Raw genomic sequence first — 120,987 nt, 5'->3', positions numbered from 1 at the left:
TTGCCGTGCATGGTGGACTTCAGATGGCAAAACCACCCCAGCTGAAAAAGTCGTCTACTTTCAGGCGAATCAAGGACATCGACATCGAAGCCTTCTGCAGAGACATTGAACAATCAAGTTTGGTCTTGAATCCTTCGCATGATCTTGATGCACTTGTGGACCAGTATAACAACGATCTCCGGGATACTCTTGATAAACATGCGCCTGTGATCACTAGATCGGTTATTGTGAGGCCAAAGGCACCATGGTTCAGTGCAGAGATTCGTGAAGCCCGTTCAAACAGGCGAAAGCTGGAGCGCAAGTGGCGAAAGGAGCGCACGGAAATCAGTCGACAGCTTTTTCGTGCGCAGAGTCAACTTGTGACTGATCTCATTGACAATGCCAAGTTACAGTACCATAAGTCGAGGATTGAATCTAGCAACTGTAAAGACCTATTTTCCGCAGTAAATGAGCTCCTGGGTAAGAGGAAAACATCTCCCTTACCAGACCACGATGACCCAAAGGAGTTGGCTGAGAAGTTCTGTAGTTTTTTCACAAGTAAGATCAGTAAGATACGGGAAAAACTCGTTTCGAGCAATGCTGTGTCGACACCAATTTCAGAGGACTCTGTTGAAGGCTGTGTTCCAGGCCTGTCCAGTTTCACCCATGCAACTGAGGATGAAATAAGGAAGCTGGTGTTGTCAATACCCGCCAAGAGTTGCACTCTGGATCCGATCTCGACTGTCCTACTGAAAAAATGTGTCACTCCCCTTGTGCCAGTGCTCACATCTATAGTCAACAAATCAATGCAGCAAGGGCATGTACCTAAAGACCTCAAATTTGCCTTAGTGAAGCCTTTGTTGAAAAAGCCAACCTTGGACTGTGATGAACTTGCCAACTATAGGCCAGTTTCAAACCTGACCTATTTATCCAAGCTAATCGAAAGGGTTGTAGCTGTTCGTCTACGAGAGCATATGACAGTGAACGAGTTGTATGACCCGAATCAGTCGGCCTATCGAAAAGGCCACAGCACCGAGACTACACTTCTTAAAGTTACCAATGACATACTCACATCCTTGGATGTAGGACATGAGGGTCTCTTGGTGTTACTCGATCTTTCTGCGGCCTTTGATACGGTTGACCACACCATTCTGCTTGGCAGACTCCAGGAGAGGATAGGACTCTCGGACACTGCCCTGCACTGGTTCAGCTCATATCTCGAGGACAGACAACTTTCTGTGTGTATACAGGGTTTTACGTCAGCTGCTGTGTCACTGGAGTATGGAGTGCCGCAAGGGTCTGTGTTGGGCCCAGTACTTTTCACGATATATACAATTCCATTGGGAGACGTCATGAATAGAGCATGCATTCCATATCAATTGTACGCTGATGATAATCAGTTGTTGACTTCTGCTCGATGTGGTGACAACGCCCAGTGTAGCGCCATGGTTGCCTCCACGGAGGGTGGAATAGGCCATATCCAGTCTTGGCTGTCAACAAATTGGCTCTGTCTTAATGCCCCAAAAACGGACATGGTCAATTTTGTGTCAACGCGTCGACAGGGATCCATTCCCAGTATCAGTATCAGCGGAGTTCAGATTCCAAAATCTGAATGCGTTAAGGACCTGGGAGTGTGGCTCGATGAGGGAATGACTATGCAGACTCAAGTGAAAATGACATGCAAAGCTGCCTATGCCAGCCTCTACAAAATTGGGAGGATAAGGAAATACCTAGATCGTCACTCAGTAGTAAGGCTTGTGCACGCATTGGTTGTCTCCCGACTAGACACTAACAATGCCATACTCTATGGTCTACCAGATAAGACCCTGGCTCCTTTGCAACGTGTGCTAAATTCCGCTGCTAGGCTTGTTTGTCGCCGCAGGAAATTTGACAGCATCACCCCACTGCTCCGCGAGCTCCATTGGCTTCCTGTCAAGGCAAGAGTCGTTTAAGAAGTAAGTCCAGGTATGGTGACCGCAGCTTCTCATGCTGTGGCCCATACCTGTGGAACAAACTTCCTGTTTCCGTCAGGGCTCTACCAGAAACATCATTTAAGAGGCAACTCAAAACTACCTTGTTTGAGGACTATTTAGGGGGGGTGGCGCCTTGAGCGTGGTGGACCACGGAAAGGCGCCCAATATAAGTTTTTCAATTCATTCATTCATTCATGACCAGTAATTTTCAATATACTCCTCGTCTCGATATTTCTTTTTTTGAATACGAGGTAGGAGTATAGCAAAAACCTGATCTCGGGATGGGCATTTGAGGATGGCCACTCCACAGGATTGGAGCAAGAGGACAAAAGCTATTTGCAGACCTAAAGCCTCACTAGTCACGTTATGGACTTGATAAACAAACACAACGAACAACTTATTCATTTTCCTCTCATGTATTTCAAATACACGCACCCTTCAAATTCACCCTTTACAACTACAGGAAATGAAATCAATCTATAGGCCTTAACCAGTCATTGGCGTAGTATTTACAGGTTTAAACCAGTCGATAGAATGTAGAAGTACAGTAGAACCTCTCTTAGCGGACACTTCTCTATCAAGGACACCCTCTCTATTAAAGACACTAGTTTTTGTCCCAAATTGGTCTTTGCCATTCAATTTGACCTCTCTAATCAGGACACCTCTCTATTAACAACCTTGGATGAGTACACTAAGGTCAGCTCCAAGATAGGTTAATGGAACAAAAATATGCCAAACAAAGTAAACTTATGCTGATGACAGATTTAAATCGCATGCGACAATAATCGCTTGTTTGCATTGGTCATTGCAGGTCACAGTGACCTGCAAATCAATACCAACCCAGCTTTTTATCGCACACACCAGTGATATTGTAGGTAAATTGCTCATTCGTGCGGTGCTTTACTTAATCAGATATGAAGGAAGACACATTATCACATAATGATTGCCAAATCTGCTGCCACCAAGCGACAGGCTGTAGGAAGTATTTTGATCTGATCCAAGTGTTTTGATCTGATCCAAATTTATTTTCTGCTGAACCATCTCTAAAAAGGAGGTGTGGTGGGGTAGTGGCTTGGACCTCTGACTAGCAGTCTTGAGGTCCCTGGTTTGATTCCCACTGCGAGTCTAGGCAGGTCTCTTTGCCTTACTCCACCCAGGTGTATGAATTATTAAATTGGTACATGCATACATGTAATTAACATAATTACACAAAATACAGGCACACAATACAATACATTATTGCACAGCAGACAACACTGCAGACTGCCAAATTTTCGGGGGTGCGATATTTTTGCAAATTTCATGAAGAACCTCAAGTCTTGAAAATAAAACTCGCACAAAACTCTTCTACTAAACAAGAGGTCCAAGGACCTGGCGCTCAGCTGGACGACCTAATAACATAGGACTGAGGGTGTAAAGTAGTAAATATCAGCTTTATACTACTGTTTGAAGGTCAAGAGAACACGTTATACCACTAAGATTTCCAATGCAGAGCCATGGTATGTAAATATTGCAGGAGGCAACGGAAGATATCCCTAGTTAAGTATGTTGTATCGGTAGCTTTACAGAAAAGAAGTGTCAGAGAGGATGAGACTTCTCCATGGACAACTGTGGTATGTCCAGGCTGGGTTGTACAGCACAAGGATACAAAATGCTGTCTGTAATTGAGAGGTATCCTGATTTAACAGAGGTCAAAATAAATAGAAATGACCAGTTTGAGACTAACACCACTGTCTTTTTTTGATAAGGTAGAGATTACAGGAGTCAACAAAATTAATTTTATTGAGAGAAATTGACCTGTCCTGCAGGTGATTGGAATTTACAATACAAAGGGTCGTTTTCATATTTGAAAATCCCTTCATAATCAAGGGCTACCTCTGACTAAAACAGCATCCATAAACAATAGACCACCGATTTGACCCCAGCTCCTAACTGCGGGAAAACCCAAGTCCAGCAACCAAAAGTACCAAAAATACATTTTTGTTTACATTTGAACTGCACACATGCGTTTGTTTACAATTTCCCGCGAAATCTCGAAAATCAGGTGACCTGCAATCATGGATTGAAAATAACATTTATCTGGGTTCAGCAGGTCAGCAGGTAAACCGGCTGTTCCAATCATCCCCCTACAGCCAGCTGTTCAAAAGGTAATGTTATTCACCCCACAGGGAGTGCAGGTAATTGATTAAGCCCCTGAATAACTTAACAGCAATGGCTTGGCTTCTGTGAGTGGTAAGGAGAATTGACAGTGTCCGATTAAAAATCCCTCATTTCTGCTCCGCTGAAGTAAATTTTTGAATAAAACCAAGACGTTGCATCAGGGTAAGGTGTCACCACCATTCATGCAAAATTTCAAGGCAATCCAACGCCTCTAAGTGTGACTTTATTCGTCCCCCTTCTAATATTAATATTATCAGTGCAGTGCCCTAGTAAGCGCGCAGCGCCTTTAGGTTGGGGGGAAACCCCCCAAACCCCCTGGTTGGGACCCTGCTATAGTTCCTTCCGCCAATTTTTTGTTTTGATAGACAGTTTTCTCTGTGTATCGCATTAGCAGTAACTCAACTCCATTGTCATAATAGCCGGCAAAGAAATGGAAAATGTCCCCCCCCCGAAAGGTGTCCAGACTATCGTAGTCTGGGACTCTGGCAGATTCTAATGTAAAGTGCAAGCTCTATTGAACTCGCGCAACTGTCGCCATGGAGAGCCCCCCCCCCCCCCAACCCCCGTCCTTCTGACATGTTTTAGCCAGTGCATTGGGGGGAAGGCCCCTCAAACCCCCTATTGGCCTCTCAATAAGTCCTTCTGAGCTGCTTACCCTGGGGCGTTCGAGTGGAACCCCCAAATCTTCATGATGGTGCAGTCCTTTGACACGTTTAACCCAGAGCGAGGAAGAGGTACTCCTTTGATGGTACCCTAACTGCAACCCTCAACCATCATTACCCTTCCTTTTCACTGGCATGATATTGGCAAGACTCCCAAGTGGTCGAACTGGTGGCTTCCTTGAGACAATTGCTTGTGGTCGTATCTGGGCAACCAATTCAAGGAGTCAGGGATCTAGGGATCAGGTTTTTCCCCCACCAGCATATTGCCGAATGCATAAAAAATTGGTTGGAAAGGGTTTTTGCTGGCCAAGAGACTTGAATACACTTGACTCTTGAGGAACACCAGACTGATGAACAAAGAACCTGAGGAACATAGAACCCTCTTCATACCTGGGAGCATAAAAAGCCTGCTAGCGAATATTGATTATTCTTTAGAAAAAAACGGAAGCTCTGCAAAACCAATGGTACCCCATAAAAACATACATTCCTCCTTGAGGTGTCTTCGGATCCCACCACGGCCCGTGTGGAAATCGTTCAAAAGGTTTATTGAAATCTCAAAATAATATTTTTTCTCGAAACGCCTGCCCGTCTTTTGCTTCATTATTTCGGGATTATATCCATTTTAAGTATCTTTTGGATATTATCACTAAAGTTTCAAAAATCAAAACACATATGTCGGGGGGGGGGGGGGGGTCAAACCCCTGAAATTGAAGTTTGATTAAAAAACAGTGAGAATAATCGTGTGGTTCTCTCTCGGAGCTCAGAATAGTCGAGTTACTACTTTCGCGCGTTTATCTCTTCTGGCGGCCATTTTAAGTCAAATCTTTAAGCCATTTGAAACGAATCCATGGACTTGAGAAACATTGTTTACATTGGATGACGTCGTATGCACGTTAACCATAGTAGCGCTGCTGCGCGCTTATTATATAGAAGATTAGACCAGCGATGACGTCATTTCTGGTGATTCCCTACGTTGTCCAATGAACGCTTTTTAAAGTGTGCCATTTGGCATGCATTAGCATGCAATGTATTTTATCAGCGCTGACAATAGCTGAACAGAATGCCGTAGCTCCGTCAATTTGCAATCAATTTTTATGGGAGTAACATTATTGTGTTGCTTAAAACGTCTACTTTTTACTCATGTAAGAATCGTAGTACTAAAAACTAATATGCAAACAGAATCATGCCGATTTACTGCACATACTGTGGGAATTCTCCACTTCAAAATACATCGCGAACAGAGCGTGCACTTCCGATATCGTTTTCACAGAATTGTGACCAAATTTTCAAGAACTAATTTCTGAAAGTATTCCCTTATACGGTGGCTACGGTGGCCCATAGAGGACATGCGTTTATTTTCAATATAATAGAAAAATTTTCTTTTTACAATGCGTTTTTTTCTCTCGAATTACAACCGCCGTCGGATTTATTTCTCACCGCTGAAAAATAATTTCCACCGCCGGGTAAAAAATAATAATTCCCACCACCGCCAAAGAAAATAATATCCACCGCGGTGGAAATTAATATCCACCCGGTGTCAATAACGAATTAGCTCCCGCTCTGTGGCTGGACTAGTATCAGGTCAAGGAGAGTAACAACATAAGAAAGATCGGAGCGGGAGCTAATTCGTTATTGACACCGGGTGGATATTATTTCCACCGCGGTGGATATTAATTCCCACCGCGGTGGATATTAATTTCCACCGCGGTGGATATTATTTTCTTTGGCGGTGGTGGGAATTATTATTTTTTACCCGGCGGTGGAAATTATTTTTTCGGCGGTGAGAAATAAATCCGACGGCGGTTGTAATTCGAGAGAAAAAAAACGCGTTGTAAAAATTTTTTTTTTCTATTATATTGAAAATAAACGCATGTCCTCTATGGGCCACCGTACCCTTAAGACCTTATGACTACCCACTGAAAGGAACTAGTGATAATATCGCCTACTTGACTACTTTTTAGCAGAAAATTGGTTACTTGTTGCAAAATCAATCTTCCATCTTTACAGTACACTGGTCACAGCGGGTATGCTGAAATATAGCCTGGTTCCCTGGCCAATTCAAAGCGCAGAATACAACTGCGCAACTATACGTCATAACCCGGGCTTTTGAATCGTCAAAAAATCTGTCAAATGTGCCTGTAGCGCCAACTGGCGGTGAAAACTAAACTAATTCCATTACCAGTCAAAATGAAAAATTATTAAAAAATATTCGGCCAGATTTGAAAACAATATTTCCTCTGTGGCCCGAGGTATAAAGGAAAGAAGTTTAAACTTCCCGATGACCTCATTCGCCGAATGTAGGTCGGATCGCGCTGATTTTTGGTTTCTGAGTTCCCCTTGGGCTACTCCTAATTTAGCAGCGTCAACAAAGTGCCTAGGTCTTACGGTTACAAAATGCCCAAAATTGACATGGAAGGATGGCAGGACGGACACCATTCCCTTAGTAATATTACCAGCTTCGCTGACTTTGTCAGCTGAGCTAAAAAGTCTTTCGTAAGGTTACAATCTACAGGCATGACTGGTACCGACCTCTGATTTGAGGAGACCCGATGTGAAATTGCAATTTGGCGAAATAAATCGTTCCCTTCTGTAGACATTGCTATGGGCAATGTCCTACAAAAGGGTACTTTGTTGTTCTGTTTTTAAGAACAAGACAGCCTCTCGTCAAATCAAAGGCCGGCCATTTTGCTACAGGTAGTGTGCGCTTGTGCTTGAACTTCCCGGCGCATGCCGTTATGTTCCCGTGTTCCTTCGGTAGCCACAGGTATCGGAGCCGACTCGCTAAAAAAAGAGCAGATCATAAGATTTTCAACTGAATCATTAAACGCTATGGGAGAGAAGGGATTAAAAGAGTACTAAAAAAGTAGGACAACTTTAGAGTTACTCCTTTGCGGTTCGTCATCGTGGTCGCTGTGATCTGCGAAGAGATAACTGGTCTTTCCCACTGTACCAGCGTGAAGGTAAATTCTAAAATACCTTGGTACCGTCAAGTCAACTTTTAAATGGAAAATGCATAAGCCTCGTTCTGAGAGTGGAGTGTTTAGGACACGCAACCAAGATGCTCTATCAAAGTTCCCTCGGGTTGCACTAAAATGTGGAAACCATGCATACGTCACGTCAATGGAATTTCATCTCACTTCAGAAGTTTGAGGCTCTCAAGTTTTTTAATGAGCACTACACATATTTGCCGAGAAAAACGCTCCAAATAGCCCATTTGCGCGGATTTTAGCATCACTTGAGCGAGCCGATGCGGACTTCCTATGCGCGCTGTACAAAATGTACATGTCTCATTTTCTGTAACGTTGCCGTAACATAATGTAAACAACGGCGCTACCGGCGCTCCGGGCCGGCGATGGATGGAATTTGCCAAATTCGCACATATTCAAGTTATTTTCGTGGCCTATCTTTTTAAGTTTGAGGTATTTTAGAATAGAAATTGAACCCTCGGCTTCGGACTTTGGTTGAGTTACCAAGACACTCTCGGGTGGAGCTAAAATTTCGTCCAAACCCTCGCCTGGCTCGGGTTTGGACTGTATTTTAGCTCAACCCTCGAGTGTCTTGGTAACTCAACCAAGGTCCTCCGCCTCGGGTTCAATTCCTTAAAACATTTCGGACAACTGTTTCGTGAAAAAAGGACCTTTTTTCAACTTGTTTAAATCGGAATCCTGGAATCTATTTTTGGCTCCCTACACCCAAGCGGTTTTGGTGAAACAATCGATACCGACAGTGAGGTATCAATCATTGTTTCTATCTAAAACATCTCAAATTAATAACGTGGTTTTTAATGCTTTTAGTCCGCTTCCATATTTTGCACCAACCCGCAGCGGTTATAGGTGCCTTGCTGCTTAATTCAAAACAAGGCACCGCAGGCACAATAGTGCATTTACATTCTGAACTGCGGTTCATTATAAATCTAGATACTTTAGACGAACATGCCGATTATCGTCGTTGCGTGTCTGTCCGACGAAACAACTCCCTTCCTTGAAGTTCAAATTGAAGAGATGAGTTTCGGACAGACGCAAACCGACGGCAAGTACAGCCGGCGGGCATGGATATTAAAGAAACAATTCTATACTCACACCTACCATTCTCCCACTTTTTTATCGTGCCCTCGATCCGCTTCTTCTGAAATATGATCGTGCAGTATCTGTCCGCTATGTATCCCATCCGAGGCCGCTGGAGCTCTATGCGGCCATTGACAGGTTTTGGCGGTTCTGGAAATAAAAAGCCATACATGTATGAAAGAACCAATTGCTTCAGTAAGAAAACATCCTCTGCTACCTGGCTACAAAGGATTAAATCCTGATGATCGATTGTTTGAAGTTGTCCCGACGTGTACTGCAGCAGCTCCAGCTTTTTCCGGCCAAAATCATGCACCCCTTGCTATAGTGGTATTTCAGAGGATCTTTTTCAGAATAACCTCCATCGTGGATTATCATTTTAACGAAAAGCCTTAACGAGGAGCAAGTCATTTCCTTTTCCTGCCCTACATGTAATTACGGCACAACCACAAACCTCACCCCGCGTTTAAACACAATTTGTTAGTATGTTCAGGTGCACCTTAAAACTGAATCAGTCGAAGGACCGCTTTAGTTTGAATGAAGGACATGACAAAAACGTCATATGAAAGTATAAAGTGGGGTTACCGTTGAATGAAAATCCTTCCAAAGGCCTACGTTGGTCATAAAAAATTTGAAATTTGTAATTGAACTTTAAAAATGCCTATTAGGCAAGTACATGGGTACTGAGTTGCCGTTTGTTTGTAAGTATGTATATACGATCGGTGTATATACCAGTTTGAACATCTTAATTAGGCCCTTTGATTTGTAGCTAAGAAAGGCCCTCATAATGTAGGGTGCAAGTTGGCTGCAGCATTCTTTCAAGGCTGCTCCAAGTATACTTCTAGGTTACTCCAAGTGATAATTACAAGAGAGTATAATTTCATGATGTAAAGCCAAAGGGAATCCTCAAGGCAATGTGGTCCCTTGATTTGTAGCTTACATGCCCTTGTAGGGTGCCAGCGATAGGACTGCAAAATTTCTTTCAAGGCCGATTCAAGTACATGCAGTTAAAGTATACATAATTATTATACTCATCCTGGTGATAATTACAAGAGAGCATAATATCATCCATGTTGCAAAGGCAAAGGAAATGTGGAGCTAAAAATGTAAAATGCGGGAAAATTCCAAGAGGATATTGAGGAAAAGGTACTTGCCGGTCACACCATGATAGTGCGTCTCTTTAAGGATCCTGCAGATATCCTTTACCCTTACTTTAAGCCATTTCATCGATTTCCAAATTTTCTGGAGTGTTAAGCTAAGCGTTCCTGGTGTTTCCACAGTGGCGTCCTTCATGCTCGAACTCGTGGTGTCGGAGGCATGCAGAATAAACATGAATACGATAGTGGCAATCATCATCATGTATATCTCTTGTCCTTGACAAAATAAAGAATGAGCTCCGCACGTGCATCTCTCTTTAAATACCCATATTGTGGACCCCACACGCCATTTGATTTGAGTGATTGATGTGTCTTGAGCTGTCTAGTCTCTCATACCGCAGTAATTTTGAACAATTAGTCAAGAAAAGCTTAGGCATACATGTAATTTCAAAATTTAACCAGCTTGTGTTATGATGTAGCATGGGTAAGACTATTTAACACTTTCTCCTTGCACTGGGATGAGGCTTAAAAATATTTTGAAAAATACCTATTAGAACGGGGACGGATCCAGATGGGGGTCGTGATCCGCCTCCCTCCTCCCGACGGCCAAAACCAGCTTCCTTGGGCATAACCGGAACTATTTATATTGACGACGTTCTGTCCCTGCCATTTGCAATCTGAATGCGGTGAAATACCACATCCACGAAACTACAAGACTTTTTGTTGGTTATTTATTCCAAAAATTCAAAAAAGGTGCTCATATTACATTTCAAGACTTTGTCAGAAAAAATTCCCCCAGTGATTTTGAGGTGTTTTATGCGCACTTTTTTGATAGCGCCTATAGTGTGTTCTCAGGTTGTTAGTGCAAACGATGATTTGAAGCGAGGTGAGTTTTGGCCAACAGTTTTAATCGGCTCGAAATGGAAATGAATATTCACTTTGGTAATATTAAACAGAGTAACATTACCGCCGACTCGAAGATCTTTAGTAAATCGCCACATTTACGGTGTTTTGTTCGAGCATTCTTTCCGCGTACATTTGTGTACCTTATACAGGCAATACACGTGCAATAGAAGCCAATACTGGCAGAGATAATAGGGGCGTTTTTAATAAGAGACGCGCGACCAAAAACCCGATGAGATCCGATCGAATCCGAATGCAGTTTTTGGGTTCACGTCTTTGGACAATGGACCAAAACACGTAATAAAGCATCAGGAAGTGTCTGCCTGGCACATTTCGTTATCTCTTGTTTATTTTAACGGCAACGCGTCACTATTGTCTATTGGGTGGGTCATTTCATCAAAAAGATATCGGGTTGAATTTCGCTCTGTTGGCCATAAATCTGCCAAAACATTGCCGTTAATTAAGGTAACGATGACAGATATATCATTCTTAGCGTATTTCAGACAATGGTAAATCTTTTTAAAGCTGTAACACGTGCCGTGGCAACAGCTCAAACTTCGTTCATCTCGACCTTGGCAAAAACATCAAACATCGAGTCGGTGTCAAAAGTGCGCTCAATCCGCCTGGGTCATTTTAGAAGAAATCGCATTATGCGTTTGAAGTTTTAACAATCTGATGATGCATTTTTTATACTAGCATACCCATGGAGCGGGCAAAGTTGAAATGTAATATACATTAGTTAAATGGGCACGATGATTGAGCTACATTAAATTTCTAACGTTACTGAAGTTTTATTAAAGGTTAAACACGAAATGAACTGCATTTAGGGACTTATTGCTGCTATCTACATGCAACCCCCAATAGATTGATTGGAGTATGCTATTTTGCACAATGCATTGAGACCAGCGACAGCAGGTCCTGTTCCAAATAAGGCCCTCACATGTCAGGCCCACTCCCGTACCCAATGCCACTGTCGGACCAAAGCCAGGCGCATGGAGAGATGCAGAACGCAATTTAAACTGACAACATCAGTCAGTAAAGAATAAAACAAAGAGCAAGCGCTGGCCACTGTACATATTTGTCCATCCTGGCATAACTGTTTATTGATACCCTGACTGCATGTTCCGGTAGGCCACTCTGCAGAATTTGCCTCATCACTCAGGTCAGTGTTTCTCATCCTCGGCACCCAGTGGTTTTCCATATGCTCCAGCTCTCGCTATTACGTAGGAGTATCAAAAACCTGAAGCTCAGGATGGTGTTTCTCGAATAGAACTAAAATAGAATAGGCTAATCATTAATCTCCCTGCTAATACCCTGCACCATGGACCAGGTTGTATAGCACTACATACGTGCTGGAAGCTAATACTGATGTGGCAGGGAGAATATGCGTGAAGTTTGTGTATGCTTTTGAGAATGAGCGGAGCTCTCCAGTCGACGTGCTCTCTGAAAAGTTGTTATTTATTCCAAAACCACGAAGATATTCGACGTATGACACCCTCAGTGACACTCTTACGTATGATCCAGACCTACGAAGCCAAAGGTTGCAAGAATTCGACGCATTTCCGAGGCCCAATTTTGAAACAAAAATCGCCTCCTATTTAGCGGCCACAACGCGCATTATAGTATAGATGTCTGGCCTGTCCCTGAAATAAGTCCCTGAAAAACGCTTTGAGATTTTTTCCCCCCGCCGTCTAAGTCATATCGCAGGTTTTTCTTGTTTGGGAGGTCCCCACATAGATTCTTAGATAAGAAATAAAGGTTTTTTAATGGTTTGTCGGCCAACACATATAACAGCTGTGTAATGCATCCCGCAAAGGTTTATCGGTAAACTGAAAAAAAGATGTAGTTTTTGAGATTCTGAAAAATCTTTAAGGAGATGAGATTCATGATGATAAGAGTCAGGTGTTATGGCGAGCTCACCAAGGCATTGATGGAAGAGAAAGCATAATTTCCTCATCACCAAACTAGACTTTTGAGCAATGGGCCTACACATTGCGGGTGCTAATGATTCTGGGCACTTCGGCGAATCGGAAAATTGTAAAACAGGATTTTTTCATTGAAATACGGGTATTGGTCAGTGATGAAGTCGGAGTTATTTTTCAGGGGGGATTATGATCAGTGTAATGACGTATCTGTAATCAGTCCGTCAATTCATAAAAACGACCATAGTTTATTTTTTCGGTATTTCAGCATTCAGATGCACCTTAGTGGTGTCTATTCATATAAATTCATACTAGTAAAGTTACCCGTGGTATGGCTTAAGCCACAACCACATTAACAATTTTTCTTCAGCAAGATATGATAACACCAGATGTCGGGTGGAGCTACTTGGAGAACTAAACTTGCTGTGTCGTCCAGACTAAACATGAATTCTCCACAACACTTCCTAAAGATTCAGTGGGAAAGAGAGTCCAGATCAAAATTACTCGTTTACTGGCCTCTCTTTAGCAAGGAGGGCGCTAAAGGTTGGGTTACAGCATGTGCCTGTTTTATACACCAAACCTAAAATGCAAACGCCATAAAAATTTCCAACTTGTACAAAAATACGCCCCAAATTAATTTACAATATAGACCTAGGTCAAGTTTTTACATTACAACCCACCCAGAATGTAAAAATGCTTGTTTTCCCCTCAATGCTGTTGAAAACACTAGTCAGAAAGTGGATGGTGCTGCACCTGGAGTGACAACATGTTGCTTGAAAATAGAACAGGCAGCTCAGACAACAACACTGGTGGAAAGTATCAAATTACTTGAATAAGAAAAGTTGTTGAGTTGACCAAAAACAGGTGTAAAACTCGCCGGACAACATGGATGGACAACGGGTCTGTGAAGTTGGCTCCCAGTTCCCAGTTCCCAGTTCCCAGTTCGTTATTCGTACCCATTTTGAAACATGGTGTGTTTGGGTACGAAATCGGCTAAGCATTTCCCAGTTCCCAATTCAAATTTCTTTCAAATATTAACCCTCCACAGTCCGATAACTCAACTTGGTGGTTTTAACCCTTTCCTACCAAGCTCTCGATTCAACCATCAGTGACTTAAACCCTTTCTGACCCATTTCCCGGTTCAAAATATTCGTCTTAACTCGTTTTAACCCTTTATAACTCCATTTCCCGATTCATTTACAGTCACTTTAACCCTTTCTGACTCCATTTCATTCATTTGCAAGTCACTTTAACCCTTTCTGACTCCATTTCCCGGTTCAAAATGCCAGTTCCTTATTCGTCTTAACTCATTTTAACCCTCTATAAGTCCATTTCCCTATTCAAATGCTGGCTCCCGATTCAGCTACAAGTCACTTTAACCCTTTCTGACTCCATTTCATTCATTTGCAAGTCTCTTTAACCCTTTCTGACTCCATTTCCCAGTTCAAAATGCCAGTTCCTTATTCTTCTTAACTCATTTTAACCCTCTATAAGTCCATTTCCCTATTCAAATACTGGCTCCCGATTCAGCTACAAGTCACTTTAACCCTTTCTGACTCCATTTCATTCATTTGCAAGTCTCTTTAACCCTTTCTGACTCCATTTCCCAGTTCAAAATGCCAGTTCCTTATTCGTCTTAACTCATTTTAACCCTGGTTTATCTTGTATAAGCGTCTCTGTCCTTTTGGGTGTAACGTTATTGAGGACGAGTTCCACTTTTTTGCACGATGTCCCTCTTACAATAAATTAAGAGACGAGTATCTCACAAATATAAATTTTTATAAATGTAGTCAATTATTTTCAAATCTGGATTTTATTTCTATTATGAGTAGTACTGACAACAAGACTATTTTAGATACTGCTATTTTTATCTCGAAAGCCTTTGAAGAAAGACAAACAGCTCTTCAGGGGCACTAATTAATAAGTCATTGTGGTCTTATTTTAATTACCATATACATGTAACTTTCTTTTAAAAATATTTTTGTATGTGTTGTATTTGTATATATGTGCTGCCATACTGTCTTATCCTTTGATAGTTGTGCAATAAATTGAATTGAATTGAATTGAATTGTATTATTGTGTACTAGCTGTCGCCGTCAGCTAATTATGAATGTAACCATGCTTGTTTATACCACTTGCAGCTTGCCGCTAAGCTCCTCCCTCTTGCAGTCAATAGCCCCTTTTCCACTATCAAAAATTGCCGGGCCTTGACCCGGGTCGAGCACGGCTCGGTTAAAAAAAGTTTAATGGAAATGGGTCGACCGGGCTCGGCACGGTGCCATTTCCATGTGGGCCGAACCCCCCAAAAGGACGTGAGCTCGACCCGGGTCGAGCACGGTTCGGCAATAAAAATCAGCAGTGGAAACGCGAACTGGGCCGAGCCCACTTATCTGAGTAATAGTGCGCAAGCTCACTAATGACCTTGACCGTTGTCATTCCCCGGTATTTCTGTCACTGTGCAGTTCTGTCGTAAGTTATTGATTTATAAGCGCGCAGCAGAAAAGCCTAAGCGCAACTATGGTTAACGTGCATACGCCAGAACGTGCATACGCCAGAAGAGATAAACGCGCGAAAGTAGTAACTCGACTATTCTGAGCTCCGAGAGAGAACCACACGATTATTCTCACTGTTTTTTAATCAAACTTCAATTTCAGGGGGTTTACCCCCCGACATATGTGTTGATTTTTGAAACTTTAGTGATAATATCCAAAAGATGCTTAAAATGGATATAATCCCGAAATAATGAAGCAAAAGACGGGCAGGCGTTTCGAGAAAAAATTTTATTTTGAGATTTCAATAAACCTTTTGAACGAATTCCACACGGGCCGTGGTGGGATCCGAAGACACCTCAAGGAGGAATGTATGTTTTTATGGGGTACCATTGGTTTTGCAGATGTTCCGTTTTATTCTAAAGAATAATCAATATTCGCTAGCAGGCTTTTTATGCTCCCAGGTATGAAGAGGGTTCTATGTTCCTCAGGTTCTTTGTTCATCAGTCTGGTGTTCCTCAAGAGTCAAGTGTCTTCAAGTCTCTTGGCCAGCAAAAACCCTTTCCAACCAATTTTTTATGCATTCGGCAATATGCTGGTGGGGGAAAAACCTGATCTCTAGATCCCTGACTCCTTGAATTGGTTGCCCAGATACGACCACAAGCAATTGTCTCAAGGAAGCCACCAGTACGACCACTTGGGAGACTTGCCAATATCATGCCAGTGAAAAGGAAGGGTAATGATGGTTGAGGGTTGCAGTTAGGGTACCATCAAAGGAGTACCTCTTCCTCGCTCTGGGTTAAACGTGTCAAAGGACTGCACCATCATGAAGATTTGGGGGTTCCACTCGAACGCCCCAGGGTAAGCAGCTCAGAAGGACTTATTGAGAGGCCAATAGGGGGTTTGAGGGGCCTTCCCCCCAATGCACTGGCTAAAACATGTCAGAAGGACGGGGGTTGGGGGGGGGGGGGCTCTCCATGGCGACAGTTCCGCGAGTTCAATAGAGCTTGCACTTTACATTAGAATCTGCCAGAGTCCCAGACTACGATAGTCTGGACACCTTTCGGGGGGGGGACATTTTCCATTTCTTTGCCGGCTATTATGACGATGGAGTTGAGTTACTGCTAATGCGATACACGGAGAAAACTGTCTATCAAAACAAAAAATTGGCGGAAGGAACTATAGCAGGGTCCCAACCAGGGGGTTTGGGGGGTTTCCCCCCAACCTAAAGGCGCTGCGCGCTTACTAGGGCACTGCACTGATAATATTATCGCTACAACATGCCAGCAGCAGCACCTTCAGCAACAACAAGAGGGGCAACATGGAGCGTTCCGGAAACGCTCCAGTTGATTACTATTTGGGGCGAGGAGACGATACAGGCTCAATTGGAGGGGGCTCGCCACAATAACAAGATTTTTTCGCAAATCGCCGTGTCCCTCTCAATGTCAGGATTCGAAGGACGTGATGGCAAGCAGTGCCAGGAAAAAGTGAAAAAAATGAAAAAAAAAGTATCGGAGACAAGACCACTAATGAATATTCATAGGTTGGAGGGTCGAGGCCTATCAATTAGACGAGTGCATGTTTTTTACTCTCAAGTACATATTTGGAGAGGTATTGAAAAAATATTTGCTGTGGCAAGTCTACAGATATAAAGAAATTATTTGATGAAAAAATTAATTTCGAATTTTGCTAATTGGGTAATAGGGGGCGTGTTTTGAGTTTTTTCTGCCAGTTGGCTGAAAACAGTGGAAATATCAAAGTCTGTCTAATTTGTCGATTATAAAAAAATTTCCGTGGTCAATCACCAATTTCCATCGCACCAGTTACTCGCAAGACTAACCCGTATATCATATCCGAATTTCAGTTTCACTACTTGACGCGTTCGTTGATGCGTCGCGGTCAAACATTGACAATTTAACTGCTAAAAGGCTTAAAAAATCAATTGTGGTCTTGTCTCATCGGGAAGTTCTTGATAACAATGGCCATCTTTAGAGAATTTTACTTACATTCCTAACTCCAAAAATAGGAGAGTAGCGCTGCTGACAGCGGCCGATGTGGACACCAGAATTTGGCCTGGATATTATTGCGCGCAATGGAAATGGTACAAAACAAGTGGGCCGGGTCCGGACCGAGCACGGCACAGTTGAACAGGGACAGATTGTGCGGTAGTGGAAAAGGGCCTAATGAGACGACTTAATTACCATTCCTGATTTTAATCCCTTTCTCTGAACCAATCAGAGTAATTGCATTCATCCTGTACGTATTTGTAACCCGTATATGATATGTTTGTGGATAATAAAGCAGATTCAATTTAGTCTTAGATTAACCAAGTTGTTTAAGAGTTGTTTCTCACGAACCTGTTGTACAAATTGTTGTACAAATTGTTGTACAAATTCATTCAGTTTTGTTTACCATAACAATACTTAACCGCATCCTTCAATGAATATTGCATATAAACTTGATCATTCATTCCAGGTTTAAAATGCTTCTTTGTTTACTCGCCATATATAATTTTGATACTACCCAGTAAATCACGCCAAGGCATCAACGACTCATCCCAGCTGCAACTGCCCTGCTCATAACCCGGCCCTGGGACCTCTAGTTACAGCAAGGCGTATAGCTGAGCACCAGGGCCTGTTTCTATGACCTCGGAATACCCATCCTCTTGGTCTTATGTTTATCTATGATCGTAGAGGAAGGGCGAAGGGCAACTAGCCTAATCTGCTGCTGACATCCCCTTTATCTTCCATTGCGTAATCAGAAGCTATATCTAACGCCAAGGGCCAACTGCGCCTTCATTGATCTCAATACTTCGCACGTGTTTGGAGTGGAGTGTTGTATAGTTTTTTAAAGAATTATAAAAAGTCGGGAAATGGACTTATAGAGGGTTAAAATGAGTTAAGACGAATAAGGAACTGGCATTTTGAACTGGGAAATGGAGTCAGAAAGGGTTAAAGTGACTTGCAAATGAATGAAATGGAGTCAGAAAGTGTTAAAGTGACTTGTTGCTGAATCGGGAGCCAGCATTTGAATAGGGAAATGGACTTATAGAGGGTTAAAATGAGTTAAGACGAATAAGGAACTGGCATTTTGAACTGGGAAATGGAGTCAGAAAGGGTTAAAGTGACTTGCAAATGAATGAAATGGAGTCAGAAAGTGTTAACGTGACTTGTAGCTGAATCGGGAGCCAGCATTTGAATCGGGAAATGGACTTATAGAGGGTTAAAATGAGTTAAGACGAATAAGGAACTGGCATTTTGAACTGGGAAATGGAGTCAGAAAGGGTTAAAGTGACTTGCAAATGAATGAAATGGAGTCAGAAAGGGTTAAAGTGACTTGTAGCTGAATCGGGAAATGGAGTTATCAAGGGTTAAAGCCAGTTAAGACGAATAAGGAGCTGGTATTTTGAACTGGGAAATGGAGTCAAAAAGGGTTAAAGTGACTTGCAAATGAATGAAATGGAGTCAGAAAGTGTTAACGTGACTTGTAGCTGAATCGGGAGCCAGCATTTGAATCGGGAAGTGGACTTATAGAGGGTTAAAATGAGTTAAGACGAATAAGGAACTGGCATTTTGAACTGGGAAATGGAGTCAGAATGGCTTAAGGAGACTTGCAAATGAATGAAATGGAGTCAGAAAGGGTTAAAGTGACTTGTAGCTGAATCGGGAGCCAGCATTTGAATAGGGAAATGGAGATGTAGAGGGTTAAAATGAGTTAAAACGAATAAGGAGCTGGCATTTTGAACTGGGAAATGTGTCAGAAAGGGTTAAAGTCACTGATAGTTGAATCGGGAGCTTGGTAGGAAAGGGTTAAAACCACCAAGTTGAGTTATCGGACTTTGGAGTGTTAATATTTGAAAGAAATTTAAATTGGGAACTGGGAAATGCTTAGCCCATTTCCTAGTTCGTTATTCGTACCCATGTTTGGGTACTAATAAGGAACTGCGAACTGGGAACTGGGAACTGGGAACCGGGAGCCAACTTCACAGACCCATGGACAACTCGCCATTGACACTTTGCAAATTGACTGTTCTTCACTGGTCTGTCACTTTGTTCGCTGATGACGTCATCAACACATTTTGGTTCCCGAAGCAGGGCGAAAGTTGCAAATTGACTTCTCTTCACTGGTCTGTCACTTTGTTCGCTACTGATGACGTCATCAACACGAAATGGTCAACTTCGGCAATGTCCGGCAATTTCCGTGAGTTTTAGATCAGACAAAATTCCTGAATAAAATCGCTAAAAAGTCCACATTCCTGGCAAATGTTTAGACTGAGAATCGATCATTTTGTGAACGGAAAGGTAGTGAAAGGTTAGGTGAAGTTTCAAAGAGACAGTGCGCACGGTTGCCGTGATTTCCTTGGAAGTCTATAGATTTAGTAGTGTAGATAATATTCATTTAAAAGCATGGTTACCTACCATAACCGCTGCCGTCAAAACGTTGCACATCGGACACATAGTGCATTATGCACCGTAAAGTGATTCACTCTAATCAGCGTGTTTTAAAACTCAAACTTTTGGAAACAATCGCAAAGAAACAATCTTTATTTCAAAATCGATTATTCAACGAACCGTATTGATACATTGTAGGTTATCATGGTTTAAGCGCGTTGTGCGTTATTAAATAAATAACGTTTTTCATACGCACACGACCGCAAATTGTATCAAAATGAAATAAGCGATTCCGTCGAAAGTCCACCAGACGATTCTTCCTTCCTTCTTTAATTCGGTCATTTTGAAGCATTGTTTCAGAGGTATAGGTGTTCGAGACATCCAAGGCCGAGTCAGTGTTGAGTTAAAAAAAGGTATATTTTTATATTTTTATATATTTATATTGATATACATATATACCAGAATCTTTATGCGAGTTGAAGTTGGGGCATGTAGGGACTAACGGGCCCGCCGGAAGTTTTAAAAGACGATGCTAAAATCCAAAATTACTTAACAACAATCTGGCCATATCCGAAACATCTTCTTTTTGAAGCCAACTGACCCTGCACTTAAGAACAAGTTCCAAGAATTTTGTTTTTGCTCATTAAGTCAAATTTCACTGGCGCAATAAAACTTAAAATTATACGCATCAAGATCACAATGATGACGCAATCTCAATTGCAATGGCCGATGGTACAATTCAAACACTAATTAGTTCAAGTTTATTAGATCTAAAACATCGTTTGAATCACAGCAAAACGAAAACTTGATGTAATTTCAGCGAAACGCAGTTTCTCTTAGGTGTCGCTAAAATTCCGTCAAAACTCGCCTCCGGCTCGGGATCGTTTTGACGATAGTTGCTCCACCCTCAATGGTTTGGTATCTCAACATACACGTAGACCCTACACGTGTCTGATTCACTTCTGAGATGGTCCCAAATTCCAGGGCCGCGACCATCAGTATAGTCATGGCACACACAGATTTTACCGGCCCTTGGAAGTTGGACCGTAATGAGAACTCGGAGGGTGTCTATAAACCCAAGACCTCAGACCTATGACTCTATAAAACAAGACCCAACTAGTAAACTAAGAGCCATGGGACTAGCAAACTAGGACCCAACTAGAAAACTAAGACCCCATAGGACTGAAGAACTTAGACCCATCTATAAAACTAAGACCCATAGGACTATAACACTAAGACCCGACTATAAAACTAAGACCAATAGGACTATAAAACTAAATTTTGGAGAGGAATTTAGATTGTTTAACTTGCTCAAAAACCATTTTATGGCCAATATTCATCATTGAAATTTCTTAGACATATATAGAAGTGTCACGTTTTACGGCGAGCAAGTTGGTCCTTTAATCCTTCCTAACATGTCTGCTGAAGCCGGTCCCTCCACTCCCAGAATTTAGGGGCGGGGGGGGGGGGGGGTATACTCGTTCCCAAAGTTTAGATTGACCCCTATCTAGGGAAATTAACTGACATTTTTAAACCACTTTTCCGAGCTATTTCACCAATTTCAGCCCAAAAGACCCCTTTTTGTGGATTTTCTTGGAAAACACCACCTTTTTGACAATTTCTTCATATCGTAAACCTATGCATACAGTAGAGCAGATCAATCTGGCTGAGGTGACTATAGTCATATCCTAATTCTTGCGGTATTCGCTGACTGTAATATAAACAAGGTCAGTGCTGATTAAAGAGGTTGAATAGCGCCTCCAGAAGCAAGCACCAGCGCCACCCGTAGCAGAAATAAGCACTGCTTAGTGACGTCATGGTTTCCATATACGGCATCTCATTTGCATATTTTTACAACCTTATTTACTACGAGTTATAAATATGCCAGTAGCACGTGTATCATGCCGGGCGGCGCTGTCAGGTGTTTCCACTATGGGTTACATAATCGGCTACAAAGAGGCCAGTGTTCTAGTAAATGAAGTTAGCAATGATAGCGAAAGAATGTTAGTGTATGTTACGCAGTCAATAGCGATAGTAGTGAGTTGGAGAGAGGAGAAAATGGAAAATGGAGAGAATAGTAGTATGGATTTCGAGTCCCCGGTGGATTCTGGGCCGGTGGAGAGCCGCGAGGCCCCTGATCCGAACAGTACAGAAGAAATGGAGCAGCATATTATCCAAGACTTGTTTGACAACCGTGACGACTCAAGATATTTGCCAGAATTGCCGGCAATGAACATGAGTGAAGAGGAGATGGGGCCATTCCAGCCAAGTGACCTGTCACTGCTCATGGCGAATGTCGGAGCCTCTAGAGACGCTGGTCTCGTCAGTACGCCAACGGCATTGAGGTGTTCCCCAAGGGTGGTGCAGACGCCAAGACGTGAGACTAACACCGGCGCGGTGACAGCTGTAGCAGATGGAGCCACGCCACTAATATTTTTCAAGCATCCGAATGGTACCTTACAGATCCGCAAGGGGCGCGTTACCGAAAATGTTGCAAAAATCAATAACGTGATCGTAAATATTGTCATATTTTTCAAGATGAGAGTATGTAAATGATACGCAAATGGTAAACCAATGAAAGGCCAGTATCTATTGAACCTTACAAGTAATTTGGGGGCCTTGAAACTCCTTATATTTATCAATGAAACCTTATTCCCGCCTAAGGTTTTGACCGGGCCGTCCAAAACTCCCCATTTTTGGCGGGTCCTTTCCTTTAAGTGAATAGGACAAAGAGTTCACTTGAGTTGCTGCTCTATTAACCATATGTTGTTCTATCTATTCCTGACATGCAATAATAATGTAGCCTATAGAGGTCTTGGTCTGCACACTGTTTCTGGCCTCCACTCATCGTAACCATTACTCCACCCTACGTAATGCACGGGAATTTCGGTCTGATTGTCCCTTTTTCTTGAACCCTTTATTTCGATATCGAAAAGTTCGGTTTTTGACCAGCTTGGACGTTCGTTCTTAAATCACTACATTTCTGGAAGTTCTGTGTAATCCATGCGCCTTCTCTTCCTCAAGTTTGGGGGCATTGTTTTTTTTTCTGCAAACAAAGGGCATTTTAAATTTGGGACAAGGTACATCAGCTCAGGAACACATTCAGTTGACACAGTGTAAAAAAATGCAGAGAAATGTCACAAAGAAGAAGTAAGAAATGCACTTACATAAAAGCTCCATTATTCATCATCCACAGAATTCGAAACAGAGTATTTTTGTACATTTCAAGTCACTTTAATACAAAGTGAATTGTTTAGAGAAAGGTGGCATTAGAAAGATTTATTTATCTACTTTTCAAAACCACTTGGAACTTTTCGGATGGTGAAGGAGATATCACATTTGATGAGAAGTCGGGGGGGGGGGGCGCAAATTGCTATTTGATGCCTGTTGTATGGTAAAAATAGCTGAACTTGAACGGAATGCTTGCATATTCACATAATGCATGTCAATGGAAAGCTGAGAACCCTTGGGTTTTCAAAACCGATTGGAAAAAATTTATTACTTTACCAGCAGTTTAGGTAACAAAAACAGGGTTGCAGCACAGGGGAAAGCGTTGTGAAAATCTTGGTCACCTGGAGTGATAAACCCCGCATAAAATCTGATGTGAATGATTTTGAAATCAGAGTGAAATATATACAAAAGAAAAAGCTTGTTTTAGGTGGCGTTTCATTTCCCTTAAAATCCACTTGCACCGTATTATGAAATAGACTCGGCGCTGATTGATGACGATGACAGCATGAATAAGTCTTGTAATAAATAGGTTTCGTATTCTGCTGAGGCCCGCGTATAAGAATTTGACGGACTGAACGCAGAAAAGGTCTCACAAAACCAGCCTTTTTTCTCTGTCTTTGGTTATCCAGAAGTATTAAGGTAGCAGGTAGAGAAGGGCGTTTGTGGTTTCTGATTGTGAGGGGGTATAGTGGTGTCTCTTGACTGTGCTTTAGGAGAGACCAGGCATGATGCAAAGTCAACAAACATGTGGTTTCAGTATTAGGTCTTTCATTGAAGCAATGCGAAAATGTCAGTAATTTTGGTTAGGTCCGTCCTTTGTTATGACCAAGTAGCTTCTAGAGTGACTCAACCACTCAATCTCTTGATTACAGCGGCCGCCTCAGCGCCACCACGCGGGGCCTAATGGTATTAGGCTAAGTAGCTTCGCGCAATGTGCACCATTCTGGGAAAACTCAATGAGGAAGTATGCTCATAATCTATTCTTAGCTCCAGCTCGAGGTAAACATGCGCATTATTTCTTCGGGCCAGATACATTGTGGTGGAAAACGTCTAGTACAAAGAACACTTGGCTTGCGCCAGACTAATAAGTGAAGAAGGTATGGCTGCGCGAGACTACTGTGATAAAAATGACCATTGCAGAGACCCTGTGACGTAGGCATATACTTTTTACAATTAACAAGAGGCCCAAGGGCCTGGCGCTCATCTGGATGACCTAATAACATAAGTAGTAAATATCGGCTTTATACTACTTTTTGAAGGTCAAGAGAACACGTTATACCACTAAAATTTCCAATGCAGAGCTGCCAGCTGGATGAAATATGATTGAACTAATCAGCCATGGTATGTAAATATTACAGGAGGCAACGGAAGATATCCCTAGTTCAGTATGTTGTATCGGTAGCTTTACAGAAAAGAAGTGTCAGAGAGGATGAGACTTCTCCATGGACAACTGTGGTATGTCCAGGCTGGGTTGTACAGCACAAGGATACAAAATGCTGTCTGTAATTGAGAGGTATCCTGATTTAACAGAGGTCAAAATAAATACATGTAGAAATTACCAGTTTGGGACTAACACCACTGTCTCTTTTTTTTAATAAGGTAGGGATTACAGGAGTCAACAAAATTAATTTTATTGAGAGAAATTGACCTGTCCTGCAGGTGATTGGAATTTACAATACAAAGGGTCGTTTTTCATGACATTGTGCCTACTGCGTATCCCTAGTGAGTCGATCGGGAACCAATCTATCCTTGGCGCAGACAGGTTCAAATTGGCTATATCTTGAATAGATTGAATTGCGATGAAAATCTAATGCAATAAAGGAGCAATATCGAAGAGACAAATTAATCAAACCAATTGTCCACAGACTCGGACCCTGAAATGGCATGATGTATGCGTGCATATAAAAGTATATCAATTGGTCCCATAGAGATGATGAGGCAATGTCAATATGCCTTGTTCCTTAGTCAGCAATATGCCCCTTTTTATACGGAGAAGAAGGAGAACCCAGATAGGCCTTCACATGTCGGCTTCCAAATGGCTCGAACCAACTGTACTATCACTACCATTAATTTAAAATGTGTGCTCCTCCTACATGTAGCAATGTCTCAGCCAAAAAGGCACTTAGTCGACAGGGCAAGCTAGAAGTTCAGCACCGTGAGCAGCTCCTTGGTAAGGCCATGTCAGGTTCCGCGCGCCTCTTCAGATACATCAAGTATTGAAAGCTGTGGTGAGCTGAGCACATAAAAAGACCATGGTCACCTTAATTTGAAAATCCCTTCATAATCAAGGGCTACTTCTGACTAAAGCAGCACAATAGACCACCAATTTGACCCCAGCTCCTAACTGCGGGAAAACCCAAGTCCAGCCACCAAAAGTACCAAAAATACATGTTTGTTTACATTTAAACTGCAAACATGCGTTTGTTTACAATTTCATTTCCCGCGAAATCTCGAAAATCAGGTGACCTGCAATCGTGGATTGAAAATAACATTAACCTGGGTTCAGCAGGTCAGCAGGTATACCGGCTGTTCCAATCACCCCCCTACAGCCAGCTGTTCAAAAGGTAATGTTATTCACCCCACAGGGAGTGCAGGTAATTGATTAAGCCCCTGCATAACTTAGGCTTACTGTATTTAGCGCAATCATTACGCTTAGCGCAATGAATGGGGGAAAACCCAAAATGTGGAACCTATTTCTCTGCCTATTGAGAAACACGATGAAATGCATGTTATTGGACATAGGGCACGAGATCAACTACTTCCGCTTAGGGAGTGTTCATTATTTGGTTTAATACATTTTACCCACACATGATGATTTACCATGGATAAACGTTCGAGGACGGACCTGTAGCTCCGATATTTTCGATGTATACTAACACTACTAATCCAATAACAAAAAACTGAAGTACGGGTACTGTTAGGTCGACGACTTTCGCGAGTGTGAGTTTGTGTTTACATTGGTTCCATAATCGTCGTAAGATGACCTTTGACTATTTAAAAGGCCCTCTGGCATTTCTGGGGTCAACACCCACTAAAGACCCATACATGTCCCAAGATTGGTGATGATCGGGCAATAGACCGAGAGGTTTCGTGATTTTGCACTCAGTGACCTTTGACCAGTTATGACCTTGACAGTAGTATTTCGGGGTCAACCTCCTGATGATAGATCTGGGAGCTAGAAAATGATCAATATTGCCTTCCTTATCTCCCCACCAACCCTTATTTCCTGATTCCCTTTCCGTTCCCATCCCCTCTTTATCCATCACTGGCCTTCTCCGCTCACCACCCTCTTCTCACCGAGGCTAATCCATTAGTAAATGCCTACTCCCCTGGGGCTTATTAAAGGGGGACTATAGGCCTAGGCAGGAGCAGAGGTGCTAATTTGGCCATCCTCAGGCGACTTTTGCACAGTGAGGGCGCTGGGCCATGTCCGATTCAGCACTAAATATATTCCTTACACAAGCGCGAGATGTGAGAGAACCCTTTTGGCGACTTTGTGTAACTTTATCTTGCTGCCTATAATAAAGATTACCTTAAAGAGACAATAAGATTACCTTAAAGACACAATATTATTGTCTCTTTAAGGTAATCTTTATTATCCCAAGGCAAAACAGACATGATATTCAAGCTTATAGGTCACCGCCACCACACCATGTACTACTACGTGTACTAGTGTATAATAGTAGATCAATAGGCGCGCCATCTATGAGATGATAAAATAACTGACATCTACCCTTGTTCCATTGTATTTTTTAGTGTCAGAAAATAATGATTGCTCCCGAGGCGTAATATTGCGCTAAATAGGCGTAATATTGCGCTAAATACAGTAAGCCCATAACTTAACAGCAATGACTTGGCTTCTCTGAGTGGTAAGGAGAATTGACAGTTTTTTTATGGTAGTGTGGTGAGCGCACGCCGCAGGATTGTGTATAGTGGCCCTTTAAGGGTGGTAATTGGGCGTAGTAGCGGTCGCGAGTTGGGTGTGTGATATTGTTTTTGTGACCCGTGTCAAGACCGGCGGTCTAATTGCAATTGTCAGAGATAATAGTTACATTAAAAGCGTATAAGTCGCATACAAGTGTTGGTAAGTTTTGTGTTCAACCCCGTGTGTGTTCCAGGAGTAACATTATTGTGTTGCTTAAAACGTCTACTTTTTACTCATGTAAGAATCACTAATAATAACGTCAACTTATTTTCTGGTTATGATAACACAACACGCTTCTTCATGATCATGATCGCCTTGGACGCACAACCTAACCACATATCAATCCGCCCCGACGATCGACACATCAATTCGATTCGATAACACTCGATAAAGTTTGATAAGTAAACTAAAACTGAGATTTCACAGGAGCACTTGTGAATTCATGACTCCAGGGTTGTTTTGAGGGCGATATCGTAAGAGTTGGTCTTGAGTATGGGGACCTGAAGGTCCGTGTGAGGCACCTGGGCCAGGGAGAGAAGACTAGTTGAACGGTCGATGGGATCTGACACGGACACTACTATTGATCTCATTATATGAATACCATTTAATTACAAAGAAGTGAAAACAGATCATATCATATTCCTTGGCATAAATTAAAATAGGAGTGCGGGAACAAGGTTTTTTTAGCAGGAGGAAAGCGAGAACATTTTGCGCCGTCGTATTCCGATTTGACTGGTTAGTGGTGAAATCTGCTTTTAATTTTGCAAATTAACATATTCGTCGTTGTCTGAATTAAAGCGAACTGGAACCGCCAAGCCAGTTCGTATGACCTCGTTTTCATTCCCCGCGTATCGGGTGATCAGAGCGAGGCATGAATGAAACATGGCGCCTAGCTGTCAATCATTCAGTGACGTCACTACTATGGAATTTACTACGAAAATTCATGAATGAAAGTGACGTCACTACTATGGAATTTACTACGAAAATTCATGAATGAAAGATCGCATGACTCACGTGATTCTCACATGATTCTCAATAATAACAAATTGAACTGCGCATGCTCGGGCACTGGGGGCGGAGCTACAAATCTGAACTCGACTTTCTCGGGCGGTGAAAGTCGAAAAGTTGAATAAATCGCTCGGCGGTTCCAGTTCGCTTTAAAGATGCTTTCCCAATGCTTGACTGGTCTGGCAAGAGGCATTGCCAGGAAAACGTGACGTCATTTTAGCCATTCTTCTTACCGCACGCCCTCCCTCTCCGTAAAACTTCCTGACATGGTGTGAAGTGGGAGGGCGCACAATGGGAACCACGCTGCCGCGATGTTAATAGTTTCTATTTATAGAATTCAGCGGAAGAGATTTAAGGCACGGAAAAAGTAGATTAACTCGGCTAATCTCTATGGATTTTACCCAGGAATGTTTTCAAGGCGAGAGAAACATCTGATTTAAGTACTGCGCTTATTAGATTTCATGTTCATGCCGAAGATTGGCCTAAAACGTGGACGAAAAGAGTGCATTATCGAGTGTTGGAGAGGTCACGTGATTGGACGAGAAACCTGAGCGAAAACAATACTGACTCCAGCTCCCAGAGGGAGGAGCGCGGCTGGAGTTATAACAAAGTTTTCGTGCTTTTAGCTGTCAACATCAATGGCTATAATATACTCCTGCAGAATAGTAGAACTAATAGAACTAATTTCCGAAGTTTCCAATAGTTTGAACACAAATCAGAACATCACCCATCAGCTGGACTCGGATCTGCATAAATTACGATAAATAAATGAGGTCGTCGCTTCAATTTCGCAAAGAAAGTTGACTCCATTCGAAGGTTGTTTTGACCAAATTCCGTTGAACTCATCGTTATGAGGGCATTTGAACACATTCTCGTTGATCTTTTCTATAAACGTGTGAAGTTTCGTACCAAAATACATTTCCGTAAAGGCTTAATAAAGAAAATTTGTCACTTACAAAATCATCGCCGCCATTTTCTTGATGTATTGACTTCATAAAGATCTTCACAAAAATCGTATCAAAGTCCCGAAAATCGATGGAATTTTGTCCCGACTTCTCTTATATACATAGATACCACCATTATACATCGTTTTGTCAAAAATGAGATATGTGCATGCTGCGTTGGAAAAACGACGCACAATTGTTTACAGATGGACTGACTGACTGACTGCCTGACTCGCTGACATCGAACCATTTTATTTTTACAAGCTCTGCTGACTACGTCAGCTGAGCTAAAAAACTAAAAGGGAAGTTTATATACATGTATGACCTGCCAAAATTGCCAAAAAATAAAGCAGTGGAAAATTTGGCAGTTTTCATGACAAAAATACAGCAGGACAAGTCATCCTTTCTTGAGCAAAAGTACAACTGGAATCGAAAGCCATTTTTTACATAGATATTTAAAAAAAAACATGGTAAGAAAACTTTCAAGTTCAAATATAAATTTCTAATGAATGGCTTCAGCCTGTAAGGGTAGCCAAATTAGGTTTCAGGCTGGAAGTGTCAGTTAAGATTAGTGAAAAAAAAATCATAAATCTGGCTAATAATCATAAAGTCAGACTCTTCAGTTAACCCTAGCACCACTAAAACAACTTCATCTAACTATAAATTAGGACAGAGCATAATATAATAGCAAAAAACACAGATAGCACGCAGGCAGACCACATCCAACTTCACATTTATTTACAAGTCATTAGCTGAATCATTGACAGTTAACACCTTCAGCGCCGAACCACATAGATCAACGTGGCCCAAATCCCCCCTCTTTGAGCTGGTTATCGGAGTCTCATGGACTTCATGAAAGAACTACGCCATTGCCATCTTCAGGGCAAGGTAGGAACTGAAAATACCGTGAAAAGACCGTTTGGTCTTCTGCTCCTACCTTGACCTGAAGATGCCGATGGCGTAGTTCAGAAATGACTTCATGAAAGAACTACGCCATTGCCATCTTCACGGCAAGGCAGGAACTAAAAATTGGAAAAGGGGTCATTTTGGTCATTTTTCAACCAAAAAATAAAATACAGTAAAGGAGTGTAGCTAACATAACTCTATTGATTCATAAAGACCTTATCTTGGAGAAGTTACTGCAAAAGACCTTATGCAGCCATCTCTTATACTTTTTTTTTCTTCTGGGGTCTGAAAAACCGGTGCTGAAGGTGTCAAGAGATTATTAAACCAACTCTCTTTACAGCATTGTCAGCCATACCAGACTTGATCTCATTCACGGCTCAATTTCAACGCCACCCTGTGTAGAAAAATCACACTTTTGGAACGATTTACTTCCATTTGGCAAATCTTACAAAGGATCGTGACGTTTAATGAAGTCTGACACAACCCAGGGACTTGACATCAACAACAATCAGTAGTTTTTATATTAAAAAAAGTTTGTTTTTTCTTCCTCTTGTCAGGATTTAACCAAAAGTGCAATTATCCTTAAGTGTGATATTTCCGCACAGTACAGATTGGCACTGCCATCGAGCCATACACGAGAATGTCAAGTCCTATATTCACTGCTACACGAAACATTGAAATTATCAGAATAAGTAGACATAGGTTAATATTGCATTATAATTTATAAATGAATATAGAGCAGTATGACCTGGAAAGAACAATAGCATGTCATTGCGATGGATAGTTTAAATTCTTATAAGTTAGATTGCATTATATACAGTTGCAAACAATATGTTTTATGCGTAATCCCGAGATAAGATTTCTGGCTATCTCATTGATTCTAGTCAAGTATGCATCATAGAATTGGTTACAGGAATGCATTGAACTTAATACCGTGGGGATTTGATATCATTTCTAAATCAATAAATTGGCAAAAAAAACTTTCAGCGATCTAAAATTCGTCTGTTATTGAATCGTCGTCATCATCGCTATTCAAATTGAGTTTTTTTCGTTGCCTCGCGTCATCTCTTGGACTTGGGGGATCTGAACTGCTGCTGGCTCCGTCGTCGAAGGTTGGGGAAATTGCGCGCACCATTTTCTGTTTCTGGTCGGACCACCACGTTTTCTGAAGGAAGAAAGACAATTATTGGCTCATAAGTTATGAAATACAGTAGAACCTCTCTATTAAAGACAGCCTTATGACTGACAAATGCTGTCCTTAATTGAGAGGTGTCCTGATCACAGGGGTCAAATTAAACGGAAATAACCACCTCAGGACCAAATGCGGTGTCCATTATAGAGGGTGTCCTTAGTAGAGAGGTGTACCTTATGGAGGTGTCACTGTATTTGGTGATTAGAGTCCGATGATCAAACAGATTTTGGGTCTTCAACTTAAATAGTTTATGTAACAGCAGTGTAATAATTTGGAGTGGTCTTGCTTCAAGAAACGTATGATTCACTGTTTCAACGTCCTATCATATGGTTATCAGGGCAAAATTTGATGACATCGACCCCCACAAAACAGCTTATATGAGAGTCGACAGACCTGAATCGGCAAGGGCAAATAAACCTAATGTCTGAAACTGACTGTCGAGCCTGCACCTCAAAAACTCGTAACGCAGTTTAAGACCAGGACTTACAATTGTACCATCGGCACCGAACATCTCCAGGAAATTTCCGATGAATTCCCGCGACCTGTCCTCCCACTTCTGTATGAGTTCGTTGCTCTTCCCCACCAAGCTCTTGCCCTTGTCTTTAATAGTCTCGTACTTTTCTTGGAATTGAATCTTCTTCTCCTGCAAGAGTTGAATTGGTAGGACACATGAGAAATGAGGGCAATGAATGGTTGTTTGTAGTTTTGGCTCATGGGTGTGATAAATTGGGTGTATTCCCCGAGTTTTTTTCCCCAGGTCCAATGTTCCCCTGGGTGTGTTTCGGTCAGCAGAAACCATTTTTAACAAACTTCTTATGTATTGACCATTCAGGGAAAAAGAATGTTTAGGAGAAACTTCGGCACTGACAGTACCCCATTCAAAATGCCTAATCTAATTCTCTTGTTCCTGCTTCTAACCCTGAATGGCCCTGACCCTCACTCTTAACGATAACTCAAACTCGATATACAATGAAGACTAGCATCTATAGACCGGCATCTATATACCGTATGACCAAGGAAAAGTCACTCTCTTTCAGAAAATAGTTACTTATAAAACAGGAGGAGCACAAACATAAAAGAGTAAAAACCACCCACTCCATCACAAGGAAGTTTGAAAATGTTACGAAATGCTAAACAAGAATTCGAACTCACCTTCATGAAGCCAACATTGAGTTCTTTACGGGAGTATCCTCGCGACAGATTCCTCCGCACGTACATGTCATAATCTCGAATGATTCGCGCAATCACGTCCGTGGTCGAGATACCTTCAGTTCGCTGCGTCGCTACGAACCGGCCCGCCTTCTTCACCCACGCGTAGATATCCTCCGATCCTGACGCGTTGTACGGAAGATCGTCGTGAGCAATGAAGTCAATCTGAAAAACACAACAGGCAACACATTGAGGTGTTATGAATAAAGACTAGCAAATGCTTTTACTCTGGTTTTGTACAGGAAGGCCTAGTGTAAATGTACATGGAGATTTAGATAAAAGCATTTGCTTGTCTTTATTCATATCACCCATTGAGGTGCTGGCTGTTTGAATCCACCGGTGCACTTTGACTGGAATGCCATGGTCGTTTCACCTCACTTGTTGTTTTTCTGGTATAAAAGAGATCCATTGTGTCCATACATGTTTTTAAGGTATACGCCATACCGGTAAAAATTTGAAATTTGTAACTGCTGGGCTGAATTTGAAAATTTCCAATTGCGGCAATATGTACTAGATATATACATTTCAGCATTGCTGTTGTGCAGACAGATAATGCAAATACTAAAATTACCAAGTTTCAATTTTTTGGCCGGTTGTTTTTTAAGGTTCACCCTGTACAGCCTGAAATAAGTGCAGTCCGAATATAAAGAGCATTATATATACCTTATACTTTTCGAGGAATTCTATATCGGTTGTCCAGGGGGCGCCGAACAGCACTTCGTCGACGTAGCGACAATGACAAAGAGCGTCATAGCGTTCCCGTTCGTTCATCACAGTCTTTCCTTTTAATCTGTGGGTAAGTTCATCATCACAAACTGGAACGAAAACAATTACATAAAGGGGCACGTCATTCGTTATTACTGGTGGTCCAGGAAAATAGAAATGCAGTTATACACAATGCCATAGTGCAGTTATCATGCATAGGGAAAAAAAATTGGCATTTATGGTATTGGTATTTCTGTCTAGAACTGTTTTAGTTCTATTGAAATTCATATTCAGTACGAATTTGACACAGTTTTCGAATTCAATTACATATTTCAAATATTCAACCAATGGCATTGGCCTTTAAATAAGAGAACATAAATTGTTTTTTTAAAAATAGCATCATTATCATAGTCGTCAGCATCATGCCTGTTAGCCGTGTTGGAAACGCGGCTGTGTTAAAGGCCTACGATGTTCGTTAAAAATTTTGAATTTGTAATTGAATTTATGAATACTTTCAATTGCGTAAATACACACTGAATATAATGTTCATTATTACCTTTCTGTAGACAGATATCCAAATACTATAAATACAAAGTTTCAACAAATTTGTATTCACAATAACTGCACTACGGCATTGTGTATTAGTGGATTTCTATTTAACTGGACCACAAGTAATTACGAACGGTGTACCCCTTTAACAACTAATCTCCATTGACTTGATGTATTTTCACAGGCCTGTGTCAAACCCTGACATGACCAGTTTTACCCACAGATGTCTTGAGATCTTTACGTCACACACACATGACATAGCAGTGGCAGTAATTTGCGGGGCGCTTTAGTGACAAAACAGAGTGTATTGGTCTGGAATGTTTTCGTTCCAATCGAACTATCCTCACTTACCACCAACAATTAGGTAAACATTGGGAAACGCCTTTTTAGCCTGCATTAGCTGTCTGGCATGGCCGGAGTGGAACATGTCGTATATGCCATCGGCGTACACTCTCACTGGCCGACCGGCTGAAAGCAAATATAGAGTTCCGTCAATGTGTAAGTTAACCTTTTCGTTCCCGCAGGGTTTTTGAAGAGTGCCGTACCCCTGGCAGGCTCCCAGCAGAGACCGGGCATCCTGGATCCCAACTTGGCTTAGGAAAAGTTTCATTGTAAAATAGCAAGCATCACCTAATCTTAGGGACGAGGTGTGCATTGAGTTGAGTGCTGTGCTGCTATCTAGTTTTTTCAGGTGTAATCATCCAAAGACTTAAAGGGACTGTGGTTGAACAACAGATCTTGGGGAAACTTCAGCAGTATGGATTACTGGTAGTACCAGTAGTACGCAGTGTATGGACCGTCTATATACAGGGTGTGGTCACGAAAGATTCAAGGTGGTACAACTATAGCATTATGGTGTATGACCAGCTGTTTTTTTTACATTATCAAGGGAAAAATAGTACTGTGGCGATGATTGTACTAATATCGATCAATATTTTCTACAATAGACGTATTGGTTCTGATTGAAAGGTTAGGACGCGCTCAATATTTTCTGCAATAGAAATATTGGTTCCGATGGAAAGGTTAGGAAGTGCTCAAGGTCTCACTGACTGGATCAGAATAATGTGAGTGCCATGGCCAAAAGAGTATTCCCCTCCAGCCCAAGGTTCTTCGGAGAGCCAAGGATCAGAGCTGTCCATTTTTGCCACACCAAACCATTTTCAGGAGGAGCAAAAATTAAAATGTGCCGTCCCTGTCTAAGGTCACATCCCTGTCTCTGACCTCCTTGTCGCTTACCTGTGTCATTCATCGCCATTTCCTTAGTGATCTGTTTACTGAAATCGATAGTGTCCCGTATCTTCTGACAAATCTCATCGTCCATAAAGGGTGCAGCAGACATCAATGGCTGGAAGGAAGACACGAGAGATGGTGTAACAATGAATCCACAATCATCTTTTTCCTCTACGGCATTCGCTCTGCACTTGGAGGTGATTTTCTCCAGGGAGTATTTCTCCTCCAAGGCGGGATGAGCGTTATTGTGTGCCACTACAGTTGGACATCAACTGGGTTTATTGGCTGGGTGACTCCAACCAAAAAATTGCATATATAATGCTGCTGTGGATGACAAGGTAGGATGATGTCGTCCTCATTTTACCTTTCATTTATAGATGGATATCTTTGTTTACAAAATGATGTCATTTTGACATCATTTCCGTTGGCTGCGGGCGCATACACGTATCTCAACAGAGGGATGACGTGGCGTAATAATATCAACCTCCACGATCGTTTTTGGTTTCACTTGGATACGAGGATTTTTTCTCGCCTATCTCGTGACTTGCATGATATTTTAGAATAAAACTTAAATATATTTTGTCACAGTGACAGTCTTACATCATCGGTTAAGCATCATTAAGTTATAACGAGAGAAATCTCAACAGGACAATGGTTTGTCGCAACTTTTCTTCATGAAAACCATGTTGAAGAGATACGAGAGTGCACAATGTTTACAAATTAGCCATGACGTCAGCAGATATCCATCTATAAATTAAAGGTAAAGGGAGGACAAGATAGTGCTGCCATCTGAGTCCGGACAGCACAACTATAGCTCTGAAAGTACAGTAGAACCTCTCTATTAAGGACACCCCAGGTACTGACAAGTGCTGTCCTGCTTAGAGGTGTCCTGCTTAGAGAGGTCAAATTGAATGGAAACAATCAATTTGGTACCAAAATCAGTGTCCTTAATAGAGAGGTGTCCTGCTAAGAGAGGTCAAATTGAATGGAAACAATCAATTTGGTACCAAAATCAGTGTCCTTAATAGAGAGGTTGTCCTCAATAGAGAGGTGTCCGCTAAGGGAGGTTCCACTGTATATTGATTCATACTCCCACACAAACATCAAATCACGTCACGAAAAAACATCTGTTATTGATTGTTGTGTTCATCATCGATCTCTCACCGTTGAGTTTTTTGCGATGAAAATGCTTCTCTGATCTAAAGCTCTATAACTCAATCAATCTCCTGATACTACCCAATGACTCACTGAAGCTGTTGCCCTAAGACTGCCTACCTAATTGCCTGTCCCAAATCTGTGAATGAAGTCCCATCGAGGAAAGAATATGATGGGATGACCAAAGCAGACTCGTCAAGATTCCAAATGAACATTACCTACAGCTCCCATTTAATAGAAGTAGGCCCTGGCCCTGGGCCAAATACAAAAGCTATCTTTCGTGACAATATTTCAGGGGCAAAACGAAAATACTTTTATCATGATGAATTCACGTAACATAATAAAATGCTTCCACAAAAAGAAGCAATGCTATCGTGATAAACTGAATCTAATCACGAGGAAGATCCCACTCAAGCTCCAGTAATTTCAGTTCACCAACTGTCTCCTAGGTGGCCAAACCTGCCCATTCAGTGCTGCCACTTAAGCTTAGGATTTTCTGGTTACTTATGTAAAGATTTCTGGTTTAGGAGTGACTACTTTGGGGGAACTTTTCTTTCATGTGAGCTATAAGCACCTTACTCATCAGGTCAATAGCATTTTTATTCTGCCCCCAAAATGATGTCACGAAAGCCCCTTTCTGGATTTGGCCAATGGTCTATTAAGCAACAATTAGCATTTTTCAAAGCTAGATTTGAAGCCCACCACCTACCGATCGATGGTACCAAACGTCCTCATCCTGTTGGTCATCTATTTCGGGCAGTGCCTGTATCAAATGAAGAGGAAAGTTAAGAGCATCCTATTCACCGTCTGAAGCAGATCTAAGGAGCGGACGGGCATTTACTTTCAATAGTGTTTGAGCTAAAGCAAAATGGCAATGCTCAGCACCCAGCTTCGCCAGGGGGGCATCCTGCACCTTTTTTGTAAAAAAAATATTTTTTTTGTATTTACGATTAGTATGTCTTTAGATACTGTCTATTTGAATTAATATACTCAGGATGGATTTTACGACATTCACGTTTTTTATCAACAACAAAATAGTTTTACCAGAATAAAAAAAAAACCCTAAAAATTGATAAAACATCTGAAGAAATTTTGAAGAAAAAAACATTTTTCCACAGTTTTTACCTTTCAACTAAAACAATGACATCATTTCGAAAAATTTGTATGGACATCTTCATGCGTTTAAAAAAAAAACGGTTTCGTTCTGTTGATGCCTAGCACCACAGGCTGAAGAGCCATCCGTCACTTAAAGCCATAATCCCTAATTCACCACAACTTTAGCAGGGTAGCTAGGCACAGCAGATACTACAACCAAGGAGAATGACCTTCGAACTCATTCTAAAGAAAAGACGGATAGAGAGTAGAAAGCTTTTGAACATAATAGGGGAGTAACAGCAAAACTATGGCCGACCGTACGGACGGATGCTGACTATCACTAAGTTATAGCACTGTTTAAAAAGATAAGTGGCATCTGTCTGCGTTTTGATACATTTTAAAACATACCCTAGTAAAAATCAGCACCACCCCATGGGTCATTAATACCCTTGAGGAGCAGCAGGGTGAAAACTACCCAATTTAGCAAGAGTTTTCTTTTTAAAATTTTGTAAATAACTGTGATTTGAGATAATACGTTTATTACTAATATGAAATGTACATTTTATAATTTATAATTTAATTGAAGTAATTAGCCTGATCCACGAGAGGAAAAAACGCCCGAGAAAAATTTACATTTTCACAGTAAAGTCCGTTGAAAAATTGCTTAAAGACTCACATCAGCCTCATGAATCCCGGCGTGATGACTAAAACCAAGATCCTTCTTGGATTTTTGGCTGTCAAAACCGTTCACATGGGAAAAACCGTTTGTAAATCCGTTGGACGCCATCATACCGGACAGAATCGTATCTCACGACACATTGAATGGGCAGAAACGTTTTGGAATTAATATGATAACTATTGTTCCGCGTTAAAAACAACACAATTTAAAAATTGTTTATTGCACATGTCGACAACTATTTAAAGCAACAATTAGCAGAAGACCTAATATTTTCATGATCAAAATTAATTAAAACTTCATTTCCCCCGTTTTTTTGCGATAGACAAGATTGAAAAATGTACATCAATGAAATTTAATTTTCAAGAGGAATTTAAGATAATGTATCATAAAATGACAAAAAGCAATCACCGCAGAAATTAAAATGTCTAGCCGCAAACTTCAACAATACATTTCAGTCAACACATCTGTAGCGGGTCAAATTCACCTGTTCTCACGAGAACTTAAATGTGGTGACATGTGTTAAATCTGATTCTAGGGGTTTCAACATTGTTATTCAAGGCAAAAATGTACTCCATAGGTGGTTCTCTGAAATAGAACTGAGCGATTGCTGCACATGGTGTCATGGGGCAGCAGATAGTGCAGTGAGAGAGTCATGATCAAAAGGTCGTGGGTTCGACTCGCGGCTGAGTCACTCCTTACTTCCCCTACTATCGAGCTCAAGTGAGTGCCTTCTGGTTGCTTCTTGAAACCCCTGATTGATTGCTGTGGAGACCGGGGTAATTAATGGCATTCCAAAAAGCGCTTGAACAGGGAAACATGGAAACGTGCTACATGAGAACCTAATATTAATACGTTGCAGCTCGGAAGGCAATCACGAAAATCCGATTGTCAGCACATAATTTTGATATTGAAACTGGACGACAGAAAAATATACAGCGGTCCTTGCGATATTGTTCCTTATGTAACACCCAGAATGTTGGGGATGAATTTCATGTGTTATTTAAATGAATCAGTAATAATGTTGTACAAATTAGGAAGGTAGCCATGGATGAGATAGATGCAGTCACTCCTAGTTTTGCACTTCTAAGTGCTAGAGATAAATTTAGATATTGCTTCCTGGCATCAGATGAAACCATTGTACATACTGTTGGGAGGTTTTTCAGAAAGATTTTAGAAATTAGATAGGTCTGATAGGAATTCGGCCATTTATTATTGTATATTGTACTCAACCTAAATGTTAGATTATTTCACGTGTGATGTATTTTAAATGTATTTTTGATATGCCTTGTTTATTACTGTCAAACCTGATGATTATGCAAGATTTCAAGGGAGTAATAAATACCAATTATTATTATTATTATTATTATTATCATTATTTTAAAATATTATCATTATTATAATTATTGTTATATTATGTCATGGTTGTTGGAATGTTACGAGCCGCGGTGGTGTAGTTGCTCAGGTCTGTGAGTACATACATACATACATTATAAAATTTGTGTGGGGCGCCTTTCCACAGAACAAATCGTGCTCAAGGCGCTGCCCCCTCAAAGTGCCTCGCGTACAGCCAGGTCTTTGACTGACATTTGAATTTAAGGACATCTGAAGTATCCTGAATATGAGATGGGAGTAGCAGTCAAGAGGTCTGTGGTTCAAACTATACTGTCAGCGTGAGACTCTGGGGCAGTTCTCTTTGCTTACCCCACACAGCTGAACACCAGAGAACTACGAAGCTCAAATGTACCCACTGTAAATTCCAAGCCCACTCATAAATGAAGACATAAGGATATTTTTGCACCAATCAAAATTTTTGTTTATTTTTTATTCACCTGTGAAAATTAGTTGCCCATGTTTTCAGAAAGAAAGGTTCGAAGTTCACTGAGAGAGTAATTCTATATAAATGCACAGAGAAATTTGGAAAATTATGGAAAACCTGTGTGACGTCACCGGCAGCAGACTGCAGAGCGACGCTTACCACCTGTCGCCAGATCATCCATAGGTGAGCACTAAAAAGCTTTATTTTAAATACAGCTTAATGTTATCGCACGTGTAAATTCTTTTCAAAGGCATTTTAGCTCAATCTTGTTCTTTCGCCCTAAGGGACCAACACCACTAAATGGTAAATGGGTTAACTGGCAAAGGTGGTGGTTGGTAAAATTCTGAGGGAAGGCTATACACTCGGATTGCAGAGTTTCATGAAAACAAATGAACCATTAGGCTGAGGTCACATAGAAGTCACCTTATCAATCATGTTTGATGAGTCACAGCTTCATGAGTTGGAAAATAAATTTCAAAGCAAGACACATGGACGGCGTTGTTTTGCTTTGAAATTTCTTTTTTAACTCTGACTATGATCGATTTTCAATTCGTCAGTGAATAGTGACACGTGACTTGACTACATACGTGTAAATTTTGACACATATCTTGATTGTTTGTTTTTAATTCATGAGTGAATTATGACACGTGCCTATGTTTGATTTTCAGTTTATGATTGAAATTGAATTGTGGCACAAGACGTGCAGTGCAACTGCCTCTGTTTGATTTTCAGTTCAGGAGTGAATCCTGACATGTGACTTCTATGCAAACTCAGCCTATGAGTCATTTTGAGAATTGGGATGAAATGAATGGGACACAGCTCTAGGAACCCTCAGCACACTGGAGAACTCGACTGGTCCCAGTGTCAAATAACCAGGGTTCTGAAAAAACGGCAAATTGTTCGCACAGTTTTGTTTTTGCGGATATTAAACAATAAGAATCGGGAAAAAATGAATTTTTGGATTAGAAAAATTGAAAGAAATTTGCAATTCGCCAAAATAAAATGACAAGTATTTAATTTTTTTCAGACTTTTTTGCAATGAATTTGTGGCTTATAGTTATCCCTGACGTCCATGGATATCATATGACATCTAAGGACGCCATGGTAATGGGTGATGTGCGGATAATATGCACTTGGTCGTTCAAAAATTGTTTTTGTCGCTAATGCTTGCAATAACTAGCTACAGTTAAGCCCTTTAAAGGGGGACTATAGGCAGGAGGAGAGGGGCTAATTTGGCCATCTTCAAGTGACTAGTATACACAGTAAGGGCCCTTGGTCATGTCAGACTTAGCACTAGATATATCCCTCGTACAAGCGTGAATCATTTCGACCTACTTTGAGATGTGAGAGACCCCTATTGGCAGCTTTGTGCAACTTTATCTTGCCTGCCTAGCTGCTGCCTATATTGTCCCTTTAAACTCAATGCTAGCATTAGTGAGAAAACTTGTTTCGAACAACCGGACAATGGCATCAATTCTGCAGAACAATCAGCACAGGTTGCCAAAGTTCCAAATGGCCCCTGGATGAGAAAGTGGGGCGAGGCACCCCTTCGAGAACCCTGAATCCCTGATGAGTTGACTGGGAACCAGCCCTCCTATACAAAATGTACCCGAGGAAGTAATCTGAGTAAGAGTACCCCTTAGTTAAAGGTGGTATGTCTTGAGGAAATCCAAGGCTGGCACCTATAATAGGTCCTGCATTCCCCTGAAGAGGGTGCTACAGCTATACATCCGCGAATGTGCACAATCTTTAAACCATTGTTTTCCAACACATCCCAAAAGCACCCTCTATTAAGGAAAGCAGAACTTCATTGGTGCCACTGGCCCGGCCCGTATTTTCTCATGGAACGCCACCTTTAACATTTTTTAAGTAGCAGGACCGCTCCAAACTCCGACATGCTATTTACATGAGTGTGATGCAATACCTGGTAAGCTTTCTTAGGGGCAAGACGAGGCTTTCTCCCTCGCTGAAGAAGAGGTGCGATGATAGTTAGAAAATGTAGAATCGACATCCACAGGCTCATCAGGATAAACGATGATTAGATTAATAAAATAATTTGACAAATACTGCAAAGAAAACTGAAAACAGTGACATTTTCGCAAGCTTCTCATCTTATTTTCATGCTTTTCTCAAATATGTGACACACCACAGCAAAATGAGTCGCATGTTGCTTCGAGCTTGACAGGTTGAGACGGACTGGTTGTTCATTTCACTATTGTCTGCCTTTTGTGAAATCTGAGCGTATCAATTTCTTCTATTATGTCCTGGTGTCATTTTAGGCTCATCTTCTGTGCAACATGCGACTCATTTTGCCGTGGTGGGTCACATTTATAGTCAAACGCAAGTTAAAAAGCACAAAATGTTCACTTGTGACACATTAAAAATGTTTTTGGCAGCAAATGTTTTAACAGCACACTGAAAATGAGCATATTACCAACTTCAGCATAACCAGCTTTTCACAGTTCACAATAAATATGTTTTTTTCTTCATACAAGTGGAGATACAAAAACCTTTAATTTTTCACCGAGGAGAACTTCTTGTTCTGTCCGACTAAGTACACTACATGGATAGTGGTATCTATTTTTTGGTTCTCTCACCCAAAGAGCCCAACAGTGTCACATAATGTTATCCCCATTCAAACAAAATGCCCAAAGACATGCCTGACAAATGCAGTAATTATCTAAATACAGATTATTCATGCATGATCGGTAATCCGGATTACATTGTCATGTGATTCATGGGCTAGGGAATTATGTAAATGATGGCCAAGTTCATCAACACATGGTACAGTAAAGTTATGCAAGACATGTGATTCAAATTACATTCCACTTTTATGACAGTAATGGCATAGTTTTGTATATTGGTTTTGTGCAACTTTGACACAAGGTACAGTAATATGCAAGACAGACATTTGAATTACATTGCCATGTGATTTTTAGGTGCATTGACGATAATTTGGCACAATATAGTTTCGTATGTTGGTTGATGTAACATTGACACAATGTACAGTTATGCATGACGGGTAATATAAATTATAGTGTCATGTGATTTATGAGTGTTTTTGTGCTAATAATGGCATAATGTCGCATCTTCTTTTGTGCAACATCGCCACATGATAAATTTTGGCTCGTCCTGACCATACGTACCCGTCTCTTTTGAGGAGACTCTAATGACTCATCCTGAAGATCTACGGCTGCTCCGTTCTTTCTCTTCCTTGTCGCCATGGTTACACAACAGGTGTTGCTATGCTTACAGACTCTGTCAAGTTGGCCTCTTTAAATGCCTGCAATAAATGGAATTATAGGTTGCTTAGATCATAACATTCTGTCCCATTTTATTTCTCTATCTGTATTACACGTATAGTCTAGCTCATTCAACTTTGAAGAACAGTTCAGAACCATACAAATGAAAGGCTTTTTTTTCTAAATTATTTGGCCGACTGTGAAAAAACTTTCTATTCTAAACCAGACGGATGAGTAGACTAGTTTATGGACACTGTCGATCATGATTCACCGTTTGAAATCAAACTGTTTGCCCCGATTATATGACGCTAATTCACTCTGAATAAGTGATAAAACTTTTTGAACATCAAGGGTACCACCCCACCTTGAGAAAACACTGTGGAGAATACTGCCCCGAGTAGGGGGTCCAAGTGTTTACAATGACCACTGCATATGCCGGACTGTGCTGTGACAACATTTCACATATGTTGCACTTAATTGATCTGAATATTGATATGTATACAAGACTGAGAACAATGGTTTGACAGATTTTTTTTGATCAAATATCGAGTTTATATCAATATCACGACCATTCCTATAAAGCGCTGCAGCTGTTGATTCCACTCCACAACACATGTGTAAGCTTAAAGGGGTACGCACTTCGTAACAGGAAAATAGAAATGCATTAATACACAATGTCGTAGTGCAGTTGCCATGCACGGGGTCCTTAACAGCTAAGCTAAAGCACAACACAACTGTGATAATAAAGAGCAATTATTGGTCAAAGTCAATATTTTAAATCACAGTACAGTAGAACCTCTCTTATAAGGACGCCTTCAGGACTGACAAGTGCTGTCCTTTATAAAGATGTGTCCTGATAAGAGAGGTCAAATCAAATGGAAACTACCAATTTGGGACCAAAACTTAGTGTACTTAAGAGATGTTGTCCTTAATATAGAGTTGTCCGCTAAGGGAGGTTCCACTGTACTTTTCGTGATAATCGTTACTTAGACATGTTTGAAGGTCAATGTCCATTACTCGCACCCATAATGTAGGCTAATCACCGACTATTAATTGAAAATGAAAGAAGTTCAAAGTATCTAAAATTGAGATCAGTCAATTGTGCAAAGATATGATTGATTGAGTTCACGTCATGATGACAACAATAACTATTTAATGCCAATCATGACAACAACCCTGCATATGTCAGACATGTCAGAGGGGGTATGGCATTGTATGGTATTTTTAGGACGCCGAAATGCCCTAGGCCTAAAATGTCAATCGGGATTCAGTGAGAAGGATAAATCACCGGAGAAGTCGGGACAGAACTGATGCCGGGAAGCCGGATTTTGCAAAATTTGACAATCAGGAATCAGTATCTTCACCTCAATGCCTAATCAAGCTGCCAAAGAAACTTTCTTGACCATTATTTTTCTACTAAAAGAAAAAACACATAATTGGCAAGCCTGTAACAGACAGGCATGCCCTTTGCTCCCCTCACCTCAAGGGAAAACATCAACACTATTCCAGCTGGCTCTTAGATATAATTCATCGGGATAAATCTCTGTAATAGTTCTGCATGTGGTAGATAACCTGCTATGCAATCATTATTCATACTTAATCACCACACACCCTCAAGCAGGTATACTGCACAGGACCCTGGAAATAGTTTCAGATGCCGACCTGTTTTAGATCAAGTTCAATGTTCATTTCATAAACAAGATAAGGTAGAATGGGGTAATTGTAGCCCTGGTTTAATTGTAGCCCCTGCCTATGATATTGATTGATATCCCCACGCATCAAACAATGCAGGGGCTACAAATAAACCGGGGCTACAGTTACCCCATTCTACCTCACATGGATGAACTACACTGTATACTTTTAGGTTCTATACCAGCCTGCTAACTGTGCATACAATTTGCCCCAAACAACAGACTGAAATGAAGCTGGTGAAAATGATCTATAGCACTTTTTTCCCTAGCCTATGACTTGAGCACATCGAACCCTCCAGCATTTCAGTATATTTTTAGTTCCTTTTTCAAAAGGGTTTTTGAGTCATCTTCGTGTAGTATGACATTGACTCTATGAGGTTTTACTTTTATGTCAAATGATGAACAATTGCTGTGTCGTCTGTATTAAACACCATTAGCGTCAAAACATCGATTGAAGTAAAAAAAGTGGTACAGTGGAACCTCCCTTAGCAGACACCTCTCTATCAAGGACAACCTCTCTATTGAGGACACTTGTTTTGGTCCCAAATTGGTACTTTCCATTAAATTTGACCTCTCTAATCAGGACACCTCTCTATTAAGGACAGCATTTATCAGTCCTGTGGGTGTCCTTTAGAGAGGTTCTACTGTATTTCGCAATACGACACTTAAGAAGTTGGCCCGGAAGTGGCAATGGTATGTTTTAAATAAATGGGAGACTTATAAATGTGGAATCTGCCAACTGGCAAAGCGAGGACGCAATCATTCCTGATTCCACATTATAGCAGTCGCCCATTGTCTAAAACTTACCGTCGCCACATCCGGGCAAACTTATAATCGTATATTGAGCACAACTTTCATACAGTTGGGGAAGATGTGTACTATCTAGTGGATAGTTGATATAGACGTACGTAACATTTTCCGGACCTCCTTCGGCCTAAGCTTAAAACAAATGCATCCGACGATAAATATATTTTTTAGTTACACGAAGGTGGCGTCGCAGCCCACGCCTCACCAACTTGCAGCTCGCCAGCAGGGTTTATTCTTCAGCTATCGTATGACGACCGTCGATATTGAAAAAAAAAGTGCGATAACTTGAAATGCTATGTAAAGACGATGATGATGATGATGTCAACGACTGTCACATGGTCAGTGACGTGTCATTGATTTGATGATGAGCGGAAGCTGATGAACAGAACATCAGGCCAGGCGAGGCCGAGGCAAGCTATGAGCTAGGCTGAACCGTGAGTGAGCATTAGTTCGAATCATAAGCACTTTCAACACGGCAGGTTTCTCATGATATGACATTATGATCACCGAGTCTGATGGCCTGTGTTCCATACGTGCATATGATGATGGATTATGTGCTGTCCCAATTAAAGACGTGTAGAACTAAGTCAGAGTAAGACTCAAACTCAAAACTTCAAAATCGGATCATATTCACCTGTCTAAATCAATTCTTGGAAGCTCTATAAGCACCTCGATATACGGCCTCAACCAGTCCACGTATCAAATCACGCACACATGATTAGATTAGATTGCAATACTAAAGTGCAAAGTGCAGTTCACTCTATAGTCAGCTGGATCCGATTCATTGTTTTCATTTGGTTTGTGAAATACATGAAATACGTCATCAGTTCTTCTTCCGGGAAATATTTCGCGCCAAATTTGATTCCAAAATGGCGCCACCCATGACGAACGATTTAGTTGAAGGCGATGGTGAATAAACGTTGTTTCCCTTCTTCCTCATTTCCCGATTTTTGATGTCATGTGCTGAAAAAGACGGTTGAAACGTATAGAAACCAAGTTGGATAATATATCACTCAGAATGAGAAATCCCAGGCCTAAAACAGCCCAAGTAGAAGGCTTTCTGCATCGCTCTCCCACAATGCACTCGTCCAGTCGACCAGTGTGTACATCATGCATATCATGTCATGCATGAATGCAGTGTAGTGTAGTGTTTATTGCATGCACTGAGGGGTAAGGTATAATGCTAATTGATATCTCAGTCGGGGGGGCCTCGGCTCACCCTGGCCGCGGCCTGGGCAGCAGCAGCTAGCTGCGTCTGGGGCTGGGCGGGATTGAATAGGCCATTTTCTAGATAATACTAGGCCTATGCCAATGCCGGTACTACCTAACGTAGTATAATTAGTGAGTAGTGCTAGGCCTAGGGTCGGACCAACTAACCATCTCTGTCAAAGACGCCAGACAATGCCTCTGGATCCATTGACTGTCTGGCGTCTTTTACCGTGAAGATCTATTGTATAAATGTAAAGATGGTTTGTTGGTCCGACCCTAGGTGGTACCGGCGTATCTGGCAAAAAGGGGCCTATTCAGAATGAATAGCCTAGGAGAATTCAGAATGCATTGGAGGTCATGTCATCTTTGCGCAAACCGTACCATGTTCATAACCAGGACTGATCGAAATTCCAAAGTGTCGTGTGCAATTAAAAAACTACGTCATTTCTGATTGGAGATTATAAATTTTACCGCCTGGTAGTGTATGTGTAGGAAGGAAGAGTTGACCTGGTTGACCAGGACCTGAAAGTACAACCGGTTCCGGTACGTGCGCAACATCTCCCATAACTGGAGGGGAAAAAAAATCACAAAACTAATAATCTGCTTGCTCTCTTTTTCAGATGCAGACAATTCGCTTGCCAGGAATCGTTCCCGACGCGCCAGGACTGATAAGTCAGGCAGATTGGCTGCTTTGGCAAAGTTCAAGCAAGCAAAAGCCTCGGGGACTAAGTATCAAGTAGAGGTAAGAATACAGGGTTCTCCTTGGCTACAGGTTAAGCTGCCGCTGCCAGGTTAACCAGAGCAGAGGGAAGGGGGGACCAAGCCCCAAACGTCCAAATTAAAGATAACCTGAACTTCACTTGAAAAAATACTAAAAGTTACAAATAATTTGGTAAAAAATACTTCCTGATGAAATATTTTTCAGATAGATCTGACCAAAGTTACTTGGCTAACCTCTCCTCACGAAATAGTAAACTGCATGATCACAAATAGAAATGACACACAGTCCTGGGAAGCTGGCTTTAGGAGCAGTTTCTTCAGCATTGGTTAGGCCCGCCCTAAGGATAATCTAGCGTTATGCAACACTACTGTCTTTTGGTAAATGTGGTCTGGTCAGATTCCATAAGCACCTTTGGCCAAAACATATGAAAAACACTTTACTTGTAGTGATAGCCCCCCTAAGAGTTCACTGCTCTCTTGTGCAAGTAAGCGCACCTTAATTTATTGGTGATGTGTTTCGATTTTCCTTACAGATAGAAGAAAAGAGTGTCTATGAAGAAGTGGACGAGTCTGAATATTCCAAGATTGTCCAGGAGCGTCTTGAGGATGATTGGATCGAAGACGATGGTAGGTGATCCACGGTTCGATTCATTCTACAAAAAATGTGCTCTTGTATTTACCAGCTCGCTATGATCAACAGCAATGGTTTAACACACTACAGTTGAGAGACGACGGCCAGGTTTATTGGAGGCAGAGTCATAGGCCAGGTTTATTGGAGGCAGAGTCATAGGCCTGGTTCTGTTGCCATAAAAGGAAAATCAAACGCTGAGAAGAAGACGCTCTACATGCAGTTGACTGTATTTGAAGTCTGTGACGTAGTTCATGCATGATGTTATGTCAAGCCATATCTTTCTTAGCTGTAAACCTTCCGTACCGACCCAGCTGACCCCCCCCCCCCCCACACACCCAAATTATTTATACGAAAATCCATAAAAAGACAACATTTTTTGTAAGAAAACGGTTTGATGAGTGCATTTCCTCTCTTATCCCTATTCGGAAACCTCCACTTCAATTCTTTGAATTTGATTTGTTGGTATGTATTGATGCGCAGTAGATAAGGTATAAAGTGGTGCACATTTATAGCCCCAATGCAATTGTAGCCCAAACAATGTAGAAAACCGCCGGCAGTTCACATTAATGCAAACAGAGGCTATAATTGTACTTGGGTTATAATTGTATCATGTTACCTTACATTCAACATTGCTTAATCTATTTTCAACACTTCCAGACGGGTCAGGCTATGTGGAAGATGGACGTGAAATCTTCGATGACGACATGGACGGAGGTGCTAAGGGAAAGGGTAAAGCTCCCGCTAGAGAAAAGAAAAAACGTAACGCTAATATCCAGAATCCTGAAGCTGGACCGAATCGCAATATCAAGAGTATGTTTATGGCAGCTGCCATGGCACCGAACAAGAAAAAGAAAGTAAAGGTATGTAATACAGTAGAACCTCCCTTAGCGGACACCTCTCTATTAAGGACAACCTCTCTATAAAGGACAATCTATCTATTTAGGACACTCGTTTTGGTCCCAAGTTGGTTGTTATCATTCATTTTAACCTGTCCAATCAGGACACCTCTCTATTAAGGACAGCATTTGTCAGTCCCAAGGGTGTTCTTAATAGAGAGGTTTTATTGTATTTCGTTTAGGTGTCACTGAACGATTACAATTTGGCAGCCTACCATGAGACGAACTACATAATTCAGTTATCAGACAAGATGGCAGCAGGATAAGCATACTTTATAGAGTGGGCACCATCATGCCAGACAGCAATCAGACGCAGCAGGAAAAAACGATATCGATGATATCATTAGTGTGATGTTTTGCAAACCTGGGACAACCAAAAATGTGCAACAGCCGTCCAAACACCCTGGGGATTTAATTGGCTTTGGTAGAAGGGCTACTGATGCCCAACACTGATAGATCAGCACGGTAGACATTGAGCCTGTCTCAGCCTAGTCCAGGACCTTCTAAGTAGGTGGATCAGGCCCATTCATATCCTCCATGTCAGTATTTCTCTTAAAGTTAAGATAGAAATTTCCAATATGTTTCATCAAATCAATTTGTTTTGTTTTTCAGAAAGAAGTGACGTTAGCCAATGACGACATCTTTGGTGACATCATGAATGAACTCAAGGGTGATTCCTCCCAGACGATAGCGCCTGCTCCAGTCTCTCTGAGAAAACCACCTAAGTAAGGACATCAGATCTTGATGTGGTGCTTCCCGCCTTGGTTTATTAGTCTGTGTCCAGTGCTTGAGATATCCCCCGAAAAGTTGCTTTTGAAGCATGAAACTCGGCCCTGAACCCTCACATTTGAAACTCTTAACTTATAAATCTGTCACAGGACTCCTGAGATTTTGTCAAGACTTTAGTTCGACTCTCCATCCGCCTCGAGTTTGGTAGTGTTAAAATATTATGCTTGAAATATCTCCAGATTTCAGTTCTAGTCCTCTTACTCTTCAGAGCTGTGCTCAATCCGTTCCAAAAACCAATTGTCCGACCCTCGCCTCGCAATATCCCAAAGCCGTCGCCGGTCGTACGCCAGGACACGCCACGTCCCATCACGCCCCAGATCATGAAGAAGAAGCCGAAGATAGAGGCGATGGAACAGCCATCATTTGATGAAGTGGATGCGGCACATATTGACGAATATGAAACGCCCTCTATGGAAGTGGAGGAGAACAACAACAAAGATAAAATTGGTAAGATTTGAGCTTGTACTCACAGAAGAAGCGACAAACTTGGTGGTATTGGTTGTCTGGTAGCTGTCTTCCAGAGGATGAAGATATGAATTTGTTTCCAAAGCAATGATTGACTTGCTTGACTTAAAGCCTGCAACTCCTAATGGAGCACAGGTCGCCAACAAGATCTCCCCTTCCTGCTGTCCTCGGCAAATCTCTCGCAGCTTGGGTTCATTTCGTCCCCATTGTCCTAACCTCGTGTTCTGTCGATCCTTCCCATGCGTTCCTTGGCCTGCCTGGACGCCGTCTGCCTTGCGGATTCCACCTGAATGCATGCCTTATGATGTTGTTCCTAGGCTTTCTTGGGGTGTTGCCGAGCCAGTTCCACTTCCTATGCAGGCAGGACCAGCAGTTCTTTCGCCTCCTCTGGCCAAAGTCGGAGCAACTAGGCCAAGTGAGTGACCCAATTGGTGCCTATCCGTAGTGGCAGGCAAAAATGCTCATGCTGCCTTGGAGGAGGAGTACTCCCTGGAGAAAATCACCCCTAAGTGCTGAGAAAACGCTGTAGGTGAAGAATCTGCTACTGATCTCTCCCACAGGTCTCTGTTGGTGATCCTGAAGGGACGGTTGGTTACATTGTTGCTTGGTCTTTCTCACATGTGTAATCATTTTCCGCTGCAGAAGAGCCAGCGAGTATGGACGTTGGTGACATTGACTTCGATGACGATGATGATGGCATGGAAGTCGAGGAGAAGGTCAAGGTCAAACCACAGGCGGCAGACGTCAAGTCAGAACCAAAAATAAAAAGGTGAGTTTTAACTTGGCACGAAAATGAAATATTTAAGATTTGTTTTTGATGTCCTTATCTTCATCCATATTGATAGATGCTGTACTGTTGTTGATTCTCTTGGAACTTCAGGAAAATCCTCTCCTTTCCTCTTCAGTGTGCCAGAAATCTCCACAAACTTTGAAACGTTCAAAGGAATGAACACAGTGACCTCCGAGCCCACACCACAAATTGAGGTCGACCCAAGCAAACTTCCGCTACGTACAACAGAAGATGGCGAAAAATACGTACGATTCTATTGGCTGGACGCTTTCGAGGATCCGTACCATAAACCGGGGACGGTGTACCTGTTCGGGAAGGTGTTCATCGAGTCAGCGAATGCCCATGTCTCGTGCTGCGTCACGGTGAAAAACATTGAGAGGAAAGTGTATCTGTTGCCAAGAGAACATGTAAGTGGTAAATTGTTGACCAGTGTCCTTTTGCCTCATGTAAAATTGCTCACTGTCCGTTGTCTGTGAAAACTTTCTTAGCCGTTAGGGCTATTGACTTCTACCTTGACATACAGTAAGGACTGATTCCATCAGCGTGGGACTAATATATCTTAAAGCAGGTCTCATATTTCAGAGCAGGTTACATATTACAGAGCAATTTCTCTTCTTGCAGAAAATGAACCCGAAGACGAAGACCCTTACAGATGAACCTGTACGACTCGTGGACGTGTATACTGAATTCAACACTAGTGTTGCCGAGAAACACAAGATTAATAGTTTCCGTTCTAGGGTAGGTTGTTTCCATTCTGGGGTGGGTAGTTTCCATTCTAGGGTAGGTTGTTTCTGTTCTGGGGTGGGTAGTTTCCGTTCTAGGGTAGGTTGTTTCTGTTCTGGGGTGGGTAGTTTCCATGCTAGGTTAGGTTGTTTCTGTTCTAGGGTGGGTAGTTTCCATTCTAGGGTAGGTGTTTTCCGTTCTGGGGTGGGTAGTTTCCGTTCTAAGGTAGGTTTGTTATACAGTTCTAGGGAAGGTAGTTTGGATTCTAGGGTAGGTAGTTTGGATTCTAGGGTAAGTAGTTTCCATTCTATTGTCGGCCAATCATGTTAACGTGATGTTATTGCCATTAAAAATGGGGCGACGTCAGTAATGATGGCACCATCGTACGAGTCCCGGCTTTTGGTCTAAGACTTTTGACAGGTCTCATTGCCTTTATGCCGACTCCACCCAGGAACTAGAACCGCCGAGCGATTTATTCAACTTTTCGACTTTCACCGTCCGAGAAAGTCAAACTTTCAACTTCCTATTCGAGTTCAGATTTGTAGCTCCGCCCCCAGTGCCCGAGCGTGCGCAGTTCAATTTGTTATTATTGAGAATCATGTGAGAATCACGTGAGTCATGCGATCTTTCATTCATGAGTTTTCGTAGTAAATTCCATAGTAGTGACGTCACTCAATGATTGACAGCTAGGCGCCATGTTTCATTCATGCCTCGTTCTGATCACCCGATACGCGGGAAATGAAAACGAGGTCATACGAACTGGCTGGCCGGTTTAGTTCCCTTTTAGGGTACCGGTCATGGACCCAAAACTTAACTTTTTCACTTTTTGGTTTGCTTCTTTGTTATTTCAGAAAGCTGAAAAAGACTATGCATTTGAAAAGGCAGAAATCCCAGCGAAGTCTGATTATCTTGAGGTCCGCTACTCTGCCGAGTGTCCACAGTTGCCATCAGACATAACCGGCGAGACATTCAGCCACGCTTTTGGAACGAATACATCATCTTTAGAACTTCTCCTTATTGAGAGAAAGATGAAAGGGCCGTCGTGGATTGATATAAGAACCCCAAGTAAGTCTGAATAAGAAAGAAATGTGCAGCTTGTTGGATTCGGATTCGCTCCATAGGGAAGGAAAGGGGAATAACAAAGGACACCACCTTGACCATAGCTCTGGCGCTCTGTGGCCGAACTCTTGGATGGCTGACCCTACACAGTCAGTCCACTTTTGGTATCGAGGTAAATTCCAGTTATTTTTGTTCATAAATCCTTGACTAAGGATTTCTGCAATCTTAACTAAAAGATGTCTCACAAACAAGGTTTGTGCTGGGCGTGACTGAAGTTTTGAAAATTGTATTTTTTCCTGGCACAGTGTGACATGAGTGTGAAATTGTGCCTACAGCAAAAGGGTTTAAAGCTCAGTATTGGCCTAATTTTGTGATTAAACACTTTGAAAAATGCCCATTATTTGTGCTCTCCAATATTTCAGAGGTCCCATCTGCTCCCTGTAGCTGGTGTCAAATAGAAATCATCGCTGACCAACCGGACCAGCTAACCGTCGTCAAGGAAACGCTCGCATCGCCACCGTTAACTGTGATTGCCTTGAACATGAAAACCGTGCCTAATCCCAAAACTCATGAAAATGAGATCGTTGCAATATCATTCCTCGTTCATCATGAATTCCACATGGATAAACCGGCACCCAAAATCCCGTATGAAGAACATTTCTGTGGTAAGGATGAAGGAAATCTTCTTCTCCAGCGTTCACTCTGCACTTCGGGGTGATTTTCTCCATGGAGTATTCCTCCTCCAAGGATGAGCTTTCTGGGTGCAACTACGGAAAGGGGCCAAATGGGGTTATTGGCCTGGTGACTCCGACTTTGCCCAGAGGTGTCGAGTCCACGCAAGCTACTCATATTCCTCACTTGGTACATCCAGAAATACAATCCTGGGATCGAACCCTGGCCCTTTTGCATGGTTGCCAGCAGTGTTAGCCACTGGGCCAGGAGGCTCCTACGATGAAGGAAATGTTTTTTTGGGTTTTAAGCCAAGTGGCGATTGTCAGCTACGTAAATCACCTTGGCATTTTTTCCAGCTCTAGGTGTGCTACCTGGGAACTACAATGCTTGCAACCGCAACTTCAGTTTAAAGCCTTTTGCATTTCAGCTATCAACAAACCCTCCGATGTCATCTTCCCGTTCGACTTCCGAGATCACATCCAACGGGTCAAGAACAAGATGAAGATTGAGATGATGGGATCGGAGCGCCATCTCTTGGCCTTCCTGTTGGCTAAAATACACAAGATCGATCCCGATTTGATCGTGGGACACGACGTGTTCAGTTTTGATCTTGATGTGATTCTGCATCGGATAAGCTCGCAGAAAGTTCCGCATTGGTCCAAGATTGGCCGGTTGAAACGATCACAAATGCCAAAGTCAGTAAGTTGAGTCTTCTGAGCTTTCTATTTTCTTTTTTGGCTATACTTCAGAAAAAGGCCTATGTCTCTATAGACCTGGCTGTAGTCTCTGGTTCCTCCCTTTATTCCCAGAGCTTTGTCTCCATTGATGCACCGTATGGCCATGTGGCCAGTCTCTCGATGTACCAGAGTTCTGGGGCATCGCAAGAGGATTGCACTGTAAGAACAAGGCCTATGTCTCTAATAAACCTGTCATCTCTTGTTCCTCCCTTGATTCCCAGAGCTTTGTCTCCATTGATGACCCGTATGGCCACGTGGCCAGTCTCTCGGTGTCCCAGAGAGTGGGCAGTTCTGGAGCACATGTTGTAAGTTAGACGAATGAAGTTATTGGTTGATGTGGCATTAATTTAGTTTGATTGTACATGTATTAGGCAAAATGAAAATGACATCGAGGTCAAAATCTGTGTCATCACCCAGGCTAATTAGTATTCCTGTATTCTGCGTCAAGCACCATGAACAGCAGATGGCATTTCCCCTCACAGAGTTGCAGGCTTATGCTGAGTTATGTAAACTCAACCGATAATCGTAAAAATTGAGCTATTTGCAATTGTAGTATCAAAATGAGGTTATTTTGTTAAAATCGTTTGTTGAAAGTGACCTTATTGAAGGGATCCAGTCGTGGCACACGTCTTTATTGAGACTAGCTGAACTTGCTCGGCATAATTGAATTGGTGATTACTTCTTATGCAACTCATTGGCTACATAATCAACTACCTGAGGGGAACTCGAAACTGATAACATTTATCAATTGAAGCTTTTTTATTCCCGCCTTAGGTTTTAATTGGGCTGTTCAAAACTCCCTGTTTTTATAAGCGTTTCGCTCTAGGTTTCCTTTAAATTGTTATTTGGAGAGTGGCAACTCTGATTTATGACTTTTAGCATTATCGATAACAGATCAATTTTCCTATTCAATCTTTTCCATTCCTCGGTTTACAGTCTGGTGGTAAGGGTGGGCGTGGCGGATCAAACTTCAACGCAAAGAGCGCCACCTGTGGGCGCCTGGTGTGCGACGTCAAGATATCAGCCAAGGAGGTAATTCGGTGCCGGGCGTACGATCTGACGGAGCTGGTCAGTCACCTCTTCCAGAAGAAGCGGGCGTGTCTTGAAGGACAAGAAGTGAGGGATGCTTACGGGTGAGTCCGCGAAGCATGGTCAAGGCAATTATCGGGGATGAGACATTTCGATTTTGGGAGGATTTCTGGGTATTTTAGCTCAATTTGCCAGCAGGATTCCAGGAATAAGGAGATCTATACCTCAGTTCTCTGCTAAGAATTTGATCTTTGCAATCCGACAAACAAATATTGCAACTTTGCAAGTTGGGGCAGTTCCAAGGACTGCATTACCTCAAGAAAATTTTGAAATCATTTTTGCCCTGGGCACTGTCGCATCCATGAATGTGCCTCAAAGTCACTTGGCTGGGCTGCTGTAGACATCTTTATTTTGTGGCTCAAAATGTTGTCAGGGTCCAGGGTTCGTTAAACGTTAAACATTGTGTATTAAGTGTAATTAGGAGCCCTGCCCTCCAGGCTGCTTAAACTGTCTTTTAGCTCGACCTGTCCAAAGGTACTTGGCAGTCCTCTCGGACTTATCTCTAATTGTGTGTTGACAAATAATAATGTTAGACAGCATTGGCAGCCAGCTTTAGTTGCCACCGTGAAAGAGCTGTCGAACTCACAAATGTGAACGGGTCACATTTGTGAGTTTGACACATTTGTGAGTACCTTTGGCCTGCACGATATGAAAAACACTTTAATATAACACCACTATCTTTTGGTAAATGTGACCAGGTCACATTTGTGAGTTCGACACATGAGTACCTTTGGTCTGCAGAATATGAAAAACACTTTGGTATAGTTGAGTGTCTGACGATATGCTTCCTTTTAGGACAAGCCATGAGCTGCTGCAGCTGATCGAATACAGCTTGGTCGATGCGGACAACACCCTGAAGATCATGTATGAGCTAAACGTCCTACCGCTGGCGCTGCAGATCACCAACATCTGTGGAAATGTTATGGTAAGACAGATTTGCCGACGAGTTCAATTTTGGAGTATTTTAATTCTCCCCAAAAAATATGTGTCTAATACTCCTTGACTACTGGATTTTACACTTTGGATGTTGGTAGAAATTACAAGAATACTCCATAATTCAGAATATTTTACCAAAAAGTACTTGTTAGTCCAGTTGAAATGCTATTTGGACATTTTTGGGTTGGCAAGTCTGGTGGGTAAGATCTCCCAAGGTCAGCTGTATTCCTGCATGCCGATTCACACATCGGGATCAATTGGTGGCATGTCTCCTCACCCTGTACCGCGTCACAGGCCTATAGTTCTCCTGTGCAAATGAGATATTGTTATTGACAAAAGAAAAGGGGGAGGTAGTTAACACAGACTTAAATTTTATTACAGAATCATGCTACACAACCACAAAGATAGGCAATCTCTAGTCTAATGATTCATATAGTTCTAAATACTGTGAGCAGCTAAGTCTAATGATTCATATAATTCGAGCATTCGCCACTTTAGCACCTCAACTGTGGAACTCTCTTTCCCCCACCTTGAGAGCTACATCGGATGTCTCAACCTTTCGCAAAGAACTCAAGACCCTTCTTTTCAATAGAGCTCACCAGCGCCGGTGAACATTTGTTTCAAGTGATACAGGCGCTTTACAAATAACAATTTATTATTATTATTATTATTATTATATAATTCTAAATACCGTGAGCAGCTAAATGGTCACACATGCCACAGTTTGCAAATTGTGAAAATTGATGAAAAAATTAAAATGTTAATACGTAATTTCTTTTTAAGTTTTTCCAATCGAAAAATACTTTTCCGCAACTTTTCTTTTTTTCGCAGCTTCCTGCATGGCTTACAGATAGGTTATCGACGTACAGTAGAACCTCTCTTAGCAGACACCTCTCTATTATGAACACTAGTTTTCCCAAATTGGGTTTTTCCATTCTAATCAACCTCTGTAATCAGGACACCTCTCTATTAGGGATGTCAATCCCGAGGGTGTCCTTAATAGAGAGGTTCTACTGTACATGGTTACCAAAGTTACCAAAAGTTAATCTGTATAATAATAATAATAATATTTATTAAATTAGAGTGCTACAATAACGAATAAAATCATTTCCTAAGCACTTTACAAAAGATAATATATATATAAAGACGTAAAATAAATGCAACAGAAATAAGAGAAGTAGATTTTAGTACATTATAAAAGACAATCTTTGACATTTTTGATAAAAAAGACATCACTAAAACATTTTATAAAAAGCTGAGTTTTTAGGCGTTTTTTGAATGCATGTCCGCGAATGGTGTCCGCAAGCTCGCGCAAAGAGACAGGGAGAGAGTTCCACAGCCTGGGAACCATCACACCAAGACTCCGATCCCCATATGACCCCTTGGAACGTGGAATGGTAAGAAGCCATGGATCATCTGAGGACCGAAGCCCACGGGACGGCACACGCAGGCTGAGCAACCCTCTCAAGTAGCTGGGACTATCCTCTTGATGCAAAGATTTGTGGGCAATCAGGAGGACCTTGTACTCAATGCGCGAACTCACAGGCAACCAATGCAATTCCTTTAAGACAGGTGTAATATGATCCTGCCTCTTGGTCTGGGTGAGAAGTCGAGCTGCAGCATTTTGTACTTTTTGCAACCGATGTAACTCATAATGTTGCAGACCAAGAAGCAGGCCGTTCTGAAAATCACGACGGGACGTTACCAAGGCATTTATTACACGGGCACATGAGGACCTGTCTAGATAACGCCGTATCTTGGAGATTCGACTTATCTGACAGTACACTCCCTGAACACATCTTGAGACCTGCATGGACATACACATTTTTTTGTCGAAATGGGCACCAAGGCTTCGGACATGAGATGATGCTGAGACAGAGGATGACCCAATCTGGATATTTGGCAAAGGTTCCAATTTGGCAAGCTGGCGATTTTGCGCGATAATCATGAACTCCGTTTTATCGTCATTACCCTTGAGGTGGTTAGGCTTCAGCCATTTCCTTATATCCCGTACACATGCCTCAGCCTTTGTAATCACTTCTCCTAAACACATGGTTTACAAAAAAATTAATCTAAACACATAATTTACAACAGATTATCAATACACGTGATTTACCAAAAATTAATCTTTACACATGTCTACAAGAAGATAATCCCTATACATGATCTAGCAAAAATGAATAGTTACTTAAGCTGATGATTTATGAAAGTCCAACACCAGAGAAGATTTATGAAAAGTTTAACATAACGCTTAGCTTTTGAAATGATGGGCCTTTCTCATGTTATATTTTTACGAAAATTTCACCTCACTCGTAGTTTATGAAAGCTTAAGAATAAGAATAATTACTTAAGCTTATGCTTTATGAAAGTCCAACACCACAGAATATTTATGAAAAGTTTAACATAACGGTTAGCTTTTGAAAAGATTAGCCTCACTCATGTTATATTTTTACGAAAAGTTCAACCTTACTCATAGTTTATGAAAGCTTAAGAATAAGAATAATTACTTAAGCTTATGGTTTATGAAAGTCCAACACCACAGAATATTTATGAAAAGTTTAACATAACGGTTAGCTTTTGAAAAGAGTAGCCTCACTCATGTTATATTTTTACAAAAATTTCAACCTTATTCTTAGTTCATGAAAGCTTAAGAATAAGAATAATTACTTAAGCTTATGGTTTATGAAAGTCCAACACCACAGAATATTTATGAAAAGTTTAACATAACGCATAGCTTTTGAAAAGAGTAGCCTCAGTCATGTCATATTTTTACGAAAATTTCAACCTTTACTCATAGTTTATGAAAGCTTAAGAATAAGAATAATTACTTAAGCTTATGGTTTATGAAAGTCCAACACCAGAGAAGATTTATGAAAAGTTTAACATAACGCATAGCTTTTGGAAAGATTAGCCTTACTTATGTTATATTTTTACGAAAAGTTCAACCTTACTCATAGTTAATGAAAGCTTAAGAATAAGAATAATTACTTAAGCTTATGCTTTATGAAAGTCCAACACCAGAGAAGATTTATGAAAAGTTTAACATAACGCATAGCTTTTGAAAAGATTAGCCTTTCTCATGTTATATTTTTACAAAAATTTCAACCTTTACTCATAGTTTATGAAAGCTTAAGAATAAGAATAATTACTTAAGCTTATGGTTTATGAAGGTCCAGCACCGGAGATGAAAAGTTTAACATAACAAATGGCTTATGAAAAGATTAGCCTAACTATATTTTCTAATAAAATTCCTGGAAAGGCCACAGTTGTCATATGCTTTAACATATAAATTTGTAGGCCTATGCCCATGTCTGTACATTGGCTTTCAGTGCAAGGTGGGTCCAAAACTGGTTCCTTTCAAAACCTCATGATTAAGCCCATCGGAAAAAATTGAAAAAGCTGCAAAGAAAATCACCATTTACTCATAAACTATCGAAATGTAGGTGTTTTTTTCTGCAAAATGCCAACTTGCCCGAGTAGTGACCCTTATTGATAAGGTTTTGGGCAGAGAAAAGCCAACTGGTTTGCTTATTCCTTGCACCCAAAAATTCTTTTGTTTCTCATAATTATGAAGATTTGTCAACCTAAAAAACTGCTTCATTTATTCAATATTTTTTACTGTCAAAATTTGTTAAAAGTTGTACAAAACATATTGTGAAAAAGTTTCTAAAATACACTGCTTAATAATAGAATTTGGAAGGGTTTTTTTAGGTAGAGGTTGTTTTGAACTAATCCATTTTTGTTTATAGTGGTATCAAGTGCATGGTGTTTGCGTTGCGACTCTCACCAATTGGCTTTACAGGTCATTTTGTGTTCGAAGTCGCGTCTTTCTTAGAAAACGAGGCGAACACGTCAAGTTTCATTTCTGCGATATCATCATTATCTACTTTACTCGCCCTGGAAAGCGTTTCTGGTATGGTCTCGTTGTCATCTGCTATGCGTCTTCCAAACGATATTGCTGTTGCTTCGTCTAATGCACTGTCTGTACTTGCTGATAACACTGTTATGTCATCATCGTCGTCATTGCCGTTGTCTCTGTCATCGTCTTCGTCTTCACTCGCTCTAGTCGGTGATGTCAATGTCAAGTTGTCACCAAATACTCGATCGTCTCTAAAGAGCGGACGCACCTTATCGTTGCCAGTCTGTAGTTCTCTTGCTTCCCCATCATTATCTGCTTTCATGACTTGACTTTCTTCACTGAGGGCTAATGGTTTTATTTCATCACTGTCAACAACTTGTACATTCCCCACAGTGGATGGTTCTGGTATTATGTCATTGTCATCTTCTGTAGTTTCTCCAATCAGTGGTGCAGTTATTGCATCACTTTTGTCCGTCAAATTTTCTCCAGGTGCACTGGACGATTGGTTGCGCGCACGTACTCCGTTACCGATCCATTTCATTAATTTCTGAAGGTTCCCCAGTTTGAGTACAATGATTATTACCATAGTTGCAACTAGTACTGATACCACGACAGGTGTAGATGTGTGTATTGGGCTTGGCTCAATACAGAAGTCCGAGATTCCTATCATGTGAACCATTTTACCACGATTCCACTTCGGCGTATAACATTGGATTTCATTGGGCCTGACAAGAATATCGCGCTCGATCATGTTATTCAGCCATCTTTTCATCCACTGCGCACTACAGCTACAGTCCCATGGGTTGTTATAGAGGTGGAGTTCATTTACCTTATTCCAATACGGAACGATGTGATCTTTGTTAAGTGACAAACTTTCGAAATGAAGAATGTGGTTTGGTAGAGCAGTTAAGTTATTGTCATTCAAATGTAATTTTGTCAGATTGGGAATTTGATAGGACAAGTCAAATAAAAACATATCGTTAATTTCATTTATGTTTGAATGACTCAGATCAAGTACATTAATGCGTGTATTGATGCCTATCTCCATTAACACTGGGAGAAGTGTCTTTTCCTGGCCGGAGATTATCTTGCTGAAATTATTACCATTCAGGTCGATTTCTGTGTTTATTCCATCTGGTATAAAATTCTCTGCCGCAGATTTTTCCAATGCGTGTCGTAGAGTTTCATCAGTGAGTGGAAATTTTGTCAAGTTTAAGTCTGAACAATTCACAGTTAATGTTTTTTCTGATGGTTTGTAGATGAATTTGCATTTTTGTTCTGGGAGCAGGTTGCAAGTTAATGTGTCGACGATTTCTTTATCAAACACACTGCGAGATTTTAGCTGTGTCGGTGACTCACAAGTTGTCGTCATGATTTCATTATTCCAATTGTAAGTTAGCAATTTGTTGAGATAAGAAAACATGTGACAGTTGCAGTGAAATGGGTTGTGTCGTAATTTAAGGTGACAAAAGAGAATGGCGTGTTTGTGTAACATAATTGATTCAAGTCCAAATACATCTTTTAGTGATTTGATTCTGTTGTGTTCGAGGTTGATGATATTTTTGTCTTCTTCCTGATTGTAATTAGACATACAGAAACCATTCAATTTGTAATCAATGTTCATGAGGACTTCTTCCTCATCCTCGCTCAACCATGTGCAGGTCTCAATTTTGTTATGTGAAAAGTCAACTGTCTGTAACCGTTTTAGGAATATTAGATTTAGTGGTGCAACTCTTAGTTGGTTGTGTGAAAAATTCATGTTTTTCATTTTAGGCAAGATGGTCTTTTCTTTGAGAATATTTCCGTCTATTTCACGGATGATGTTATGTTGAAGGAGAAGTGTTTTAAGATTTTTTGCATTCTTGAAACTAGCAAAGTCAACACTTGTAATGCTGTTGTAGGACAAGTCCATAATTTCTAGACTTTTTAGTGATAATTTGGAAAGAAAATCAAGTTTTTCAAAATGATTATTGTTCAAAGTTATATATTTCAGACCATATGGCATAGAGTAAGGGTAGCGTATTTGCCTGATTCTGTTGTTATTCAGGAAAAGGCCTTCCAGGTTTTTAGCATTACGAAGCTTTTCCCCATTAACAGATTCTATATAATTATGAGACAAATCAAGTGATATTAGAGGTGATGGTATATAGAAGTCCACAGTTTCAATTTCATTATGCTGCAAGAGCAATGTTTTTAATACTTGTGGTTCATGCCATGCGTTCAGTTTAATATATTTGATGTTGTTGTTTGAAAGGTCAATGTGATTTAATAAATTCGGCAAGTATAGGTCAATGTTTTTCAATGCGTTGTTTCTTAAGCTCAGGAACTCCAAACCTTTTTCGTCAAACTTTTCCAGTGCCTCTATGTCAATGTAAGTTATCTGATTGAATGAAAGATCTAAGAATTTTTTCTTGTTATTGCCTCCAGATCCAAAATAAATCCTTTTGATGGATTTTAAAGCATTGAATGAGACGTCTAGGATTTCTAGATTACTCAATTTTTCCAAACAGTCTGGTAACTCTGACAAGTTGTTGTGCACCAGTACAAGTCGACGTAGGTTTCGAAATTGGCAGATTATGACAGGCAATTGTGATACATTTGTCTTGGTGATTTCCAAGCTTGTGAAATGACTTGGCATTTTTAGGATACCTTCCAAAGATAGTCGCAGCGATATCTCCAGACGTTGAGGGTCTGTATTTGCGTCCCATTCTTTACTGGTGATCAATATGCTCGAACACGTCTGCCAATAGCAAACAAAAGGTTCAGGGCATTCAAAACCATATCCTCCTTCGAGCGAAATAAAATTTGTCCCCCTATAGCCGATCAGTTGTTTCCATTCTTCTAAATTCTGTCCACTTCTTTGGTAGAGACTGGCTGGTTCAATCACACAAAACTTGCTCGCATCGCAATAAAAACCATAATGTTCTCCAATTTCACAAGAAAAATGGACGTGCAAGTTTGGCATTAAATTTGGTTGTTCCTTTGTTTTGCAAATCAGTCCGTTGATATGATTTATGTCTATGTCGATCTGTTTTTTCCCTGTTACTTGAGAACTGCTGTGAGTTATGTTTCCAGTTTTGCACTTCAATTTCTCATATCTTACACCTCCAATGTCATCATAACTTACATGGTTGCAAACTAATCCATCAAATCTGTATTCTGTGTTGTTGTACACATCGTTTCCACCGATTGAAGTTCGAAATGTGATACCCCTTGTGACCATCAAAGGCATGGCACAGCTTTCGACTGATTCCCCATTGTTGCTGGTTGCCAGCGTCGCTAGGACCATGATCATCCATTGCCAAATCAACGCCATGACTACTGCAGCAGTTGTAGTTTCTGAAAGGAAACAAGACTTCGTGGTAATGCTGATTGTAGTTTCTGAAAGGAAACAGGTTTCTGAAAGGAAACAAGACTTCGTGGTAATGCTGATTGTAGTTTTTGAAAGGAAACAAGACTTCGTGGTAATGCTAATTGTAGTTTCTGAAAGGAAACAAGACTTCGTGGTATAAATGCTGATTGTAGTTTTTGAAAGGAAACAAGACTTCGTGGTAATGCTGATTGTAGTTTCTGAAAGGAAACAAGACTTCGTGGTAAATGCTGATTGTAGTTTTCGAAAGGAAACAAGACTTCGTGGTAATGCTGATTGTAGTTTCTGAAAGGAAACAAGACTTCGTGGTAATGCTGATTGCAGTTTCTGAAAGGAAACAAGACTTCGTGGTAATGCTGATTGTAGTTTCTGAAAGGAAACAAGACTTCGTGGTAATGCTGATTGTAGTTTCTTAAAGGAAACAAGACTTCGTGGTATAAATGCTGATTGTAGTTTTTGAAAGGAAACAAGACTTCGTGGTATTATATAAATGCTGATTGTAGTTTTTGAAAGGAAACAAGACTTCGTGGTAATGCTGATTGTAGTTTCTGAAAGGAAACAAGACTTCGTGGTAATGCTGATTGTAGTTTCTGAAAGGAAACAAGACTTCGTGGTAATGCTGATGAGATATCATCTCATGGATGAGAGTCCTCCAGATTGCCGTATTTTTAATCTGGATCCCAACAAATTACCCTCTAAGTCTAAATCATTTTTTGGACCTCAGAAACTGAAACTGTGTCAATCAAGCCCTAAAAGTCATTTTAAACTCCAGAAAAGCTAATAAAATGGTACAGGTGTGCCTAAAAATCGGCATCTTTTATGGTTTTGCCAGATTTTTTGAGTGTGGTTTCCCCCATCCTGAACCTCATGGTCTGGACTCCCTACGTAGCCGGGGTATATCTTGATAAAATGCAAAACCTTGGTGAATGGTGGTCAAGATGGGCCACCCCTTGTCTATGGTCACTTTTTTTTCTCGGTACTCGGTTTTCGTACCAACAGAACTGCATAGTGCTCAGTTATCAGATGGAATGGCCAGTGGACCATTGGCGTTGGGTACTGCAAAGGCTCTCAATTACACTTAATAAACACATCTGTTTAACGGTATGTTCTCACAAATAGACTTTTAAAGAAACCTTCAGGAAGCGCTTTCTGGAAGTAAAAATGGTTAAATATGCTCCTATTAGTCCTAAATGCCTTTACCTTACACCACACATCAAGTAAGTCTCCTAGTTATGCCCAAAGAAGACTGATGTTTGGTGCAAATTTGATGAAATCACAGTGAAATACAGGGTCCTAAATGTCGTTATTGAGCAGCCGTTTTATCAGGCTGATAGTTGCAGACTTCCATATTGGATTGGCTGCTTTGCTTCCAGCCATTGTTTTTGGGGTCAGAGGGTTAAAACCACATTCAGTCTTGGACAGTTAATTTCAAATGTAGAGCTTTCCTAGTTGTAGTTTAGGTGTCCTCGTGATCTTTTTTAGTGTGTCCTGCAGGTTAGTTCAAGTGCAGTCTAGTTAATTTCAAATCTAGAGCTTATCAAGTTGTTGTCTGGGTGTCCTTGTTATTGTTTTTAGTGTGTCTGCAGGTTATAGTTCAAGTGCAGTCTAGTTAATTTCAAATCTAGAGCTTATCAAGTTGTTGTCTGGGTGTCCTTGTTATTGTTTTTAGTGTGTCTGCAGGTTAGTTCAAGTGCAGTCTAGTTAATTTCAAATCTAGAGCTTTAATACTTACATGAGTGGTAGTCTAGACGTCCTTGTTATTGTTGTTAGTGTGTGGTGTAGATTAGTTGGTGAACCTGGTTCTGAAACTGTGAGTGAGACATTGTGGGGAATCCCCTTTCATTATCTAAGACAGATAAGCATAGGTTACTATTTTTTGATGCATTTACTCCAATTCTGGATGGCACTGGTACTGCAAATCTAAATCTGACGAGCTTAAAGTGGTTCTCATGGTTAACCTGGTTCTGAAACTGAGAGTGGGATATTGTGGGGAATCCCCTTTCATTATTTGCATTGGCCAGTGGCAATTACCATGCTCCCATTGACTGCCATTTGAATGACTCTAACAGGCTGAATAAGAATCAAATGCATTCCAAATTTTCCCCAGATTCGAATACAAGCATAAATTACGATGTACAATGGTTTCTTGCAGTACAATTGATTTCATGAGATATCATAGAAAAATTTTCCATCGGGTGTGTATAGATAATGGCTTGGATAGATCGTTGGTATGGCAGACGCCCGTCAGAATGCAGCTCTGCATAGCCGGGTGAAAACTTTGTAGCTGACACTCTGTCAACAATTACACATCCCACATTTTAGCATCAAAGAATACGGGCCAATCTGTTGCAATAGAACATATTTAACTTATCGCCAAATAATGAATTAAACGATATCCTACCAGACTTTCAGCATCTCAAACAAACAATAAGCCAATAAAACTCAAGAGAAAAAATTTATTCAATTTGGACACCCCTTTGAGTAGCTGGGGACATCTGGTGTCGTTTGGGGGAACTAAAATACCTTAAAAAAATTTAAATCTTGGCAATCAAGACCAGGATGAGGCACAAACCTACCTACCTGGAGTGGAATTTCAGTTCCACCTGATTTTTGTAAAGAGACTCAACAGTGCAGTGTCAATTTAGTTCTTTTCAATACCTTACACCTAAAATTCAAAGAGTTGTCTGCACAAAAAATACTAAAAAAATGTCACTTTGGCTGTGGCTTCGTGCCTTTGAATCCAACACAGCGCATACAACTTGATTGCACCGCCTAAATCTTGATCGAAAAATATAGACTGCTGGTGCGAAAACGAGGTGCTGTGCATAATACATCCAAGATTGTAATTGAGGCGTGTTAGAATTCTTGTTCATGGCAAATCATACACTTGTTTCAGTCCCGCACGTTGATGGGTGGCCGATCAGAGCGGAATGAATTCCTCCTGCTTCACGCGTTCTCGGAAAAGAACTTCATCTGCCCCGACAAGGAATACAAGAAGGCCGTCGTTGTGGTGAGTTTTTGATTTCCGTTTTTTGGAAACCTTCTCCCGGCTTGTGTGCACCCGGATTTGGAGGAGGGGCGACCATCTTTTATTTGTGCGGGTCGATGCATTGACAACGTGCGGCGTGGGAATTATGCTTTTTTCTACAACCGTTGAACTGAAATAGAAAACAGCCAAACACTCACAAGAAAAGGTTACTTTTGAATCAGGCAGGAGCAAATTCATTCAAGAATATCACATTAGAACCTCCCTTTGCGGACACCTCTCTATTAAGGACAACTTCTCTATTAGGGACACTAATTTTGCTCCCAAGTTGGTTGTTTCCATCCATTCAGTTTGACCCCTCTAATCAGGACAGCACTTTTCAGTCCCGAGGGTGTCCTTAATAGGGAGGTTCTACTGAAATACCTTAATTTTTTAAGGTGGACGTTTGCTCGGCAGTGGCCACCTCATAATTTGCATTAGAGATAATTTTGTTCTGTCTGTTTGTAGGATGAAGACGACGAGGGCCCCAACCAGGGTGGATCTAAAAAGAAGACTCAGGGACGTCGTAAGCCTGCGTACGCCGGCGGCCTTGTGCTGGAGCCGAAGAAAGGCTTTTACGACAAGTTTATCCTGCTGCTGGACTTTAACAGTTTATACCCGTCCATTATCCAAGAGTATAATATATGCTTTACGACAATAAATCGGAGCGCTGCAGATATGAAAGATGGCGAGGTAAGTCGAGAAGTTAAAAGCAATGTTACATCCATCCGGAGGTCACTTTTTATGTATAGTAAATGAAGAAGAAAGAAAATGAAGAAGAAAGAAAATGAAGAGAAAGGTTTCAAGACCAGGGTAGCCTCTCTGAACTGGCTAAAAGCAGATCATCATTCACTCCTTTAGCACCACAGGCAGAAGGTCTCAGTGTGTCATCCAATGCATTATGGTGCTGCACATTAGAAAGCTTCCTGGATGAGTCATTGTGCTGCCACCTGGTGGTGATGAGGAAAATAAAGAGAAACGTTTCAAGACCAGAGTCGCCTGTTAAAGGTGGCTAAAAGCTGATCATCATTCACTCCTTGAGCACCATTGGTAGAAGGTCTCCTAGTGTGTCATTCAGTGCATAATGGTACTATACTATTACTAGTAGGCGTAAGAAAGCTTAATGCTGCCACCTGGTAACGATTCCTTAAGTCTGAAAGTCTGCATGGCAATTTTACAAAGGTATAACTGCCGGGGTAGGACTAATTTTTGAAAAGATTATAGAAAGGATTTTTCCAGCCAAAATGTGTACCACTCCGCTGGCAAAAAAAACTCCGGGCAGAAGTACCATGTTTGTAGAAATTATGGCAAATTATAATTGCACATTTTTTAGTGGACCACCCTGTATATCAAAATTTAAATCTTCCTCACATTTCAGGATAGTGAAGAAATGCACCTGGACTTACCCGACCCGGATCTTGAACCTGGCGTTCTGCCAACGGAGATCCGTAAACTTGTCCAAAGCAGACGTCAGGTAAAGCAGCTGATGAAGGGACCAGACGTCGCACCTGAACTCCTGATGCAGGTACGAATATCGCTCTATCGGAATTTGCAAAGTTAAGAAATAAAAAAGGATTTTGAAAATTCAGATTTTTGGGGGCCCTGCTCAAGATGGTGAGGAAGGAATGCCAGTCAAAAATCTACCAGATTGTCTTCTGCTAAATCATGCCCGGAAAACATGTTGTTGTTGACGGTGCCCAAAACATGTATAATAAGAATTTTCTATATTTCAGTACGATATCCGACAGAAAGCCCTCAAGTTGACGGCCAACAGTATGTACGGCTGTCTCGGCTTCTCGCACTCACGATTTTACGCCAAACCGCTTGCGGCAATGGTCACAGGCAAAGGAAGGGAGGTGAGAAGTTATCAGTTTTTTTTTACCCGAATTCATAAAGGTATTTTTCTGCGATGATGAGTCTTCCATGTTTGACAACAAGATAAGATGAAATGTCAACTTGTCCTCTAAGAAGTACTGAGCAGAAATACTGCAGCACCTCTCCTAGTGGACACCTCTGTATAAAGCAAGATGTCCTCTGTATTGAGGACGCTGGTTTTGGTCTCAAACTGGTCTCCTTCATTCAATTTGACCTCTGTAATTGGGACACCTCTCTAGTAAGGACAACAATTCTCAGTCCAAAAGGTGTCCCTAATAGAGAGGTCTACTCTAGTAATGATTGAATATATCGTTTCGAATCTTCGAGAATGGGATAGGTGACTAGTTGTCCACAAACGCTTCACAGGGGTGTCCTCCCTGAAATTTTCCAGGCTGTCGGCATGAGGGTCTAGGCCAGTCTTTTCACCTTGCCCTTCCCTGCCTTACTCCGACCTGGTGTATAATTTATAAATGGGCACTAGTCTAAAACTCGTCTGAATTGTACTGAAAGGCTCCAGCTCAGACTAGGGAATAAAATGTAAAGCGCTTCGAAATTATTCAACATCATTAAAGCGCTATAGAAGAACTTAACATTTATTTATCTTATTTTTTCGATTCCTCTTACAGATATTGATGCAGACTAAAGACCTTGCCGAGAAGATGAATCTAGACGTCATCTACGGTGACACAGACTCGATCATGATCAACAGCAACTGTACCGACCTAGAACAAGTCTTTAAACTCGGGAACAAAGTGAGTGTTCAATGAAAGAAACATGACGCTAATATTTTTAGTGCCTCGACTCTGCTAAGTTGCATATCGCTAAAAACTCTACACATTTTCGTGGCCACAAAACTTCTCAATGCATGTTTGTCTGAAAAAAATTATGCATCCATTTAAATCCTTCTCAGTGAGTTTATGCCCTGACGTGGTTTAAGGGGGTGGACTATAGGCAGGAGCCAGCAAGTCAAAGGGATGATATGATGATTATCTCAAAGTACTTTTTATTCTCGAATCGCATCATAGATTTTGTGATCATTGATGGGAATTCCATCAAAGATCAAATGATTATGGTCCAATAGAGATGCATGTTAGCAGCAAAGTACAAAACTATTTAAGGAACAGCTTTCAGAAATGTGGAAAACAATGATAGTTTACCTATTCATAAATTCTATTATAAAAAAATTCAATTATAATTCTGTCACAAAATCGATGCTCATCGCATATTTGTCCTGTTTGACAAAGTCACACTTATTGAAATTCTCTCGCCTCCAGTTAAATCATTTATGGATTTGTTTCGCTGCAGATCAAAAGTGAGGTGAACAAGCTTTACAAACTGCTGGAAATCGACATCGACGGTGTCTTCAAGTCCATGCTGCTGCTGAAGAAGAAAAAGTACGCCGCGCTGAACGTGACAAAGACGGCCGACGGGAAATATGTGACGACACAGGAGCTGAAAGGATTGGACATCGTCAGGAGGGATTGGTGTGAGCTTGCTAAAGAGGCTGGAAAGTGAGTAGTCTTTAGGATTCATACTTGGGGCTGGTGCGTATCACTGCTGTTTCCTGCATTGGCCCTCACCATCCCATCGACTCCCAATGATTTTCACTGCGGTGATTAGCACTAATATACGGGTTATGGGCCACGATAGACTCGCTGGAACCCTGTGTGGCTGGTAAAATTGTGGGGGTGGTGGTGGAAGCGGGGAGGGGGGAGTGCCTTTTACCCCTTTAGAAATCTTTTTACAAGTACAGTGGAACTTCCCTTTATAGCAGACACCTCTCAATTAAGGACACTGAATTGGTCCCAAAATTGCAGTTTCCATTCAATTGACCTCTCCAATCAGGACACCTCTTTGTGAAGGACAGCACTTGTCAGTCCAGAGGGTGTCCTTGATAGAGATGTTCTACTGTACGATCGTCTGAAGATGGGAGTAAGAACGAGTGTCATTGTGAAATGAACAATGACTCTCGTACATACTAGAGTCCTAACCATTTCTACACAAATGTTTGAATGGGTTTTCAAAATCTTGTTTTTTTCTGCAGTGCGGTCAGGTTTGACATCACTTTGCCCTACTTTTCAGCTTCGTGGTGCGTCAGATCTTATCCGGAGAGAATCGCGATCAGATTGTCGAGAACATCCACGCCAAACTGATAGAAGTGGGTGAGAGTGTCGCTGAGGGGAAGTTACCTGTGTCTCTCTTCCATATAACCAAGGTCAGTACGCCACACGGCTCGGTAACCTTCCAAAACTACACCCATATTCGCTTGGTGCCTTACATTCATGTTCAAATAAACCCAAGCCTACACTAGTCTAGGGGGATCAGTGGCAGAGTGGTCAGAGCGCCGGGCTTATAACCAGGAGGTCGTAGGTACGACACTCTAACGGATCAGCACTGTTTCATCTTTGTGTCCTTGGACACGGCACTTAACCCTACTTGTTTCTCTCCAACCAGGAGTAAATGTGTACCAGGCTTGCTTGGGAAGTTAACCTGTAATAGACCAGCATCGTATCCAGGGGGAGTAATACTCATAGTCGCTTAAAAACCTACGAGAACTGGAATAAGCTTCGGCCAGATGAGCCGCTCTCGGCCCGGGCTATAGCCTAGCTGACTTTAGTTTTACTGGAATAAGCTAGTCTTACCATTTTACAGGCGATAAAAGTCAAAACCCAGATGCGTCGAGACAAATCGACTGGCCTGGTGGCTTCCAAAATACTTTCTGGAGAGAAAGAGGCCTCACTTGCTTTCATCACCTGAACACTTTGGAATTGTCTTTTTCAGTCTTTGACCAAAAACCCCGAAGATTACCCCGACAAGAAAAGTCTACCTCATGTCCAGGTGGCGCTGCGGCTGAACTCAAAGGGAGGCAGACGTCTCAAGGCCGGGGATGTTGTTTACTACGTCATCTGCCAAGATGGGTCGAACCTCGCTCCCAGCCAGAGAGCGTATCATCCTGACGAATTGGAAAAGAGCGAGGCGTTGACGATCGACACGAAGTATTATCTGTCGCAGCAGGTGCATCCTGTCATAGCCAGGTTGTGTGATCCTATCGAAGGGACTGATGCAGCTCATTTAGCTGAATGTTTAGGTAAGCTGGGAAGTCAAGTTTAGATTTTAGGTGGATGTTTCCTCGCAAGATTTGAGAGCTGGAATGGAAAGATCTCCATCTCTACTCTCTGTAGAACTTTGAATTTTCAAAATTGGACCGAAATTAAGCATTTAAGAGGCATTTTTGTGCAAGTCAGTGCTGATCAAGGAACAATATTTTTGCAAGAAATAGCAATGTTTGGACAGCGTAGAACTTATTTTCTCAAATCACATCATTTGTTGTCTTTGGCTCTATCTCATTCAACTGATTGTTCATTTAATGGACAGAAAAGTACCCTTATTTCTCGCAGACCTTGAAAACTGATATGTGACCCGTCACAGCAAAACCAGGCGCATGTCGCACCGAAGATGAGCCTAAATGACACCAGGAGATAATGGAAGAAATTGATGTGCTCATATTTCACAAAAGGCAGACAATAGAGAAATGGACAAACAGTCCGTCTCAACCTGCCAAGCTCAGAGCGACATGCGCCTGATTTTGCTGTGACGGGTCACATATAGGCAGGCTTTACGTAGCCATGCCAGCAGACGTCAAATTCCATCGTTATTTTCGCCAGGCCTTGATCCGAGTGGCTACCGACAGCGCATGAACCAGAATGACAACGAAGACGACGCCATGCTCGGCGCTGTTCATATGACCGACGAGGAAAAGTATAAAGATTGCGATCGCTTTAAGTTCAGTTGTCGGGAGTGTCAGAGGGAGGTCATCATGGACGGAGCGTTCGTGGGCGCTGTGAGTACTCAGTTAGATTCATTCAGGTATTTGGAGTGGTGGCTCGAGTGAGGGCAGGCTGCCCTTCTTCTTCAGCCTACGGTCTTCACATGGAGGTGTAATTCTCCAGGGAGTATTCCTCCTCCAAGTGGGCGGGATGTTCATTTTTATGTACCACTATGGTTATTTGTCAATCTCAAAGGTGTCCTGATTAGTGAGGTTCTACTGTATTTTCAACACGACCTCTTTCTCATTTTTGGGTACAGTGCAGTAGTGGCGCTATCAGTCTTTTGAATTTGACCTCTGTAATCAGGACACCTCTCAATTAAGGACAGCATTTGTCAGTCCCAAAGGTGTCCTTATTAGAGAGGTTCTCCCTAATTTAGATTAAACTCTTCTCTGAGCTACCAGTCTATTGAATTTGACCTCTGTAGTGTAATCAGGACACCTCTCAATTGAGGACAGCATTTGTCCCAAAGGTGTCCTATCAGAGATGTTCTACTGTATTTTCAAATTTACCTCTCTTATTTCAGGGCACAGCGCTAGAGCCATCACTACGCGAGTGTCCCAACCTCGCGTGCAAGAAGGAGTTGGCTGAGCAGCACTGCTCAATCACTAATAAACTCACACTCGTCATGAGGTCATATATCAAGAAATATTATCAGGTGAGAATATTCGCAATCCCCTGACGAAAAATAACTCCGGTGCGGGGGGGGGGGGGGGGGGTTACATCTCTGCTAGCATGAAGCATGGGCGCTATAAGAGTTGTGGTTGCACCAGAAGTATTTTTTGTAAGAAATTGTTGATTGGACCTGCAGAAACATTTGTTAAAAAGTTCACCGAATTCCCTCCCATCTTATCATGTCCGTAGTCAAAAGCATTGAGTTCTAATGCAAATTTACTGTTCGGTCGTACTGCTTTTCTTGTTGGTTAAAGACCGTATGAATGTGTTGCCAAAGGATAGATGTTCAAAAGACGTTATGTCATATTTTGAATGTTTCTATGACGTCTGTTAACTTTCAGGGGTGGATGGTGTGTGAGGACTCGACGTGCGGGAGTCGGACGTGTAAGGTGCCACTAGAATCGCAGCGTGGGCACCCGATCTGTCAGGTGTGCCGGCGAGGGACGCTGCATTTAGAATACACCGACTCGCAACTCTACTACCAGTTGAGCTTCTATCAGTATCTGTTCGATACCGAGAGGGCCATTTCAAGTCTACCAGAAGCTGAAAGAAGTAAGTAGGAATATGGCAACATTTATTAGAATAACATATCGTCGTATCATTTACCCAATTGGAATTTTGGAGTTGAGATATTCACTAATTTTCTGTTAGTAGAATGATAAAAAAACTTTGACCCCTTGGCAGATTGTGAGGTCACCACAAGAAGCGGCTGTGGTGCATTTGACTAGCGGTCAAGAGATCCTGGTTCGATCCCCACTGTCCGTGTGAGACTGTAGGCAGGTCTCCTTGTCTAACTTGCCTCTCCACCAAGGTGTAAATGGGTACTGGTCAGAAATCCTGAAATTGTAGTGCTGGTTGAGCAGGTCATCTGAGGTGTACTTAAAGGTTTCAGGACAGACCAGGGTTAAAGTGTTAAAGGGAGACTATAGGCAGGAGGAAAGGGGCTAATTTGGCCATCTTCAGGTGACTAATATACACAGTAAGGGCCCTCGGTCATGTCACATTCAGCACTAGATATATTCCTCGTACAAATGCGAATAATTTGGACATACTGTGAGATGTGAGAGACCCCTATTGGCGACTTTGTGTAACTATCTTGCCTGCCTAGCTGCTGCCTATAGTGTCCCTTTAAGTCGGATGATAACCTATATCGTAGTTGATATAAGACTTTACTAAAAACTTGTACTTTTAACTTTTACCACTGATGACTATATCAAATGTTTCACCTCATCTTTTGCAGACACCGCACGCTCGAAGATTCAGCCATATCAAGAACACTACAGGAACCTCAAGATGGTTGCCGACAGGGTCGTTGTACAAAACGCATACTCAGAAGTCAACCTCACCAAACTGTTTGCCAACCTCGTCCCCTTAAAGAATTAGACAGCATTACCAATAGTGTCATCATCATCATCATCAATACCGGCGTCGTAATCTTATTGGATTTTTTGCCGGAAGTATGGTCATGGATTCCACTATTAAAAGACCTCACTTGATTTAGTGCTTCTTGTGTTACACATGTTTTTGGCGAGTAGTAATCATTGTTGACAGATGGCAGCACCGTAATACTGATGTGAAGTTGTTGTTCACCTTTTATGCCCTTTATCGCATTTAGTCTGCATTTGCACATCACTGGGCCTTAGGCTCTGTGTTGTGTCATTGGTGAATTGCAAGTTCATTTTTGGGATTATAATACCCCGATATTCTGATTGATATGTTCTGGAAATCACCACAATGCCCTTTAGCACATATGTCTATGAAATGATAGCATGCCGATGAAAATGTTAGCCTTAATAAGGTAGTTTGCCACAAATATGTATTTAAACTAAAATCTGCCACAGGTTTTCATTAAAGGGACAATTTGGGCATGAGATTAAGTGTGGAGGAGGATGATGTGCCTATTGGCCAGCATGTGGTGCCACTTGTCGTGGCACACAAATACTAATCTCTAATAAACAAGTTTGGCTCGTGTTGTGGGGCATTTTTTGACATGGCTTATGCATTTCAGGTAGACCAGCGGCTCCATTCCATTCTTGTGAAGTGTAGTTTTTCCTTACAGTTTGATAAATTCTCAAGGAGACTGTAAGGAAAAGTCAGGTCCTGCCGGAAGCATTTTTTATGAAACACCAACAGATCTCACGCCCCGTTTGTCCCTTTAAATGAGACAGAAACAAATGTCGCTGTGTAAAAATCACTGCCAATGTAAACTGCATTTGACTCAATCCTCTTTCACTGCTGCAATTATGGGATGTATTGAAATAAATGTATAGCAAGTCTTCACCTTTGTATGTCAAAATATTGAAATCTTTAAGTGTTGTGTATTGTAGCTGATAATAAAATCATCTGTATGGAAAGCAATTTGTTGTCTAGTTTACTAAGGGGCAGCATATGACCAAGGGACAGTTTCATAATTGCTTGAAGTCATGAGAGATGAACTTTTTCATCTCTATGGATGTCCGGGCGCAGCACGTATTAATGCATTTACAGACCAAGGACAAATGTGACCCGCCACAGCAAAACCAGTCGCATGTCGCATGGAAGATGAGCCTAGATGACACCAGGAGATAACGGAAGAAATTCATGTGCTCATATTTTACAAAAGGCAGACAACAGAGAAATGAACAGTCCGTCTCAACCTGCCAAGCTCAGAGCGACATGCGTCTGGTTTTGCTGTGACGGGTCACAAATGTTTTTCATTCTAACTGCCAATTCAAGAAGATCAAGTAACCTATACAGAGCTCTGGGCCACGCAAAATACAGTAGAACCTCTCTATTAAGGCCACCCTTGGGACTGACAAGTGGTGTCCCCAATAGAGAGGTGTCCTGATCAGAGGTCAAATTGAATTGAAACCACCATTTTGGGACCAAAAGTGTCCTTAATCGAGAGGTGTCGGCCAAGGGAGGTTCCACTGTAGTGTCACTGCTGCTGAAGCTGCTTACAATTCAGGGTCCAGGTAGCCTCAATCTGCCTGTTTTACGGAACATAATGTAACAAGGAAATGTTTCTCCTGCCTGAGCGGAGCCAGTGAGAGAGTACAAATTAGGGGAGACTTAGAATGCCCTAAGATTGCTCAGTAATTCATGACCTGAGACCAAGACCTTGGATGAGAATCGTTTTACTTGGATCAATAACTTTGACGCCTGTCACATCAGCGTAAACGTCACAATACTGTCAACACGAATAGGAGTCGTCACGAATTGCCGCATACGGTATTAGACCTTGCGGGATCATCTTTAGAGATCATGACCGACTTTGCAGTGCCGACTTATCCGGAGTCAGTCGCATCCTCCTCCCCTCGCACGTCGGTCGATAATGCCGAGTGTTGGCCTGAGCTTCAGGATGTAGTATCTGATGGACTTGTAAAGTCACGGATTAAACCAGAAAGACGAATTTTACGGCTTTATTGCTTCTCTTCATATCATCCTCGCCGTACACCTAACACCACGCCACCTGGCAATAGCAAGTTAAACTAAACGTCTGATAGTCGTCTCAGTGCTGTCCCAACATTGGGTGATATGAATAAAGACTAGCAAATGCTTTTACTTCAATTTTGTACAGAGAGGCCTGGTGTAAATGTACATGGAGTTTTAGATAAAAGCATTTGCTAGTCTTTATTCATATCACCCAGTGTCTTGGCTCGACAAATTACGGTGTAGACCAAAAATATACGTAATATGACTTCTGGCCTTGCACATGGATTGGAGGGGAACCATCCGGCTTATATAGGGCATTCGATATCCGGATGTGTTGGGCATTGGTGGACTATCGGCGAGTCGAAAAGTGGCAATTTTTCTTCTTCTTTCCGACAGTGTAGCAGTCAAAATGTCCCCTGGAAAAAGTGCCCGACCTAATTGTATTCTGACGGATAATTGTACACTTGCTCCAATAGAGACCATAACTGTTATCGCCTCAGAGATTCCTCTTCATTTTCTTCATCTTCTTCAGATTTTAAGTAACCACAATAACCTCAGTTCGTTGATAGATTATAAACACACAAGAGAATCCTTTTGTTTCCCGGACATTCGAAATTTCAACCTTGGCGCCGGTCATGTTTTGCTCTTGATCTCCGGTTTCACAACTACGAGAGATTTTTGACAGGTTCCAAAAAACTGAAGCGTCCTCCGCGTTGATGTTAGTCATGCAGCTGTAAGCACTGAAAATTGGCTCAAGCCGATTACGGGCGCTGTGCGTATATATATAGCCATAGGTGACTTTAGGATTGACTCGGCATGATCATCGCTTGCCGCCCGAAGTCTTTGAGATGTAAAAATAATCAAGAATTGATATAGAGGGGGCAATAAAGTCTAAGAAATAATATATAATTGACCGTGATAATTCGTCCGTCCATATGCGGAGAAATCAGAGGAACTACCCATTCACCATGGGAGGGCGTGTCACCCCTCCTCCCCCAAGTGGGGCCAGAGTAGCACCTGTCTCACGCTGCCGAATACCGCCTATGTTCACCTTCTATTCGAGATAATATGCTCAGGTGATTTATCCAACACCGTCCTTGTTAAATTGACATGTTTAATTTCCGATCTGGTTAACGACGCCAGCAGACGTTCTTACATCTTGTACCTGGTCCCAAATGATTCCTCTCCCAAGTAAATGCACACTAGAGGTTAAACGAGATATTTCCTAGGAACTAGGTTTGATATTTGATTGACGACGTCTTAGATCAGCGCCACGTGACCAGCGCCACGCGACCTGTCTTAATTGAACACTCAATTATGCCGCCATCCTGGTGGTCTGTTTGTAAAGGAGAATGATAATCTGCCTCATCAACGATTTTTTTATTTTATTTTGCGCTTGAGCGCGGCACTGCCATCTGCACTCTCAATTAGTGACGGGTTATTGATAGTTTAAGATTTTAGGTTGTGATAAATCGTCAATGATATATATCCACAAGAATTAATGAAGAGTACTCTTTATCAATTCTTGTTATTTTTTATTACTCTTTCTTGCACCGACCTCTTATCCAATATACGCGCTTCTTTATATTATACTTTGGCTTTACTATACGTGGATGTTGATGTGTCATTCAATAAAACAAGATTTTGTTGGAAATAAGCTACAGGAACCAGCAGTGTTTACTTGACAAACTTACCTCAAAGTAATTTTAAAAGCACGTGGAGTACCTGATCGGATGAAGAGCCATCTTGCGTCAGATATTCTTTGGCCTAGTGACTCCGTCTTCGGCTAGAAGGAGTGTCCACACAAGACAATCACGTTTCTCACTTGGCGTTTTTTTTCTTGCCCTGGCATAGACAAGAGACAAAAGGAACCTCCGTTTTGCGTTTCATTCGAAGGATTGTGAAGAGCCAGGAATTCTAGCCTCCACTATTGATATTTTCTTTTCAATCTACATGTTTTGTATTTTCATAATCGCGATGGGTAAAGGTATCGGTTAGTTGCCAAAGAAAAATACGTGCTGTACCGGGAGAGCGATTGTACTCCTCTACACTGCACTTGGAGCGCCGTGTTTCTGTTGTGTTACCCACCGTGATAATCGATCTCATGATTTCTGACGACATGACTTTTTTCCCCAAAGCCATAAACCATAACCCGTAATCGTAACTGCCACATACCATGTCGTGTTATTCTACCATATGAAGACAATTCAGGTACCACAAATACTAATTAAAATCTCACCTCATTTGATCTTTTGACATTAGGATGGCATTCTAATTGTCTGTCAGCTGATTTAGTTAACGCTATTCACCATTCAGTCAAACCTATTTACGGCGCTGCTGTTTTGCGGACGCCCTCCCTGGCACTCTTGAGATTTTAGTGTCGTTTTGAGAAACCATTGCGCTCAGTATTCGGCACCATAAGACGGGACATGGCACCGTAATATGGTTTTTTGATAAATGAATCAGTGCAACCTTTTGGCAATGGTATCCGATTGGCTGTCATATACGTGACGTCACGCTTAAACGCACACGCGGCGCCATCTTTCGCTGACACTGAGACCAACTCTCAATCTCCTTGCGAAATTGACCAACGAATGCTTCAGTAGATGATTAAGACAGTTGGCTCATCCTTTCGGAGAATTCTCGGCGGGTGATTTGCCATTTAGAGTCATCGATGCCACTCCCAGATGCCATAACGGGATGCTTTCGCAGCCCCGAACAGCGCCTAATAAGACCTCCATCAAATAAACAAGACATACATTGTAATATCACCAATCACGCCATCCCGAATCAAAACTCCCCAAGAACAATTATTGTAAAGAAAAACGATTTGAGTTTAATTAATATTTAGAGATGACAAAGTAAGATTGGAGACAGATGTATGCATTTATCAGTCGTATCAATTAAAATTCACCTTAAGCAGACGTTAACAGTCTCACGCACGCACGTCGTAGAAATTCGATTGAATTTTGATGGAAGTGTCATTTTTTGCGCTCGACTATACACAAAATTGATATTTTGGTCCACAAAAGGTGAAATGGACCCTATTTCACTATACAAGGACTAAAATATCAATGCCTGGCCTCTACACAATGCACAATTACTCTATTCCGATGCGAAATGAGATCGAAACGAGAACCTAATGGGGGTTGAGTGTTGGGCGTTCCCGCCTTTGTCGTCAAGACGTTGATCGCGTGCGAAGGACAAATCAAGGGGATTCTTCCGCGTTTTCATGTAATTGATCCGTGCCTCGCAGATGTGGTAAGATGATTTAATTCTGATTTCTAATTTCGGTACTAGCGGCGAGGAACGCGGGTCGTTTCGGTAACGACTAGTGTTGACGTGATATTGCTGGTTAGCTCCAAAAAACAAAGTTTTACTTCTTAGATAGTTTAAATGGAATTTTGGTTTCTTTTAATTACATGTACCATTATAGTTAAAGACCACATTGTGTTTAATCGAAAAAGAAGAATATATAGTGTCGTGTGCAACATAACTTATATGGCCTATTGTACATAACATTAAAGGAGACCTGTCGCGAAGTGCTTATAAAAATGGGGAGTTTGAATGGCCCGGAAAAATGAAATGCTCATGACTTAATCTATTTAATGTACAAATGTGACATAAATATACAAGGGACTCCAATAGTAATGTTATCAAAGGGCCTTCCCGAAAAATAGAATACGACGTACATTGTAACGCATGAGACAGTGTAGATTAGAGAAATGTATGGGTTTTTTTTTAATCGCTTGGTGCATGCTCAGTTGCAATTATTGACCCCCCTAGCCATTTGCATGATAGGGCTGCTATTAACGCCAAGACCAATACGAACAAAATGATACCTCGCTCCTCTTCATAGTTACTATAACAACTGAGCTACTCCAATTTTTGTGAAATGGCAAAACCATGAAAATTATGGGGTTTTATTTTTTATTTTTCAAAAGAATTAATTTTTAATCAGGCCGATTAACACATTTTGTTTGCGGGGACTATTTAGTACGGGGCTGTGATCAAATAATTCTGGTAGAAGAAATCCGATAAGTTCAACGGTTAGAGCTAATTTAATTCAAAAAGCCTCCTATATTCAAAATTAGAACGCAGTGCTTTCCAACCATTGATACATAGTTAAACATTCTTCTTCAATCCATACTTGGTACGAGTAATGATTTAAATGGGGATCTGGTGAGTGCAATGAAATAAGATAGACTCACTCTGCTTATCAATGGTGTCTTTTCATTGCTGGACTGTAGTGAAATGGACATGAAGTCTATCACTCCTCTATGTATAAAGAAACGGCTTAACAGTATCATGCTAATGCACCAACAGGGCTAATTTGGCAAAACTAGAGGTCAAGACCCCGCCGAAAACGATGACCTTGAAAACTCGCATCGCAAATTGTTCTTTCTTCTCCGAATGATCTTTGGCAGCTCAAAACGTCATCATGCGAAGGAAATGAGATATATTAACAACACCCAGCACCCTGCGGAGGATATTACATTAATTCCGAATGAATATTTTATAAATCGTAAGGTGTTTGTTCGGCGGAGAGAAATTAAGTCGTGACTTGGTCCGGATGTCTCCCATCACAAGATGGCCGCGCAGATGTTGCAATCAGAAATCGAATCATTGCTGGTCGCGTCTTGGCGGTGTTTCTACTGGCCTCGTGCTGCTGGCGGGAGCTCTCGATGCATTTAAGTGTAGACTCCCAGCAAGAAAATCTTTATTTCGTACACGATTCTTGCGAGACATGATCTTACCAAGATGTTTCTTGCAAGACATAAGCTTACTAAAATTTTTCTCCTGCAAGACACAATCTTACCAAGATGTTTCATGCAAGATATAATCTTACCAAAATAACTCTAGTAGAAAGTTAAGAGATATTTCTCCGGAAAGGATGTTTCTTACAAGGTTCAAGACTCATACCGAAAAAAATGATAAGACTACATTTAGCATGCCAACCTACTGACGGTGAACATCAATCCTAAAGTCTCATCCTTTCCTTCTGAATGATGGATGTACGCACAACGCCGATAGGTCGGCATGGGATACAGCAAACAAGACGGGATTTATATAAATGCACTTTAATAATATTTTACATCCCATTCAGTCAAGATGACACTGCAAAACAAATGACCATACATGTACAGTAGGTTTGGCACACTATCTTCGCACAAACAACACAAACCAAACACCACGCCCAATGCTATACTAGAGAGGTTTAGATTTTCCATCATGTACGCAAACGTTAAGAAATGCACGTAAATTGGGATGGGCTATGAACAAGTACATGTATGTACGCAAGTACGTCACTCTAAACGTCACTGATGGAGATATTCTATTGCGATTCGTGGCGCAGAACAACACGTAACGCCGAAATACATGTAGCTGTAACAAATGATGGTTTTGATATCTGCAAGAGTAGGCCTAACTCTCATTGCGGAGTTTGGTAATGTTTAAGAACGCTCACTTTGTTACTCAATGTTGGGTTAAGACGATAGTGATGGCCCAAAATAGAAATATAGCACATAAACTGTATCAATGACTACTCCAAAACTGTAAACGTTTTTCAATTTTTCATAGTCCTGTCCAATTTTTTGGATTTGTGAAGCATTTTCATTTCGTGAAAAAATATCAATAACACACAACAATGACCAGATCCTTTGTCTGGGATCCTGACCCATGTAATGTCTGAGAACTACGGTAGATTGAATGTGGCAAGGATCAGATTATCAGAATCCTCGAATTATGTGATTTCATCATCCAGAATCCTCAGTATACAACCCCTTTTACTTTTCTGATCAAGTCTAGTCTCATTTCGTGCTCCCGTGCTTTCAGTCTCAGAGCCTGTATACTAGACGACCGTCTCTCCCCACCCTCAGCCGGTGGAGAGTCGGGAGTATTATTCACATCAGGCGAATTGTCTCTACTTTGACTAGTAATGGCCGCCGTATTCAAATGAGGCGGAGATTGAGAACCACTAGCTGTGACGTCTTCCTCACGTTTCCGTGATGTAACTGATGACGTCATGCTCGCTAAGAGATGTTGGAATGTGCCAGGAGGCGGCGGTGCGAGCGGGCTGTACGCCGGCAGACGATAGTCATTTCCAGTTCCGGCTGCGTGACTGCTCGCATTTGGAATGTTCGAGAAGAAAAATGGAAAGTATGATGCGGGGAGATTGTATCTACTCTGATAAGAGCGTAGGATCAAATCGTTCATTGCTTGTCGCTGTTGATGTTGTTCCATTGCCTGTCTTGCCAGGGTGGCCGCGGCTGGCTGATAGTACGGGTGCGCCTGGGGGTTCACCTTCTCCTTCTTCCGCCACTTTGCCCGTCGGTTTTGGAACCACACCTGAAAAGACACGGGAGAACACCGAATGAATTAGATGTGGGTGACACTTTCAGGCAGAGCAACATGGAATAAAGCAAGAAAAGAAGTCGACTGCCATTCTTTGTTGTCAAAAAGGGAAGTCTGGTTGCAGATAAAACAGGGATTAATCGGGCTCAGATGTTTTTGGTTCATGAACACAGAAGTTGTACTACATTCTCAGAGCAGTAATTAGTAGTGTGATGAGGCGGTCCTAGGATATGCTTGAATATAAATTTCTGCTTTGGAGAATAGTTCACTGATGCACACCGCTGACACATTTAATCAGCCTTTGCCTTTTAAGAATAGAAATGGGAGAAAAAATGGGAGAAAAACGCGGGTTGACATTTATATCAAGGTCAGGTATCCTGATTCTCATACTCTTAAAGGGTAAAAACAATGAAAATATCAAGTTGTATTTCATTCTTCATTTAAAACGACCAGAAAAATTGGAGTAATTTGCTTTTTATTTCATGAAAATCTCTAAAATATTAAACAAGTTATGAGCGGTTAAAGTTAGAGAATCTTCGAGTCTCATTGAAAAATGGGTCTGCTAGATAACTATATGACATGATGTCATATGATAGTGCTACATGTAATACTTGATTTTTGATACTGTAGCTCCAAGTAATTCCTTCTTGACAGGCATTTGATACCAACGATCAATTAATTCCTTCTAAATAAGTACTATCTGACTGCTCCCAAACAGCTAACGATTGCTGGGATTAGTGTTTCCAGAGATTTTTACTCTCCTCGTTGCCTGAGGGACTGGAGGGGTGAAGTGACCCCTTCTTCTGATATTATAGTCCATTCTGTAGCCTGGCATTGAGAAGAGGAACACCTCTTTTACAGTTGTACACCCTTAGAAATAAAGTTTTTCAGCTTTTGAAAATGCCCTAAAGGTTTTTCAGTGAACACAAATATGCACCCAATAGAGGTTTTTCGGTGAAGTGAAAAACCAGTAGAAGTTTTAGTGGTTTTTCGCTTCACCGAAAAACCTCTACGGCGTGCATATTCGTGTTGGCCGAAAAACCTTTGAAAAGTTTAAAAGCTCAAAACCGTCATCTTTAAGAGTGCAGTGTGTGGGTGTGTGTTGGGGGAGGGGGGTGAGGGGTGGACTCCATTGGTCAAGAAATGTTTTGATAAACAAGCTAGAGAACAGTCTCGAAACGATTTCCCAAGCCTCCCAAGAAATCACCGAGAATATATTTTTCAGACAAATTTCTTTTCTAGTTTTCAAAGTGCCTGAGGTTGGACTTAAAATATCTAAGAAAAATAAAAGGCTGCTGCTTAGAAACCATAAAGTCTGTGCAGAAGACAAAGGCTTATGATAATACTGGAGATAATGGCTCAATCTTGAAAAACAATCCGCAGAGTTTTTATAATTTTCTACATCCTTCTATATAATCTTTATGGCAAATTCAATCCTGGTTCATTAATCTTACATTAAAGTTAAAATCCTTCAACTGAGTCCCTGATTTTTAAACCCTCCCCAGATCAGACCTTCGAAATCCGTCAGTAAACATACGGTTTTTATTTCTAATTGACGGATAATCTTTCAACTTCTGATTATTTTTGCATCGTCTGCCTAATCCGCTTGGTCTTTGTATTTCACTTATTCAAATGAGCTGCTCATGAGAGATGTAAAATAGTCTCAAAGATCACCAAGGCTTTAGTCACGCGTCACCGTCTTTGGCGGCCATCTTTGATTAATCATATTCAAACACACTCACCGAGGAAGGGACTTTTCGTTTTCATGAATTATTTCAAGGGTCATTTCTTGAAGGAAAATGTTGCCTTGACGTTTTGCCTTCATAAAGAAATGCACTATTTTCAAACAATTGACAACAATTTAAACAATCAAACCCCTCTAACTAGCTATTTGAATGATTGTAATAAAAATCAGTTGGCAGAGATGAAAATCGCGCATAAGCTGTTGGAAGAAACTTAAAAAGTAGCATCTTTTATGTGATTCCCTTACGTATGCATACACCCCGTATAAAAAAGAAGTGCCACTTTGGAACATGGCGGAACTAGCTTTGATCGGAACTGATGGACTGATTATTTCTGTCGTATGTCTCCATCACCATGGGCTAGTAAGAAGAGGACAGTGACTTTTAATATTATATATGGCAATTTGTACCATATTTAATCCATCAGGTGCACGTTTCCGGACGCAGTGATAAATTCCCTGGCCGCAGGTGTCCACCTAATAGCCTGCTTTGTCAAAGCGTTCCTCCCCTCTATTTGTTGGCATTTCTTACCAACTAATAACAACAATGGTCGTCTGCGTTAGCAATGACCATCCTTGCCCCAGGTACAAACAAATGGGAGATTCCATAAAGGGAAATGTGCAGTTTTGCAAGTAGGGCGAGATTCAGCAATAACCCTGCTGACCGGAAGTCATCAACGGCCATCTTGTCTCATTTTGACTGCATTATTTATTCAAACGATTTCTTTGTTTCGCTGCCCTTTCGATACGAAGTACTTTTCTCCTAACGGAGGAAGCATTGTGTAAATACACCAAACACAATACGCGCATCTTTGGCCTTTGTTTAAATGTCTTAAGTCACCTCCGGCGGCTGCGGGACTGTAATCCATTTCCGGTCAAAGTTGTTTTCATTACGTCCAGTCACTTAGTGCCGAGTCCGCCTAAAGTTATGAATTTCAAAGAACAGATATCCCCTAAAGTTAAGATGGAGAAGTTTGTAGTGACAAAAGAAACGCCAATAAATGCCTTCCGAGGACAATAACAGTTTTGGAACAAAGCTTCATGAAATTGCGTTTATGAATTGGTTACTGCTGGAAAAGCTGAAAACGATTGGCAGAACGATACGGTTCTAAAATTGATTCAATACCCAGGGTAATGACTCTTCCGCTGTCTTCTAGCAAAACCTTACTCGGTGTGATAGAGATGTCTAGTTTTTTGGAACACACAAATGGCTATGCCTTAGCCGTGAGCTACGTTCATTGCTATCTTCAATTCATGAAGTGTGTGCGATTCTGTACTTTGCGAAATTGACTTTTTACACAAAGTTACTCTGACTTTTGACAAAGTTATTTTTTCTCGGATAGTTTTGAGGAACCATAGCTTTGGTTCGAGTTCGCAAATCTGTTTTAACTGGCAACCATTCACCGCGAGGCTAATCTCCATAACATATCATCTCCCATTCCACAATTTACATCAACCCACTCACATTAAGTAAAGCTGTATTAAACCATTCCGCAATTTATCTCAAACCCACTCATATCAAGGAAAGCATTATTCACTTCATTCTCCTCAATTATATCGCGAGTTTATCCCTTTTCGAGCGCGTGTTTTTCCTTTTTCAAAGCAATTGGGGGATTTGAGGTTTCCTATGGTATGAGTTGGGTTCAATATGCGGCATATTAGGCCGACCAGGATGATGGGGGCTTAGGATCAGTCGTGGCCACTTCGGGTAAGCAATAGCAGATTTTCCAATAAATGGCGGGTCGCGCTCACGGCCGAAAGCCGCTTGAAGCTCACTCGCCAGGAGAACTGGGAGCAGGGTCGTCTGGTGAAACGTCCATTGAGTGTGTGGCACAACCAGCACAGCAGTTCATTCACCCATTGCCGTAAGTGAAGGCTGGAAATTCTTCCAAAAGTGCACGCGATTGTGATTGGCTCACTTCTAATCAGTACACCATTGATGCAGAATATATAATTTGGCTACTGATTGGACAATACGACAGGAAGTCCTCTAAATAATGTCTCGCAATTGGCTCATTGCTAATGATCAGAATGAGCACGCCCATTTCCTGTAATCAATCAGTTTTCTGTCACAATGTGAATTTATCAATCAAAAAGTTAATGGCGCGTTACATATATATAAGTTTTCTCTGCTTCACTGAGGTGTCCCGCAGGCTTATCTGACTGGACTCTAAGACAGATGCAGAAGAGACAATAGAGTACTCGTTGAAGTTTTCATAACATCGTCAGTGTTGAACATACTGTTTCGACACCCTTCTGACTTTACACGAAAGATCATGGTTGACAGGCAAGAAATGCGTGGTTCAGTAAAACCTGGTCTTTATTGGTTACAAAAATTAAAAAAAATATCAGCCAACTTTGTGTTTGGTCGTGTTTGCCGCAAACACTTTGCACGGGTTGTGGTCGTGTTTCCAAAAAGCAGCAAACAGCAGTAAACTTAATAAGCGCTCCAGTTATAATTCGGTAACTCGAGCGCCCGTCTTATAGCCGAGCTCGAGTATACCCGACTTATAACTCGAGCGCTCGACTTAAAACGAGCACTGTTAAAACAAGCCGCGTTTCGGTATAGCAAAGTCTTTCTATATATTGAAATATATGTAAGAGTCTGGGTATGTGGAGTTCCCGTTTAAAAACAAAGAAAGTTATAGAAAGAAAAAAAAAACCCAAGTCAACCGCTCGAGTTATAAATCGAGCGCTGATGGCTTGAGATGGTAAGTCGACCGCTCGCGATAGTAAGTGGAGCGCTCGAGTTATGATAAATAGATTTCGGCACTTTGAAAAAACTATGACGGCCTTTCCAAGCCCGACGAGGCTTTTTATTTAGGCCGGGTCTATTTGGCAAGCCGCTCGCCGAACAGGCATCTTTTTTTGTCCTGTTTGGAGAGCCGCTTGCCAAACAGCACTAAAAAGCCACCCTGTTCGGCAAGCCGGGCTTGCCAAACAGGGCAAAAATACTACCCTCTTTGGCGAGCCGGAGAGGTTACAACATGTTGGCCAATCAGAGAGCAGTGACGTCATATTCGAATTTATATGCGCATATTTAACAATGGCCGACTTCCCGCTCTCGATTCAATTTCTGTTACTAAACTCGGGTTTTGGTCAATAATCCATGAAGAAGCATGTACATGTACATGACTGTATGGATTTACAAAAAAAGTCATAAACGTGATTTAACTGATAAGCATGTTAAATGCATTAGTGTGCATTTCTAAAGGCGTTTCACTGTAACTCCAGTGTTGCTGACCGTGTTGCCACGAATGATAATGAGTTCCTGGATGGTTGAATATGCATGAGTTCGGCTCTCCATCTAGGGCAGAAAAAAGGCGCTGTTTGGTGAGCCGGGCTTGCCAAATAGTCACTTCCTTTTATTTAAACGTTTATCCACTGTTGTCTTGATTGTCTTCGTAAGCGTATAGCCGTATAGTTTCAATTGTGTCCACCCCATTGTGTCCAAGTTCCACGCTTTACCAGTGAGTTATAGCTTCCCCTCCTTTGGCGATGTCCAGCCTAACACAATACTCCTCGAGGTATCATAATTCAATAAGTATCATTCGTGCCTTTCATACAGAAATCCCCCTTTCTTCTCGCAAATGTGTGACTCATTAGTCCCTCGCCAAGTCATTTGCGATGTTATTGGTTTTAGCCTTGGGCGGCTGTTCGCAGACACATAGGCCTATTAATAAGAAGCAGAGCTAATGCATTGGACTAAAGACTAGAACCGACCTCACATTAGCGGGGACTTAATCACACGCGGATGGGGCGAAGTGGGCTCGGCTCCGATTCCACATCACAGGGAAAATAACAGGGGCCGTTTCAAAGGCAATTCCTGCTTGGTCATATACCATTTAAGAGATAACAACAGTGTGAAAAGGGTTTGGCACAACTATTGTTCCAATTTGTTGCGATGAAATAGAAACAACAAACCAAAACTAGAAAAAGTGTGACGACCTATTATTATGAATTCGCTTTTTTTTCCGGAATTCATACACCGGACAAACAATTTGAAATTGAAGGCGCAGTTAGCCCGTGTATAGTCTTACCAGCTCATAATTAGAATTTTTGGCCAAGTGCAGTCACTAATGAAGTCGTTTTTCACGTGGCCAACTTTAACGGCTTGGAATGCGTCTTAATAATTTCCTGCTGATAGTGGACTATTCATACCAAGTAATCAAATGTTGATAAAAAATTATTTATTTTCTCAATCTTCTTAATTTCGTCTAATAAACTCCAAAGCAAAACTCTCCTCAAACTACTCCAAAGGCACATGGAGTTTAATCCGTTCTCGTCTCGTAAACTCCCTCAACCTCTCTATTGCATTCATGTGTAATTTGAAGAGATTTACCTGAACTCTGGCTTCGGTGAGATCTATCCGCATCGCGAGTTCTTCTCTGTAACGAGAAAAAACGAAAACAATAAATGACGCCTGCAGGACGTAAACCCTGATTCTGATATACGAGTATATATACTCTAAAAGGATCTTATGAAGAGTTTTACCATAAGAAATCTTATAAGAAGTATAGACTGCGCTCTATTTGAAGCCCGGCGGAGAACGATCTGGCTTTTAAAAATCTTAAAACCTATTCTTTCTGATAGTTTATTGTACAGGCGCGTTTTGCTGTTGGAAGCAACAGACAGTCGCAAGTACATTTATTCGTGTCCTGTAAGGTTAAATATTTTACGATTTTTTACGAGCAGTTTACACCAAACAAATTTCGAAAATTTCGTCGAGTCTCGGGAAGGCTAGCGTGGATTGGCGAAATGAAAAATCAATCACTTGAGCGTTACTCAAGCGATGTAAAAGTGCGCAATCTGTGATACAACCATTTGAAAAGTCGATGGGAATGTTTTATGTAACCTACATGTAACAGTGTATGTATGTTCTGCACGGGCTTTTCTAGTCCGAAGAGAATATAGTTATAGGTTTTACCAATTTGAAAATATACAATATTTTAACATGCAAATCAAGCAGGACATTTCAAAGCCGGTTGTTTAATGCCAGGGCATACCTTTTCCGCAGTCCAAACGTAAAGCAATGCCTTTTATGTGATTTGATACAGAAATAAAAAATAGAAAAAAAATAATACAATAACACTATTTTGGAGACTATCCAGATTGGGTTATATATAGGTTTAGCAAGTAGGCTTGCAGCAGATGGCAGAGTGGACAAGATTAGGAGTGTAAGCTGCATGTTTTCGTGGTGAACGCATTCGTTTTTAGCTCACCTCTTAGCAGAGGTGAGCTTATCCCATACCGTGGCGTCCGTCGTCCGTCGTCGTCGTCGTCGTCTTCGTCCGTCGTCGTCCGTCGTCCGTTAGCAGGGCACGTTTCGTAACTGATAGAGCTATTGAGTTGAAACTTGATACACATGTACCCTTATGTAATGACACCTTGGAGACCAAGTTTCGGTCCGATTCGTTTCATGGTTTGGCCACCAGGGGGCCAAACGTTAAAAGTGAAATTATGCAATATCTCCCTTAATAGTAGTCGGGAAATTTTGAAAAAAATATGGTAGGTACTTCTAGCAAAGGTGCATCATATATTCTCCGGGTTTTTGATTTGACCTCCTTTTCAAGGTCACAGAGGTCAAATGGTGTAAATTGGCCATTAGGATGTAACGATGGCACGTTTCTAAACTGCAATGACTATTGATACCAAATTTGGTACACATTTACCCCTTAGTCAGGTGATCTCAGGGACCGAAGTTTGGTCCAATATGATTCATCACTTGACCACCAGGTGGCAAAATCCAAAAACCTTAAAAATGTGATTATTCCTTAACTTCTTGCCCGATTGCCACCAATTTGATATCATGGGTACATCTAACCACCATACAGTATATGTCACACAGGTTTTTAATTTGACCTTCTTGTCAAGGTCACAGAGGTCAAATGGCGTAAATTCGCCGTCAGGCCGTAACTATGGCACGTTTCTTAACTGCAATGACTATTGATCACAAATTAAGTACACATGTACCCCTTGGTCAGGTGATCGCAGGTACCGAAGTTTGGTGCGATCTGATTTGCCGTTTGGCCTCCAGGGAGGGGGCCAAATCCTAAATTCTTCAAAATGCCATTATTTCTAGTAATGACTTGCCCGATTGGCCAATTTTATATCATAGGTACATCTAATTCTAACAACCATTCAATGTGTCACCCGGGTCTTCTTTGATTTGACCTACTTTTCAAGGTCACACAGGTCGAATGTACTGTAAATTGGCCATTTTGGGGAAATTGTAATTGCTTGGACCTACATCAAACCTAACACTACATGACACAATACCATGCTCTTTATCCATCTTTCCTCCACATGAGGTGAGCACAATGGCCCTGGCCATTTCATTAGGAGGGTATTTCAAGAACTGCACAATTGCTAACCAGTAACTAAGTTTATAAGTGGACCCGTGATTTAACCAATTCTGCATATTTGATCATGGGTTTATCCCAGATGTTATCTTTCCGATAATTCGTGGTATTAAATTGGCCACAAAATCATAATTATCGTCAAAATCCGGCCGAACAACATGAAAGGCTCTTCAACACCCTAATTGTAGTAGACAAGTGTCGTCGAAGGTGTAGAACTGAATGAAAGATACATATTCACGAGTGATTACACCGGGCTGCTAATTAACCAAATTAGACAAGCGCTAAAACAATCATTTGAATCATTAATAACAATAGACTGCGCGCTCATTTTGTCGAGTGGCTGCAACATTTTAAATCTGGGCCCAATGTTGTCCGTTCTATATCGATTAGAACTACAAAACGTGTAGATTTCTTCTGACAAATCTATATCATTTTAGTCCAAGTTATAGTGAAATATACAATGCCACGCAGTAGCTATATTTACCGCAAATGCAAAATTAATCCGCGCCGCGTGTTATGGTTTGAGATTCACATGTCACCCCTGCATGGCAACTACCAAGTTACTCTACCCGGAGTCCTTGTCTAGTCCTCTGTTTCCAAGTGGGCCCGCAGACCAACGTCCTCCGTGAAAGATTTATCCAATTCCAAATACCAAACCGAAGCCCAGACGTGGCGGGGCTATGAGCGCGGTGCAATGGGGGACCGATCCTTGCATGCACAAATGAAAAAATCTTCGTTCCCATCCTAAAGTACGTGTTTGCGCAATTTACAATTTTCGAATTCAATTACAAATCTCAAGTTTTTAACGAACGGCGTATAGGCCTTTAACAATCTTATAACGCGCTTGTTACTATTTCTGTTGTAACAACCAGTGTAAATAACCCCTTATATTGCATTACATCTCCGTACTGTACACAGCTCGTTAGAATAATTGGTAATCACCGCGTTTACAACAATGAAATGATCCCGTGTCATTTTCCTAATTTTCCTATTAGTGTTGATGTGTGCATGATCTATCGGTGTTGGTGGTTATAACCAGAAAGAGAATTTCGTGGGTTTTTTCATGATTTGTTCGGACTGATCGATAAGCTTACATTGTATCTAAAAGTGGCGGTGAAATTCGCCAGTGGTTCCAACTCCAAGGCCGGGGTAATTTGCCATCGATCACGTTGAACTCGTCACTTGTTGCCAGCGCGGGCGGCGGCGCGTTTAACTAGACAGTATTTTCAACCTAGTGAAATTAACACAGCGCACACCTCAGATATGTTAAAATTGATATCAAATGTGTATTAACATAATTTCAACTACAAATTCAAATTTCAAATTTCGAATTTTGGCACAAGCCATTAACAGTACCCGTCCGCTGCGTTAGATAGAGATGTTAAGTCAGGAAACACTCCGCCGTTTGGAGCTTAGTCCCTTCGGTCTCAAGGAAGAATCTGACTAAATAAGAGAATTTCTTTACCTGGTGAATACGTCTGGATAATGCGTTTTCTGGAACGCTCTCTCCAACTCTTCCAATTGATAGCTAGTGAAAGTCGTCCTGTAGCGTCGCTGTTTTCTTTTACCATATTCCTCAAAATCTTGCGCAATATCCTTCCCTAGTTCAGCATCCGTTTTGTAATCGTCTGCCTCTTCAGTTTCAGGTTCCTGTTCGCGCCCTTCGAACGAAACCGAGGCTGTTTCGTCATTTTGAGGAAACGACTTTTCTGGTGTGCTTGTACATCGTTTTTTAGCCTCGTCTTGGAATGCACGCTCGGGCTGTGTAAGATTCAAGACGTTCTCTTGCCAAGGTGACCTTGACATTGGGCTTCCGAGACCTTCAATTCCGGGTGACGTTCGACCCTCTGTCGTCCTCATCACGTCTGGTCTGCGCACCCGTTCGTCTGCTCTGCCTGCGAAGAAATAAAATCATCTCATTAGAGTTATGTGTGCACAATAATCGTGACCCGAATTGTCGGAAATTGCCCAACCAATTTGGTGGCAATTTACTCGCCATGATACTATTCAAGAGCCGCTGTTTCACACTGAAGTCAATTTCACCAAATATGACCAAAATTCTCAGTGTAAAGTTCCCGCAGTTACCCATTGATCATCTCTGTCAACTTAGAGCGAACTGAACTTTCGTTTGTTGGGCATCAAACAGTTTACCGCACGGCGGTGGACCTGTAACAAAAAGCATAATTTTCAATATCAATTCTGCGGTAATTAGGCAATTAAGTTTTTTTTAATAATCGAGGGGAAATATCTGGTTGCCCTTGTTGTGAAAGATATCGTTGATTGCGATTTGAGTGGACTGGGAAGCTGGAAATCATCGGAGCATTGCCTTTGACTTTGGGCAATGAGCATTATGCCATGACTTTGGGCAGCGGGTATACGAGTTCTGAATGGTCACTTTTTCGGTTATTTACCACCTTGGGCACCGAAACTCAGCGCATGACACCGGACACTAAACAACGGTCCGCAGAATTTTGTTCACAAGCACCTTTTCGGCGATTCTTTTCTTCATTCGATGCACTGACACTGTTTGCCACGCCAGGCAAAATATCGGAAGTTCGCAGCCCAAACTCATCTGCATATATACTGGTTGTCATTCGGCTCTACATCCAATAGCCTTGGGCGCTGGCTCTGACCTTTGACACCTGTTACACGGACTATACGCGTACATCAGCACCGTGGTTAAATGCCAACAAGCATCACAAAGAATCTCTCCAAGATCTCTTCTGACGATTATCTTGCTCCAATATTATCGACTGGTCACCTCTAAGGCCACCAATGACCATGGGCGCCGGACCTCAGCAGGATGACACCAAACAGCGGTCACCGAACTTTGTTGACAAAAAGTCTCGACCTTCCCGTCGTCAAGAGTCACCTTCGATGGCGTATCACTCAGCTGTTTGACACTCGGGCTTGCGAGTTAATGACCTTAGGCAGGGTGTAGGTCATTTCTCTGTCACCTTGGGCACCGGACCTCAGGGCAGGATGATACGGGACACCAAACAACGGTCAGCAGGACTCTGTTGACAAAAAAGCTCGACATTTCCGGTATTTAGCACAGACACCTTCGATGCCTTGAATTTGCTAACCGTCGCGCTTTTACTCTACGAAACCGCGGGCAATCAGGATGAGCTGATGACTGGTCGTTTCTCCTACCACCTACGACATTGGTCGCCGGATCTTAGAGCAGGAGGATAACGGCCACCAAACATTGGGCAGACCGAGTTGTATTGACAAAATCTACCTTTCCGGCGAATTACCTTCGACGCTTTTCACCAGTTTGCCAGCCGGCCATACCCTGGTACAGGGTGGTTTGATAGGAGAACGATCTTGGGCGTAAGCTATGACCTTTGACTTATGTTCCTTGACTGATGTTATTTTGGTACACTAATTCTAACAGTGTTTTAAATTCCCGACCCCTGGATGCTTTAGCTGCCAATAGCCCGAGGACAGGATGGCCATCCCATGATCCGTGGCATGCGTATTATCCGGCGATTCCCTCTGCATGGACACCTTCAACTGACCATTGTTTACTTTGGACCTGGTCATCCCTTTGCCAATATTACTACTAAGTCCTCTTCTTGCCTTGGAGGCGCATGAAGCTTCATCATCAGTTTCCACTGACCCTCCGCGGTCGGCAGCTTGTGTGTAGATGATTCCCCACGTATATAATTCAAACCAAGCCGCATCATCTCATTTGCCATGGGGTCTGTGACTTGGCAGGCTTACTTTGGCGTAGAAATAAAGGTTTTCTGCCTTTTTGAAAAAAAGCCTTGATAGATTTTCGGCCAACACAGATATGCACCCCGTATAGGTTTTTAAGTGAAGAGGTAAACCCTTGGAGGTTTTCCACTTCATAAAACCATTTGGGATTTTTCATTTTACCGAAAAACCTCTACAGGATAAATATACATATATTATATACTATGTATATATGCGTTGGCGAAAAACCTTTAAATATACATTCAAGTATAAAGTTTTTTTCAGAAGGTGAAAAACATGTACATGTACTGTCGCAAAGGACCTCCGCCTCCCCCCGACAGTTCTTTCTGAACCGTCAGAAAATTTAAGGGGTTAATCGATATCTTTGGATTGGTGACTTCTTAATCAAAGCAACAATCACACAATTAACTGTGATTAATTGTGATTCCTCGCTTCGTCACCAACAATCCGCCGGCTGCAGAGCGCACAAGCCGTGACACTAAATGCCACGACTAAGTAGCGATTCATCGTTAATTACGGGTACATTAGTGTAATCCCTCGGATAATAAATCCAGTTTCCCATAATAACGTACACAATTAGTAGAAAAATACACTATTTAGCGAAAGACTTCCAAAACCCCTGAGCTCGGAAAACGCAAAAAACATTTGCAATCAAACTCCATGTTCGTCTCTTCGGGGAGTTTTCAACCTCGACCCGCGCTCTACAGTAAAGTAGACTTCTTTGCTTGATGAACGAGGCTTTGACCATGCTTAAAGGCCTGCTTCCACATAAGCGTTTTACGATGCGTACAACGCTCAAGGCCTTTGTTGTTCTTGGGCACCACGGTGAAAGATAACACAGGCCTTCTGTACGATTTTCAGCAAATGGACACGACCAACATGGTAACTCTATAGGCCAACAAATTTACATGCCATCTTTCATCGTACAGGCGTGTCTAGTTGCTGTACTGCGCCCATGTTATTTCGAGCTACCCCTGGCAGCTTCTTTAGTTACAAAGCGGAATATGCCTATTAGTATTTTATATTGCTTTTCCATCACTAGGGCGAGGTTTGATTTTTGCACCTTGCTAAGCCCTGTTCCCTATTTTCTCTTGGCTTTAATAGACTCGTGATATATTGAATTACTTAGTGTCTTTTTCTTCGACAAAGTGCCAGCAAGCACACGGCAATAATGCACTTCGTCTAATCTGCCATTAGCTTAGCGCTCGGGCCTGGGGCGGCGGAGGATGGCGAATCTCAATCAATCTACGCACAGGCATCACTTCGGGGGCCGTCTCACCAATATGTGTCACTGAAGCCTGTCTGCAGAATGACAACACATCATTTTACTTGTATTGGCAAGTATCAATGTTTGGCTTTTTGTGACAGGTATTGTCAATATCAAGTTGCTTTTTGTGAATTTTACCAAGGATGTTTCACACTTCCCAGGAACACGAATAATGAAGTATCCGACGTCATTCATAAAAATTGAATTGAAGGTCCGGCGTATGGGGCCTACGTGATGCAGGTTATATAAGGTTTTTGCGTTCCCTTCACAGTCATAAATAAAGTTGTCATAATTAACTTACTGCATGTACTTTAATAACTTGAACGGCACTTACCAATTAAAGGCATAAAGCGCTGTAATGGGAAAATATGTCCCGTCGACAAAGAATTCCAATTGCTTTTAATCTCTTATGTTATTCCAGAAAGAGAGAGTCGACTCTGACAATAAAACAAATAAAATCCGCCGTATTTTCATTGCTATAGTTTAATTACGACATTAAAACAATTTCATTTTAACTTCATTTTTCATCCAACAACTGTGATAAATGACACCACCAAGTGAGTTACCGTTGATACGTATCGAGCTTTGGAAGTATGGTGCTAGCTCTACAGAACGGAAATGGCAGGCGATTTAATTTTCTTTTGATTTAATATTTCAATTATTGTTCAATTAATATACGAGTTATGCTGATTTTCAGTGTAAATCAAAGAACACGTGTCATAGTTTCGATAACAGACCAACATTATCAAGTGATGAACATTATTTTAGGTGATAAATGGTCGATAGTTCATTTCACGTGAAAACGCTACTGTATTTTTTGGCAATTAGATGACGTCATTGCTCCTTATACCGGTCTGTCTATGAGGTTTGTCTGTCCATGGATGTATTACGACATGTAGTATCAGTCACGTGACTGGCGGACCTGAAGCCCCAATGCAAAAAGTATCCTCCTCATGGCTGGATCGTCTGTAACCGGGGCGAGGTCGCATGCTTGGCACGTGCGCCGAATCGGGTCGCGCGCAGGTCACGTGCGCTGGTACTAAATGCCATTGCTCGGGGGCATATCAACAAACGAAGCAGCAGACGTTATGCTAGACGCAAGGGCCCAACGCGCCGCGTAGCGGCAAAAAAGCGAAGCTGGCGAAACATTTATAACGGGTCACCGTCACTTATTATTGGACTTATAGCGCATTTACGGGGTTGCAACTATTTTGCTTTATAGTGTCACCAGGAAAGAAAAGCATGCGACCTAACGCCGATCTATTTGTATAAAGTGATAATTGGAAGGTATATAGTAGGAAATATCAATAAAATAATCATTCCATGTCGTCTTTTGAGGGCATTTTTGATTGTAAAAAATATATGTGTACGTCACCGTAGTCTCTGCAATGATAATTTTATCAGAGCAGTCTCGCGCAAGTAGAAGTTCTTTACCTACTAGTTCTTCACTTATTAGTCTCAACGTCTGGCGCAAAGCCAGACGTTTTCCATTACGATTTCACTACGATGTTTGACAAGAAGGAGCAGTGCGCGAGATATGCTAATGAGCAGACTTCCCTCGCTTGAGTTTCTGAAGAATGTTCCATATCGCGCTAAGCTCATCACTGCTGATTATGACAGGCGTGCAGCGGTAGGTATCTGCTCCCCAACTTCCACCCTAATACGGTACAATAAGTTACCATTTGATGAGAATGGGACAATGCCCTCACTGTGTATGGAGTCATAGGGATAAGAAGACATTATTCATTAGTGTTGGTACAAGTGATTTTGCCCAAAAAACATGCACATTCAAAAAACAAAATATGCAAGGTATCACGTACATGTAACATGACCATGACGACGTGCAGAAAGTGTATTGGCCAGTGCATACTTTATGGCTATGTATAGTAAACATGGTAAACATGAACAACATCATTATTCATCGGCAGTTCATTTTACTCCGAGCTTTTCCTGAAACATATTGCCATGATGATTAGGCCTACCATGTACCATGACCAATAACGGCACTAGATCATGTAGATGTCAACAAGTTCACATGAACCGTATAATCCCGCATAATCCCGCATGGCGCATGTGGGGCATGCGTCTAAACCAAAGCCCCAAAATCACTTGTTTTGGTCTATTTCACTTGTGTTTCCCCCGTCTCCCAGTCCATAGTACATTTACAGTTTACAATCCCCGATCATGGCCCAACAAAAGGTCATCGGTTGACTAAAGCCAAGGAACACAACTGTTCAATGGATTTATAGTTGAATGCGATCAAACTACATCTTTTCAATCGTGGATTGTAAATTTAACCCCATGGGCCTAGGGAAGGCCCTATAACAATACTTTCGACACAGTTATTATCTCCGCTGCCTCCACCATGTTACACACAGTGCTCACTGCTGATTCTAAAATGCGCCACCTAGTCAATTGCACTATCGTCATCACCTCATCATACTTCATTGACATTACAGGCACACATTGACATAGACCACTGTTGCAATCAACGACACAGTCGCTATCCAAGTAGCATTATAGAGGTAATTATCATTATCATACCTCATTAGCATGTGAACCAATCGCGTCGCGTCCTTTGCGATCACGGCAAAGCCTCATGGAATAATGTCTTTCAACGTTGAATAATTTTTCATATTCCATGCCTACAACTTCAATTTCTTCATAATCCATGGCTAGAAGTTCAATACTAATATAATATCCAAGATAAAGTTACAAGAAGTAGTCAATAGGGGTCTCTCACCTCTCACTGTATGTCCACACTATTCACGCTTGTACGAGGAATACATTCAATGCTGAATCTAACAACTCCCAGTGCCCTTACTCTGTATATTAGTCACTGGAAGATGGCCCATTTCACTCCTTGCTTCTACTTCACCTATAGTCTCATTGCAAACGCCTCAGTTCTATGATATCACATTCACTTTCAGCTGTCATGCAACGCAACAACTGTGCTATCTGCCATCGCACATCAACGAAGAAGTGCAGCCGCCCACATTCCACCTCACGTCTCTCCGACCAGCTGCAATCCTCGAGGACGCCACACTGTACCACGATTTCACTACGATGTTTGACAAGAAGGAGCAGTGCGCGAGATAGGCTAATGAGCAGACTTCCCTCGCTTGAGTTTCGGAAGAATGTTCCATATCGCGCTAAGCTGACCACTGCTGACCATGACAGGCGTGCATTGGACTGGTACAGGTTGGAACTGAACATTGAATATGCTGGTGGTGACGCTTTCTGATGAGAAGTTGGTCGTGACTGATGCAGTCTCCTTGGACATGTCCACAGCATCGTTCAATCATTGCTCTCTGAGCTGCCTTGATTCTGTACCCAAATACTAAGACCAAATGCCTGTTGACTGTGCTTTAAGAGAGACTGGCGCCATGCCTAGAGATATGACTGACCCCTATTGGCAAATTTGTATGACTTTATCTTGCCTACCTAGCTGCTGCCTATAGTCTCCCTTTAACTGCGGAACACTTCAAAGTCGATAAAATGCCATGTTCCACCTTTTAATGTGTTCAGACTGCCATTTTCAAAATAATCAAGTCAGGACACTGCCTTCTAGTCTCATAATAAATTTTGCTTTCCTCAATATATAATAACATTTCTTCTTCTTCAATGCTTTCATCATTCCAAACTTCTCCTCCTCTGACTTTTACAGGGGTACAGTCATGGCAATCAAAACCCAAATACTGAGACCAAATGCCTGTTGACTGTGCTTTAAGAGAGACTGGCGCCATGCCTAGTCTCTCTTAAAGCACAGTCAACAGACACCAACCCCCTCAGACTCAGAAACCACAAACGCCCAACCCTTCCTGCTACCCTAATACTTCTGGATTGTTTCTTCGCCAATTGACTGATTTAATCTGCTAACATTGTTTATTAACAAGGAGATTATTAAATTGATGGGTAAATAAGTGTCGGGTGTTGCCCAGACAATGGAATGGGGTTGAAAGAACTTTTGTCATCGCGATAAATGTTAGGTCATCCCAGTTGCGTTTTTTTCCAGCTCACCTGTGAGGAGCCTGTATTACTGTGGTGTCTGTCGTCCGTCAGCGGCCGGGAGCACTTTTTAATTAGGTGAAAGCAGGCAGGGGAATAACTTTATTTCCTCTCGGCCAAGGTCATAAAAATCCTATGTGGGTCGAAATAAACCTTCACTGTGTAATCTTCAAATGTAGGCCTATGTCATTGATTAGGCCTAATCAGAACAAGCTTAACATCGAGTGGTAGAATCATGTTGACATTGATCTATTTTCCAAGGTCACAGAGGTCAAACGCTGCGTGACCATAACGGTAACCATATTCCTTTCAATGATAACAGGTGAGCACATGGCCCCCTTGCCATTTCATACATATACCAAACATGCCCGATCTCGATCTGCAAATCAGTGTGGGAAATCACCCCGTGTGAATAAGAACATTAAAAAAATTGAACAGTCCCTTTGAATAATTGATAAACTAAGAGGTGACAATTGGACTACTCTGTGTCGAATCCTGGCGCTATAAAAATGTCAAATGTCGAAAAGTGTACATTTTTTGTCTGACAGCGGCGGAGCTGTACGGTTCTTGCTCCAAAATCTCGCACATGCCATTATCGGTTTTGAAATGTGAGGAGAGCAGACCGGGAACAAAAAGCTAAGTAAAGTTCCGCGCATCGTTTCTTTGCCATTCCCAAACAATCATAGTTTCAAACAATGACATATTGTAACTTTGACCCCCGCGGGGCCACCCATGCACAGCAATCATGGGGAACACGGATTTTTGGTTTGAGACTCAAGAACATGTTCCCGTTCTTGACATGTTCGCGAACATTGGGGAACGGAAGGGTGAGTCGAATACTACCAACATGTCCAAAGTGGTCAGTGGTACTCGACAAAACCCCCTGGACAAAACCCCACCACAATCCTTCTTGGAATAATGCTTTTTTTGAAGACCACTGCAACGGTTACACCCTTGAAACACCACACAATACCGCACTCAATCTAATTCACTCTACGAATTACAAAGAGGCTGGCCTACCCGAAATGCCATTCGAATCCCGCACTTCAACGGGCGAGATATGATTTCAGCAGCCCAGTTCTCAGTAGATCCAGATTGTTCACGGTTTAAATCAAGCATCATTGAAGGAATATTCAAGTGCCATTGGCACTTGTCCTCTGCAATCACTGCATTAATTGGTTCTAATTGGGTTTAATTTAATCGAATTCGGTATTGGGATACTTCAGCTGAGGACTTTGGGGTTTTGTGGACCGAGAGGATCTTAACTCTTTCTTGACAAGGATGTTTATAAACTGAACTTGAAAATTCTTTGTAGCTCGCTTCCTTGCTCAAAGCTGTGTTCAGGCGGTTTGACCATAGGCAACACCATTTTAGCTAGAACTTAAAATCCTGAAGCAATGAGGAACCGGCGCGATTTATCCGCCGCGTGGCGCTGCAATCGATCATACCGAAACTCTCCATTTCTAATGCATTATCATGTTATTTCTGAGCCCGAAAACGATAGCTTATTTTCGACCGATTTCGGCGACGTTTGCATCTTCCTGTTTTAAATCTATTGAGTTATCAGTTTCTTAAGATAATTTAGCGGAAAATATGCGCGATGCCAGTTATTGGGCACGTTTTCTGTTGTTGAAATCCTGTGCAAAAATGTACGCAATGGTTTCTCGTGATTGACCTCATGCGACGTCAACAGACCAGAAAATGACGTCATGGCGTCAGAAGGTACGATCGATTGTGGCGCCGCCACTGGCATTTATCTTAACGCCGGTTCCTCATTGGAAATACTTCAATTAGATCTCCTTCAAAATGAAGTTAATGCCAATGTCAAGGTTGGTGTTTGTTCTCTCGAAACCGGTCTAGTTTCAAAGCATTTCAATGTGGTCTAAAATAAGCTCCAACACACTTATGGAGTATATCAACGAAAACAATGCAGAAGTGGCGTGTGCAGTTATTGAAAATACAGTATGATGGAGTAAATATAGTATGCATGTCAACCTGTACATGTCCATGTAGTTTTCACTAATTGATTTAATCATACTTTAAACATTTTGTTCAAAACTTTTATTATAATGTTTACACGAGTGTTGACATTTTATTTGACTTTCAAATTCGAGTTGGCTTTTCGTGGGCAATTTCCGTCTTCCGACAGCCGAGGTTGTGAGTTTCAATGAGTCATACCTGAACACGGTATCATATAAGTCGATAGTGAAAAGCTTTACAATTAATTGCAATGTCCGGTGATGTAGAATGTAAGTATGTTATACATCATTTTCCGCAACGAACACTTCACTTTGAAATTGAACCCACGAAGGAAATAAATGTCGTTCGATTCTGTCACGTGGGGCTACCCATGCAGTCTAAAAGGGCAGACATGTTGGTTTTTATACGAAAATTGCTTCTAGTTGAACCGTGACTTTTTCAAACAGGACAGTTGAAAAACCGTTGAACAGTAGACTAGAACCGTAGGCTTACCAGAAATTTGCAAGCCATATACAAGTATATCCAGAACCACCTCGCAACACTAAGCGAAAATCGTTTATTACAATGTAGATATCAGTTTTCGTGTGATGCTATATAATGTGGCGGCACGAGGTGGCTGGCAGAGGTGTTATCCTCCCCGCCACGTATATAGGAACCCCTACGCCCAAGTTGTTAAAAAGTTAGTCGAATGTGAGATGTCCAATGCCCAGAAACCCACCACGGAGGTGGGCCGAGGAGATTTGATATTCCTCGGCTAGATGTTCTCACCTTCCTCCGGAGTGCAAACTCCGCAGTACTTGTTTCGGTTTTCGACAACATTCGATGATTCTCGATATAGTCCGAGTATTTCCGAAAGATGACTGGGTCTCGCCTATAGGAGGGGATGCCGCAAATGTTGATAATTGTTGCTCGCCACAAGAGGTGGAAGCAACCTGACAGAGTGTATTGTCCTCGGTGATGGCCAAAGAGGTGACCCGACAGCAGGAAACACAGCAGAATCATTGGGAAAGCGCCTCCGAAATGTCTAATTCCTAACGGACGTACTAACGTCAAAATGTCAACATTTACAGCGTTCACTTTCAATAGTGTGAAACCATATTCGCACTTAATCATTTCGTTAATTGTTGTTGCAATTTTTGTTAACGGAAGTGACATGTTATCCCAACGGATGTGTATGTTATCCGGGCCATGAACGCGCGTATACATCTATTAGGAGAACAAAGAATCGAGATTGAGGGCTGAAAGTTCACGTCAAACGTGGGACCTTCCGAAGTAGACGATTTTTAAAATTTCCCATGGTACCGGTGATGTTTCATCACGTGACCATGCCTAATTGGAGATGTTAAAATTCCTCGATGAAGACCGGAAGCTGAATTCAGGGTTTGTTTAAAACCTATCAAATGTTTTTGGTGGTAAATTTTTCAAGCACTCTCTCTGTTAGTGTTGCGTTTCAAAGTCGATGAGATGTGTCAAGAAATCTACCCAATTGTTCATTACACTAACAAAGCCAGCCCGCGCTTGAAGTGTGGGAAGCACAATCTATTAGAAGATATATATTTTGTGATGACGTAAGTGCAATAATTTGATATTTAAATCCAGGGCGGGTTGCGCCTTTCTGAATTGAATGCGAAGATTATTGCTGAGTTTCACTACTTTAAGGACGGAAACCACAAAACGTAACAAAACTATCCATAAAGATCATCCGTTCAAAATTGTTCTATCATGGTGCTTTGACTGGTTAATCTGCCTCTCGGGCGGGCCGCCCCGGCCCGTCGTGATTGACCATGCAGACGTCGTACTAAAGGAAATTTGACAACAAGAAAGGGTCGTAGAGTGCGACTAATTGCAAGGAAATAAGTAATAAAAAGCAATAAATTTGTACAAATAATTTTGACAAAATTTAATCATGTTTTTAGGTAAAATACGATCAAAGTTATTATAATCTTTTATTTTTGCCTGCACTTATGACTTCCGCGCGAAAAGCGTCTACTGTGTTTTTCGCGGTTACATTTGGTTCCATTTCCGTCGAAGCCCAAACAAAAAGACAATTAAAACTGGTGTACATAAACCCAAAGCACCAACAATCCTAAAACCTGATTTACTTAATCCAATTATTATGATGAAGTCTCAAAGCGAAAATTGAGCAAAAAAAAACTTCAACACTTCCAATTAGGTCCAAAACAAACTTTGCAATTGTTCCCAATTTCGCCTAGCGTTTAAGCAGTTTTCTTAACTCATAACTTAGCCAATATTTACCCAACAAAACACATGATTTTATTTACTTGCGTTTATTTTCCAAACTGCTCCAGAAAAATATTGGCGGATTTCAATTAACCGTGAATGAAAAGCAAATTAGGTGTATTTGTGAAACGGTTTCGTAAATGAGGGCAGGCTTAGCGGGAGAGTCTGCCATAATGAAGTGAGGGTTTCAGTTTGCCCCCCCCCCCCACCCCACCCCAGACTTGCCCTCAAGGGAAAACGGGTTCAAGCGATTCAAATACACTGATGGTCTCCTGTATACATTCTCGGGGAATCCGACACATACAATATGCTATACCCTACGTTTTTGGCTTGTAAATGATAACAAATCTTGAATGTTTAGCAAAAACTAAGCAAGTCTAAATTTTGGAGTAACTTAACTAATGAATTCAGTGGAGTTTCTAGGCTGCAGCCTACACTTTAATAATGCATACATGTTTGAATTAAATAAATACATGTATTGCCTGTCTACATATATAAAACCCAGTAAGTCAACAGGTTTCATACCCTTGTTTTAATTTCTTGAACAAAACCCAGTATTACTAGTAAGTCTCAAAAACGGAGAGAAATTACAAGAATGTTTTTCAAAGAAGAGGGATTTTTATCAAGAAAAGAATTAAGGTGTACATAGAAAGTTCCTGCCAAAAAATTGGTTCTGAAGGATGCAATAACTTAATAAGAGGCGAATTTAGGTTTTCAATATTCTATAAAAACACGACAAAATTGACTGACGAGCTTTTTGCTTAACACTCATTAAAAAATGCAACGTGTGAACCCGATCCTTACATTATGCACGATACAAGATACGGCTTCATAAATCATGTATCAAATTGACCTCATGCACTCTCAGAAATAAAAAAGTGAAAAAAGTGAAAAAAGTGAAAAATCCTTGGAGCTTTATGCCAAGAAAGAGAACTCGGTGATTTTTTTCTCCGGTTGACGTCATCATACCAACTTAATAGATCAGGCAGACCATGGCCGGGTTGTTCAAAACAAGTGTTGTCCCACACGCTGGCGTTATCTTAACTTGGCGTTAAGTCTAAAGGCTAAATTGAAGGAGATAACGCCAAATTAAGTTAACGCCAAATTAAGTTAACGCCAAATTAAGTTAACGCCAAATTAAGTTAACGCCAACGTTAGTGACAAAATTTGTTTTGAAAAACCAGGCACTGATATCAAAGACACACTTTTTCATTGCATTTCTGACAACGTCAAATGGTCAAGTCGTTCCTGTCCTCTGATCAGAACCTTAACCTCCACGGCAATCCAAAGATCTGTGGTTCGAATCCCAGTCAAGGCAACTTGATTTTCTGTACTAATTTCATTATCAACCTCTCCATTACAGATTTAGTTGATACTTCGGCCTTACCTTGTTCTGATAAAGCGCTCTCGTCGCCGCCCGTATCATCAGTCAATCCAGGCTGGACTGTTGTCACACTCTCGTTCCTAAGAATGCTGTCTATATCATAACTACTCCTCTTCTTTATTAAAGCCATGCCTGGGGGCGAAAAGAAGTCCTGTTACAGACACAACTTTCAGCATTTAGTCTGGACAAGATTCCTATGTAGATTACTTTTATTTCACTTTTATAAGGTCAAATGATTTTTCTTTATAACAGTACATAACACCAGTCCTTTATAAGTGCATTTTTGTAATCTCCCAAAACTTTTTACACAATTAATGATATTCAGAAACAATTTCTTTTTATTTACAGTATGTTTTCTTCCGTAAAGTGCAGTCTACGGTGCAAAGGTACAAAATGGTTAGTCTTAATATTATGATATTTACCCCCACGGGGGGGGGGGTTATTCATATAAAGAGGTAAGGACACTTGTGAAGACACTGGAAGAGGTACGCAATCCATGGGCGATTTTTTCTCTCTGACGTTATTTATAGTTCAATTTGAGAAGGCACTATTTTGAAGTACATGTACATGTATTTGTTCAATTATCATTTTCGTAAACTGTTCGCTTTAAAATAACTACATGTTTCTGAAAAATGTAAATAGACTGCTTTCCACCAAAGTCAGACTGAGTGGTAGCGGATGAGTAAAAGAATATGATTTTGTTTTTAATTTTCTGATTTCATTTATTTTAAAAAACAATGAAATTGATGAGGAAATATTCTTTGGCATATGAAAAAGGAAAACAATTTAGGATTTGTGAAGGCTGTGGGGATGTAGGCCCTACTGACAATAAGGGGCACTCGCGAATTACGAGTGTTCAAACATCTTATTACCAAGAATGAATAGAATGCGAATGAAACTAAAATGTTAAGAATAAGGAATGAAAAAAGAATAAACTACTTAGTAATATGCATGTAATCAATGAGTTAATAAAAAACACGACATTATTGACGGAAACAAAATTGGTGGAAATCGGCAAAAATATCAAAACGGGAACTCACCTTAGCTTTGAGGAGTGTCAAAAATTAACCAGAGCAACAAAACAATTTAGAGAAATAATCCTATTTTAAATGCCTTTCCCGACCGAACGCCAAAACGCCCAGTAGAATAATGATTATATGAAGTGGCTAATTGCGTTTTTAACAAATATCAGCCGTTTTGTGTATGTTTTCATTAGCCTTTCACAAAGACCGCAGACGGGATTTATTCCACTTGTTAGCCAATCATAATGCATTGCCGTCTACCTCGCCTCCAGGCGTACGTCAGATACCGTGTGTAGATATTGATTATGCTAAAGCAGGCGCAATTCATTACAGCCGAGGTTGACGGGGCGGGATCTCGTTAGAAAAATCGATACAGCATAATGAGAGAAGGGGATGCTTAATGACAGATAGTTTTCGCATTATCTGCATGGAAGTCGGACGTGATCGCATGGGTGGCGTACTGGGAGGTTTTTTGGGATGTGGGCCGTGATGGCATGGATGGCAGAGCTGCCCTTTAAACGATAATACCATGAGTGTCCCGGTGTAGAAGTTTAAAATGTCCTAGGATAGATTGCCCGGGAAACAAAGGATTCTATTATGGGCTTCAATCTCTGAGCTATTGACGGTCAGGGTCTCTATAGAACCATATTGCAGAATACAATAGGGCCGGACACTTTTTCCAAGGGGGCATTTGTTACTGTTACACCGGCCTTCCGCCACTCCCACCATCAATTGGAAAATTTTGGGCGATACTAAGCATGATTTTATTTCCGTTCATTCCGTCAATTCGATGAGGTAATAGGTTTTGATTATATAAACCACTGTAGTTAAATAACAACTGACAGGAGTTGTATTATTACAAATTTCCACAAATGTAATTTACAACGGTTAGTATAACGGCAGACAATTCACATGTATTGTATCTTTCCTTTTCGCTTCGTTGAAAGAATCCCTTCGGAACACAAAATTAGAGCGATGTTGGCGTTGATTATTCTTAAAGATAGGCCTACATATAGTTTGGTTAATTTCTTATCTTTGCAAAACCATATTTTAAATGAAAACCTTATCGATACAGTGCGGAGGCCAGTCACTGAATCATGTTATGACGTTTGCGTCCGAATATTTTGTTTACTCATTCTCCTGACGCTTCTACTCGAAGTTCACCATTCGGTGTCTGCAGAGAATGCCTCGCTTTCGCGCATCACGAACATTCTCGAGTGCTCGGCTTCGGTCTTACTCGGGAATGTATCTTTAAACTGGTTCATCATCGGTAGCACGGCTGAAGGTGGCGCGACGAGGCTTCTTCTTGGTCACCGATATGGTAAAATTTGCAATTCTTCTTTATGGAACAAGTTCATGAAATTGCATTTAACTTCCTAACTTATAAAGTGTTCACACAATTAAAATATCTACATGGTAAAACGCTTACAATGAAAAAGGGCATTTGATTGCGCTGAAAAAACAAACTCACGAGCCTTTTCGCATTACTAGGCTATACTAGACACTATACATGTAGCACTTTTATGAATTCATCTTGTCAACATAGTTTCGACGTATACACACATTTTATATGCCTATAAATACTATTCCCTTTCGATAACATTCGGTATTCTCGTAGAATATCAGGCAGTGGGACGGGGTACAACGTAGGGTTGCGACCAAAAAAGTCTCGAGTCGATGTGGAAGCCTGAATCGGCCAGCTCAACCCGGAGAATCACTCATTGGTCGCGCTTTTTGAATTATCGTCATTTACACTTAACAGAAACGCGGTTATGGACGCAGCAGGGATACCCTTTTGATCGTATTACTCCTACAATCCATCAAGCGGCAGCTCACATGTTGTAAGGATTCAGATCGATTCTATTGCCGCTTTTCACTCGTCTTGACACAGCGGGTATTCGCCGGAATACGCCCAGGCAGTTCGCTAAAACGGAGGTGCAGAATGGGAAATTTCGACATTGCGACGAAAATCCTTCTGAACGTGCTGCTGACTGTGCTTCTTCTTTCGAACATTATGCTTCTGTTACATTTTAATTTCCCGAGGACGCGTGATATGACCCAACTGAGAGCCACCTCAGTGACAAATTTTTCTCATTCGAGACCAGCTGGAGATGTAACTTCATTGACAAAAAACAAGGAAGTCGACGTGGTCGATTGCATAAACGGAGTGAAATTACGTGACGTCACAATTACGGAGTCGGACCTCATGCCATTCAAGTTTGATTCATTGGCGGGTTTGAGTTTATCAGAGAGTCCGGAGCACAGGTCGCGTAAATTTGTGGAAACATTCAAGACAAGGGCTTGGGGTACGGGGTTTGATCTTGAGTATGAAGGTATTCAAGCCTCGGGCCCAGGTTCAACTTTGGAGACTGCTCAAAGAATGATGGCGATGTTGCACGTGCTCGTGGAACGAACAAGAGGCCCAAGGGCCTGGCGCTCAGCTGAGTTGTTGCTGCGTTGTTCGTATATATTACATTACTCGTCAAACTCTACTAAACTAAGGACTCAAAGCCTAAGGATATTAGCTTCTGGATGTGTAACAGTGAATTACGGTAGACTGGCGCAATCTACTTCAAGCAAGCTCCACCCTTGCAATGTGTGCGCAAACAGATAACTTAACCTATATTGGACCATCAATTCTACACACAGCAACATGATTCATCCTCAGCTGTTACCATGATGATGATGATGATGATCCTTTTCGCAAATTGGTCGTCTTCTGTCTTTCTTCCATACTTCAGTGCCACCGGATGTAGTCTGCCCTTGTGGAGGGATCCTTTCAGCACCGGGACACAAGAATTCATGCGAATTGAATCACATGGAGAGACTAGCCCAATCACCCGCTCTTGGCTGGGTAGAAATAGGTAAATCTCGCAGACTGGACCTTAAACTCTACTGCCGACGTGTGAGGCCGGTCTGACAGATGAGTAAGTGGGGTCCATCTAATGCAGAAGGCACCAGTTTCCCTAACTAAAAGGGTAACATTAACAAAATGCTCTACCCAACTCTATTATTGCCTAAAGGCCTATGTACACTAGTAAAATATTAGCAACATTTTTACATTTCCAGTTGCAACAAATGTTGCAAAAATGTTGCGTAGTGTGTACAGAGCAAAACGCGTCTTACAACATGTTGTAAAATTGTTGCAAATTAAATGCAATGCAATTCTTTGTTGCATGTTGTAAAAATGTTGCAAACTCTTCAGCCAATCAGAAATAGGATTTGCGTCATGTGATCTACCGGAGTTCATGTGACTTGAACAAGAAGCAGGTATAGCAACTCTCAAGTGAGTGTCTTGCTTCGTAGGGTGATGAAACCTTTTCTAGAAGTTTTTGTGTGACGGCTTGTCAGTCAGCCGCAACTCCTTTAGGCTGCGTATCCATAGGCTGTTCCGTGCCCTGCACAACATTCCCTTTTTACCGCCTGGCGCGCCACACGGACAATGAACCTTCGTTGGTGTTATTGATCGTTCCCATAGGTTATGCCGTGTCACATTGCGGGCATATATGCACTGTGGATTGGGAATATAGGCCCATATTGGGATTGAACATGTCCATTCTTTTGCGAGTGAACAACACGGAAGCAATGCCTGAGGCGAAATTAATTCAAGAGGTTCATCAACGGGAACTACTCTGGGATCCCGAAACTGATGATTATCATAACAAGCACGAACCTGTAATTTGTTGCTTAAAAGTCAGGTTTTATATACATGTACATGTCAATTTGATGTTGCAAGTGAAAATACAAGTTACTTGTATTTTCATTTTCAATATTCATAAGAAATTGTCTTCTGAAATAATGACAGCGTGCGGATAAACGCGATTGACCGCTGCGAAATGAGGACTACAAAGGCCTACATGACCAAAAAGGAATATCCAATGGAGACTCGGGGCATAGTGCCAGGTCACAAGGCTGTTACGCCATAACGCCACACTACACAAGGGCATACCCTATGGATACGCGGCCTTAACAGGCAGTGGTATGCCCCATCATCCACCCTCATTTTGATCCAGGGCCTGGTCCATATTCTCTTTGGTTATTTCGCCGCCTCTTCCGTCTCTCAACAATGACAGCTAAAATTGCTGCAGAAGCACTCAAAACACATCTTCTCTCCTTGGAATCATCCATTTTCCCTCCAAAATACCTATTTCCCTTTGTTCCCACTAAAAAGTTTGCAACAATTTACCAACATGTTGTAAAAATGTTGCTAATTTGTTGCAATTTTGTTGCTAGTGAACACAGGGCCTTGAAGGGCTTGTTGCAAAATTGTTGTAAAAATGTTGGTAAAATGTTGGTAAAATGTTGGTAAAATGTTGGTAAAATGTTGGTAAAATGTTGGTAAAATGTTGCTAATATTTTACTAGTGTACACCCTGCTTAAGTCAAGTGAAACTCTTAACAAACCTTAGCAGAATGCCACCATTGAAATGTTGATAATAATGATAGCAAGTAAAAACTTTAAACAGATAGACTTGATTTTTTTAACCAACTGCCACATGCGGTTTTCTTTATTTAGTAAATTTTGAGGTAAGTATTACAGAATGAAATACTTGAATACTAGAATTGCCTGGCTCTTCTGATGATTGCACTGGTGAACACCGAAGTCGATGGGATGTGCAAAGTCATAGCTCGATCCTCTCTCTTGGTCATCTTTGAGATGTAGTCACCAAATATGTTCAAATGCAGCTGCAGATCATTCCTGTCCTGCAAAACATGATGAGGAGATAACATTTTAATTTTGATAGAATAGGTAAGCTAGCCAAGTTTTATATCAAATACAAGGCCAACAACAACTGATAAGGCGCTAGGGCCGAATGATCAAGGAAGTTCATTGATATGATTGGGAATACATTGTGATAAGAGTGATGAATCGGCCCCGTTTGAAGCATTGTGCTATGTACAGTGTGCAAGTGTCAGTGTGTATCATATCGCATTTACTGTTTGTTGACATTTCAAATCGCTGGCGTCGATCCTCAATTACACTGTTTATGTACATTGGCAACCTTACCCGATGATATCAGAACGATGTTTATTATTGTCTTGTTTATTCACATTAGTTCTGCTATGTGACAAGAGTTATTTGTTGAGAAATCCATGATTTAAAGCCATACTTTGACATCGTTTCTCAGACCAACCAACCAAGCTGCATTTCGCAGATCGTTTTTCAACGATCATCGACGAACTATTTCAAATTAATCACATCCAATTAAACAATCCAAGCCTTCCCTAATGTCATCAACATGCAATAACACAAGCAGCCAAATATTATCGCCTATGAAATTGTGAATTTAATGAGAACTTACCTCTGAATTGACAGAACGCGATCTATTCCATAGCATGGTCTCCTTACGTCTGAACTGCGCAGACTCGAGACGTGACGTTCGCTGCATGTGTGATTGGACGTGGGATAACTCGCGCGAAATTTAAAATGCTCTTCTTGGGGGGTGCTCACTAAATTGCGCCAGTAACACCACCTGGTGAGAAATTCATGAACTACGCCTATTGATAATGAAAGAGAAAGCTTTGCTCTATAAAATTAGATTTGATTCATGATCCCCAACTGAGAAATCAGCTGCTGGAAAAGTTTTTGGAAAATTTCGCTTGGTGCCACCTAGTGGCCAAACCGCTCATCCTGCCGGACCCACATTTGGTCTATTCAGGAGTCCTGAAGGGTCTCAACGCCTCAGAGGGAAAATCTATCGCCTATCCGCCATAGTTTTGAAACGTGCCTGTTTAACGGACAGACAGACAGACAGACAGACAGACAGACAGACAGACAGACAGACGGACACTCATTCTACCATTTACTCATATGAATAGCTCAGCTTTTCAGCTGAGCTAATAAAAAGGGAAATTGGAAAAGACCATGTGCGAATTTTAGATGCCCCGTGTGGCGATATGGCGTGGATGATCAGATTTCTTCGAATGAGGCCTGATGTCCACTACACCGGCATTGACATTGTTCCAGAGTTGATTCTGAGTCACCAGCGAAGTTTCAAGGATATTAGAAACAGGAACTTTTTCGTTCACGATATCGCAAAATCTCCACCGAAATTCTCAAACGAGTCCTACGATCTCATTCTTAACCGCCACTGCTTACAACATTTGACGATGACAGACGCCATGCGCGCACTCCGCCATTTTGAATTGACCGGAAGTCGATACCTCGTGACCACAACATTTTCATGGACGCGTTTGAATACACCATTCACGAACGACATTGAGGTAGCATCGCGGTTTCATCCGTTGAATTTGGAAATTCCTCCATTCAAACTCGCCCCTCCGTTGTGCATGAGTTTGGATGGCCCGTACAATTCATTTGCTGGGCTGTGGCGTCTGCCACTGAAGCAGATTGCCAGGTGTCACTATCAGGACGAAAGCAGTTTGAAGATTGACCGGATTTTTCTGGGTCAGGACCAAGCGATGGTGCACTGCTGATATATTACGCCCACAAATTCAGACATGTCAGAACACTATCACGCGCGGATTTTATGCGATATCAAGTTCAAGTCCAAGTTCATTTATTCACTCTAATCACTAATTGGGATACATAGAGGAGAAAAATCTCAAACAAACAAACACACAACAGTCAGTGCAACGATTTATTAAACAATGAAAGAAATTACAAATAATTAAAAAACAAATACATGTATATGTATGTAGTACCTTAGTACATCAGGGAGTACAGTTTAAAACCTTCATGGATGAATTTGGCTACATTGACCAAAAGCCACTTTCTTTGTGTGTTAAGTAGTTCAGAGAACTTCAATGCATTGTAATGAGTTCTGTAACATCTAGGGATGAATTCTCTTCTTAGGCCAGTTAGAGCATTGCATTCAAACACAAAATTAAATTCATCTCCAATACTAGTGCCAGTGCCAGTGCCAGGCATTGAATAAACCCAGCTTCACATGTAGGATAATCTTTGGACTCAAAAAAGGGGAGATAAAGATAATTGATTGGATTGGATGTTCTCCGATTAGCAAATGCTGTTTTTCGATGAGTGTGACCATATCAACCAGCGAGGTGGAAACATAACGTGGTGTACAGTCCGTCGTCCGCCATCAAGCTGCAGTTAGAAAGAACACAATCGCAACGTTTTTGCAACACAAACGCCTCTCGATGTCTTAGCGGACGATTGCACATACTGACCCTAAATGTATTGACAGTGCTCAGCTTCCTGACAAGGCATGCAAAGGCACTAACCCATTAGCTCCTGCGGGTCTACAATTTTTTTCCAGCATCTCCCTGAAGATTTCCAGGTATTCCTATAGTGTATAGACTTTTAGCAAGAGATACAAAAAGATAAGAATGAAGTACTACAAGTGATATTTATTTTGAAGATAACAATCATACCTACAATATGATATCATTAATATTCCATTTTAACCCCCTGGTATTGACAGCATTAATCCTCTCAGCAATTTAGTGAAATTCAATAAAAAGGCCCTGTAGTAAACAATAGAATCATAAGAAGTTCCTACCTAATCAAAAAAATCCATAAAGAAACCCTGATGAACGATAATCTAACATAATATCGATCGAAAAACACGACCCGGCAGTCTCCTGTACATGAATACATGAATGGGGTCAGGCAGGGTCAGGATGCAGACTCGTCAACTCGCTCTAGCCCTGTACTACTCGGTAAAATGCACAGCAACCCTCCCAGAAGTATTAAGGTAGCGGGAATGGGTGGGCATTTGTGGTTTCCGAGTGTGAGGGGGTATAGGGATGTCTGTTGACTGTGCTTTAAGAGAGACTAGGCATGTGCCAGTCTCCCTTAAAGCACAGTCAACAGACAACCATGCCGTCCCGAGCTTTGCGCGATATGGACCATTCTGGGAAAACTCAATGAGGAAGGTACGCTCATTAGCATAATCTATTTTTAGCCCCTGCTCGAGGTAATCTTGCGCAGTGTTGCTTCTGCCCACATACATCGTGCTGGAAAACGTCTCGTACAATGAAAGTCTGGCACGCGCCAGACTAATAAGTAAAGAACTTCTGGCTGCGCGAGACTACTTTGATAAAAATGACCATTGAAGAGACTCTGTAACGTAGGCATATATTTTTTACAATTAAAAATGCTCTCAAAAGACGATATGGAATGATTATTTATCAACATTTCCTGAACTATATACCTTCTAATTATCACTTTACATAAATAGGTCGGCGTTAGGTCGCGTGCATTCTTTCCTCGTGACAATATACAGCAAAATAGTTACAACCCCATAATCGCGCTATAAGTCCACAATGAGATCACGGTGACCCGTTATAAATGTTTCGCCAGCTTTGCTATTTTGCCGCTATGCGGCGCATTGGGTCCTTGCGTCCAGGAACGAGTTTTATGATGAAGATTACATTCTAATCGTCGCCCCTGTGGTGTTACTTTAACTCTCGGCCGCTTACGATATCGTAGGGCGGGAGTTTTAAACACGGGCGGCTACGGGCGGTATAGTGAGATCCGGCTCGGGCGGCTATGGGCGGTACAGGAGCAAAAGGGCTAATGTAACTCTAAATCCTTATAAAAACATAAGCATTAAAAATTTCTTAAAGGCCTACGCCGTTCGTAATCACTTGTGGTCCGGTTAATAGAAATCCACTAATACACAATGCCGTAGTGCAGTTATTGTGAATAAAAATTTGTTGAAACTTGGTATTCATAGTATTTGTATCAGTCTACACTGTGACAACGGCAATGGTGAAATTTGAATTTAGAATGTATTTCTGCAATTGGACATTTTTAAATTCAATTACAAAACGAACGGCGTAGGGTTTTAATTAAACTCCTTAAACTCTGATGTTAGCCATCATCTACTGGAAATAATACTATCTATGGAATCTTTGAATAGTTATCTATATACCATTCAACCAGTATGGAGTATGGTGAGGCCTCGCATTGATCTCAAACTGAGCTATTTCGTGTACAACCGCGAGCTGATTGGCTTAATACACGTGCGTGACCTACAATACCACTGTGTCCGTCGTCCGTCGTCTGTCGTCGTCGTCGTCGTCGTCCGTCGTCGTAGCTTTGATACTACATGACTCCCTATGTCATGTAACCTCTGACATTTAATTTCGGTCCGATCTGATTCTAGACTAGGCCACTAGGGGGCTAAAATTAAAAAAGATAAAAAGTACAATATCTCGCTCATTAGTGGTAGGTACGCCAAGCAAGTATACATCACATGTCATACCGACTTTGATTTGACCTATACTTGTAGCATCTTTCTTAACCAGGATGAATTTCTAAACACCAAATATCTATACGGTGAGTACAATGGCCCCTGGCCGTTTCATTCATTGTGATAACTGCTCGTCAGTTCGTAGTAACATCACGTGACTCAGTAAACCGGAAACCAGAAAAAGTAACGTAATGCCAATAATATCGGACGATCATGGCCAAGTCTCTCTAGTTTCATCGATCGAAGACTGTTTCTAAATATTGAAGAATATGGATGAAATTATGCACAAGTCGGTCGATCCCAATTGAAATGATCAATTTGGAAGAACAATAGATTAGCGCATCACAAAACGTTGTCCAAAGGTCTTTTCTTGTTTCAGTCTTCAACAAACTGTGTGGACGATATTTAGCCTCAAAAGGCCTATATTAGATGTAATCGGCCTATGTGAAACAGACGCACCAAAAACGGCTAAATAGCGTCTACACAGTAGTCACGACGAAACCGAAGTTTAAACCATTTTATGCAGTAAAATGGTTTAAACTTCGGTTGTACTTCTTTTATCCTCATGTTGCCTTCTTCTCATGTTGTCTTTTTGCGGGTTTTTTATCGTTGCCGTTTTAACCCTTTCCCACATATCATCGTCACCGCTGAGGTAATGTACACGAGAAATGGCATTGATATAAATGCTTCGATGATAATTGCAAGGATAAGCACATAACCAATGTTAATATTGGATTGTAGTAAATTGATCAGAATAAGCAAATGTGGGTTTCATCCTACCTAACTCACAATAAGAAATTGAGTACAGAAATTGAGTACAGCTTGTTTTACGAAACTTGATGTGAAATGGAGGAACTGAATCAAAGTCTTTGTCATGGGATTGGATCTTTAAAGCCATGGCTTCGACAGAATAGTGAGGCTCGTGCGGCAGGACATCAGTTTCGCCATTTCGGCTTGGATATGCAGACCAGCTCCTTCACACCTTTCCTAAACTGTCGACTAGTAGCACAATAAATGAAGAAATTGTTGAAGCAATTAAATTCCGCTAGAGAATAGCTTATATAATAAAGAACATCTCTTAACGCAGGGTCAATTAACCCGTCGTTGGCATTATTGACGATACCCGTCAAATCATAAATGGCGCCTAGCGTTTCCAGTATTATGTATGATATCACAACTGCCATCACTTTTGCTGTGGCTGAACTCGTTCCTTCGTTTCGATTGCCTGTGTGTCTTAACCTAGCTCCGTCCTTACCTGGTGTTCTGAGAGACCTTAATACCGCGGCGGTAATGGACAAGAGAATTGGCATTGGTATAACTGCTTTTATGATAATTGCAAGGATAAGCACATAACCAATGTAGTATATTGGATTGTTGTAAAGCGCAGAATGACGATATTTTGGTCTCATCCTACCTAACTCACAATAATTGATATAGAGTTTAACGGTGTAGCCAAACGGGATGGGGATTCGGTAGAGAAATGAACCGCAGAAAACACACCCGACGGCGATGTAAGCGTTTCTTTTCGTACATATCGAGCTTGCCCATAACGGCCTGCAGACAGCTACGAAACGCTCGGCCGCGACGCATACAGTGAGGTAGATGGACGCTGTCTTACCAAACGATCGCAATGCCTTGATATACCCATATCCGCGATGGTAGAATTCCATAAATGAGCTCATCAAAATTACGTAATCGTTCAAACGACGTATGGTTAAGCGTATAATATCAGCTGTCAGAACGATGCTGTCGGCCACAGCCAAAGCTCGGAGAAAAATACTAGTTGATGTGAACGGGCGCTGACGGCCGATGACTAGGAAAGCCAGACCATTACAAACCAGGCCGATGGGGGTAGTGAGGAGCATCATTGGGACTTGAAGGATGAATTTAAGGTAGTCTTGAAATTCTGAGATGGGCTGTATCGTGTAGCCTGTCAGACAACTTAATCCTAGGAGTTTTAGAGCTTCTGATAAAGAATAGGTCCGTGTCGGCAGCAAACTAACCGTTGTGTTAGCCTCCATTTTATCAAAAATGGTAGAGTATCAGAATGGACGTCGTATTATTCTCATGAAGGAACGGCGAAATTTCATGATTTTACGAGAGGCGACGTCGTTTTATCATGTAGCGGCTACACGTTTTACGATTATCCGGTTCGATGTCGTATTGTCCTCAAAATGGCGAACGACTGTTGCACGTTATGTTGCCGATACCCCCTCCTTCACTTTGATAATATACTGGTTGATATGATCACTCATCGATAAACCGTGTTGGTAATCGGAGAACTTCCAGCCAAGTTGCACCGTTTCGCGCTTTTTTGAGAGCTTATAAATTACAACGTGCACATATCAGCCTATGTATATTTTGTAGCAGCGATGGGCATTCGCCACTTTCCTCAAGCTGCAATTTGAGACTTCCTGACAGGTATTGACCAATCAGAAGAGAGCTACCATGCTTTGCCGGCACAGTCAGCACGGCCATTATCATTTACGGGCGTTTCGATTGGTCACAACCTGTCACCTGACAGGAAGACCTACATGATTTCTGCTTGTGGAAAGTGGCAAATAGAGGAGAAAAAATATCACCAGAGAATCACAAGTGTTGTAGTACACGAGTATAGGTGGTTCGGTCAAAGTTTTATCATGGATCTATAAAATTCTCTAAAAATGTTTGTGATTTTATCCAGAAGTATTAAGGTACTTGTACAATCTTCAGAATTCCAGAAATGAGGCAGTGACCCAGAAGTATTAAGGTAGCAGGAAGGGTTGGGCGTTTGTGGTTTCTGAGTCTGAGGGGGTTGGTATCTGTTGACTGTGCTTTAAGAGAGACTAGGCATGGCGCCAGTCTCTCTTAAAGCACAGTCAACAGGCATTTGGTCTCAGAATTTGGGTAAGTACAGAATCAAGGCAGCTCAGAGAGCAATGATTGAACGATGCTGTGGACAAGTCCAAGGATACTGCATCAGTCACGACCAACTTCTCATCAGAAAGCGTCACCACCAGCATATTCAATGTTCAGTTCCAACCTGTACCAGTCCAATGCACGTCTGTCATGGTCAGCAGTGGTCAGCTCAGCGCGATATGGAACATTCTTCCGAAACTCAAGCGAGGGAAGTCTGCTCATTAGCATATCTCGCGCACTGCTCCTTCTTGTCAAACATCGTAGTGAAATCGTAATGGAAAACGTCTGGCTTTGCGTCAGACATTGAGACAAATAAGTGAAGAACTAATAGGTAAAGAACTTCTACTTGCGCGAGACTGCTGTGATAAAATTATCATTGCAGAGACTCCGGTGACGTACACATATATTTTTTACAATCAAAAATGCCCTCAAAAGACGACATGGAATGATTATTTTATTGATATTTCCTACTATATACCTTCCAATTATCACTTTATACAAATAGATCGGCGTTAGGTCGCATGCTTTTCTTTCCTGGTGACACTATAAAGCAAAATAGTTGCAACCCCGTAAATGCGCTATAAGTCCAATAATAAGTGACGGTGACCCGTTATAAATGTTTTGCCAGCTTCGCTTTTTTGCCGCTACGCGGCGCGTTGGGCCCTTGCGTCAAGCCTCGGGTCCAGGATCCACTTTGGAGAACGCTCAAAGAATGATCGCAATGTTACACGTGACCGTGGAAAGGATAAAAAATGAATTAGGGAGAGACACCGTCCGCATTTTAGACGCCCCCTGTGGTGACATGGTATGGATGTCCAAATTTCTTCAAATAAGACCGGATATCCATTACACCGGAGTTGATATTGTAGCCGATTTGATCCGGATTCACCATCAAACGTTTCAGGGTATGAAAAACAGAGACTTTTTCGTCCACGATATCGTAAAATCACCTTTAAACTTTAAAGATGGGCCATTTGACTTGATTCTCAACCGGCATTGCTTGCAACATCTAACTACAAAAGATGCCATGCGGGCGCTCAGCCATTTTGAATCATCCGGAAGTCGGTATATCCTGACGACAACATGGTCGTTCACACGTCTGAATGTACCATTTTCGAATGACATTGAAATGCATGGCCGAACTCACGAGCTGAATTTGGAAATCCCTCCATTCAAACTCGCCCCTCCGTTGTGTTTGAGTTTGGATGGCCGTAACGTTTCCTTTGCTGGGCTGTGGCGTCTGCCACTAAAGCAAATAGCAAATTGTGACGAAAGATATCTGAAGGTGGATAGTATACTTATGGACACTATCTTGAGGGAATAAACGCACGAGACGCATCACAAAAACCCATCTACAGGCCTCACTTACGGCCAAGTATGCAACTTTAATGCATTCAGTGTAGTCTTTATACATTTACCTTTCTTAATATATACCTCTTTCCCGGCATATTCTCTTTTTGCAGTCGTAAATTACACATCAAAGCGAAGACAAAATATTAGATAAAACTCATGCTTGATCTCTGGGCGAAAGCACTTGAGCTACACTTGAGCTACTCCGGCTACTCCAAAACGGCGGAAAAAGTTGGAACCGGTGAAATTCAAAAATAAAAATACTAATTCCGCTCACAGCGGTCACGTGCCTCTCCTAAATTGTCCTCAGAAATTCACTAACCAAATCCTAAACCAAATGGTTAACATCAATTGTAACTCAACGTATGACTCTTACTAAAAGAGTACAGTTCAGCTTTAAGCCTTTCACTCTAAAGTGCTATAACATACGCTTCACACTATCCTAAGTTGTTCACAACTAGACACAAGGCATAGCAAATGCCTCCTAAGTACTCTTTCTAAAATTCTTAACTAAAATAAGATTTTCTTAGTGGATACACTATGATCCCCTTGGATCCATACAAAACACTGATTTCCCTTCACACGTTTTAAAGAAATACTATACAACACTGTAGATAGAACATTCAATGTTCAAAGTTCTCAACTCAACTCTCTAAATGCAATGAGCTTGTCAACAAACAGGATTCAATCATCCTTCTTCAAAAATGAACTCCTTCATCTGAAACTTATCATCTTAACAATGGTGAAAGTACTAACATTGTCTTATTTTACACTAATTTCTTCGCATGGGGTAACAAAACTCTCAGTCCAATGATCTAGTCACTCTGCTCAACCAAAAGTACCAGCTTGTGAACCGGGCGCTCATACATTTTACCCCTGGCAAACAATTTCACCTTCCTAACTAGGCCATCCTCGCCAGGATAGACATCCTCAACACGTCCTAAAGGCCAGTCACACCGCGCCAGTCCCTCATCAATCAGCAGGACCACATCACCGACTCGAATATATTTCCTGGGTTTGTTCCACTTCTTTCTCGACTGGTAAGTGGTCAGGAACTCTGAGCGCCAGCGGGTCCAGAACTGATTGGCAAGGAACTGAACACGGCGCCACCTCCTTCTACAATAGACGTCTTCACGCACATAGACCCCTGATGGTGGTTTCACAACCTGAGACTTGAGAGTAAGCAGCCGACTAGGAGACAGTAGAGAGGTTGCGAACCGTCCCGACTCCCACTCCCACTCCGAGTTCAACTCGAGTCGTTCTCGGAACTCGTGACGTCGAAAAGTAGGTTGAGCGCACCAACGGGAACCGAGTTGGGAGACGTCATTCGGCCAGCCTGCGAGTCACGCGGCCAAACTGGAAATCACCCAAATTAACGACGTGCGAGAAAAAAAGTAAATAAAGCAGACGGCCAGAGTCCTCTATTAAAACATGTGTACATTACATGTACATTGTTGTGCATAGGTTTTGGTGAAAAAAGTACTCATTGGACCAATCAATCTGCACAAAATTTTATACGTGTCAAGAAGAACCCTTTGCCAATAGCATAATAAAGTTTTAAAAAATTCCAATAACGATTGCCTGAGAAAAAAAAATTTCCGTACACCATATCCATCAAAACGTCACTGGCGCATTGATATGGCCCTGTCAAAGTACAAGTTCTAAACTGACCAGTGAGACCACATTTTCTTAAATAT

General features: G+C 41.5%; 4 protein-coding genes, 1 long non-coding RNA gene and 1 other non-coding gene across 10 annotated transcripts; 2 read left to right on the top strand and 4 right to left on the bottom strand.

Moving 5' to 3' along the window:
* Window positions 1-28,753: 28,753 nt before the first annotated feature.
* On the bottom strand, window positions 28,754-45,819 carry LOC135494586 (choline-phosphate cytidylyltransferase B-like). 5 transcript variants are annotated; one of them, XM_064782690.1, is made up of 10 exons: window positions 45,656-45,819; window positions 42,428-42,564; window positions 41,206-41,247; window positions 36,401-36,454; window positions 34,543-34,651; window positions 33,658-33,774; window positions 32,716-32,867; window positions 31,996-32,217; window positions 31,331-31,486; window positions 28,754-30,816 (listed from the first exon to the last, which is right to left on the bottom strand). In XM_064782690.1, the coding sequence occupies exons 2-10, from the start codon at window positions 42,503-42,505 to the stop codon at window positions 30,643-30,645; spliced, it is 1,104 nt and encodes a 367-aa protein (XP_064638760.1). In that variant the 5' UTR covers window positions 42,506-42,564; window positions 45,656-45,819; the 3' UTR covers window positions 28,754-30,642. The 5 variants fall into 5 exon arrangements, with proteins under 5 accessions (XP_064638760.1, XP_064638761.1, XP_064638764.1 ...); XM_064782691.1 differs by lacking the exon at window positions 45,656-45,819 and adding an exon at window positions 45,123-45,247; XM_064782694.1 differs by lacking the exon at window positions 36,401-36,454.
* Window positions 45,820-45,895: 76 nt separating this feature from the next.
* Window positions 45,896-74,722, top strand: LOC135494254 (DNA polymerase alpha catalytic subunit-like). Its single transcript, XM_064782122.1, has 26 exons — window positions 45,896-45,930; window positions 46,851-46,972; window positions 47,484-47,577; window positions 48,239-48,441; window positions 49,090-49,202; window positions 49,475-49,713; window positions 50,374-50,500; window positions 50,637-50,928; window positions 51,143-51,259; window positions 52,096-52,309; window positions 52,726-52,968; window positions 53,403-53,674; window positions 54,649-54,845; window positions 55,597-55,726; window positions 65,863-65,976; window positions 66,460-66,684; window positions 67,370-67,516; window positions 67,725-67,847; window positions 68,493-68,618; window positions 69,172-69,377; window positions 69,949-70,081; window positions 70,648-70,954; window positions 71,532-71,707; window positions 72,220-72,351; window positions 72,710-72,920; window positions 73,609-74,722. Exons 1-26 carry the CDS (start codon window positions 45,903-45,905, stop codon window positions 73,749-73,751), a joined length of 4,434 nt encoding a protein of 1,477 aa, XP_064638192.1. The 5' UTR covers window positions 45,896-45,902; the 3' UTR covers window positions 73,752-74,722.
* LOC135494255 (slit homolog 2 protein-like) lies at window positions 56,103-64,857 on the bottom strand. The gene is made up of 2 exons (XM_064782123.1): window positions 64,837-64,857; window positions 56,103-62,935 (listed from the first exon to the last, which is right to left on the bottom strand). Exon 2 carries the CDS (start codon window positions 62,910-62,912, stop codon window positions 59,541-59,543), a length of 3,372 nt encoding a protein of 1,123 aa, XP_064638193.1. The 5' UTR covers window positions 62,913-62,935; window positions 64,837-64,857; the 3' UTR covers window positions 56,103-59,540.
* LOC135495193 (small nucleolar RNA SNORD61) lies at window positions 67,898-67,972 on the top strand. The gene has a single exon (XR_010448538.1). It is a non-coding gene; the product is annotated as a small nucleolar RNA SNORD61 (small nucleolar RNA).
* Window positions 74,723-80,886: 6,164 nt separating the features above from the next.
* On the bottom strand, window positions 80,887-105,959 carry LOC135494840 (homeobox protein aristaless-like). Its single transcript, XM_064783128.1, has 5 exons — window positions 105,880-105,959; window positions 104,843-104,971; window positions 91,705-92,134; window positions 88,220-88,265; window positions 80,887-82,130 (listed from the first exon to the last, which is right to left on the bottom strand). The coding sequence occupies exons 2-5, from the start codon at window positions 104,967-104,969 to the stop codon at window positions 81,552-81,554; spliced, it is 1,182 nt and encodes a 393-aa protein (XP_064639198.1). The 5' UTR covers window positions 104,970-104,971; window positions 105,880-105,959; the 3' UTR covers window positions 80,887-81,551.
* A 4,373-nt stretch (window positions 105,960-110,332) lies between these two features.
* LOC135494769 (uncharacterized) lies at window positions 110,333-111,702 on the bottom strand. Its single transcript, XR_010448454.1, has 2 exons — window positions 111,164-111,702; window positions 110,333-110,564 (listed from the first exon to the last, which is right to left on the bottom strand). It is a non-coding gene; the product is annotated as an uncharacterized LOC135494769 (long non-coding RNA).
* Between the last annotated feature and the right edge of the window lie 9,285 nt (window positions 111,703-120,987).

Source organism: Lineus longissimus, chromosome 10 (assembly GCF_910592395.1).
Source record: "Lineus longissimus chromosome 10, tnLinLong1.2, whole genome shotgun sequence".
Lineage (NCBI taxonomy): Eukaryota > Metazoa > Nemertea > Pilidiophora > Heteronemertea > Lineidae > Lineus > Lineus longissimus.
This window is presented reverse-complemented; position numbering and strand designations above follow the sequence as displayed.

What these genes read in the sequence shown, in the direction of transcription:
- LOC135494586 (XM_064782690.1), bottom strand. Translation starts at nt 42,505, where the DNA reads ATGGCGACAAGGAAGAGAAAGAACGGAGCAGCCGTAGATCTTCAGGAT. An exon ending in ACGTTTGGTACCATCGATCG is followed by an intron (nt 34,652 to 36,400) that starts GTAGGTGGTGGG and finishes TCTTCCTTCCAG; the next exon opens with CCATTGATGTCTGCTGCACC. An exon ending in TGTTTACCTAATTGTTGGTG is followed by an intron (nt 32,868 to 33,657) that starts GTAAGTGAGGAT and finishes TTTTCGTTCCAG; the next exon opens with TTTGTGATGATGAACTTACC.
- LOC135494840 (XM_064783128.1), bottom strand. Translation starts at nt 104,969, where the DNA reads ATGGCTTTAATAAAGAAGAGGAGTAGTTATGATATAGACAGCATTCTT. An exon ending in GAGCGCTTTATCAGAACAAG is followed by an intron (nt 92,135 to 104,842) that starts GTAAGGCCGAAG and finishes ATTTCTTCGCAG; the next exon opens with GCAGAGCAGACGAACGGGTG. An exon ending in TCACCGAAGCCAGAGTTCAG is followed by an intron (nt 82,131 to 88,219) that starts GTAAATCTCTTC and finishes GTGTCTTTTCAG; the next exon opens with GTGTGGTTCCAAAACCGACG.
- LOC135494255 (XM_064782123.1), bottom strand. Translation starts at nt 62,912, where the DNA reads ATGGCGTTGATTTGGCAATGGATGATCATGGTCCTAGCGACGCTGGCA.
- LOC135494254 (XM_064782122.1), top strand. Translation starts at nt 45,903, where the DNA reads ATGACGAACGATTTAGTTGAAGGCGATG. An exon ending in TCTTTAAACTCGGGAACAAA is followed by an intron (nt 68,619 to 69,171) that starts GTGAGTGTTCAA and finishes GTTTCGCTGCAG; the next exon opens with ATCAAAAGTGAGGTGAACAA. An exon ending in CTCTCTTCCATATAACCAAG is followed by an intron (nt 70,082 to 70,647) that starts GTCAGTACGCCA and finishes TGTCTTTTTCAG; the next exon opens with TCTTTGACCAAAAACCCCGA.